General features: G+C 41.9%; 3 protein-coding genes and 1 long non-coding RNA gene across 7 annotated transcripts; 1 reads left to right on the top strand and 3 right to left on the bottom strand.

The window, feature by feature from the left end:
• Nucleotides 1-14210: 14210 nt before the first annotated feature.
• On the bottom strand, nucleotides 14211-16175 carry LOC111598414. Its single transcript, XM_030223503.1, has one exon. It carries the CDS (start codon nucleotides 15934-15936, stop codon nucleotides 14332-14334), a length of 1605 nt encoding a protein of 534 aa, XP_030079363.1. The 5' UTR covers nucleotides 15937-16175; the 3' UTR covers nucleotides 14211-14331.
• Nucleotides 16176-20523: 4348 nt separating this feature from the next.
• On the bottom strand, nucleotides 20524-22358 carry LOC111598410. Its single transcript, XR_002751377.1, has 3 exons — nucleotides 22281-22358; nucleotides 22073-22226; nucleotides 20524-20625 (listed from the first exon to the last, which is right to left on the bottom strand). It is a non-coding gene; the product is annotated as an uncharacterized LOC111598410 (long non-coding RNA).
• Nucleotides 22359-28373: 6015 nt separating this feature from the next.
• LOC115482968 lies at nucleotides 28374-29278 on the bottom strand. Its single transcript, XM_030223507.1, has one exon. The coding sequence runs from the start codon at nucleotides 29137-29139 to the stop codon at nucleotides 28567-28569; it is 573 nt and encodes a 190-aa protein (XP_030079367.1). The 5' UTR covers nucleotides 29140-29278; the 3' UTR covers nucleotides 28374-28566.
• Nucleotides 29279-57319: 28041 nt separating this feature from the next.
• LOC111598404 (homeobox protein cut) lies at nucleotides 57320-141722 on the top strand. 4 transcript variants are annotated; one of them, XM_023313641.2, is made up of 7 exons: nucleotides 57320-57484; nucleotides 61108-61241; nucleotides 108671-109951; nucleotides 126310-126905; nucleotides 127382-127560; nucleotides 137741-138248; nucleotides 138367-141722. In XM_023313641.2, exons 2-7 carry the CDS (start codon nucleotides 61119-61121, stop codon nucleotides 141524-141526), a joined length of 5847 nt encoding a protein of 1948 aa, XP_023169409.2. In that variant the 5' UTR covers nucleotides 57320-57484; nucleotides 61108-61118; the 3' UTR covers nucleotides 141527-141722. The 4 variants fall into 4 exon arrangements, with proteins under 4 accessions (XP_023169409.2, XP_030079348.1, XP_023169407.2 ...); XM_023313642.2 differs by lacking the exon at nucleotides 57320-57484 and adding an exon at nucleotides 78907-78949 and having other exon boundaries at nucleotides 61194-61241; XM_030223488.1 differs by lacking the exon at nucleotides 57320-57484 and having other exon boundaries at nucleotides 60861-61241; nucleotides 127385-127560.
• Nucleotides 141723-144179: the final 2457 nt, after the last annotated feature.

The raw sequence follows: 144179 nt of genomic DNA, 5'->3' as shown, positions 1-144179 counted from the left end.
TTGTGATGGCAAATAGGCAAGCCTCCATCATGCCAATAAACTCAAAAATAGATATCGCCTCCGTGCAAGGCATCACTAACAACAAAAACACGAAACGTAAACAGCCAAATTCACCAAAAACCATCAAGAAAAGGCTCATCTTCGACGAACCAAGCACCAGCAATGCAGCATTAATATCAGAAAATCGATTTTCACTGCTCGTAGAAGAAGATGAAGACTACAGCGAATCACCTGTAGCTCCAGAAGCCCCAGTATTGACCGACCAGCAAACTACTCCGAAACCTCGTCCGCCCCCCATATGGTGTCCAAACATCAAGTCTGTGGCCCTACTTCAACAGATAATAGATAAAGTAATTGATGCTAAATCATACGTAATTAAGCCAAAGAAGAATAACATAGGTGTATTAACCCAATGCAGTGAGGACTATCGCAGAGTTATAGACCACTTTACTAAGCTGGAATTGGAGTTCCACTGCTACCAGCTTAAGGAGGACAAACCATATAGAGTCGTGTTCAAAGGGCTTCACTCCAGCACTGATACAACACTAATTAAAAAGGAATTGGAAACCAAAGGCCACACAATTACAAATGTGCACAACCCACTGAGCCGTATGGACAAAACACCGCTAAATATATTTTTTGTTGACGTGGCTCAGGCCCCCAACAACAAAGAAATTTTGGACATTCGAGTTGTCTGCAGGCAACGCTGCACAGTGGAACTGCCAAGAAGATACAACGACCTGACACAATGCCATCGCTGTCAAGAATTTGGACACACACAACGCTACTGCCACAAAGCTCCCAGATGTGTGCGTTGCGCCGGGAAACACGCATCCAAAGACTGCACCCGCGAAAAGGACCAGGCACCAACTTGTGTGCACTGTGAGTTACAGCACCCAGCCAACTATAAGGGCTGCCAAGTATACAAGCGGTTGCGCAAATTGCAATCCCCAGCACAAAAAAGGAGTCCCACACAAACACCGTCTACGGGTCCGAGTACTGCTTCCGAAATTACAAGGCCCCGGAGCATTACCCAAGCCACGAGCTTTGCAACGCCTATTAGTGGTGTTTCTTACGCACAGGCCGCTAGAGGTGGACCGTCAAATAAGAATACCACAAGTGACACTTTGTTCACTGAAATGCTTCAGCAACAACAACGTCAGTTTGACGCAATTAATGCCGAGCTCAAAGCGATGCGAGAAGTACAATCCCAACAAGCAACCATGCTAAACAGTTTAATGGCCATCATAACCAAGCTTGCCTACAAATAATGGCTTTACGTGTGGGTATCTGGAACGCCAATGGCCTGAGAAACAAGACTCAGGAACTGGCTGCGTTTCTCTCACAAGAAAACATAGATATAATGTTAATAACAGAAACTCATGAGTGCCCCACTACACAAATTTTCGGATACGAACACTATCAGGCTCATGGTGAAGGAGCAAACTGCTTTGGTGGATCCTCAATCCTCATACGAGCAACAATACCGCATACACCTTTACTGCCAATTTGCAACGCAACAATGCAGGTCTCAGCCATCACCCTGCCTACGTCTATTGGAGCGATCGAAGTTGCGTCAATTTATCTTCCGCCAAACACTGGTCTGTGTGATCATCACATGGAACAGGTTCTAGGCCAAAGGTTGAATAAGACCCTCATCGGCGGCGACTGGAATGGATGGCACCCATTTTGGGGAAGCAATAGTGCGAATCGTCGCGGAGAAGTCATATTTGAGGCGATTCAAAACTTACAATTCAGCATATTGGCGACTGGAGCCCCCACCCGTTACCCAATTAATGGACACAGGCCCTCGGCAATCGACTTCGCTGTCTACAAAGGCATCTGTGACCGGCAATTGACCATTGAAGAATCCTTGGACCTATCCTCTGACCACCTGCCACTAATAGTCACAATCCACGCGCAGCCACAGCCCTTGCCCATTAGGAAACAACTACTGCCAGCAGGATCAGATTTAGGAGTCTTTAGGCGCGAGCTCCATTACTCTTTGCACATAGAAATGGAACTTAACACTCCTGAAGACGTGGACTACGCAGCAAACAAACTGCAGGAAGAAATAGTCAAAGCTGCGCACCAAGCCGCCCCACCATCTTGCCAAACAAGACAACAGTCTCCGTACAACATCCCCCTCACCTTGGAGGCCCAACACCTACTAATACACAAAAGATGGGCCAGGAGACGCTGGTTAAGATTACGCACGCCTGATGCCAAATCCATGTACAACGAAGCCACGAGGCATCTTAAAGCTGCTCTCGCCCTGCTTCAAAAGAGGTGTATCAGCGATGCGCTGGTACGAGCTGAATCGCCCACTGACGCAGAGTTTCAATTATGGAAATTTACAAGAAAGCTCAAACGGCAGCCAATACGACGTCATCCCATTCGGAGCATTTCTGGTTCCTGGCACATTGGAGACGAAGCTCAAGCTGAGGCTTTTGCAAACCACCTTCAAGACCAATTCACGCCGGTGATTACCGCAGAGGCCTCAGAAATCGAAGCAACAGAAGACATCGTTCTCTCGCCCCTCCCAGCTGAAGACCAGATAACTGGATGTACAAAAGAAGAGGTTCTTGAACACATCAGAAGAGTGAAGGCAAAAAAATCCCCTGGATATGATCTAATAAACGGCAGAGTCCTTAGAGCACTGCCTGACTCCACCATAGACTACATAACTATGGTGTACAACGCCATGCTCCGCATCCGGCACTTTCCAGCCTGCTGGAAGCGCGCCGTGATTGTGATGATTCCTAAGCCTGGCAAACCCGTGGGAGAAATTGAGTCGTACAGACCAATTAGCCTGTTGCCAGTACTCTCCAAAATATTCGAAAGAATATTTCTGGAACGAGTACTGACACATCTGGGACGCCAGGAGGCCATTCCAAACCATCAGTTTGGCTTCAGGAGACAGCATGGAACACCGGAACAGGTTCACAGAGTTGTGCACCATATCCTTGGAGCCTTTGAAGAAAAGATGTACTGCTCTGCCGTCTTTTTAGACATCAAACAGGCGTTTGATCGAGTTTGGCACCTGGGACTGCTGCAGAAAGTGAGGACCACCCTTCCAGCCCCATTTTTCGCGTTGCTATCCTCATACCTTATTGGAAGAACCTTCCAAGTGTCAAGGGGGCAAACAGTATCCTTGACTAGACCAATTATGGCTGGAGTACCACAGGGTAGTGTTCTAGGCCCAACACTTTATACTTTATTCACAGGAGATATGCCAACTCCCGAGCCAAATATAGGAAGTACAGATGCAGTACTCATAGCGACCTATGCAGATGACACCGCCATCTTATCACGTCACGTATCTGCGCAAGAAGCTTCAGACTCACTACAAAAATATCTGGACTCTTTCGGACGCTGGGCAAAACGGTGGTGTATCACCATTAATGCACAAAAGTCTGTACATACTACCTTCGCCACTAGAAGAGGAGATTGCCCAAGCGTTGCATTGGGGCCCACTATTCCCAAAGCCTCAAAAGTAAAGTACCTTGGTATCACTCTTGACAGAAGGCTGACTTTTAAAGCGCACATAAGTCAAGTAACCTCAAAATGCAAAAGCAAGCTAAAAACCCTCGACTGGATGCTGAGAGCTTCAAGCAAGTTGTCTTACAGCAGCAAGGCCGCCATCTACAAGGCAATAGTTGTCCCAACCTTCGTATATGGTATCTCTCTATGGGGCTCCTCGGCGAAGACTACAAGGAACAAAATTCAGACCCTGCAGAATAAAGCACTACGCAGATGGACTGGAGCCAGCTGGTTTGTAAGAAACTCAGTCTTACATAGGGATTTAGCAATTCCCACAGTTGCTGAACTCATTGGGCGACACAGTTCAAGATACGCGGACAGACTTGCAGCGCATCCTAACCATCTCGCAAGCAACCTGGCTATAAACAACAATAGGCGAAGACTGAAGAGATTGCATCCTCTAGACAATATTAGAACTAATTAAGATAGTAGCTACAAGTGCAGAATAATTGGCATATCTGCCCTCCCATTAGTTAAGGTTTAGAGCTAAATGCGCTATAGAGTCTAAGACAATAAGCTGCAACAAAATAAAGAAATAAAAACGAAAAAAAAAAAAAAAAAAAAAAAAAAAAAAAAAAAAGATACTATCAAGGTGGTCTTCAAGCTGGCACCGGGTGCATTGTGGTGTGTCGTGTCGGCTGCAATTTTTATGATTTTCGTTCATTTTTATATGTTTATTTGTTGCCCAGTTGTGTGTTCTGTGCGAGAGCGAGAGGGCGCTAGAGGGTCAAAGACGAGAGAGGGAGAGAGAGCGCGCGAGTGAGTGAGTGAGAGCCCATCATTAACCCATTAAACTTCCGATTTGCCGACAGCGATAAACGATGCCGTCGGCGTCGTCTTCGAGCGTTGCTCTTCTTCTTCTTCTTCTTCTTCTCGACATACGTGTGTGTGTGTTCTTTTTTAGACTTTGTTTTTCGGTACATTTTTTTTGTTTTTGTTTTTTTTTAATGACATATCGTAAAGATTTGTTAAAAGCCGTCGCAGAGATCTTTGAAATGCGCTATGCTTCCTGCGTCCATGAGCTAATTTTGTTGATGCGTGAAAATATTACGATAGGAGCAGAGATCAAGCAGACATAGAAAGAGAGAGAGGGAGAAAGAACGGAGTAACAGAGTAGGAGTAGTAGCCTAAGCAAATGCCCCCTTGTAATTGAATTGGAAGTGGGCCACCCAACTGGCCAAAGGTAAATTGAGCAAATATAATTTCGCTATAAATTATGGGTCGCAAAATGGAAAAACCTCAAAATATTGAAACGTGTTCGAATTGTTGAGGCCACATCACTGCAGCTCCATTGGCCCACCCCAGTGCGATCTGAGCTGGGAGGGCAGCTTTAAACCGCAAAAATGCAAACGAATGTAATCAATTTTTTGTTATGGCCACGACTTTTGCGGCATTTTGCTCGCGTTTTTGATTGAAAATTGTAAATAAATTGTATAAACGTCATCTACTCGCAAAATGCAAATATCCAGAGATCCACTGGGTCCACGGTCCAGCACTCAAATCTCACCATGGCTCCGCTACTCGGGCCAGGCTCAATTGAGCAATTTGCGAGAGACGACGACGCATAATTGTGCCACGTTCGCGCTGAACGATTTGCTCAAAGGTGGGGCTTGCCGGCTTTTGGGGCATCTGCCTCAGTTCGGAAGCCGCTGAGAAACCGCAGAATATCGTGATTGTAGCAAGCGGCACTGTAGATTATATTTACTTATGTTTATTATTATTACATACATATATAAATATATAGTAAGTATTAGTACATTCATTATGTTTATCATTTGGACTCTTTTTCTTTCGCTCAGACCGGCGCCGGCCTTAGCCCAGACCCCATAATAGTTGCTACCGGTGTTGGGGGTCTCGGGCTTTGGATGTTAGGTGTTGGCTGTTGGACCAGTTCAAAGATCGTTCCACTTTGCCAGCTTTCCGGCCAACTCAATTTGCTAGCTGGTCCAGATGTTTTATTAAATATAAACTATGAAAACACCACACACACACACACACACACACACACAGTTTGGCCATTCACTGACTGCTTTTTATAGTGGAAAGGTGAAAAGTTGTTAGTCATATTAATTGTTTGGGGAAAGCTTAGACAATATTAAGTCTTCAACTTTGAACTCAAATTTCTCTGGGATCAGCTAGAATAGCTGGCTATAGAAATTTGATGTGTTAGTCAGTAAATAATCATAAGAAACATTTATGCTTAGCTGACTCAACGTTAGAGAAGAAATATGTCATAGATAGTTCCATTGAGGTAACTCTACCTTATGGATCGATAGTGAAATCGAAGAGGAAAGAATTAGAATACAGAGAGCGAAAAAGGAGGCCAAGAAATACGGAAAGAAATAGAGCAAAGATATTAATATTGATATATAAATGAAAAGAGATAGAATGTCAAGGAAAATAATGTTAGAGAAAGAGAAGAAAAGAGAGATAGAGAAGGGAAATTGCGAAAAGTGTTTGATAAAGAGACGGATACAAAGAGAAAGATAGAGAAAAAAGGAGATGAAGGTAAGAGACAGGGGAGAGGGAGAGAGAGAGAAAGAGAGAGAGAGAACAAAAGAGGGAGAAGAGAGATAATCAAATAAGCGAATGAGAGGGAGAGATCGACAGATCGAGAGAGAGATATATATAGAGGTGGAACGATAGATCGTGAAAGAAAAAGAGAAAGAGAGAGAGAGAGAGATGTGATCGAGTAGCGAGAAATACGATAGATCTTCCTATGTTATAAATATGATTATGAGAACATACGATTGGGTAAAATATTAAAATGTTCACTCAATATTAATCAATTACTAATTTTGATTGCTACCTTTCAACACATCAGTAGCCCCTAATTGAAAGCCCAATAAAAAAAATTAATTTAGCTTGATAAAAACAGTCAATAGTTTCTCTTGCCTATAATGTGCTGAAAATGACTACGCCTAAGCTATGCGATCGACCCTCTTTGCACGAGGCCCTAGGCATATATTAAGCTGCCACAACAATCAGCGATCGGGCGGCACTATCTGTGTTCCAGAGGCGCCATGAGGGTACGTTTAATGTGATTTTTTACACAAAACTCGTTGCGATTGGCAATCGTCTGATCGTTTGCTGGGCAACAACACCCCAACAATAGTGAAAAAGTAAACAAAACGCGAATGAAAATTAAATTAAAATGCTGAAAAATGGAAAATGGAAATGAAAATGGAAAAGGTAACAGGCAGGTAACAGGTGACGCTGACGATGACGGAAAGGAAACCGTCACATGCGAAAACAAAAGACGTCGCGAGGCTGTTACGTTGAGCGATCATCAACAAGCGACGGGAACGAACATATAAGCTCTACATGGGTGTAAGTAGATATTATGCAGGTGTATAGAGTTATATATGTATATGTTATATAGTTATATATGCACATATAGAGCATGGGCATTGTATGCGTCTGTGTGTGTTGAGTGTGGAGTCAAGTGTGGTAAGGCCTTTTTGCAGAGCTTCAGTAGTTCCCTCATTTGATGTTGTCTATTGTGTGGGACCTTCCCCTATACGTCTCCTCGCACACACACACATGCATGTATGTATGTATGTATATATGCAGTTGCTGTCTCTGTTTGGCTAAAGGGGGCATTGCGTTGATAGCTCGTATGTAACAGGAGACATGCTCTACTGAACATGAGGTTCGATTAAATGTTAATGTTGGTTAACTTTGGGGTTTTTCTTTGGCTTGTGTTTTTTTTTCGCTCTCACTACCTGTCTCTGTCCCTCTCTCGCTCTTTCTCTCGCTCTCTCTCTCTCTCTCTCTCTCTGTCTGCCTGTGTGAGTGTGCATCTATTTAACTACCAAAACTTGTCTACGTTCACACATAAAAATCGCATACATATCGAAGGGGGTCTGCTCGTTTTTTGTTTATTTTGGGTGGCAGAAGGGCAGGCGGGGGCGTGAGGTGCTTGCTGCTTGGTTGGCTGGCGCGCTCAAACGTAATGAACGACGCATCTTCTCTCACCGCATCGCAGGGAGGGAGCTGGGCTGTCTGCTCTTGCGTCTCTCTGGCGCATTGCGTAGCGCGCACTGCGCAGTCGTAGCGCTGCCTCTCGCTACTGCCATCCCGTTCTGCCGCCCACGCACACGCGCCTGCGAATGCTTTTCGGCTGCACTTTTGGCTGTTGCTGTTGCTGTTGCTGCTGGCAGGTGTTTGGGAGCTCGTCTCGTTTTTGAACTCAAAGTCAAGTAGTCATTGTTGTTGTTGTTGTTGCTGTTGCTGTTTGTCTTTTGCACTTCAATTCACTTGAATTTTGCATCGCTTGGATGCTTCTTCGCTCAGCTCAGAGCAGCTTGACTCGGCTTGAGTTGGGCTCAGTTCAACTTGGTTTGCTTTGGGGTTTTTGTTCAGTTTGTTTTTTTTTTTTGGAGCGGGGGAGGGGGCTAGACCTGGTCGTAAATTTCTTTAGGCCTCAGTTGCTGTTGTTGTTGCTGCCTATTAAAGTGCGATTTGTTTAATGATTTTCTACAACTCGCTGTATAAATTTTCCATTTGAAATTACCTACATGCGAGACGAAACCGAACCGAGAAACTGAGCAACTGAGCAACTGAGCAACTGTTGCTGGCCCAGACAGACGCTTCAGTTGAGTTTTAGGAGTTTTGGAAATGCGCATGAAAATTAAGTGTTTTATTATGCAAAAACAAACCAACAACAGCAACAAAATACACTGATTGTGCCTTGAGACCCCCAATGTAAAGATCCCCCCACAGCTCCCCTATTAGCCAACCCTTGACTGAGTTACGCTTTTGGCTTATGTTTGAACTTTTGCTGCGCTTTAAATTCCACTTGGTCGCTGCTTCATTTTAGTTAGTTGGTAATATTAGCGGCTTTAATTAATGGTCCACTTGGCTGGTCTGCAGCAACACACACAAACATGTGTGTGTGTGTGTGTGTATTAAGCAATGAACTGATTTGCATTGAGTTTACCTCCAGCAGCGGCATGGGAAATTAGTTGAGCTGAAACGAAGCTTATTACCAACTATTGCTGGGAACTAGCCAACTAGTAAAAGCCGCACTTTATATTAAGTCTTAACTGTTGGCTCAAAAGAAAGTGTCTTAGAGTTGAGCATTAAGCGAGTAATATTCTGCCGTATAGATTCTTGATAAAGATATAATTGATCTACTGATATTAACTCAATACTTCAGCTGGTTTGCTTGGGGCACAACGAACTGCTTAGGATTTAGCTGATGACTTCTTAGCTGTTCTTAGCCTGTTCTGAGCTGGAAATAACAACTCTTAATTTAACTAAACAAATGATTTATCCATTCGTTCAGCTAGCCCTTGCCTTAAGTTGCAATTAAATTGGCTAAGTGACTTTCTATCAGCCAGCTATAATCAGTCAATGCAGCAAGTGTGGCGCCCAGGCCCTGTAAAGACCCGCGCCAATTGCCGCTATTTACCACACACATTACACGATGCGAGCAAGCCAAATAAGCGCCAATCTATAAGGCCAAAGTCGACGACGACAACAAGGCAGACTAGCATATAGCGTATGTATGTATATTGCATGTCTATATAGGCTAGCTATACTAGACTATGGCGCTAGCCTTAAGAGGTGGCAATCAAAGAGCCAAAGAGAACAGCAACAATAATAAAACAACAACAACAACAACAACAACTAATAATAATTCAAATTGTAACACATGCGACGTCTTAGCTGATAGTCTGGAGCAGAGCGAAGGAGACAGCCTTAGTGTGGGCTAAGATAGTTGAGGGAGGGGAATGGCAGCGACTTCTTAGACTACTTTAGCTAGGTCTTCCATTTGTTCTTCTTGTGGTGGTTCAACAAGCGGCGTCATAATTTTTTGCCGCTGATTTATGCCCGAAGGCATAATGACTGGAAGCAATGGAGTATGCATTACATACAGAAGTCCATTGCAATGTGGATTGAGAATAGGGAATGAAGAATGCGAAATGAAGACTGGTAGTTGGCGGATTGATGAAGATGGAGATGGGAAATGGGAGTTGGAAGATGGAAGATGGAGATGGAGATGGAGATGGAGTTGAAGTGCTGGAGTTGCCGTTGCAGATGAACACGGTGGTGGGGTGGTGTTCAGTTATTGGGGTTTGGCCATACATCAAGGGAGCCGTAAACGCGAACGGCGATTCGCGTGATAGAACAATGTAAAAATTATGAACGCTTAAAATATGGGCAAAAACTTTGCTACCGCCTATAAATGCATGCATCCATATGCATGTGGCACGGTCAGCAAAATCTATGTACGCGAAATAATTGATAAAACAGTGAGCCAATAGTAGAGCAGTCGGAGCAGCTAGCTAATCCTACTTTATGGCATAAATTACGACTCCCTCCTTTTGGCAAACGCGATTAGCTTAAGACGGGGCTAGCCAACCCTCCAGATTTGGTTCAGTGGTTCGCTTTAATGGGCGTCTTTGGCACCCGCAAACAGACCTCGACTTTTCTCCAGTCAGCAGACACAAGTTTTGCTAAGACATCGAATACAGATTCTGCTTAAGAGTTGAATTGAAAAAAATCTATTCATTTCAGATATGTATGCCATTATAGTTGTATTGATACTTAAAACCCTTAATGCCACTATTGAATATTATATATTTTATTATTATGTTAAACCTTCTTCATGTTAAATGTTGTGTTATGTTAAAACTTCAAAACAGCATTCAAAAATCATTTAAAATTCACCAAAAAATGGGCCATATATTATGCCTGTTGTGCTGCTGTTCTTCCTGGAATATGAAATTTATAGCCGTTTCCCCCGATGAGCTATGAATAAGCATGGATATTTGGTTTGCGGACAGTCTTAAAAAGGAACTATAGTAACCTAACTGTCGAGCTCTGGCACTTAGGCTCCATATCTGAGGAAAATATAGATTTTTTGCACTTTAAAGTAGAGCTCACAAGTTTTTAAGTTTCTATGTGTAAGATTGTAGAATATATAGTCTTTTTCGCTTAGCCACACCTCAAATGGTTGAAAATATAAAAATATAAATGTATCAAATTTCAAGTTAAAATAATTTTTTTTTATTAAATATCGGCTCTCACAGCGGGATCGATAACGATAAACGCTCATTTCGAATAGACTTTAGTGAAATCTATTTTGCGCTTTGCCATAGTCCACAAACATTCTGCCTTCTCCGTCCGCTGGCGTCGTTTTTGTCCACATTGTAAAAAGCAGTTGAGCTAAAAGACAACCAATGGAAAGCAACTTCCGAAACGCGGCCAGAACAATGGGTCATAGATCAAGTTTTAATGTGGACGCCAACATCGTTTGTACCGTACAATGAACTTTCAATACAAGTTGCTAACTGCTCCCCAAAAAGAAAAAGAAAAAGAAACAACAACAACAGAAACAACGAAAAGCGTCACCATTCACATTTTCACCACACACATACTCGTGCCACAGACAGGTATATGAAGATATAGTTTACTTTTGGCAACATTAGCCAATTTTTGATATACACATTTCCATTCTGCAATGATACCCTATGATACTATATGTCTCTCAGTGTGTATATATATACTTCTTCTTCATCTTCTTAATTTTTTTTTTTGGTTTTTAATAATTTGTTGTTGTTGTTTTCGCTGCTTTTATGGGTACGCGGCGACTGCGCGTCTTTTGATTGGCTCAACCTGAGAGTGTTTTTATTTTATTTTTTTTTGTTGTTTTGTTATTTTTTAACGAGCTCTGATTTCGTGCTGTTGTTGTTGTTGTTGCCACGTTTATCGTCACCGCGATCAGCGAGTGGGGCTGAGCCGTCAGTTGGCTATAATAATTTTTTTATGGCTTCTTTATAATAATTCACCTATACGTTGACGGAACGCAATTAGCTTGCCTAGTTTCCATAGATTCATAGAAGAGCCAGCTCCAGTGCGTGGTCGTCGTCGTGGACGCCGCCTCAAAATGGCACAAAAGCAGACACCAAAAACATCACAGCCAACCAACCAACCAACCCAGTCAACAACAACAACAACAACAGCAGCCGTAGCAGCAGCAAAGCTGAGAACAACGTGACTTCGATGCTCAGCGCTAGATTAGCTGGAGCATTCCTCGTATATCATCCGGCTGGGTTAGCCAGGGGGCGGGCGGTAGGCCAGTCGGTTGGTTAGTCAGGAGTCGAAAGATGGCGAAACGTAACAAAAATCATATTTCTCTAAGGATGTCGAGCAGTTGCGCAAAGATCTGATCTGTCAGCTCGATAGCCGCGCCACACAACTAATGAAGATCTTCTGCTGGCCATGGGAAACATTTGATCAGTCCAAAAGGAAAACCTGCACATCACGAATGACCACTTGAAGGCAGTGGCAGCATAAGGAGCTACCAAAACAACCCAATAGCCTAGCAGCTGCCGCAATGACTTTATTCGCTAGACCTCGACGATCGCATTTAAATGTGAAGCGATCGACGGGGCGATCGATGGTTCGATTGATGCGACGGCAACCCTCACATAACTTCCTAATTACATTACACGACCGCAGTCAGCAGTCGGAGGTCAGGAGCTGCTGACAATCGCACCTGTAGCTGCAGCGCGCGCGCCATTACAACCGGCGGCGGGGGAGGGGTATGTCAGTGAGTGGACTCATTGTGGCTTTGGCGGTGGCGGTGGCGGCTACGCTGGCATTTTAATTGAAATTGTTTGTGTTTTTGGCGTTTGTTGCGCTTGATTGATTTAGAGCGAGCCTAGCTGAGGACCCGTAGCAAACAGCGCCCCTAACAACCACCAACAGACGAAGAGAGAGAGAGAGAAGGAGAGAGAGTGAGAGAGTATGTGTGGTGGTGGCTGCCTGTACACCTGCCTGCCCGCTGGCTGACTTCTGGTTGAGCTAACTGACAGTCGCGTAATGAAATTCCGAGCGGCGTGCGGCATGCGATGCAATGCGATCCGCTGGCCTTTTATCCCTCACCCTGATGACCCTCACCCTCACTCGTTAGTTCCCATTTCCCAGTTCCCCGTTTGCCATTGCTGTTGCCGAGTGAACGATCTTGTCCGTTGATCTTTTTGGTGCATTGGCTAAGTTAATTGGTTGTAAAACAATTTTTCGAATTAACATAAAAATGTTTCATTGGAAAAAATATTGCAGACACAATTAACATTTACTCGATGCGAGTGCGAGTCGACTCCGACAGCGACTGCAACTGCAAATGCGCCAGCTACTGCGGCTGCCAGTTTCAATATGCGGGCACTTAGCCGATCCGAGCGAGCATGGGGAAAGAATGTAAGGGTCCCGAGGTGGTTACTCAGATCGATTTAGACTAGACTTCTGGGCTGTGCAACAAGTTAGACACATTGAGCTATCAATTAACATCCGTATTCCATTGTCGATGTTTCGATGTTGATACAGATGAAATGTTAGAGTGCTACTCGGGCAACCAAGACCAGAAGGTGGAGCCAACAATAAGTCTGATACGTTTGACCATAGGACCATTATTATATTTATATAATATAAATTATATAAATCGGCTACTTTATTTATAGCTTTCACAAATTTTAGAGCTAGATCTCAAGTCTTGACAGCTGCTTTCACTGTTGAGCTTTTCTATATAGCAACCAATTATATGATCGATAACGATTTTGATTTGTTTTTGAGCCAGGGGACGAGTGTGGCCCAATCTTGAACTAGTCATATATATAGGATAAGCGCGTCTCTAGTGATATTTCTATATTGAATTCATAGAAAATTTGAGTGCGATACATTGACGTTGTCATTGTTATCGTTATCGGATTCGTCACATTGCTAACGTGTGATATGCAATGTACCGCAACTGACAGCTACAAAACAAGAAAGCCAACACCAAAAAAACCCAACCAGGCGGACAATTGAATTGTTTTGGTTGCATGTGCCCGCAACAGCCGCAACACCCGCAACAGCCGCAACACCCGCAACACCCGCAACAGCCGCAACACCATTCAACCGTACACTGTCCGCGACCCGCGGCCAACCGAATGCAAATTGAATGAAATGCTAATGGAAATGAGTGCGAGTATATGACGTACATTGAGTGCAGGCTGCGCACAGACGCGCGACCCGCGCAAATAAAGACAATGAAGGCAACTTTTATTGGTTCCATTCGATGATCAGACGTTCAGCTGAGGGCCAACGCGCGTCCGGTTGCCAGTCGTCAGTCGATTGTCTGTTTGTCCGTTTGTCTGTTGGTCTGTTTGCGGCGTACTTAGTGACACCATTAACGCCGCCTCAACATGGCCCGGATCGACTGCCCCAGCTACCAAACAACACACATTCACATCCGGCGCATGCGCAGATGTCGACAGACCTGGGTCCCTGCCTCAGCCGCGATCGTTCCCCAGTTTGATTGATTCTGTTTCAATGTAGCGCCTTTCTCTTGCCGCAGCCCGTTTTATTGTTGGCCGCTTGAATTTTTATTGCAATCGGTGTGAAATTTCACACCGCAATGCTTAAATGATTCCGAACACCCTTTCAAGCCATTATATATATATATATATATATATATATATATTTCTTTTTTTTGGCTCGCGAGTAAACATAGGAAAAACAAAGCACCAATGATATTGGTAATTAAGTTTGGGATATACTCTGGTATGATACAAAATTACTTTGTCCACGTCAAAAGAGATCATTTAGACTGATCAGACAAACCGATTACCCAAAAAGTCTTGGCATAGCATTTAGGGATTATTTTATTTAATCACATCAGTCATAACTTCAAAATTTAATTAGGTGTCTGCGAAAATGTTACAGGACAAAAGACGAGCTCCCAATGTATGGAGAACGTCCGCAATCAGAACTTAAATAAAGGACTACTGATACTGTCAATTACCTCCAAAGGGCACTGCGTCGAGGTCGTGGACTTCGCGGACTACGTGACCCCTCTTTGTTCATGAATGCGAGCGTAAGATTGCGCTTGGCCGGCGATAGGCCGGATCGCGAGGTTGGCCTCATACCCTCAATGCTGCCCAGGCTACTATCCACGAGGACGCGGCGTTTGCGACGACGTGGCCTCAGTTTATGCTTCGGCTTGAAGATGGGCGGACGGATGTATTGAGCCGGTGTCTCCGGTACAAAACGGCGATGCAACGCTGGCTTTGCCAGCTCAAGCAGCCGTGCGCTAATCTTATAGCAACGCTTTATCTTTGACTTTGGACCTTCACCTTTGGCTCGAAAGCTATGCAAGCTGCCAGCTTCTAAACGCTCCGGATCATCGATAGCCTCGTCCCGCTCCAAATCTTTGGCTATGCGCGCCTGCGAGCGCTTCAAACGCAAGCGCCGACAGCTATTCGCAGACATGACTTGCCTAGTTTTAGTGACCAATGTTGGCTTAGTCCTTGACTTGAATTTTTGTTTGGTGATTGGTGGATTCGACCGGTAGACGGGACCTGAGTTACTTGGAAACTTATATGCCAGGCGCCACGGCAACTTCTCGCGCTTCTTGTTCGCTGATTTCTTGGATCGACTATCTTTGATAAGGATACCGCCGGCCGCCAGGCGGTTCGTCTTCCTCTTAGTCTTTTCCTCTGGTACGTGCCGGCAGCTGTTACCGCTCTTCGCTTTCATTAACTTGACACTCTTGGCTTTCTTAAGGATCCCCGGCTTTTTGGGCGGTGTGGGCGAAACGGATATTGGCGTACGAATGCAGCCGGGGGGATCGCTCTTGGGTAGCTCTTTTATGACCACCGGCGTTGGCCGCGCTACATTACCAGCCCGCATTCGAGGCTGGGACGGGGCTGGCTGTGCCATCTGACGAGACTTTTGAGTTTTCACAGGTACTATTTTGGACTTCGCCATTCTCGGAGCGTTCTTGGCCACCGACTTCTTTTGAGTTAATTGAACGAACTTGGGTTTTTTCTGAAACTTGACTAAGCTTTTGGGGTTGCCGAGCATTGTCGAATGACCACTTGCTTGTTTTTTTCTAATTATAAATTGATTGCTGGAGCGTACCAGTGGTCGGCGCTTGATCTGCTGTCTACACTTATTTTGGTTTACCTGCTTGGACATCTGGACAACGATCTCTGTCGGCTGGCCACGCTGTCGCAAGTGATTCTGGTCGATGATGACGCCGGTGAGGCTCTTGTCTTTCTTATCATCGACGGTCAACTTATACGTGAGCGATCGGGAGCCGGACGGAGAGCGAGGCATCGGCTTCTTGGAGCGCATGCGCTTCTGCTGTAACATTTCGTCGAATGCCTCCTTTGAGTGGGTTATCTGTTTGGTCATGTCGACCCGCTCCGGCTTCACATAGAACATGTGTCCATTGTAATCGCCCACATTGCCCTGACCATGACACTCCGATATGACGCGGGCTACTACGCGCTTCATTTCCGTTCGATTAAGGGTTAGCTGATTGGCCAGGTTTTTGGCTAGCGCCTTGAGGGCGCCCCCAGTGCCTGCCATTTGAGATGAGTTCCATATGTTCGTGTTCATTTTTCTAATCACCTTTTGAATTTGGCTATGTATATTTTTTATCTGTGCGCTAAGTGAGAATTCCAAAAGACAAAATTTACGTTCGGTCCCAAAATACGTTAAGAAAACAGTTAGTAATTTTTATCTATTTTTTTTTGTGTGACATAATAAACTCAAAATAAATGTGTATCAGACCTATAAAGTTGTGGAGCAGCAATAAAAACGTGTAAACAAAACAAGGCCTGCTTCGGCAGTGAGCTAAAAGCATGTGATTTGACTTTTAGTTGAACTCCATACAAAATGAAAACCTGCAAATTGTAATGGAAAGGGCACAGACTGCATTGATTATTGATTTTTTGATACCACTATTACTATATAGTCGGGAATAAACGCTTCTGAATTGAAAGTCTAATCGAAATATGAATATTTATGACAGATCATTATGAACGTAGCCATCTTAGGGTCGATTAGCGCGCTCTTTACCCCTCGATTTCTCTCAGCTGTCTCGACTGTTGCAGCTGCGCAGTGGCCACGTGCGACAGCGTTGCTGTTATCAATGGGCCGGTGGCTAAAGGAACTCGAAATAGTTATTGAGGGCCAAACAGATCCTGGCTACAAAGAAAACTACTTACAAACGAGCCCAAAACAGACAGCAAACACACAAACAACACACACACACACACACACACGCACAGTCGATTGGTCATGTTGAAGAAAAGTTATAAATGATTTCATTATAGTATTGCAAGGGTCATCAGCAGTCGGGGTCTCAGCCAGTGTCTGGGTCAGGGGCCTGCACTTGTCCATGCACCTGCACAACCTGTGGCACCTTGTGCAGGCAGGTGAAGGTGCAGAGCATGTAGCACGCTCGCTCGCCTTTTTTCGTTTAGGGGTGGGAAAAATGATTTACGCAACGAGCGGGACAGCGCCTCAGCTCCTTAGCTGCCCAGTTTTGTGGCTGGAAGTAGAAACGGTGGCACCCTTTATATGAGACTTAGTTCAATAAGTCGTGCTAGCTGCCTATAGACCACTTGCTCTCTCTCGCTCTCGCTCACTCTACACACCACTTGCTGTCTCTTTCGCTCATGCACGACTCGTTTGGGCCACTTAACTGTAATTAGGGCTTTTCAATATTATTAATGATGATGGTCGCTCGCAACGTCGCTGAATATGTGGGAAATGCATTGCGAATTGATGACGACCCCGACGCGTTGCAGACAACCGACAAGCGGCCGCCAACAACACAGCCGACAACAACAACAACAACAACAACCGACAATGGACAATGGACATTGAACAACGGACAGCCAAACAACGCAATGAATATAAAATGCTAAATGCAAAATGCAAACACGCAAACCGAAAGCGCAACAATTTTCGAACTGCAATTTTTGTTCGCTCTATTTGACTTTTATTTGTTGTTGCCCCTGTTGGTGGTGGTGGTGGTGCTGCTGCTGGTAGTTGTGCTGGTGGTAGTTTGTGGTCAACCATCCAACCATACATTTTTAGCGTTATCAGTGCAAAATAATCTTTCAATCAGCCCTATGCAGCGACGTCGTCATCATCCTCACAGTTCTTGTTGTTGCCATTCAACGAAGCATGACCGCAATTGTTGCTGCAGCAGCAGCAGCAGCAACAACAGGATGAGTAGCAACAGCTAAGTATATGTGTGCATCAGAACAACAATAACTGCAACAATTATAATAACAATAGAACCCTTGACTGCTCGATTGGCTTCATCTGCACAACTTCATCCTTTTTTGGTCAGTTTGGTTGCAGGCGATCTTTCATAATAACAGGTTAGTTGAAGCCAACACATATTCTATAAGAAACTTATACAATATTTTCTCACAGGCATTGTCGGAAAAAATTGTATCTACAGCAGGGCTGCATCGTATGAGAGCCAAGCCTGCTTTATGTACTTAAATCTTTCTTAAAATGCAATATTTATTGATTGCAATTGCTATGCATTAATTCAATTCAATATTCAATAACAAACTCGAATATCTTCAGCTATAAAATCTGCACATTTTATGCTAATTTATGTCCCATAAATTCCTTTGCCAAAAAAATGCCTGTTGAACAATTTAACAAAAGGAAATTGTTCGCATTCGCATGGAATGTGCTGCGCAATGTTGTCAATACCAATATGCCTTACTTGATAGCTCCGCTACCCATCGTGCCCCTTGCGGCAAGAACACTTTTTCATGCATGCAACGAAACAACAGCGTTAAATTCCACGGAGAGTCAAAAGTCAGGGGCAAAAAAAAAAAAAAAAACAGAACGCAAACCGAACCAAACAAGTGGAAAGTCAAAAAAAAAGTGAAGCAGGAAAAAAAGAACAGATATATAATAATAAAGAAACTGAAACAAGCTCATAATTTAGCTCGGTAAAGTTTTGCGCCTTTTGTTCGGCTGCTTTCACTACAAGTTATTGAAAATCGCGCAAGGGTTGCGCTCGGGCGAGTCGAAAGGGTTCGAAATTGAAAAAGAAAGCGCACGTCAGGTGGGCCACGCCGTCAAGGGGTGAAGTGGGTGGCTCGTCGAGGGCGAAGGATGGCGTCTCATTTGTGCCGGGGTGTGGGTGATTTAGTGTTAAATAAAAACTTTTAAATTGCCATTTGATCGTTTGTTTAGCGACAATAATGTCGTCGTCGTCGTCGTTGTTGTTGTCGTTGTCAGCGCTGTGCACCAACAACCCAAAGGCCGTTGCGTCGCCTGGTCTTCAATTTTCAGTCAGTGACAGGTTTATAGGTCGGCTCACAGTTCGCCTGCAAGTCGGCTGCGCCGTGACAATGACATTGTTTCGCCTGACAGTTGTAGCAAATTTATTGAAAAGGTGTTCCTTCGTTTTCAGTTGCCTTTGGATCTCTCTCTCTCTCTCTCTCTCTCTATCTGTGTGTGCGCTTCCTTACAGAAATTGTCAAAAATTTATTGATATGTTGAAATTGCTCCCCCATAAAAGAAAAAAACACTGACAGCTCAATTTTTTTCATCGAGTATTTTTTTTCGCATACCTCGCTTCATTTTGTTGTTGTTGTTGTTGCTGTATTTTGTTCATCTGACTTCCTTTTGGCTCATCGTAGTAAATTTGACAGCAATTGTTTTGTTTGACAGCTTGTCGTCTCGGCAAAATGATGATGTCAATATGCAAAGCAGCCAGAGCCAGAGCCAGACCCAGAGCCAAAGCCAGTCGCTCCATGGCCCAGAGAGCGCGGCCAACGAAATTTGCATTCGGCACAAAAGGGGGCGAACACTTTCAGATGAGTTATTGAAGCGTTACCCACTGCTGCCAGTTGACGAGCTAGTCTTGACATGTGCGACAGTTGTATTGCTCCACAGGTTCTTGAACCGATCAATTTGGATATCACAAGCTTAATGCAGTCTATAAATCTAGCTAATCGAACACATTTGCACTACTATTTTTATGAACAGAACTGTATAAATGCTTTCTAGCAGAGAATAAAGGAAGAATATAAGCATTGTTGATCAATTACACATTAATTAATATATTAATATTAATAATATAATTAATATATATGTTATCTTATAGATTCTCTCCCAATAACCTAATGTGAACTAAGATATTCAATCAGCAGGCTATATAATGCAATCTACTGCAGTTGCAGACTTATCACGCAACACAGCATCCACATGCAATCCACAGTGCAATTTGCCATTGAACTTTGCAGGCATAACATCAGGTAACTTCAATTTGCTCTCAGATCTGAGCCCAAGCCTAACGACAACGCAATAACAGCCACCATTTTTTTAATTTTTATGTATGTGCTGAGTTTTGATTGTTATCCACACATATACACACACACGCAAGCATACGCACACACACACACACACACATATGGAGACTTGAAGTCAGGCGCTGAGCCACAGCGATATTTTTTATGAGACTGTTTCATTTTTCGCTTAATCGCACTAGAAAATCTCTAGAAATGGTAGACGGAGACAGAGAGAGAGAGAGAGAGAGAGAGAGAGAGAGAGAGAGAGAGAAAAGACAGAAAAAAGCGTACAGAAACGAAAAAAAATTGCCGAGCGTTCAACTTGAAAATATGCCAAAAGACAATTGGTCGTCGGCTCTTGGTTGTCGGTCGCAGCGTTAAGGGCATGGCCCAAGCCTAGGCCCAGGCCCAGGCCGAGAGCCAGGCCAGGGTCTATTCACTGTCTCAGTTTTAAGACTCAGCCTTAGTTCTAGTTCCAGTTCGAGTCGCAGTCGCCGTCGCAGTCGCCGTCGCCAGAGTCTTTAAGTTTTCTTCAATGTTTAGCGAAGCGTGAATATTATTAGAGAGCGGAGGCGCAGACGAAAGCCAAAAGCAGCAGCATTTATTAATAATTACCGCATAGCATTCGACAAGCAAGAGCGAAAGAGAGACTGAGAAAGAGACAGAGACGAAGAGTGGAACTGGGAGAGCTAGAAGTGGGCCCAGAGTACATACTCTTAGTAAGAAATTTATTTGTTATTTATCTTTTTGGCATTATGCATGAATAACAATAAAAATATAAGTGAATGCTGTTGTTGCTTCTGTTGCTGCTGCTGCCGCTGTTGCTGCTGGCATAAATAGTTAGTCAGAAATGCGGCAGCATAAAGCGTCATAAAAATTATAGCAAGCCATTCGCTTGTTGCCAGGTTCTCAGGTGGCAGCCAGCAGAAGAAGCTGCAGTAACCTCAGCTCCGACTGCGACTTCAGCTCCATTCTGGAATGGCAGGAAGGGGGTCTCTGGGAGTTCAGTCAATAGATTTAGATCACTTTTGGTAGAAACGCTGGGCACAAAGACCCATAAAAATAATGAGCCCAGCACGATGATGGCGACAATCATGAGTAAATAAAGCAAAAAAGCAAAGGAAACAGAAACAACAATAGCCACAGAAAGCCCAGAAATAAAGACAGAAGTATATCAGGCTATTGTAAGCTAATATTTAAGTAGCTTAATACCAAAGTGAATACAGATTAAATACAGATGAATGAACTATGTGAAGACACAGACACAGATACAGATACAGATACAGATATAGATATAGATACAGATACAGATACACATACAGATACAGATACAGATACAGATACAGATACAGATACAGATACAGATACAGATACAGATACAGATACAGATACAGATACAGATACAGATACAGATACAGATACAGATACAGATACAGATACAGATACAGATACAGATACAGATACAGATACAGATACAGATACAGATACAGATACAGATACAGATACAGATACAGATACAGATACAGATACAGATACAGATACAGATACAGATACAGATACAGATACAGATACAGATACAGATACAGATACAGATACAGATACAGATACAGATACAGATACAGATACAGATACAGATACAGATACAGATACAGATACAGATACAGATACAGATACAGATACAGATACAGATACAGATACAGATACAGATACAGATACAGATACAGATACAGATACAGATACAGATACAGATACAGATACAGATACAGATACAGATACAGATACAGATACAGATACAGATACAGATACAGATACAGATACAGATACAGATACAGATACAGATACAGATACAGATACAGATACAGATACAGATACAGATACAGATACAGATACAGATACAGATACAGATACAGATACAGATACAGATACAGATACAGATACAGATACAGATACAGATACAGATACAGATACAGATACAGATACAGATACAGATACAGATACAGATACAGATACAGATACAGATACAGATACAGATACAGATACAGATACAGATACAGATACAGATACAGATACAGATACAGATACAGATACAGATACAGATACAGATACAGATACAGATACAGATACAGATACAGATACAGATACAGATACAGATACAGATACAGATACAGATACAGATACAGATACAGATACAGATACAGATACAGATACAGATACAGATACAGATACAGATACAGATACAGATACAGATACAGATACAGATACAGATACAGATACAGATACAGATACAGATACAGATAAAGATACAGATACAGATACAGATACAGATACAGATACAGATACAGATACAGATACAGATACAGATACAGATAAAATATAATACAAAGATATAGTAACATTTCCCAAAATATAGATTCAGGTACCGATTGAGTTGGTGATGCTGTGCGTCAGTCGCAATCTTGTTTGCTCTTCTAGATGCCAGGTCTTGTGGCTTTTGGACATTTGACAGCCTCCATTATCAGCATGTAAACAGAATGTTTTTTGGAATTTGTTTGATTGCGATTGTTGTAGAGCGTTCTTTAAGATATGTGTTATTTGTTGTTTGGTCGAGCGGGGGGGCGGGCAACTTACCAACTATTTAAACGAAATCACAATTTATTCTAGGAAATCAGCCTCATTGCTTTGGCATGCAGTGCCACTAGCCCTGACACTGACTGTGATACTGAGGCAGAGGCTGAATCTGCTCCGTCCCTACTCCCCTACAGAGCCGTGGTAAGCGTTGCTTTTTGTGGACAATGCTATCTTATCGTCACAGCCCACATCAAAGCCAGAAATCTTTAAGAACACAACACAAAATACACATACAAATACGTAGACCGGAGACAACACCCCCGCTAGCCGCATAACCTCCCCCTCCCATCCACCTGACTCCCCGGCACCCAATTCATGCGCTGTATAGTGCACGCAAGCCTCGTCTGATAAAGTTCAAACAAAAGATTTGAAAACAACAACACGCTCTTATCAAAATGAGCATGTGTACTTGCTTTGTCCATGCCTCTGTGGATCTTGTAAGGGATCTTATTGTTCAGAGTATAACTATTTGATATTTGCATAAGATCAACAGGTGCCCAGCCATTTGAGCAATGCGACAACGTCAGCATCTAAAACTGTCATCACTTGCTCAATTTGGAGAGAGAAATGGGGATATGTATGTATATATATATACATGCATCTCTGTATCTCACCTGCAATCAAATCATCATCTTCAACCTATGAGACGCATTCACTCTAAAGTAAAGCAGGATTTATTTTAAGCCTGGCGATTTCGTATGCCTATACATTTGAATTCCAAGCACTAGCCTTCATAGGTTCCACACGCGTTCCACAACTGCCTCGACTTGTCATTAACAAGGAGCCATCGCTCATAGAAAGACTTTATGTTTATTGCGTTCCACATAGCATCCACAGCAGCAAATCGCATGTAATCCAAAGCTAAAAACAAAACTTGTAGGGAAGTTGATTTCTTACAGCTCTGCTGCATTTGAGAAATTTCAATAATTGAGCCTCATTAAAAGTACTCGGTAATAGCAGTTGAATACACACACTTACATATACTGGCACATACACACATAAAGAGTCAACACTTCCGATTATGAAATTTCGTTTGACAAAATGCCAGAAAAGTGTCGTTACAGCAACTGTTATTGTTATTGTTGTTGTTGTTGTTGCTGTTGCTGGCAAACAACGGTAATCATAACATGGAAATACGTACTGGTATCTATAATGTAATTACTGGCAGATCGAGGTGACTGCGGTAAAATTAACTGAACATCGTTGTTGAATTCATGCTGTTGGAAAATCAGGTAAAAATCCAAAGCGATCGCAGCGACAGCCAAAGAAACGTCGACAAAAGGCGCTGCTGGCGAAGTCGACGATGGCGACGACTCATTAAAACAATTTTAAAAAATAATACAAAATAATTACAATAAATTATGATTACGCTTGACAGTGACAGTGGCCACGAATGCTGATGATGGCTGTTGCCACAGTGCCTGGAAGTGTGTAGTTGGGCATGGCAACAGCAACACCAACAGCAACAGCAACAGCAACAGCAACTGGGAAAGATACTTAGGCGACGTCGTCTCGGTGTGGAGCGTCATCGTCGTCGTCGTCGCCATCGTCGTCGTCGTCGTCGTCATTGTGCAGGTGCAAGTGAGCCGCGGCGTCACTGGCTAGTGACGATGAGCACAAAACAGTAACAACAACAACGACAACAACTACGACAACGACACCCAAGAATCGCTCAACTGTGGCCAAAAAGTTCGTTGTTCATTTGTGCGCTGCTTTGGCTTCATCTACTTCTACAGCGACTTCTGCTGCTGCTGCTGCTTCTTCTTTACTACTAGTACTTCTGCTTCTTGTGCTGTTTCACATTCACAATTTAATTCAATTCAATTTGGCCACAAAAATAATTACGACCTGTCCAGGCCGACGCGCAGCGTGTGAGCCAAAGCGATGCGGCTAACTGCTCCTACAGCGCCATCCAACGGCGTTGACATGTACTACTGTCCCACCTGTGTGTGTGTGCTTGTGTGTGTGCTGATGTAGGCGTTCTTATTGAAAGCAAATCACATCAAACAAAAGCCTTTAACAATCGAATAATGGCAGACGAAAAAAGGGAATTTATCAAAAGGTCATCAAAATCCAATCGACTCGCCAGACACACAACAATGACAACAACAACAACAGCAGCAGCAACGACTATTGTATGGGACAGGAATGGATCATGCATCATGCTGCAGATCACGGATCAGCTTGGCAATCCGTCAGTTGACTCTGTCGAATCTTGTCAAATGCACGACATAAAAATCTTTGTCGAATCGTTAAAAATGCATCATCATCAATTTTTGATGCATATTTAATGTACGTGGCTGAGGGGCAGTTGGTGTTGCCACCAAATGGGGCATGTGGCCGGTGTCGGCGCTCCACATTAACTGCAAAGTGCGACATAAAAATTGATTTAGTCGGCGAGTCGGCAAATGCCAAAGCAAATAGATGCTGATATACTCGATATATATATATATGTCTGTGTGCGTGTGAGCTTGAGTATATGTGTGCCACATTTACCATTTACACAGTTGTGCCATATATACAATTAAATCATTTTTCGGACTGCGCTTTATAATTCAATTACGGGCGTTAAAATTCCACACAGAAGAAGCAAAGGAGGAGGTCTAGTAGTAAGAGTAGGAGTGCATGATGGCAGCGGCAGGGGCAACATGCAGTTATCACACGCTGAAGAAGCACAGGATATCCTGGACATGGCTCTTGTCGGCACACGCCCAGCACTGAGGCCGATTAGCATCCTGGTTAGCCGCAAAGTAAAGGAAACAGAAAAAATAGATGAGGAACAGGTAACGCGCAACGTGCAACAAGTGCGTGCGAAAATTCACATGTCAACACGAAAATGGTTGAGGCAACCGCGACCGCAGATAAGCCAGCGTGTCCGCCCTTCCCGGAAAGGTCCTTGTCGGCTGCCTTTTCATTCTGAGTTTGTGTTTGAGCAGTTGCAACTTCTTGCTACAAATTTTCAGAGATAGCTCGGCAATTGAATGTTAACTATTTACCTGAGCGCTCAGTCTGACTGAGCAGCAGCATGGGTGGGGTAGTGCTGGGGGAGGCGCGCACTTGGTATTTCCGGCTCATGCCCAATAAAAGCCAAGTCAGGCTAACTTTCATAAATTAGTCATTGAACTCAGCCAGCCAACTGGTGAAATAGCAACAATAAACTAAATGCGAGCAACACTATAAACAACAACAACAACAACACGCAGACATTACTAATTTTTTTTGTTATAGTGTGAACCTCGCACTAAAGCTTAAAACAATATACGCACAGGGTACTGCGAGATCTACATAATCATAATAGTCTCGAATTTACGCTTTAATAACTTTTTGGCTATGCGCTACACGCTTTTGCCCAGGGCATATTGCAGCGCATAAGCCGGATTCGTTTTTTGTGAAATTTTCAATTGTTATGTAAAGTATTTAAATAGTATAAAAATAAATATATATATATACGAATGCATATATTGATAGATATATATATTGTAGGCTATTTTATTCAAATTTTTCATTATTTAAAAATCTATTTAAATTATACATTATCTTTTTACAAATTTAAATAAACATTTAATTTTTTAATCTCTATTCAAAATTTTAAAAAATTATTATCTTGTTCAAAATGTAAATAACAATTATTATATTTAAAAATATAATTAAATTAAATCTTAAAAAATTAATTATCCACTAAGAAATGTACTTAAGTTAAATTTTAAAATTTTACTCTGATTTCACTATTTTTTTTTTATTTTCTTAAAAAAAATATTTTTTTTTGAAATTATTTTATTTTGAAAAATGTATTTATATAATATAAATTCAATACTGTTTAGCTTTATTTTAGCTTAAACCGATATCAAAAGATGCCTATGTATATCAACTAATATTTGAAATATGTATATCCAACTAATATATTATTTCGTTATATTTATCTAGCTATCTACGCGGCTTTTATTTCAAAATCATGTCTGCTGATGTACAAAAAAGGTTTAATTTATGCAAAAAAAGAGAGAATAGTAATAATCAAAAACCGAAAACAAAAAAAAAACGAATAAAAAACCTAATATGAATAAGCAACTTGGCATTATAAATGCTTCAAAAGAAATTTGGGTTATGGGCTGCGGGTGGAAACGAGCCAAGAGCCATTTCCCCATGTGTTTCCCATGAACCACGCTAATTAGCCAAATACAAAAACCCACAAAAAACTTAAAAAAAAAACCAGTCAAAATAACTCGCGTACACCTAAATCTAACAATGAGCATAACATTTCAAATTCCAAATTTCAAATTCCAAATTTGTATATATATATATATATATATATATATATATGCGTATAGATAGAGAGATATGTATATGAATTTTAGTTAATTTAAATTAGGCGCATTCGTCCAGAAAACAAAATTCCAAAATGGCGCACAGTCTGAAGCAGGTGGAATGCGGCGTTTGAGGCAAGTCTACATAGATAAGACCCAAAAACCCAAGACTCGTGCGCACTTAATGCGTGCCCGGGACGCACTATTTAGAGAGGAGCTGACGGTTGTGTGGGGAACGCGGGACGAGGGCGGCGGCGGCGTTGAGCCCTACGCGCTTGGCTGACTGACTGACTGACTGCCTGACTGGCTGGCTGAGTCAGCTTATCCAACTTCGTGGCAACTGTACGACGACTTCGTTTGGCATATTTAAATTTTAAGCCAAACTCAGTTCCAGCCCAAGTAAAACCGAACTGAGCTGAGTTGAGCTGTGCTGTGCTTTGATCCATGACCATGATGCGGTGCCAAGGCGCTGGTTATGCTGGTGCGGCGTTGTATAGTTGCTGGCGCCATTTTTGATAGTCGCGTTTATGATTTGCCAAAAAAAAACCAAAATAACAAATAAAACTTTCTAAAGAGCTCCGCAGCAGAAAGCCAAAAGCCAAAGATCGAGTTCAAGCTCTGCCAGCAAAACGCTACAAAATTCGCAAAGTCATTTGCATGCGCAGGCGCTGCCAGATCACAAATATGAACTATAAAACTTTCCAAAGTGTTGAGGATATAAAGCAAGCAAATTTCTAGATAGAAAACGGTAAAAATGAGAACTAGAGAAATGCAATTAATATTTGTAAAGTTATGCAACTTTCAAAGGACTTGGGAAAGGCGACTCGCAGACTTGTCGCAGCTACTTTTCCTCAAGGAATTTTCTCTATTTAGTTCGCTTCGATTTAGTTTTATTATCAGCTGACACTTGGCAACACGGACTGCACTGTAGTTGGGGCGCGCAGATTTCATTTGTCTAAAAATACGTATATGATCGCATATAAATTATAATTGAAAATATCCATATATGTGTACTTGTGCATGCAATCTCCACAAAAACAACAACAGCGACGACTGATAAATAAAAATCTGCTGCTGCTGCTGTTGCTGCTGTTGTCATCAGCCCCCGGTCAGATATACAGAGAGTGAATGTTGCCCTGGTCTCCGTCGTCTCGCGATCTGCTGTCTTGGGCTGGATCTGTGGCTGCCTGGCGCACTGCTGATGACTTGATTTGAAATTTGAAATGATATTTTAAGAAACTAATGCAGCCATAGCTCGACGACACAGCGCTGCACTGCTGCATAGCTGCCCCTTCAGCGTTCTGCACCTCCTTCAGATCGTGCTGCCTCCTCGTAGGCATGTTAAATGTCATTTAATAGTTGACAGTTGCACTTGCTGCTGCTTGTTTTTGTTGTTGTGATTATTGCAGTTCATTTTTTGTGTGCCGTTTTTTTATTTGTTTTGTCGTATGAATATCTAGAAAAATTTATGTGTAGGTGGTTTTAAATTTATGTCGTCGTTGTCGCCGACACCGAAACAACTTGCGAAAAATTCTTTAGAATCTGTTTCGTTTTCTTTAATAAAACTACATTTTATAGCTTACACAAAAAAAATCGAAATAAAAATCCGCATATACGGCGCTCTACCGTGATGATCGCAGTGACGATGATGCAGCTCGACTTATTATGGAGCTGATCACACGACTTATTGATGACATCCTGTCCAACTGTAGGCTATTCGATATAGCTAAAAAGATAATGAAAGCCGACCAGCAAATGCTAACGTTCATGATAAATAAAACGTCTGTATTTATATTATCTAACCTTAATCAACTGAGTATTTGTTGTGAAAAATACATTTTGCAAACGACAAAAAATCTTGTTAAGCAAATTATTTGAACGACAGCCCGTGAACGATGATGCCATATGTCTACGGATGTTGCCAATATCGTCAGTTTCTCTTCTGCTTCGTTTGATAGCTATATAGATGTGAACCGCTTCTATTCCTAGTTGGGCTTCAACTTGGACTTGAGAATTTCCTGCTTTAGCTCTAGATAGCCCTCCAGTACGACATCGTTTTTACGCTTCTCGGTATTTAGCTCCCAGGAGAGGCGAACCAGCTCGTTTGCCAGCTGATATGGATCACTGGTCAACAGCAGTACCTCCTCGATGCTGGAGCAGTTGCGAAGCGAGTGACGCATGTTGTTGGCTGGTAGGGGCTGTTTAAATGGCAGCTTCGGCTCCTGGGTATAGTTGCTGGGCTTGATGATCAGCTGTTTGAGCATCTGGGCGTATTCCTGATGCCGCAACTTCCGCTGATCAAGCTCGTTTATCCGGGAACGTACATTCTCCAGCTCGACCATGCGCTGCACCGGTTCGGGCGACTCCAGCTTGGTATCGCTCTCCACGGTCTGAGCAAGTTGAGCAGCCGCCGAGATCTTTGTTGGCCTCTCTCCGTCGTCGTCTTCACTCTTATTGCTGTGCTCATTGTAATGGCGTGTAGGAGAGCGTAAGAAAAGCATGCAAGTGCTGCGAATAGGCTTCATCCAAGGTTGTGATAACTTAACGAACGATAACATCACGAAACAATTTTGCAATTACACTCTAAAATTCAAATCACATAAAATTTCGATAGCAGTGAAACATAAACACAAAAACTAGAGATTAATGGAAAGAACGATGAAATGCTTATTATCTAAACGTAGAAGTGAAACTGAATATATTTTCACCCAGAGGCCAATGGGAAACTTTTTGGATTTCCATGGCCAACTCCGGTATAACATAACGAAAAGTCTACTAGATTTAACACAAGGAAAATAACCCAAGTGAATATCTGATCAGATATAGATTGATAGATAGATAGATTGATTGATATATTATTAGAAATATTTTTATTGATTGATAATTAACTGATTTACTGACTGTTAGCTAAGCTTAAATGAAGGAAGGATAAAGACTTATAAGAAAGCCATAACTAAGCCCTTCCTCTCTCTCTCTCGGATCCAATTTAAGAGCATTCATGAGGCAGTATATTATCGATCATTATGTGGACTTTCGGCCATATGGGCCAAAGTGCAGAGTTTGTCGTGCCTGTTGCCAGCGCACGCCATATGAACATTATTCCAACAGCCCCATTCCGAATGCGAGCGGGCAGCAACGATCCTGCACATTACTCATCATACAGCCACTGGAGTGGGTGTAAATGCCGCGGCAGAGGCAGGGCAGGGTAGGGTAGTCGAGTTTGAGCCTGAACAACTTCATCAGGCCGCAGCACATTTTCGCTATTTTCACATATTCGATGAAAAATTATTTATACGTTTTTCTTTTGCTTTTTTTTTTTTGTTTTGCATAAATGGGAATGGGCAGTCCCACTGGCTGCCTGGCTGGGCTGACTGGGCTGGCTGGGCTGCCAATTCGTTTTAACAGCCAGAAGTCGTCGTTGCTGCTTCGTCGTCATTTTGATTGATTTGAATGTTACGTTGAGTGCGCGACGCTGGCAGCGCAGCTCGAAATGTGACTGATGATTGATGGACTTAAGACCAAGTCACAGTTGCTCCCCTCTCAACCCTCGGCGCCCTGCTCAATGCACCCTGTTCCGGTGGGCAGCCAGCGTGACCCTCGAACTCTCTTTTGCCAAGGTGCCAACAAAAAAAAATGAAAAAAAAACCAAAAAAAAAAATAAATAAAATGATACAAAAAATGTTATGTAAGGCGTATAAAAAAACTTTACTGTATTATTATTAGGAGCGACTAATTCAACTAAGAGGCCAACAGAAAAAAAGTAATTTCCAGGTCCTGACAGGCGTACGTCAGGTTCGACGACATGCAAATTTTTAATAACAAGAAGCTAGAGAAAGTGCTTGAGGAAAGCAACGCAGACAAGTGGAAGGAAGTATAGATTAAATTAAAAGAAAGTGACACTGAAGGACTGCAATGAGAGTGTGTATAGTCAATATGAAAAGTTGTGTAGGAAATGTGAGCCTGGCTCAAAGGGAACATGGGCTTAAGAAAAGGCATTGGAATTTCGGAACTATAAGACTTTAAGCTGTATCGCGGCAATTGAAGACCCCATCAACGCCTTTGTGGCGAACGGTATTATGATTCAGGCTGAGTGCAACCTACGCAGCTGTAAGTGGCAAGTGAATGTTGCAAGTTTTGTTATACTTTTAGCTACTCGAGTTGGAACCCTTGCGGCTTTTGACAGCTGAACATCAAGGCAAGCACAGGACGGGCCAAGTTGGTGTCTGAGCTACAGCCAAAAGGTAAAGCCAAAGCTAAAGCCAAAACCAGAGCCGGGCCCACAATCGCTACCAAGTTGACCCAGTGAACTTTCTCGCGCTCTCGCAGCCTCGGTCAGAGTGGCAGTCGGTGGCTAAGTAAATTTTATTTTCCAAAAGCATTTTTCCGTGTGTGGGAGCGTAAATCTTGCACTCACACAAATGCCGGATGTGGTTGCGTAGAAACGTGGCTCCCAGCTACCTTAGACGAGCCCCTCCCTCCCCCACCCCGCTCTCCAAGTTCGGCGCTTTGCGTCTGCTGCTTGCCCCATTGCTGGGCGAACGTGCAACTTTCTGTTTGCTCACCAGCGACAGCACTAAAATAATAACAATAATAGTATAAAATACTAAGTAAAAATGCCCACTTCCGAGTGCCCAAGTTGAAGCCCCAGCTCAAAGTCGAAGTCGGTATCACGGTATCAACTGCCGGGTATCCACTGTAGCACATCATTACTCCATTTCTACCACAATTAAAAAATAAGTGTGAGCTCTGCCCCGATATGATATGGCATAGACATGGCATGGAAACAACTCGAATATCCGAATATCTTGAGACAGTTTTAGTAAATCCGTTTTCCATTGCTGATACTCTACCAAAAGGTACTTATACTGTGAGCTATCGATTGGACTAAGCTGACTTCAATTCTTAAATTGAAATGTCTTGAGTACGAATTGTATATAATATTTAATGTATAATATAATATATAAAGAGTTCATATACGCAGATAGACATATATTGTATACATAATCTCGTGAATCCTATAAGACAATTTAGAGAACATTTTCAGAGGAACACGCCATACGCTTCATATATCTCTTAACCCTTATAAATATCCCTTACCTCTAATCTTATAATATTATCTAGAACTCGTTTTCATGAAACACTCTATAAGTTTCATATATCCATTACCTAAAACGTATATTCCATATACCTAACTAATATTCCTTACAAAATTATCTCGAGTTCATTTTAAGTTTAGCACTCTATAAACTTCATATTTCGCTTACTTTTAACAGAGCATTCAATATTCGTCTACTTCATTCTTTCAGTTCCTTTCGCTCCGTTGTTGTTGGAGTGGAGTCTTTTTCATGTTTTTCAATTTATTTAATGTTATTTATTTATTTGTTTGTTGCACTTGTAATTTTCATGTATTTAACTACTTTTTCACTTTATTCCAGTTTTGTTGTTCTTTCTTTTGGCGTTTTCCTTTTAGCTTTTGAGTCTGTTTAATGTCAACTTCCGGAGCACAGATCTGTAATCTGTTCAATATATATGTATGTGTATGGGAGAGGTTGGGAGAGAAGAGAATGATTCAATATGTGTGGCATATAATTACTTTTCACTGGGAACCGAGGCTTGTGTTTTTTTCTGTATTGTGCAAGTAATTCGTGGGTCGCTTAACTGACAATTTTTGTTTTTGTTTTGTGGGGAAACACTTAAAGTAACGCTGGCACGCAATGCAGCCAACTTCAAGTTGCAGCCACACACACGCCCCCCGCTCACTCAGACAGACAGACAATAAAAAATAGTATATATATAAACTTATGTAACCAAAGCTTTGACTAACAGATGACGGCAATGCCAACTCCTTACGGTCTATAAAAGGATTCAATATAGAATTAATGCAGACCGTTCAGATATGCAAAATAATAAAAGGAAACGAAAGGAAAAACGCCAAATGAATTACGATAAGCTGCAGGCAGCAACAGTCATAAACAACAACAGCAACAACAATAGCCATATCAAAGACGCCAGTCGGATAGGGCCAAGGGGCAAGCGCCAACGAAAACCCGCTAAAGGGGGCGAAAAATTGCACCAAAATTAATAAGGAAAAAATGCAAAGACGTGAGTAAGAACATCTTTGGCAAAGTTCAAAAGTGAAAGCTATATCAACTGCAAAATGCGCTGCATTAGTATAAGTATTGGTATTGGTATTAGTATTAGTATTAGTATTAGTATTAGTATTAGTATTAGTATTAGTATTAGTATTAGTATTAGTATTAGTATTAGTATTAGTATTAGTATTAGTATTAGTATTAGTATTAGTATTAGTATTAGTATTAGTATTAGTCTTAGTATTAGTATTAGTATTAGTATTCGTCTTAGTCTTAGTCTTCGTCTTCGTCTTCGTCTTCGTCTTCGTCTTAGTCTTCGTCTTCGTCTTCGTCTTCGTCTTCGTCTTCGTCTTCGTCTTCGTCTTCGTCTTCGTCTTCGTCTTCGTCTTCGTCTTCGTCTTCGTCTTCGTCTTCGTCTTCGTCTTCGTCTTCGTCTTCGTCTTCGTCTTCGTCTTCGTCTTCGTCTTCGTCTTCGTCTTCGTCTTCGTCTTCGTCTTCGTCTTCGTCTTCGTCTTCGTCTTCGTCTTCGTCTTCGTCTTCGTCTTCGTCTTCGTCTTCGTCTTCGTCTTCGTCTTCGTCTTCGTCTTCGTCTTCGTCTTCGTCTTCGTCTTAGTCTTGGTCTTCGTCTTCGTCTTCGTCTTCGTCTTCGTCTTCGTCTTCGTCTTCGTCTTCGTCTTCGTCTTCGTCTTCGTCTTCGTCTTCGTCTTCGTCTTCGTCTTCGTCTTCGTCTTCGTCTTCGTCTTCGTCTTCGTCTTCGTCTTCGTCTTCGTCTTCGTCTTCGTCTTCGTCTTCGTCTTCGTCTTCGTCTTCGTCTTCGTCTTCGTCTTCGTCTTCGTCTTCGTCTTCGTCTTCGTCTTCGTCTTCGTCTTCGTCTTCGTCTTCGTCTTCGTCTTCGTCTTCGTCTTCGTCTTCGTCTTCGTATTCGTCTTCGTCTTCGTCTTCGTCTTCGTCTTCGTCTTCGTCTTCGTCTTCGTCTTCGTCTTCGTCTTCGTCTTCGTCTTCGTCTTCGTCTTCGTCTTCGTCTTCGTCTTAGTCTTCGTCTTCGTCTTCGTCTTCGTCTTCGTCTTCGTCTTCGTCTTCGTCTTCGTCTTCGTCTTCGTCTTCGTTTTCGTCTTCGTCTTCGTCTTCGTCTTCGTCTTCGTCTTCGTCTTCGTCTTCGTCTTCGTCTTCGTTTTCGTCTTCGTCTTCGTCTTCGTCTTCGTCTTAGTCTTCGTATTAGTATTAGTATTAGTATTAGTACTAGTATTAGTATTAGTATTAGTATTAGAGTGATTTCCTATAGTCGTAAACACTTGGTTAAGACTCTGAGAGGCCTTCTCTTCTTTGAACTAATCTCAAATGCCTTGGACTTTCGTCGTAGCGCTACAGCCAATGGGTAAAAGTAAAAAATTATTGAAAGTTTATGAAAATAAAAAAGAAAAACAGAAACAACAACACGGGCCAGCAACAATAAAAGGAATTACAGTAAATGGTTGCCGGTGTTTGGCTGCGGCCGCAGTTTTTAACAACAGCAAAAGTCGCAGCCGAGGGGTGTTGGTTGGGGGCGGAGGGAGGTAGAGGACGGCGTCAACATTGTTGGGCGGCATGTGGCAGCCTTTGATTTTTCGTAACGTCTTGGAGAAAAGCAGAAAAAAAGGAAAAAAGGATACAAAAATTTTATTGTTACACCAGAAAAATAACAACAGCTTGCAGAGGCAGCAGCAGAGGCACGGACAAAGGCAGGCGACGGCCGCGATGACGGCTGCAGGGCGTCGCATTTTGGCTACGTTTCCGTTTCCGCCAAAAGTCGAAGTTGAAGTCGAAGTCGAGGCATATCGAAGGCGATTACCCAGCGCAAAGTCAAAGGCGTAAGCAACAAGACGAACCGAATCGCAAAAAAAAAATAAAGAAAATAAAGAAAGAAAAACTGTATAAAAACCAACCCGAACCCCCAGACGGACGAACCCGAACGCGAACCGGTTAACAGCCAAAGGGAAATTATAATAATTTTTGCGTGCTGGACAGCAGCAGCTGCCGTTAGTCCAAGCCAGGGGGCGGGGCAGTGCCTTGTTTAAAAATTTACAACAAAAAATAACCGAATACCGTAAAAAGTCGCTGTTTACTTTTTTTTTAATAATGCAAAACGGCGACAAAGAAAAATTACCAAAGCAAAGAAATCGAAGCAGGCGAAACGTTCAAATTGAACAGTGCAAACCAACCGGCAGAGTGGGCGTCAAACTCTGCGTGTGTGTGTGTGAGAGAGTGAGAGGGCCAGCTAGAGCAAAAAGGGTGCACAAGGCAAATGCAAACAAAGCAAACTTCTATTTCAAGTCTACCTGTTTCTTTCGCTCCTGCTCGCCTTTCGCTGTGCTTTCTTTGCCTTGTGGCTGACCAGGGCATTGGCTGGAAGGGGTAGCGGCGGTGGGCGGCGGCCATGGGCTGCTGCTACAATTTACAATTTTTATTACCCAATTTCTGCGAGTCAAATTAAAAATTAATTATATACACGACAGCCACAACAACAATGCAACAGCAAAAGCAAACAGTGAGCAAAAAAAATCTTTTGATTTTTTTGACGACTTTTTGTTCCATTGCTCGCTGCTGCTGCTGCTGCTGCTGCTTGCTGATGTTGTCGTTATTATTATAGTCGTTCGAAATAATTCAATTAAATGACGCCACACGCAGAGGTCGGACGCAGAGCGATGCGGCATGGCTTTCGGGTTTTAGCTCAGCTTCTCTGTCCAAGGAGTAGAGGGGTAGCGGCCGAGCCGGGTGGGGGCAGCCATTGCTTAGGGGTAGCCAGGGGGAGGTTAGTAGTCTTGATGATATTGTTAGCTGCCAGTTGAAATATACGACGCAATTAAAAACTTCCTGATTAAAAACGCAAAACAAACAGAACTGAACCGTATGGAATTATGTCGAATATATGCACACACACACTCACACACACACACACACACATACACACGCACATAAATACGATCATTTTGAAAGGCAAGATCACAAAATTTCAATTAAGATCAGTCCAAGCACGACTTGACTCGGCCAGCTGGATGAGTAAGTGAATGTGAATTCGACTTTATTTGAATTGAATTTATGATGCAATTTAAAAGTGCCTAACCCCACCTCACGCCCCTACTTAACGGAAACAAATATATGTAAGTAAAAGAAACGAAAATAAGCGCGACTTATTGCAATCAGAAACTCGCATTCCTGACAGGGAAATTCCACAGCAATCAGTTGAACAATAAAGATATATATGTATATATATGTTCCGTATGTAGTTATTATCAGATGATCTATTAAACCAGCTTGATCTACAAAAGCGTAGCTAGGCTAAGGCCTGAGCATTGCTCTATGACACAATGTTCCTACATAGAACTATCCATCGATAATTAGTTTTATGTTTTTTTATATCAATCAAGTGATTGATTATTGAAAACAATTAATCGATCATTATCGATGTAGAAATGTATTATCAGTACCAAAAGCGCTTTGATCGATATAGGTTACGGCTGTAAGATATCAAATTTATATATATAAATTTAATAAACTTTTTAATCATTTTCTATGAAAAGTAAGTGCCTATACCGAGCCAATAGGAATAAGACATAAATGATGTAGAAGATAAATATTGAAAATTATATCGATATTTATCGATTTTGCGCTATATGTTTACTTATGCATCGGTTAATATCGATTTTTATAGCTTCTGACATGCTCGAAATTCTATTCAAACTTTTTTAGTTAAGCAGGAAGACAAACATTATCAAGCCAAGACAACAAATGAATCAAGCAATGCTTCGATTGCATTCCTCAATTTCAAATTCGTATTCACTATAAATTCTGCTTGCTGCCTTAACATAAGCGGGCCATTAATTGTATAAAACCAGTCAACGCGTCAAATAAAAAGAACTTATATAACAAATTAAATTTAAAACAGGTAATTGAACCAGGTACTTCCTTCCACCTATTAAGTCTGGTCGCTCGCTATAGGGAAAGGGAGATGTTTAGAAAGCTCTGACGCTGGCTGTTCACTTCGCGTCCGTACATATTTATCTACCTGAAATTTATAGTTAGCTTAGTTATAATGCGCATACGATACGATAAGCAGTGACATCTCCTTTACCCCCGCTCACCTGCCAGAGACGTAAGTGTGTGCGAGTGTGTGTGTGTGAAACTAAAGCAAGTCTTAAAATTAATCATTACCAAGTAATGCAATAATAATAAAATATTATTATTAACAACCAGTTTTCAGTTATTATTATGATTACTGTTTTGTTAGCTGTCAACTTTGGAGTTGTTGTTGTTGCTGCTGTTGTTGGTTTTCTTGTTGTTGTTTATTTTTGGTTGTTTCTTTCTTTCACCGTGCGCCTGAGATTTGAACTAAAATGTATAGTCCAAAAAAATACAGTGCGCGTAGAAAGTTTTCGTACAGCTGTGCGCAGCTCATTGCAATGCGGAAGAAGCAGCTGTTGCAATAAGTAGAACCAATTATTCCATGACATTAGCCATGCCACGCTAAGAGGCACCTTGTGTCCTTTTCCCCCTCTTGTCTGTTTAATAACAACTTTCATGAATCAAATTTCTTTTAAGTTAAGTTAAGTTTCTATATGCTTCGAGTTCGATTTTATTTTAAAATTTCCAGAATTTTGCTCATCAATTTCGACAAACACTTCGCATTGATTTTTCGACTGTCCGCTTGCTTTTGGCACTGACTGTGCTAAGTGCGCTTAGCTGCTTTAGCTTTGACTTGGTCGTTGTCGTTGTCGACAGTTTATGACAACAATTAAGTAATTTTTTAAATACTCTCCGAGCTGGCTGACTGACTAACGCTTGGCAACATGAAATAAAGCAAATACGGCCGCTAAATATGAATCTTATGTGCACGTCTATATGCCAGCACACACACACGTATACACTAAGTATATATAGGTATGTACTTACCTGTCTTATTACTCAACCAATGCAAGGCAAGAAAACACAGACAGAGTGAGAGAGAGGGAGAGAGATGAACAAACAACAATACATGCAATAAAACTGCCAAAAATATACGTTAATTACCTTTAAAGGTTTTTCAAATTAAACTCGTTAAATTATTAATGTTGTGTGTTGAAGCGAGACGGCAATAGCCGAGCTACAACGGTCCGAGAGCTGGGGCGGGGAGGCCCACTCTATAGGGTCTGCGCGCATATATAACGTGTGAAGTTAATTAAATCTCAGTACACGTTTATTACAAAATATTATATTTGTTCACACGGACCAAGAGACCAAAACTATGTACTTATGAAAACCTTTATAAAACAAAACAGAAAAAAAAAGAAAAAAAAAACTTTTTTTAATGACATTTGTCAGATTTTTTGAATAACGATCACATAAGATAGTATCAGAGATTGTACAAATACAAATTATTGTTTGGACTCGTTTTCAATGCCCAAAATAGGTTTTAGAAGGAAACCTATAGAAACGTGTTCCATCATAAAAATGACAATTAAAAACTGAATGAACGCGACTCTTGATACACATCAGAAGAGGAACATGGAGTTAGTCTAGCTATGAATCTATAGAAGCCAAATAGTTGCGGTCTGACATACATGCACTCATAAGCCAAGAGCAAAACAAGTTTTTGCTGAAGTTATCGATAGCCTTAATTGCATGAATTAACATTGATTATGCTATCGATATCATATCGATTAATAGCAGACGTCCGTTTTTATATTACGAGTTGAACTAGATCACAATTAGACTGGTTAGACTGGACTGGAATATATGTTTATCATAAATCAATTCAGATTATGATAACTTTCAGTTATCGATTAAAAGGAGTTTGTCAACAAAGGAGAACATACTCCAAAAATAATATTTTCTTGCTAGTTATAAGCAACCTATAAGCCTCTGACATTTTCCGATAACTTAAACAGGTCAGCGGCAACCCCTGTACAACAAATCCAATCACAATCATATATATATATATATATATATATATATATATATAACATACATATATGTTAGTTACGAAACAGGGAGTTGTGTCTTGGGTGGTTAAAGTGGGAGATGGAGGGGTCTAGAATTCCACATGCACCACTGACATATGAATATTATTAATAAATGAATTGCATGTTAACAATAAAAGTTAAGAGCGCTGCCTGAAAACAAAAGGCAGAACTGAGAAAAGCTCATGCCTTGGAAAATGAAAAGCAGCTGAAAACTAGTGAAAATGACGACGGCTTGCTCCTTGCCACTCTCTCTCTCGCTCGCTCGCCCTATCTCTCTCTCTCTATGTGGTCTTGGGTTCCGTTCAGTTTTCGGTTTCGGTATCAGGTTAAAACGACAACAACAACAAAAACCGCGAATAGTTGGTAATAATAATGAACGGAGCGAATGAAACGTTTTTGGCTTTGCCAGTTTGCTGGCGCACACCGAAAGAAGGAAAAAAATGAATAAAAAAAGAAGTAGATTAATATCTCCCTCGAGTCCTTTTAGTCAAGTTTATACCATATACAAAGTCGTACATATATACTATATATATATGTAAGTATAAAAATGTGTGTGTGTGTGTCCCATGAGTGTCTGTGTAGCTTTGCATATGAATTGTATGCGTTTCACATGCCGTTGCCCAGCGTCGCACAGTGGTTCAAAACGTGAAGACTGCACAATAGAAATAGTCGATGCGAATTGAATTTGGGCTATGGTAAGGGTTCTATCCACGGAGCTTAGTAGAAACACTTAAGATATTCGATAGTTTTCACACCAAAGAGCTAAAACTATTGTATAGCTTCTGGGCAGATTCACAAGATTGATTATAAATTATCGTTTTATTTCCGCTCATCGATTAATAACTGACTCATAAATCGTTTGCAATATTTCTTAGCATAAGTTTTAGCAATTACTATGCTCTTTTTGTTATTCCTTTGATGGGCTGTTAAGGTTTCTCCCATTCAATTTTAACATAAATCTAATGTTAAGAGGCTTGTCTTTCTTACATTAAATTCTTATCGAATTTTAGATCAGCTTAACTTTAACCCAATGAAACTAAGTGTAACAATGTGAATTACGTACTGCCTTTTATCTGAAGTAAATATCTCAATAAATAATTGATCTATCGATAACAACATTCTATCGATAATAAAGTCAACTGTTTTATATTGAGAAATATCCTCCAGTCATCAAGGAATCTAGCGATCTAGCTATACTTGACCTTAGGATAAATCGATCAATAATCCTTTGACCTATCGATAACTTCGATCAATTGCTTACTAACAGTTACTCTCGATCATTTTAGGATTACGTGGTAACCGATGTGCCACTGTGGCAACAGCATCGCGCGCGTTGTCGCTGTAGTTGTTGCTGCTGCTGTCCCGTCGCGGCTAAATTTGGCCTTTTTAACAAAGGTAACGAATGGGTTTTCACATGCAATGCGCGACGGGCAGAGGCAGCGGCGCTTTCGTCATATATTGGCTCTATATGCAAACATATACATATATATATATGTATATATTTATATATATATAGCTATGTACCTGCCCATTATCGTTAGCATTTGTTGTTGTTGTTGCTATTGTTAGTATATAAAAAATGCCGCACAGCCGTCGTTGACTTTATTCGTTCTATTCGCATTCGTATTCGTTTTAAATGAAAATTAATTTATGCGAATCGATAAGGCTCACACACACGCACACACGCCGCGCTTGGGGTATTTAGTTTTACTGCCCTCTAGTTTCGCCAGCGTTCGCTAGATGGCGCCCCTTGTGCTTCGATTTTGCCAGTATGTCAACCCTTCAAGCAATCAACCCTTCAACCCCGCTACCTGTGTGTGTGTGTGCGTGTCCCGTTCGAGAGCTGCCAACCATTTTTTTTGTTTTTGGTTAGTCACTGGTCAGCCGAAGCAGTTAATTGAAGTCATTTTTCTAGCGCTCGTTTGGCCATCTAGTTGACTTGACCAACTCCACGGCTGGCCCTTGGCTAATGCCACCAATTGGTCATGTGCACTTTGCTATTGAAAGGTGATAACAAGCAACCCCCTTTGCCTTTGCCTGGCTGTCGACCGACCAAGCGGGTTGTGCCTGGGCGGGGGTGTGCTAGCCACACAAGTGTTAAATGGGGTTAAGTTAAAGGTGCGTTGTTCATGTTGCCAATTGATGTCTGTTGTTGTCGCCGTTGTTGTTGTAGTTGTTGTTCTACTTGCGCCAAGAATTTTAAGCGATAAAAGCGAGGTGTAAATTTGAAATATAGAACAAAACTGATTCCTCAAATGGAATTCTCTCTGATAATTAAACAGGTAGCCGAAAGTAGAGCTTAGAGCACAGCTCAACAAACATTGCCAGCTGCTCAGCTTACAGTTCGAAGCAGTTTTTTCTTTAAGACTGCGCTTCTGACAATCAGTTTGTTACAGAGCTCAGTTCAAAGTATTCTACTTTAGGTCACTTTGAAGATCTCAGGCAAAGGTTCGGGCCAAGATACAGAAAATTTTGCAATTTATATTAGAGCTGGTGCGATGAATCGACTTGTTCATCAAAGGTCAGCAACTCAGAAAAATGTCGAGCTTTTGGCTTTGAATCGAACGTCAAATTGATTGCCCATAATGGGCATACCCCTTTTGCTCTATGAGGTAACAGAGTATCGAAATAGTTGTGGTGTGGCTTGTGGAGCCAGAGTTGAGCAAGTTGGGACGTTATCGTTGGCACGTTGATCGCCACTTTGGCTGGGCACACGGAGTCAAATCGATAGCCAAACAATTGTGCGGATCGAGACGGATCGTTGACAAAGGCCAATAAAATGCCGACACGTGCCAACGTCTTGACTTGGCTTAAACTCAAAGCTCGACAGCAGCGGCAACAGCAACGGCAGCATCAGTTAAAGCTGGAAATGAAGTTGAAGTTGGAGTTGGAGTTGAGCTCGGAGAGAGGGACGAACACACGGAGAGCTGAACACAAAAATTCTGCGTAAAGATTCTCATCGTGATCTGTACGAATGCAGCGCACGCATAAGTCATAAGGGGTCCAAGCAGGGACTGAATGGGTAGGGGCAAGAGAGCAGCAATGTGAACTTAATAAAAATTATTACACCTTTATGGGTGATCACGTAGCTGGCGAACAAGCCAGTCGAGCAGCCAATAAATTTCACTAGAAGAGCACAGCAAATGATCTGATGACACAAACAACAACAACAACAGCAGCAGCAGCAGCAGCAACAGACGCAGCTGAAAAAGATGACAAAGATGCAAAGCGGGTGATAAGATAAACGCGGGGGCAGGCAGCTGAGCTACATGCGTGAAGGGTCGAATGGAGTGGGCAGAGAGAGGGAAAGGGAGTCCAGTGTAGGGGTAGTCGAGAGCATTGAAAATGTAGCCAAGCCCTGGCCAAGCTGCTTGGCCTTAATGACCAGCGCCTAATACTCAGCTCAATAAAGCCAATGGGCATGACCAGGTCTACAAGGAATTGGGATTGGTTTTAACATGAAAGTCCGCCCTAATACTTACACATACATACACCTATGTATGTTGAACAGAAAAAACGTGCGCTAATAATGTAATAAATATTCAAATTATAGTTCTTTATGCGCCTCGCGGCCGTTTCCATTGCCCATTTCCATTTTCATTTCCATTTCAATTTCTATTGGCATTTTCACCTGGCTACATGGACTAGGACTGACCCGACCCTGTCATGGCTCAAACAAATAACCGAACGTCAACATTTACACTAATAAAATACGCTTAATGTGTATATCAGGCAATGTCAACTGCCAACTGAAGCGAGTCGCCTCTGACCCCCCGCCCACTCGGGCCAGGGCTCGCTATTGGTAAAAATAAGCTATGGCACGTTTATAGTTGCATTATGCTAATCAAATGACACCCAATGGTGGCATACACACACAGCCCGCTAGCCCGCCAATTGCCTGAAACTCTCACTGGACTCTTGGCCATAAGCAACTGCCAACAACCAACAACCAACTGGCAACTGGCAACTGGCCATGAATTTTGTTCATGAGGGTTGCTCGCGCTTATTTTGACATTCAAGTTAATAGATCGGTTTTAGTTATAAATTAGCATTTTATACGAGCAGAGGTGTGTTTGTACGTGTGTGTGTGTGTGTGTGTGCGATTGCATGTATTTGCCTGCTGCTGACTTAAACGTGGTCAAGTGTGGCAACTAAATCGACTTGGTGGCGGTTTTTGACTTACGGTTTTTTGGGGTGACTCGACTAACTATATATCGAGTACTTGAATTAGTTAACTTAACGTTTTCATTATATAAATACTAAAATTTAATATGAAGAAATTTACATAGCCTTAGATATAGATATAGCTATAGATATAGATATAGAAATAGATATATATATATGTATATATAAATATAGAAAATAAGCTTTTAGCCTCGAGATGCCCGCTCTCCATCTCTCTGAATGCCTCCTCCTCCTGCTGAATGCCTCCTCCTTCTGCTGAATGCCTTTCTTAGTTGTGGTCAACCTTCAAGTGCCACAAATAAGCCCTGATCTTTTACTATAAACAATCAAAGCCATATGCGCTAACAGCTGCAAACAAAGCTGTCACAATGAAGTTGAGTCGAGTCCTGTGATCCTTTCGCGCGCGCGACTTGCTGTTGCCATTTGACCTTGCAGTCGGGCTCAACTTTCACCCCTTTCACGCAGCTGGATAAAAGAAAGGAGAGTATTACAATTTAGTTGTTGTGCCAACTTTGCATTCTTTTGCCCGGCATATTTTTGCACAAATCGCTGGGCAGAACAATGGCTTTTGCAATCGATGCGAGTCAACGATATCCTATGGATATCTATTTGTGGAGAAAGAGAGAAAGAATTTCACAGTTGGGCATTGGCAACTCCTATCAATTACCGCAAATGCCACTTCAGATGTCGCGAATCGCACAAAGCGCAACAATCGATTCACATTTTTGGCAAATTTGAATTAAAGAAAAACCCTTTCAGCTGAGCCGAGCAACCCCTTTCCCTATTGCCCTTGCCATAGAGGGAGAGATCGAGGATCTTGCAGCCGCCAGTTATTGCGTCTAATTTGCATAATCATAATCTGCATTGTCAGAGGGTTGATTTCCTTTTGCTTACCTTTACCGTCGCCTTTACCTTTACCTTTACCTTTACCCATACCTTTGGGCTTCGGTTTGGCTTGCCCTTGGCCTGGCCCACCTTTCAGATTTTCGCTTTCAATACGCTTCCGTGTGCGCGTCTTCACCTTGTTGCGACCGATACAATTTGCATATCAATGCAACGGATATTATTTATTTTCATTTCAAATGAAACGAAAATTTCATGCAAAGCTGCTGCATTGGCCTAATGGGTGCAGATGTCTGGCCCTTCAATGGATCAGAAGCCGTTTGGTTGGCCGGCAATTTTCTCATAATTATAAATGCAGGCACTGTTCGACCGAAGTTACTTTTCTTTCATAACTCAGAAGAGTCTCAATAACGCACTGACAGCCGCAGATCGAGCCTGCGATCGCTGGCATTTGCAGCGACTCGGCTCACATCATTTACATACGCCTGTTTATTGATTGATCCAGCGACGAGTCTAGCAAATTGTGAAACCGAATCTTGGAGCTCGTTTCGTCAGCTCGTTTTCATATGTTAATCCCGACCCGAGCAGGCAGCTGAAACTGTGACCATTCTTATGTTTATGATTTCTGATTATGTAGTTCGTCAAAACTGTGAAAATATTAGCATTCAAGCGAATAGAACTAAGTCTATAGAGCATAAAGAAGGAGACGACTGTGCTGCAAGACAATTCCGAAACATAAACTTTTGCTGTATATATATATATTTATATATAGCAAGTCTTTGGAATTGATCTCTGAACAGAAATATGTTGAGCTTGGGCCAAAGCCAACTACAGTTAGACGGAACTCGAGTCTGAGATCAAGATCGAGCACGATAGCAGCTAGACCTCCGACAACCTCTTGTAGTTGCCTTTTTTATTTGGCTTACCCAAAACAACAACAGCAACTGAAGCAAACCACAAGCAACGAGCACGCGCACTTTAATACGTGTGTGAATTTCGCATCGAGTTTTATTGAGCACTTCACGTGTCTCTCCGTGTGTGTGTGTGGAAGTAGGCCCCAAAAACTATGCATTGGTTTGCTCCGCCAATTGTGTTGGGGAAGGGGGACGGCTAGTTATCTACAAGTTGTAGTCGTTGGCCGCGGCTGTTTGCCTATTGTTCTAGAGCTCCGGCTGTTGCACGAAAATTAATTTCCAACGGCAAGTGCAATGGCAAAATGCAAAATGCAGCTGTTGCAGTGGAGCAGAAGGGGGCGTTTGGGGCTGCCGGTTACTGTGGCTCCGAGCGACGTAGCAGATTTGCCCAGCGCTGATAAAAACGAGGCGCTTCGGGGCTTGAAAAGGTCGTCGACGACATTGTTATTGCTGCCACTGTTGTTGTTGGCAAAAAAGTTTGCGCGCTGCATAGCAAAATGCACCGTTAGTCGAGCTACCAACTCCCCCAACCGCTCAGTTAGCTGGCCTACGTGTGCGCTGCCGCTGCGTATCTATGAGATACAAATGTTGAAGCGTGTGCATATGCCGGCCGTTTGCAACAGTTGCCAACAACTTGGACTGCAGCCACGTCTCCAGCTCCAACTCCGACTCCGACTCCGACTCCAACTACAACTTCAACTCCGGCTCCGGCTCTGTTTGCCTCTGTTATTTAGTAGTTAATAATGAGCATGTTGAACCTGTCGTTGTTTGTTTTTCCAATACCGTGTATCTCAGATTTGTATCCAGCGGGTATCTGCTCTCTATTTATAATAGATACACTTGTATCTGACAGATACTTATATAAACAAGTTTCACTTAATAATTAATTATTCAGTTCTGCCATAGAGCTAGTTTTGAGTCTTATAGACACTTTGCTAAAGATACTTTTGTATCTGAAAGATACTTTTGTATCTTAAAGGTACTTTTGTATCTTAAAGGTACTTTTGTATCTTAAAGATACTTTTGTATCTGAAAGATACTTTAATATCTTAAAGGTACTTTTGTATCTTAAAGATACTTTTGTATCTTAAAGATACTTTTGTTTCTTAAAGATACTTTTGTATCTTAAAGATACTTTTGTATCTTAAAGATATTTTTGTATCTTAAAAATAATTTGAATCTTGTAGATACTTTGGTATCACTTTAGAAATGAATAACTATATATTATCGATATCTATCTGATCTTTGCTTGTTACAGATACTTTTAAATTCTTAAGGTACTTTTGCATCTCATACATACTCGTGTATCTTATAGATACTTTAATAACCCAATACTTTAAAGCCATGATGTAACCGACAAACATCTTGGCCGTTCATCTATTTGTATCTCACGAATTAAATTGTATCTCATAGATAGTTATGTATCTCAAATGCACTATGTCTTCAGCCATTTTCGTTGCGCAAATACAATGTATCTCAAAGATACTTTTGTATCTGTCAAATACTTATTTATCTTAGCACATTTAACACTGTGTGATAGCTGACAAATGCAGCTAATACCTTCGTTTACATCTGTTGATCTATTGCGTGGTATTTCTTAGTCGTATCTGAAACTCTAAGGCACGCTCCTTGTTTGCCTGGGCACTGCATGGGATTGCGTCGCTTTTGCACTTGTTGCCCCTATCTATGGCGATGCGTAGCCGCGCATAAGCAGCCCCTAAAGCAGGCCAAATGCGAGAGGCTCTAGTGCGTGGCAGGGAGCGGGGCCAGGGGACGGGCGCGATGAGTGCAGAGGCCGTGCATAATGCGATATTATCGAGCGCTTCAAGGACACGGCACTTCTCACGCCGCCCTGGCTCTGGAACGGCATGAAGATAATACATATGCAAATGTGCCCACAAAAGGGGGCACACAATGAACTGCATTGAGTGCGCATTAGTTTTGTATCTGTAGCTGTATCTGTTGCATGGGAATGCTGATTGGTGAGGTGGGCGCGCGAGGAGCTCAGATTGGCTACCTCACGCACTTGTTGGGCCGCTCGACAGTTTCCCAGACGGCGCAGCGCGCTGCAAATGCTCAACGCATTAATCAATATTACAAATTGTGTAGCCAAATGAAATGACTTTGGTTTATGCTAATCTGCCAGCTGAAGGCAGGGACAGTGGCAGCGAAACAACGCACGCTAAATGCCGCAAATGCCAATAAATCACATGCGAAGGACAACATGAGCAGCGAGCAGTGAGCTCGGCTCCGTCGAAGACAGTCTCTGCTGGGTTATGGCTCGACTTTTATTTTGAGTTTCGGCATTGGGTTTTGCGTTTTGCCTGCGACTTTGCCACTTCACTTGTCAGCGGCATCATTAATAATCCTTTGCTTTGCCATAGCATACTTTGCAGCGACTCGCTCCAGTTCAAGAAAGCAGCAACAAAAAAATAAGGTAAATGATGCAAATAAACAAATGTCATATGCGTTTGCCCAACACACACACACACAGCTATAGCATATAGTTGTTATATATATATAAACCCTTTGCTGTCAACCTCAAAAATGTCATTAGGCAACGCCTGACAAGACGTGCTCTCCTTTTGAGTTGCTGTTCCGGTTTTGCTCTCGCTGCTGCGGCTGCTGTCTGTCACACATATGCTCGATTGTTGTAATTCGATTCAAGGAAACGAAATGAAAAGCGTTGCGCACATTTCTTGATTCGGAATTAATGCAAATTAATGATGCAAACTGGCAAGCGAGGCCTGGAGTAGGCAGCCAACAGTCGACAACCGACAGCCGACAGCCGACAGCCGACATCGGACAGCCTCCAGCTACAGATACAACTGCCTGCCCCTCGCTCTCTCTCCTTCCCTCCCTCTCTCACTCTTTGCTTTCTTTTCTTTGAAATAACAACTGGCAAATAGTTTTTTAATGCTTTTCCGTTCTATCGAAGCAATATCACAGGGCTCACATAATCCAACTCGGCGCACAAATCGTGCATGCCGCAAACTCTTTGAGGCACATACGCTAAGCACTTCCGTGGCTTACATAAGTTGCAAGTATGGCAAATAATATGGCAACAATTTGGCTCGTTAGCAGACTTGACCAACTCAGCTCAAATATGCATAAATACAATATATATGATTGCGATTATTAAAAGTGATTATTATGTATTTTTATTCAAGTGAGTTGTTGAGGCCCGCAAAGTCTCAGCGAGGAGCGACGCCAGGTGGCATGGCCATAATAACGAACGTGGCTCGAACGATTTCAAGAAAACCCCATTAACCTCAATTAGTGACTTGCGTATGAACAATGCGACTCGTTGCTCGACTCTCACACTCTGACAAACTGCCAACTGAACAAACTGCTAATTAAAATAATGTCAATAAAATTGTGGTCCATTATACACTAACCAAAATTGCAGCTGAATAGCCAGCTATATATATATATACACACACATATATATATATATATATATATATATATGTATATATATATATGGCGATTGCCAAACGTGTAATTTAATAGAGCTGCGAGTGAGGCCAAAAGTTGAGATAGTCGTAATAAGTACGACAAAAAAAATGATCATAAAAAACGACAGAAAAAATCACAGGCCGGCTATAAACGCTGAATACAAAACTCTCAAAAATACAACAACAGCAACAACAACAACAACTCAAAGTACAAAGCAATCATAAACGAAAAATGCAAAATGAAAACAATAAGTTCGAGCAGGGCAGGGGGCGTGGCAGTGTCTGAGCTTGTATTCGTGACGACTGGCTCTGACTATATAGCAACTATGGCCATATAGCCGAACAATCGAATTCAATGCATACCAAAAGTTCCCACACAACAACAACAACAACAACACACACGCATTTCGTAACAGCTTGCAATTTTTGCCAGGTAGCTAATTATTAGTTAACTTGTATCTTTAAGATACGCGCAGCGCATTGCTTAATAGACCAGAACACAAAGAATGCCAACAGCAGCAGCAGCAGCAGCAGCAGCAGCAAGGGCGCCAAGGGGGTCGCTGTCATCTGTCCATTGTCATAACACGTAGCTGAATTGCGGTTTTGTATCTCATGGATGCGCATGCGAGCGCAGGGCCAATAGCACAATTCATTGGCTTTCCCAGAGTTGAGAGCCCAGCGGCTGATGCGTGATTTTCACATGTATCTATTAGATACGTTTGTATCTTTTGGCATGCAGCAACGTGTCAATGCGTAGCAAACGACACAGTTTACAGTTTACAGTTTTTTATTTGTATTTTTCAGTTTTATTTTGTGCCTCAAATGAAACACGCCCCCGCCTCGAACGGCGAGGCAGCCAGGCGCTGCCCCAGAAATTATAGTTCAGCCATAACAATTTCCAACTGCGCCTCGCCATATACTTAGAAAGCTGTGGGAACAGCTCATCGTAAGACACATCTATAAACAAAACAACAACAACAAAATAAAGCAAGCCTAAACGACGAACAGAAACAAATACACGAAATACGCTTGAAGGAAAAAGCTAACAGCTTGGCTACGACTGCGAGGGAGGTTTTCAATAGATCGCCATTTCGCATCATTTGCATATGACAAGAGCACAAATCAAATCTGCAGCCGGAGCGGGCAACGACTATCAACTACCCTGCAGCAGATGGACCAAGTTCATGGGAAAGTTGTTCTATAAGCGCAAAGACACGGCTGGAATAAAAGGAACCATGAAGCACGAAAAGGTGTTGAAAGCAAACATAAAGAAAGCATGCATAAAAGAGAGAAAGATTGGGAGAGGCAGAAGGAAACGGAGAAAATGTGGGAGATAAAATGCAAAAAGAAAATAATTATATTCACACTCACACTCATATTCACACTCATATTCTCATTCACATTCACATTCACATTCACATTCACATTCACATTCACATTCACATTCACATTCACATTCACATTCACACTCACACTCACACTCATATTCACATTCACACTCACACTCATATTCACATTCACATTCATATTCACATTCACATTCACATTCACATTCACATTCACACTCACACTCACACTCATATTCACATTCACATTCACATTCATATTCACATTCACATTCACATTCACATTCACATTCACATTCACATTCACATTCACATTCACATTCACATTCACATTCACATTCACATTCACATTCACATTCACATTCACATTCACATTCACATTCATATTCATATTCACATTCACACTCATATTCACATTCACATTCATATTCACATTCACATTCACATTCACATTCACATTCACATTCATATTCATATTCACATTCACATTCACATTCACATTCACATTCACATTCACATTCACATTCACATTCACATTCATATTCACATTCACATTCACATTCACATTCACATTCACATTCACATTCACATTCACATTCACATTCACACTCATATTCACATTCACATTCATATTCACATTCACATTCACATTCACATTCACATTCACATTCACATTCACATTCACATTCACATTCACATTCATATTCATATTCATATTCACATTCACATTCACATTCACATTCACATTCACATTCATCAGCTACAGAAAGCATATGAGTTGACATAGGGCATGCGACCCACTGTCTAAAGATACAGGGTATGCGCTGCATTGGCTGGGGTGGCGCATAATTATAAAGGTCAGAACTAGCTGGCAAAAGCAGACATTTGGCATTTGTGGTCCCGCAGGACACACGGGGCGCAGTCAACGCAACGTAATTGCACTTCAAAATGGGCATCATCCATAATGCGAAAAGTATCTATAGCCGGTAAATGTATCTCTAAAGCTGTTGCTGTTGCTGTTGCTGTTATTGGTAATTGTATCGCTTTTGCCTGTCGTTGTGGCATATGCAATGGCCATAAATCTGAATGCCTGAACCCCTCAACCTCGCGCTCTCTATAACTCTCTCCCCCCTCTCTCGCTCACCAGCTCTCTCTCTCTCTTTGTCTCTTGCATCGAGATTCGACACTCGAGCTGATGATGAGCTATGAGTTTTCTATGCAAATCGTTGAGCTGCTGTTGTTGTTGATATTTGTTGTTCTCCGTCTTTTAATTGAAATGCAAATGCAAATGCAACTGCAACAGCGAAATGCAATGCAGCGACATGTCCAAGGCATATTCCGTCCATCCGTCCATTGTCCAATGGATCACGCGCTTGTTTCTTCTTACAATTCCAAAACACGATCGAAACGAATGCCCGGGCCGTAACTCAAAACCGAAACCAAATCTAAAAACCAAAAACCAAAACCAAAAGCAAAAGCTGACGTCTGTGACGAGCAGCAGCAGCAGCCATTAGCTATTGCCGCAGATCTGTGCAGTATCAAAAGTATCTGAGTATCTAAGTATCTGTATCTGTATCTGTATCTGTATCTGTATCTGTGGCTGTGTCTTTTGTATTGTGGGCCGTGGCTTGGGGCTATCCAATAACCAATGCCAGCAGCAGCACAAATAAATAGAAAAAATACATTTATATATACAGACAGACGTACAGCTATATGGATGCATACACAGGTATCGGGTACATGTGTTGCCCATAGAGAGTAATTAGAACTGAATTGCAACTGAAATGCATCCACTGAATTCCAATTAAATGGCAACAAGTCCGGCGCTTACCCAGCCGTTAAAGGATGTGTTTTGCGAAATCTGAGCGAATCACAGCGAAAATTATATAGAATTCAAGCCCGAATTGAATAACGTCTTTATGCGAGCGTTCCATTTGATAGTTTTATGTCATATCTCTTGAGTACAAATAGATCAAATTGAGATAGTCTTATAGCTCGTGTTGCCATTATTATTATTATTGTTATTGCAATTCATGATCATTTTTGCTGTAACTTTCATTATCATTATTATTTGCGTTGGCATTGGCATTGGCAGTAGCATTAGCATTAGCATTAGCATTAGCATTAGCATTAATATTAGCATTAGCATTAGCATTAGCATTAGCATTAGCATTAGCATAAGCATTATCATTATCATTATCATTATACGTATCATTAGCATTATCAGGAGTCCAGTAGCAGGAGCAGGAGGCAGGAGCAGGAGCAGGAGCAGGAGCAGGAGCAGGAGCAGTGCGCAGGAGCAGGAGCAGGAGCAGGAGGCATGATCATGAGCAGGAGCAGGATCAGGAGCCAAAGGAGCAGGATGCAGGAGCCGGAGCAGGAGCAGAGCATGAGCTAGGAGCAGAGCAGGAGCAGGAGCAGGAGCAGAGCGGCAGCCAGGAGCAGGCGCAGCAGGCGCAGGAGCATGCGCAGGAGCAGGAGCAGGATCATTATCATTATCATTATCATTATCATTATCATTATCATTATCATTATCATTATCATTATCATTATCATTATCATTATCATTATCATTATCATTATCATTATCATTATCATTATCATTATCATTATCATTATCATTATCATTATCATTATCATTATCATTATCATTATCATTATCATTATCATTATCATTATCATTATCATTATCATTATCATTATCATTATCATTATCATTATCATTATCATTATCATTATCATTATCATTATCATTATCATTATCATTATCATTATCATTATCATTATCATTATCATTATCATTATCATTATCATTATCATTATCATTATCATTATCATTATCATTATCATTATCATTATCATTATCATTATCATTATCATTATCATTATTATTATCATTATCATTATCATTATCATTATCACTATCATTATCATTATCATTAGCATTAGCATTAGCATTATGATGATCTTAGTTATTTTCATTAGCATTAACATTAGCTAATATTAATATTAGCAATAGTATAAGACTTTAACATAGCATTATCATTAGCAATCTCATTGTCATTTTCATTTATAGTATATTTACTACATATCACAATTCTCATCATTATTGTGAGGATTAGAATTGTCCTCGATAACTAACATTTTCATTAGTTATTGATATGGTCTTTGGCTAGGCAATAGCTCCCACTAATAGGGACCCTAGTTTTTTACACCTATCAATCCCCGATGTTCATGAATGTATACATAACTGATGAGACATAAAACTATCCTGCCCCAATTCTTCAGCGTAACGATCGAGCGACGTCTCTGCGACGTTGCCACGTTTCACATTGCTAATCGAAACTTAAGCGACAGCTGCTGAACAAAATATATATAAATATATATGCAACATTTCTATATATGTATTTACATATATATCCCTATGTGTCAGCTACACCCCTTCTTGGCCTGAACTTGATTATAATAATTTGCGCAAAGGAAATTTCTTCGCCAGCATTGGCAGCCCGGGCAGAGCTAAGAAATAGTTGGGTAACTGGGAAGTGGGACGGCCGGCCGGCACCCAGTGCTCGGGCTTCCTTTCGCATCGATCCTGGTGCAATATGCAAATGAGCACGAGCCGAATGGCAGCCGGCAGCAAGGCATCCAGCCAGCCAGCCAGGCAACAGGACAACGACAACCCCTCTCCAAGGCCCTGTAATGAGCAAAGGTGTTTAATTGTCCGACGGCTATTGAGCAGCTCCTCGAGTTCGAGTTCGCGTTTCGTTTCGGTTTCAGCTTAGTCTTGAGGGCTGCGAGCAGCTGCACAGCACCAGCTAGTGGGCAGGACAATAATAATAAGAAACATAAAGAAGAAATTATTTCAAAATTGATGCATGCCAAGCTAAGAACCTTCAATGAGATCCAGTTTGATAAATGGTATACAGAAATTGTAATGAGATGAAAAGATATTCCATCTCTTTGAGCGGATCAAGCTAAATACTATATACTTTGTAAGAATTGTTTACATTTTTATATATTTACTTTAAGCTTACTTTAACTGAATCAAAATCCAATCAGAATTGAAGTATATTGATGCCTACATGTAAGAGTCAATTGCTAGACCTCAGTCAGATTTATGAAATTTGTCTTTTTGACATACATTAAACTTACATTAAACATTAAACATTTAACATCAAACATTCAACATATTTTTTTATTTAAATTTCGATTTACTATAAGATTAAACAGTTAAAAATTGAAATTTCGCCTGCAGCTTGTTATCAATCTAATAAAAACGTCCTTTAATTAATGCATTTTTAAGGTGAAAATCTCTTCAAAAAAATCCTAACACAAATTCCCGTCGTAGTTTGTCAACTCTTCATATGCATACGATCCTATGAGCTTAATACTCTCTCTCTCTTCATCTCCCTCTGTCGCTCTCGTTCTTCATGCTGATTGTTTGTAACCCTTTTTACAGTTGCATTTTGGCCTGCGGCCATGTAAACAACTCTAAACTCGAATCATTAATCTATTACGCAATTACTGACACACACACACATATACACTTACTCTCCCGCTCTTCTGTTCTCCTGCTCTCCCGCTCTTTCCTTTTGCACATATCACAACTGATTCGCCTGTTGCATAGCTAACAATAGCCCCCCTCCCTTTCGCCGCGTTCATTCATTTTCGCCTCACAAATTCGCACCACAACAAAAACAACAACAACAGCAATAACCGCGAATATTTTTTCCATCCTTTTTCGCCAGTGCAAAAACAGTAAAAAAGAAAAAAGACAACAACAGCAATTGGCAGCACACGCACTGCTGCTCCGCTCTCCCTGTCCCTCTCCCTCTCTCACACTCTAGTGCTGCTGTGCCAATTGCGTCCAGCTAGCATCCCTTAACCCTTCGCCTTGCTGCGTGCGTTTTGCCAACCCCTGCCTGCAGCTCTACTTGCACTTGGCGCAACACCTTGGGCCTGTGTATGCGTGTGCATGTGTGTGTGTGTGTGTGTGTGTGTGCAATTATCACGCGTTTATTGCAAAACAATGCAAATATTGTAACGGTAGCAACAACAAAAACAAGGGCAGCATTTGTGTTGCGCGTGTGAGTTTTTCAACTGTTGCGTATTTGTTGTTGTTGTTGTTGTTGTTGTTATGCAATTTGCCATTGTTGTTGTTGCTGCTGCTGGCAACGTTTTTCGGCAAAGGTCAAAAGGCGGACGCCAGGCTGACTTTGCCTGTTGATGTCCTGTGGCGATGGCAGCGACACTGGCAGCGGCAGCGACTGCTGCTTTAATTGCTGTCAATCTCTTTGCTTGCTGTTGTTGTTGCTGCTGCTGCTGTTGAAGGTCTTCCTCTTCTTCGTCTTTTTCATTCTTTTTGGCTTTTTTTCGAAAGGGAAAGCAAAACTGTTTTATTTTTTGCAACTAAGTGAGGGGGAGTGAGTGAGTGTGAGTGCGAGTGTGAGTGCGAGTGTGAGAGTGAGTGTGTTGCCTTTGTGTTTACGTCTAATTAACAGTAATTAACGCATTAAAGGGGCGTGTGTGCTGCTAATGTCGCAAGTTGCCATAGACTAAATGCTATATACCTGCACGATCTACCTGCTTATCTATTTAATATTATATTAATTTACTATTTGTAAATTATATTATTATTAACAATTTTCCTAACGCTTTAAATTTTTAATAATTTCGTATATCAACAAAATATTACTAAATACGTGCGGTATAAGCGTATTGGTTAATTGTAATGCGTATGAGAGTGTGCCTATGTGTGTGTGTGTGTGTGTGCCATTAAAATAGCTCAAAGCTTTTGTAGTTATAACTTAATTACCGCCCGTTGACTGTAATTGTTAATTGTTATTGTTGTTGTTGTTGCCGCCTCATCAAGCAGCGCAAAAATGCCACACAAATCAAATCAATTTGCTGCATGCACACTCACACACATGCACACGCATACACTCACTCACACGCTCGCCAACATCGAATCAACCAACCAAAAAACAACACTAATATGACACTTTAACAGTTAGGCCAACACATACACTCATACACGCACACGAGGCGAGTCGAGTCGAGTCGACTCACTCACACTTAATTCGAGTCGCACACTCACACACTCAAACGCACGCACACTCACACACTCACTACTAATAATAAAAAATCATAATTTCAATCAAAGGCAACAGCAACAACAGCAATAGGCAGCTAAGCAGGCGACAGCAGCAGCAGCAGAAGCAGAAGCAGACGACGACGACGACTACGCATCGGCACCTGCATAGCGCGCGCTCTTTTACACCTATGCAATCGGTGCCGGGCAGTCGGCAGCCGGGCCATTTAGTCACTACGGACAGCAGCAGCAATAGGAAAAAAGTTAAAAAAGGAAAAAAGAAATATACTGAGCAGAAATCAAGCGCCGCACTCAATGGCAAAAACGAGCAGCGCTCAGCCACAGCTTCGGTCTCGGTCTCGGTCTCAGTCTCAATCTCAGTCGTAGCTCAAGCCGTGGGTTGAGCGCGTGCGCAGCGGAGAGCGGGCCAGAGAGTAAGAAGTAGCTCCAAAAAGAACTAGCAAGAAAAAACACACTTGAAGGCAAAAGAAATCAAAGCCAAAAGCTGTTGAAAAAAAGCAACACACAGACGCACACACACATGCAAATCGCTGGAGAGACATCACACATGCACACATACTGAGAGACGAAGCGCCAACTTAAGCTCAATTCAATGGCGTTTGGTGCGAGCGAGCGAGCTGCCATAAAATAAAATGCCACTGCTGCCCATTGCTGCTGCTGCTGCTGTTGTTAATATTGTTGCTTTTTTCCTTTCTTTACTTATTACAACAACAGCGCAGCAAATTTGTTGGCCCTGCGATGCTGCGTCTACGGCTGCTGTTGCCGTCGTCGTCGTTGTCGTTGTCGTTGTCTTCATTCGATGAATGATGTTGGCGCTGCCGCTGCCCGCTGCTACCTGCGCAGCACAACGAGCACGCACACATACACCAACAAGCACGCACACATGTCTCACGTGTGTGTCCATTGACTTCGTCGTCGTCTGCTTTAGCTCGCCAATCAAATGGGGCGGGGCTTAAATGGTATATATATGTATTTTTTTGTGTTTTGCTTCTTTTTCTGATGCTGCTGCCGCCGTCGCTGCTGCTGCTGCTGCTGTCGCAGCCGTGTGTGACACTTGCGCTTGTGTAAGTGTCGCTCGCTTATGTGCAGAGCTTTGTATCTCTCTATGCCTGTGTGTGTTTTGGTTTGGTTTTTGGTTTTTATTATGCGAATTATCGAAAATTGAGCGACGTTCGCTTCATTCGTGTGAGAGCAGCCTTTTGAGTGACTGACCGCGCTTGAGTGAGTGACTTTTGCCTTCTCTCCTCTTCTTTCCTTTACTTAACGCAAATTAAATAAAATTCGTCGCCTACTCTGGAATGCTTTTGCAAGCCGAACATATGTCAATAATGTCAAAAATAATAAACAACAAGTAGTCGATGGGAAATCAATCGATAATTTTATATCGTTCGAACTAATAATCTAAAAAAAAATTTTAAAATATCAGAAGAAAAAAATTCAAAATCCAACCATAAAAAAACATTAAAAACAAATCCGAAAACTTAACTGTGAGTAATTAACAATGTTTTTACCTTGAACTCGACCTATTATAAAAGATAATGCTTCAAAATACTATTGAAACTATTTTTGTTGATATATGGGAAATATATTTTATATATAGGCTTAAAACTCTATCTCTCTCTATCTCTCTCACTTTCACACACACACTTATATTCTGAAATATTCAAATTTTTATTTGACTTAATTTAATTTCAATATATATAATTTATTTTCACAAAATAAAAGTTAGGGTTTTTTGCTTAACTATTTATTATTAATTTCTAAAGAGCGAAAATGAAAATTTAATATAATGATTTATAAATTTAGCTAAAAAACAATCAAAAACTAATGAACTTACTCAATTCGAACGAGTTCGAAAAACATTTCGAACATCTGAGCAAGCCCCTGCGCTCGATTGCAACTGCAACTCAAACTTCTCCGACAAGTTGCGAGTGAACGTGCGAGTGAGCTCAACGCATTGAGTGACAACTTCTCTTGAGTGAGTTGGTATGAGCTATTGAGCGTGCTGCAGTTGCTGTCGCTGCTATTGCTGTTGCTGTTGCAGCAAACACTTGTTTGTTTTGTTTGCCGTTAGCGGCCAGGCCAGTGGCATTGGCATTTCCCCGTCGGTAAGTGCCACAGCTCGGTTGCAATGCAGAGACCAGTTCAACTCAACCATTCATCCATCGATTGTCAATCAACAGCATTTGACTCTTGTGTGAACAAATGAGAGGGCACGACTAATAGAAAGCAGCAGAAAGCGTTTGGCAATCGCGTGTGCTCACACACACACACACACACACACAAATACACATGTGCACACACGTACACACACATGGCCAACTGTAAAAGAAATGGTTGGCTGAAAGCAAGAAAAACCAAAGCGTTGAGAAAAAATCTAACAGCAATGAAATGAAATGAAATGAGTTTCGGCAGCAGCAGCAGCGACGCTTACGCCGGCACGAGCAGCGGCTCCGAGCTTTCGTGTAGGTGGCTGCAGCCTGCGCTCATACTCTTGCCAACACACTCCTCTTGCTCTCGCTCTTTCTCGCTTTCTCACTCGGCTCAGCCTCTGTGCACGACGACGCGTCTCTCGTACGCTGCAACGCACTTGGCGGCTGCTGCTGCTGCTGCCACTGCCGCTGCCGCTGCCGTTGCCGTTGCTCTCTGTTTTGCATTAGGTGCGCATTCACCCTGCCCTCCTCTTCTCCCTCTCCTCCTTTTTCTTATACCATCGCCCATTCAGCGCTGGGTTAAGGTTGCCATCGTGGTCGTCGCTGCAGCTCGGCTGCTACTGCTACTGTTACTTCCTCTTATTCTCCTCCTTACGTCTTCCGCTGCTTCTTTCTCTGCTGCTGCATTGCACTTCGATACAATTTGAACTTTTTCTTTATGTGCAAGTCGAACCGAGCAGCGGTTCGCTTCATGCCCTAACGGATTGTACGCTTCTGTATGTGTGTGCGTGTGTGTGTGAAGTGCTTGAGCGTTACATAGGGATGGGTCATAGCTGAAACTCCAGCTCAAACTCTTATTTATTAATAAGGAAAACTTAAGTTAGAACTTTTTCTGCAATTTATTGATATGGATTTTAACTACAGAGTCTCTATTAACAAACGGGGTTTCCTTAAATATTTATTTACATCTATCTTTAATTTTGAATTTTGCTAATTTATTTGAAGAAAATTCCTTAAGCTGTTAATCTTAAGTTCATTTGGTTTGCGCTCTTACCTATGTTACAGGTGAGACTCCTCCCACTTCTACTATCTAATACACCCTCCCGTACTCTTCTCTCTTTAGTCAGAAACTTACTCTGCTTGACCTTTGGCAGGCCACTCAATGTGTAAAAACACGCACACACAGACGCACATACACATTCGCAGCCTCAGAAGCCAGACACAATAATAATTTGAGCCAGAAGGATCCGCAGCTTAAGCTGTGCAAAACAAAAGTAACAACAAGCAGAGAAATAAATAATAAAACAAAAAGCACAAAAATGTATAGCAATAGCGACTTAATTCATAAGCAAGAAGACGCGAAATGTAAGCGAAGCCGGTAAGACTTCCCCTCACTCGCTCTCGTTAACTCTCACACACTCACTCAGAGTTTGCACTCAATGTGTGGCTCAATAAACACAAACACGAGCAAAAGGAGCGCAATGTGAGCGCAACATTTTCCTATAAGTTTTTCCCAATCAGAAAAAAGGCGACGCAGGCCCAAGCACCAGGAGCAGCAGCGGCAGCGGCAGCAACGTCGGCGTCGCTGCTACAAATTGAATGCCAAGCCACAGGCACCACATATGCATGCAGCACGATAGAGCGAGAGCATGAGTGAGCGAGAGAGCGCGTATAACTGAGTGAGAGCGAGAGAGATAAACAAGCCGTTGGTTTGAATGAATGAATTTCAATACATGCAACTGACAGAAGTTATCAGAAGGCAGCAGAAAAAAAAAACGACACGAAACGAAACGAAAAAAAAACCAAGCAAAAAGTAAACAGAACGAACGCTGAGCTGAGCGCACAAGTTGTTGTAATACGCGTCGTATGTGAGCGAGCGTCAACGCCGGCGACAGCGACGGCGCACAAAAATGCTCAGCAGCCCCAACCAAGCAAAACACAAACGAAAATCAAAAACCTATTGAAAGAAATCAAAAGCGTGCAGACTGCCAGGCGGGAGGCATAACATCAATTGAGTGACTCTCTCTCCACTCTCTGTGCTCGCCCTCTCTCGTTCTCGCTCACTCGCTCACTCGCGCCGTCTCTTCGAGTGCAAACGTTCGTTAGCCCGTTCGGCTCGTGTGGCGACAGCGACGGCGACGGTTCGTGTTCGCCGCTAACCGACAAACATCGTGTGCATGGCTTCTATTTTTTTTTATTTGTTCGTTTTCGTTTTTGTTTTTTCGGGGTTGTCGACGCTGCGACTCGTCCACTGTTGTTCAGTCATCAACTGAATTCGTGACTGGCAACGTCGCCTCTGTGTGTGCCGCCGCCAGTGTCCGAGTGTGTGTTTGTTGTTTGTGTGGACTGACTGTTGACTGAGTTGTAACTGTAACTGAGTTCTTAAGCAGCTCATCGAACCAATTGCGAACAGCGAATCACGAAACACGAATCACAACAGCCACAACAACAACAGCAACAACACCCAGCGAAACAGTTACAAAGCAAAGCTACATTTTATTTATAAACAACAACAAACAACAAACAACAAATGCAAGCAGCAGCATCAATCTAACTGCTCTTCAGTTGCACATCAAAACAAATTTTTTTAAGCTATTTTTTTTTTTGACAACAAATCAGAATCGAGCAAAAATACACAATAAAAATATATATAAATTAATATATATATTATTTAGAAAGAAAGTAATAAATAAATAAATAAGGAAAAGTGTGCGCGTGTGTTCAGTGTAAACAACAACAGAGTGAAACGACAACAACAACAACATCAACAACAGCAACAACAGCAGCAACAGCAAGAGCAACAGCAGCAGCAGCAGCAACATGCAACAGCAACAGCAGCAACAGCAACAACAACTGCAAAGTCAACCAAATCCAATCAGAATTTTGACTTGGCTTTAACTTTGAATGCAACACACAACACAAATGGCAACATTTTGTTAAAGCCGACGCAAATTGTTGCAACAACAACAACAACAAAAGCGCGCGTGTATATGTGCATGTGTGCAGGTGTCTGTGTCTCTGTGTGTCTGTGTGTTAAGGCACAACATAGTCCATGCAACAGCAGCAACAACAACGACAACAAATCAAAAGTTAAACAAGAAATTTTTAATCAATTTATGAATTTTTTTGAGCACGTAAAACAAAAGCAAAACAACAACAACAACAACATCTGTGTCCAAGTGTCTGTGCATGTGTTTCTCTGTGTGTGTGTGTGTGTCTGTGTCTTAGCTCGAAACTAACAACCACAACAAATTAGTTAATAATACTAACCAAAAGCGAGCAAAAAGAAAACAATTTTTTTTTGATTTCGCTGTTGCAAGGCTGCTCGAAGTCCGTCTCTCGATGCCTCGACAAACGCCGCAGCTAACGGCGCCACAGCAGCAGCAACAGCAGCAACAACAATAGTAAACAACAAAACAACACAACAAACAAACAACAATTCAAACAGACAGCCCACGAATGCAGCCAACATTGCCACAAGCCGCTGGGACAGCCGATATGGATCTGACGGCTGTTCAATCAATCAACGATTGGTTTTTCAAAAAGGAGCAAATTTATTTATTGGCACAATTTTGGCAACAGGTAAGTCGGAGCTAAAAACACCTGCAGTGATTTACAATTCTAAGGCGTGTTCAGTGTTGCAAAGCGTCAAGTGTTCAAAGTGCCCAAGTGCGATCGAGAGAGATAGAGATAGAGAGTGGGATCCATAGAGATCTTGGTATAGGGGCTATGGCATATAGCATCGGGATCTACGCATATATGATAGCAATTACAGCTGATTCTCCATGCAGCAGCTGGGCTAAGCAGTGTTGTCAAGTGCTCAGTTTGAGCTTAACAGATCTCTAAATACATGTATATATATATACAGCTATTAACTGTTCATATATATGTGTCTTGTAGGCAATTCAGTGTTGGAAAACTCACTAAGCAAAGTGCCAATCAAGCTAAGCCTTTAATGGAGTGAAGTATTATACACTAGATGTATATATCAAATATTCATATGCAACTGGGGATTTCTCTAGAGTTTACCTTCGATAGGCCACAAAGTTCTTCCCCAAGCCTATGAAAGTTATCAGCGAATATTTCATAGACATCTTGGAAGTATTCAAATAGTTTTGTTGTAATAAAACATTTTAGTTTAGTTTAACTTATTTATATTTAAGATTTAAAACTTAATAATATTTTGTTTTTGTTTTAAATTTTATTTCATATATTATGCTCTACTTAATTTAATTTAATTTATTATATTACATTTATTATTGGATATTTATTTAATCATTTATAATTAATTTAATGACAATATTTATTTAATAATAATTAAAAAAGTATTAGTTTTTTATTTTATTAACTTAACTTAATATTTTATAAATTATTTCGTTGTTTATTTTTATTTAATTTATTTATTATTATTTATTATTTTATTTAATTAATTTCGTGTCATTTTCCGCTTAAATTTTTCTTTTTGAATTTGAATTTTGATAGTTTTTGGCATAGAAAGTAAAATAATTAATAAAAGCACAAAATAAAATATATACATATTTATTTATATAAAGAACAAATACTTATAGAAATAAAATGTATTGTTTATTAATTTAATGTAACAGAATTAAAAGTCCTACGAGCTAAATGAAGCATAATTTATTTTCAAATTAAAATTAAAATAATTTGTATGTATATCAAATGAATTGAAATTATAAATAATATATAAATAAATTAAATTAAATTAGTGTTTGAAATATTAATTAATTATTTTATTAAATATTTATTTAGATAAATAAATATTTCAGAAATATTTTAGAAATATTTCTTAATTCGAATTTGATAATGCGCTTATTAATTAATTGGATTAAAGGCCAAACCCGTTAGGTTCTTTTAACCACCTGTGACGCAATTGACACCTGAGACAAGAAACGAAGCGAATATGTTAAAGACTTGCAAAACTCCCACACTTAACTGTAAACTAAACAAACAATATGAAAATTATTAGCAATGCAATTTTCATTTTGCATTTTCCATTTTTCATTTTTCATTTGTTTTTGCGCTTTGTGTTTGTGCAATTCATCTGCAACTAATTGAGTTTGCGTGTCTGTGCCAATTGTTTTTTTTATTGATTTCTGAAAATTTGTTTACAAAATGTAACAACAACAACAACAAAGGCAACAACAATAACAATTTTCGGCTTGAATTGTTTTTTTCTCTTCTTAAAACGAACTTTAGCTGATCGCTGCTAATGACCAACACACACACTCGCACACACAGCAGTGTCGATCAGCAGCATCTTCAACATCATCAGCATCATGATGATGATGATGTTGATGCTGATTATGAATTGCAGCCAGACGACAAATTTTTGGCCAAATGCCAAAACTTTGCAACTCCAGCGAGACAACAACAAGTTGGCTTCAATTGCAGACAGCGGAGACAGCCAGACATATATATATGTAGACATAAATATATATATTAATATATATGTATATGCATATGTATAAGTATATATCTATACATCTATCTATCTAGCTATCTATATCTATCTATATAGCTATATCTATAGCTTAATTGGAGTTTGTCTGCCTTCTAATTGGATGCTGCAAGAAATCGAATAAAAATCTTAAGCCAGCTGCAGTTGCAAATGTTGCAAGCATTATGACTCCACACACACACAACATTCGCAGAATGCAACAACAAGTAGATGCAGCAGCAGCAGCAGCCAAAGAAATTCTTAGAAAATAACTTTGCAATTAATTTACATTGACGGCGACGAGAGTCGCTAAATCGTTGCATATATATATGTAGATACTTATATAAAGAATATAGCATATGACTAGACACATTAGTTAACTAGTTAATGCCCATATATATACCTCTGTGGAACTCTATATATAAGCCTAACTGTTCATATCAGTTTTTATGTCCAAATGTTTTGCCGTCGGAATTTGCAACTTTTTTTCTCCTTTTTTTGCATGCTTGCATGAAATTGAATACAAATGCAAATATTTGTGAACACACATCCCACCATATATATATATATTTATAAATCTGATACATATATATCTCAAATATATGCTGTCCATGTCCGCATCTGCTCGATCCATGTTGATCTATGCGATCTGCAATTAGTGCAGCAGCGAGGCGCAATCAATAAAACTTAAATAAGCAAAACCAATTGGCTGCCACGCCCCGTTTGTGGCAAGAATTGCCTAGTGTTGCATAGAGCAAAAACTATCTATTGACTATAGTTCTAAAGCTGCCCAGATACCAGTATCTCAAGATACACGCAAAGTATCTCAAAGTACAAAAAGTGAAAACCCCAAAAAAAAAAAAAAATTTTAAATTTGTTTTTATTTTTATTTTTATGTTTTTTTTACATAAAAATGCATAAAAATATAAATTGAAATATATTTTTCAATAACTTATACAAAATTTAATATTTTATAATTATTTAAATATTTTAGATATTATTATATTTTAGATATTTATAAAAATTTGCTCAATTGAAACCGAAAAATATTTTTTAAATATTTTTATATAAACTTTTTAAAAACAAATAACTTAAATATTTGTTATATAATTTAGCTGAAAATATTTTATGAATATTTTGAAAACTTTAAAAAATATCCCATTTCTGTTTTAATTATATTTAACCTAAGCGAATTCAAGCTTTTCATTAAAATTAATTTCAATCTTGAATGCCTTTTCTCTTGCTCAAAGAGTATACGAAATTGTTTTTGAAAATCTGTTCTTCTTCTTGGCGTTTTTTTGTTAGTTTTTCGATCGATTCGCAGAATTTTGGAGCGCAGCGAGCGCGCTTAACGAGCATTTGATTTGTTATTAATGGCAGCTGGGTGAAAAATAAAAAGTAAAAACAATAATAAAATGAGAAAAAACATCAAGGCAAAAACTAAGTAACTTGCCAAAGAAGAAGAACAACAAGAAGTATACATATACCAAGGTGTGTGTACAGGTATATGAGCTGTATAAGGCAATTAGACACAGATCGATTTGAAGTGTGATCTGTAATGATGAGCTGTGAGTTGAAGTAGGAGTTGGAAGTGCGCTCAGCATGTGTGTGTATGTGTGTGTGTGTGTGTATGAAGTGATCTCATCGGCAAATTGAACAAGATCTTAGCTTACTTTTTGGGCTTATCAGCGATAAGAGCGCTCGAGTTGCCATAAGTAGACGAAAATCTGGGCCCATAAATATCATTGACAAGCCAAATTGTGTAATCATAAATAACGAGCCGATCCGAGCCGAGTCGAGTCGAGTCGAGCCGAGCCGAGACAGAGACATCAGCTAAACATATTCATTTGTAAGGCCAAAAATAGAAGTTCATTAAATAATTAACAGACAGCAGAAAGCAAATAAAACCAAGTTAACAAGAACAACAACAACAAGAACAACAACAACAACAACAAAAGCAGCAGCAGCAGCAGCAACATCGACAGCTGTCCAAATTGCGCTAACTCTCTCCCTCTCTCCCTCTCTCTCTCGCTATCTGTCTCTCTGTGCTAACTTCTTTGGCTTTCAAGTACACGCGCCATATATAGATATATAAATTGGCACCAATTCGTAAAGCCATCGAAAACGTCAACAACAAATTGCCAGATTAACAAAAATGATAATATCAGATATATATATATATATAGATCTACCCATATATATATATATATATATATATATATATATATAACTAGCGCGCACAGCCAACGAAAATCATTTCCGTATTTTCGATTCGCTAAACCCAAATTCGAAAAGCAATGAAAAAATTGAAAACCCGGTCGCAATGCAATCTATAAACTTGACCCATTAAATTGGTAAAAAGAAGCTGCTCTCATTTGACCAAGCGAAAAAAAAGGCGAAGAAGCGAAAAAAACTGTTTGTCGATTTTCATGATTTTCGTGATTTTTGCTGACTGAAAATTAAGCACCGAAATGCACGCTAGACAATAGGCTATGCTCGACTAATGCATACGCTGTGCTATTAGAAGAAAGATGTCGAAACGTTCTTCTGCATAATTTGAAGTATTTAATAAATTTACTTAAATATATTATATTTCAATATTTTATTTTTATATATTTTCAAGTGTTTTCCAACTGTTTTTTTTTATGAGCAAATGCGATTTTTACTTCAAGTTTTTAATGTTTTCTATTAAAGTTTTTATTTAAATGAAATTTAATGTGAATTGAAAAAGTTATACAACTTTCTGTGATTTTTTGCGCCTTTTTTATAATTTTAATATAAAAATTTACTCATTGATTTTTTATTCAAAAGTAAAATATAAAAATTGGAATTTTTGGGGCAAAAACTAAAACGAAATTGCATAAAAACATACTTCGCTTTAAGCTTTTGCCATTTGATATAGAAATATTTAATAAAATACATGAAGTTCTACCATATGTTATGCTTATAGTTATTTAACAATATATTCATTTTATTTATAACAAAAAATCAACAAGAATTCAATGAAAATTCACTTTTTACTCTTTACTCTTTAAGCTTCTGCCATTTGGCTTAGAAGTATTTAATTATTCTATATAAATATTAAATAATTATTTCTATATAATAGAAATATCTCAATAAGTTTCTTATGAAAAATAAAATTATTTTTATGCCAAATAGCAGAAGCTTAGAGAAGAAATAAAGTTTTGCTTCAATTTCTTTTTAGAATTCTCATGAAAATATTGTTAAATAAAGATTTGCACTGTAACTGGAAAAGCTTCAAACTTATTTGTTAATTATGAATTATTAATTAATAAGTTAGTTACAGAAAATAATATTTTTAATATATTTAAAAGCAGTGCTGCCTAGTCTTAAGTTGCTCTGCAGATATGATAATATATATATAAATGTATATACATGTATATGTATATATATATATATAAATATCGAATAACGAGTTTTTCCCTGCCCTTTTTTAATTGCCAAAATGCATTTGAGTTTGTCTTTTCGTTTGTTTGATTTCATTTGATTTTTTTTTTCAATTTTCAATTTTGATTTTTTATTTCGGGATTTTTTGGCTCTAATTTTTTATTTTGGGCTTTGAGGGGGGATATTAATCAAATCGAAACCGGTTCGAGAGCTCCTGCAACAGCAGCTACCACCATCGACACCACCACCACCATCAGCACTAGCACTAGCACCATCAGCACCACCAACATTGATGTTTGATAGTTTAAAAGTTTATTTCAAATATGGCGGTCGGTCGCTGGCTGGATAAGTGCGCTAAGGCCATTTGCATATGCCCTAAATGAGCAGCGTTCACAAGGGTTGTCCTGCATGCTTAAGCTGTTAGATACACACACACGCGCATACATGCAGATACAGATACAGCCACGCAGATAAACAGTTATAGATAGAGATTGAGATCGGCAGCGGCAGCGTGTGTCATATAATTTTTAGCGTTTTAAGTGCAATTTACGGAGGCCCGGACCAAGCAGCCGGCGAGCAGCTAATGAGTCAGCCCAAGGGTTAAAAATCACAAAAAAAAAACACCCACACACACACACATACATAGAGAGAGGAAGAGGGAGAGGAAGAGAGACATATTAGCTGACACGAATCGAATCGAAACGAAGCGAAGCTGAATATTTTGTTGTTATTTTATAGATATAGATATAGATATAGATACATATGTATACACACACACACACACACACACACACACACATACACACATGCATATATTTTGAAACGCTCAATCGCTCGATCGCTGGAGATATGTTAATATAATTAAATTAATTTGTCAGCACGGAAATTAAAAACCACGCAGCCTCTGCCTCTGCCAACAACAACAACATGTGTATCTATAGCACAGCGACAAAGATACACAGACAAAACACACAAAAACTGAAAATCGAACAATTAAACTGCGCGACGCGGGGGCGAGGGAAAAACTTTGGCATGCCTCTAATAATGTGAAATAAAAAATCATTTGAACAAAAAATTATTATTAAAAATTGAGTTCATGAACCATGTGTGTGTGTGTGTGTGTGTGTGTGTGCGATAACTTGCCTGACTCTTGATCAATTTTTATTATTATGATTATTACCATTATTGTGCAGTGTTGTATTTGTTGCTTTTCCGGTTAGCTAGACGCTCGACTCGGCTCGGCTCGATTCGACTCGACTCGGTTCGGCTAGGCTATTAATTATTAATAGCTCTGGCCCCGGCTAATTGAAGCATTTGCCTGTCCGGTCAATCCAATCCAATATGAAATGACAGCTCGATGTGATCATATCTGGTGCGGCATGTTAAGCATGTCCAAAAAAAAAAAATAATAAACAACAACAAAACTTAGCACAAATTTATATGTATCGACTTATCGATCAGCGAGCGCGTTAGGTTGATCAAGCTTGCTCGCTCAGCCAATTATACGAGCAATAAATTATCGAAGTTTGCTTATCGATAAATGTGTGCATGTAGCTGTAAGCTCAGTTTGCTGTTTTATATACAATAAATTATCGATATATTTTTATCGATAAGTGTATGTAGATATATAGCTTAAGTTATGCTTGCAGCTTGTCTTACACAAAGGCTATTTATATATGAGTAAAACAAATATTTATCGATCACAAATATCGATCTACTACTATTTCTTATAAAACAAATATATATGTATATATATATAATAGCTTACATATATAGGAAACTTATCATGAAGTATCTCTTTAGTGAAATCGATAACAAAAAAAGTTATCGAAAGCACTGCTAACTGCTTGGCCCGAGCTTAAGCTCATTGTCATTGTCATTGTCATTGCTCATCATTATTTTCACATCTATAGCCAAAAAAGGGGCACACAAAGAGATGAAAGAGTGGGAGGGAGAGGGGGAGAGGGAGAACTAACTGAATGCTTATAGAGTTGAAAAGGAGATTCAACGGCTTTTGTGTGTACAACTTAATAACAACTAATTGTCTTTTTATATGCAAGCTGAATACAGATAAATAAATACTCCAAGTGTGTGTGCGTGTGTGTGTGCAACTGCAAACCTGTCTTGGAAATCTTTTTAGCTGCCGCCTGTTTGCCCCATTCTTAACAATATTTCAGTCCACTCCAGTCCAGCGCTGAGACCCACAGCAACAACGAGCCAGCCACGTCTTTCATCTTCAGTTGTCAGTAATTTGTGCAGCTCAATATATCAGTCGATATCTTATGAGTTTTTAATTTCAGGCTGCTCTCCCTCTCTCTCACTCCATCTCTCTCTTTGTTGGTCTGTCTGTCTGCCTCTCTGTTTGTCGGGCCCATCAATTTGATTTCCTACACAGTTTTTCCAGCTGCCTGAAAAGGACAAATCGTTCACTCAACCGCTCGCCGAGGATATTGAATAAAATATCATTTTGTGCACGCCCCTTTAAAGAGCAGCACTGAAACCAAAAAAAAAACTAAAAAAAACGAAATAAAAAATAATAATAATAAAAAATAAAACAAAAACAACAAAATAAAGCGAGAGATCCTCTAGACAGCGCTGATGATGATGAGTTTTGAGCGCTGTTGGCCCGACTTGGCCCGGCCAACTTGTTGGCTCTTGGCTGATGCGTATTGGCAACATTTGTGATCGATACACGATGCTAAAGTTCCAGCAGAATCAGCACCGCTCGCACCCTGCCTCGAGCCCCGAGCCCCGCCACCCCTCTCACCCGCTCACCCTCTGCTCGGGCTGCCCGTTGAGTAATGACCAACGCCCGAGGAGCGCACATTAAAAAGGAATCATCATTATTGGCAGTTCGGTGGGGGGATCAAGGATTACCCACAAACATATACATATACAGCCATTAAGACACAGCACTGTGCGCAAATATCTTGCACTCACTGTCTGTCCGACTGTCCGACTGTCTGTCTGACTGTCTCCTTATCTGCCCATTGCTGCATTCCATTTCATGCCATTCCGTTTGCTTATTATTTTGCTACCCATCAGCTCCTACCTCCTACCACCTCTTCCTCTTCCTCTTCTTCTTCTGTTTTTGCAATTTTTAGCTATTTTCAGTTTTTCTCGCTTTTCAATTTTGCATGAAAATTATTTGCGCACAGTTTTACAGCCGCCTTCGTGCGTTGTCGTGTTTTTACAATTTTTTATTGATGTTTTAATTAAGTTGTTGCCTTTGTACCGCCCTCTCCAAACACCCCTTTCTCCGCCCCCAACAAATGTGCATTCCTATATATATATATATATATATACAGTTAAATATATTTATATAACTGTATTGCCGTATCACAATTTGCTTTCTCTATGCAAGCTCCTAGCTGTAGCTTCCTTTTGCTCTATGCACCTCTCTCTCCCTCTGCCTTCCCTCTCTCGCTCTCTCTTACTCTGTCGCTCTGTCTTGTTTTTATTATTTTTGGCACGACATGAAAATTAGTTTAGAATATAATTTGCTTTGACTTTGAGTGCTTGTTGCGATTTGCAATACTTTTTTTCCTTCTTTTTTTTCTTAAATTTTTTATTTATTTTTTGTTTTTGTTTTTGTTTAGTTTTAGTGCTGTATTTCATGCTATAGACACATTTTGGTGTTTGTGTTTGATCATTTTAGTCATTTTAGTCCGTTTCTAGATTGTGGCTTACATAGATAGATATTACGATAGATATAGCATAAATGTGTGTAGTATAGACAGATAAAGATTAGAGTTAGATAAAGGAAAGTTCTATATAGTATAGATTGATAGATAGTAGAGATATAGTACAGATACAATATATATAGATGATAGGTATAGTACAGATTGATACTAGTATAGATATATAGTAAGAATATAGCTATATATAGTATAGATTGATGATAGTTATATATAGAATAAATAATTATAATAAAAGAATAATTAAATAAATGAAAGATTTATATAGTGTGGATACATAGTATAGATATATAGATTGATACAAAGACATTTCACTTCAGTCTACAAAACTTGCTTTTGATTAAAGAAAGCTATGCTTTTTTTTAGCTCTAAACAAGCCAAGTCTTGGCTAGATTTCTAGCAACTTCTTTGGCTTGACTGTTACTTAAATTTAAGCAAAATTAATTATAATTCTTTCTTTGTCAAATTGGCTTCAATAGTTTGACATTGAAATGAAGAAAAAAGTGAGAGAGGAAGAGGGAGAGAGAGAGTGAGGGAAGAGAAAACGTTTGGCAGTTTGCGAACTAAGCCAATTTGCAGCTGGTTTGTGTATCACACATTTGGGGCATGCAATTTGTTGATGTTGCCCATTTGTGGGCACCTGGTTGCGCGCTTCTTGTGTGTGTTGTTGTTGTTTTTGTCTTCTTTATCAGAGTGTCAAATTGTTGGTCGAAGCATATCTCATGTCTCAGCTGAAAACGAAACGAAACGGGGCGAAATCGTAAAACTTGTTTCTATCTGTTACGTCAATCTGTAGCCAAGAGTTTAGCGTTCGATTTCAGGTACTATTTCAGTGATCGTCAAACCAAACGGCCTCCTGCCGCCCATTGACCAGTTCACGGGGTTGAACTGGACGGGTTCTGCAAAGGGTTCACAGCGCAGCCCAGCGCCAGCCAGGGGAGGTTGCAGTGCCATTGCCATTGCCATTGCTTAGGGGTTTCTCTAGGCTTGTCTCTATTTCTCACTTTGTCACTTTTTCAGTTTGTCAATTGTCTGTGCGCTTTAATTTATCAGTCGTATGCAAATGAGTTTGATTTATTCAATGAGCTGCGCACAATTTTATTTTATGCCCATTAGCCTGGAATATAACTAATTTTTTTCATTCGAGTTTGCCTTTTTTTTCGGCAAATTCAAAAAAAAAACGCGACCCTTTTTCGGTAGTTTTTTTTATCTGCTGGTAATTCTAGACATATATATGTGCATATATATATATATATATATATCTGTATCTGTATCTGTATTCGTACAGCTGTTAGATAGTTTTTTTTTTTGGATTTTGCTGCGGCTCATTGCGACGCAGCAGACGTAAAAATATTAAAATGAGAGTGGAAAAAAAGGAACGACACAAAAAACAGAAACTATATAAATCTAAAATATATCTGCGGCATATGCGCGATCATTGACAGCGCAGCAGAGGGAGCGCATGTAAAAACATATTTATGTGTGCTGTTTGTTCCTGCCTCCGACTGGCTGTGCGAGTGTGCGTGTGTGTGTGTTCGCCCCACTCAATCATAAAGCATTGGCAGGCGTAAATCAAATCAAGTAGCAATGCAGCAGCCAAGACAGCAACAGTTGCCGCTCGCCGCTTGCTCTTGCCTCTGCTGCATGTTGCACGCACAGACGCTCAGACAATGATTAAGTAGGCAAAATGCGCTACTTACCCCGCGCCTACACACAACAGTCTCTCTCTCTCTCTCTCTCTGTCTCTGTCGCTCTCTGTGCCCATTCCCATAGCCATTCCGATTCCCATTCCCATTCCCATTCCCGTTGTTGTGGCATTTTTCCCCCTTTTATGTTTTTAATTATTACCGTACGGCATTTGGCGGCAGCTTGACTAAAAATCACACACACACTTAGTTTATACACATATGTATATATGTATATATGTATATATGTGCAACGAGAAGAAGTATAACAAAACTTTGCATCGCATATCAGCATCAACTTGTGCGGAACTCGTGTGGAGTCGCCATGTCTCGATGTCATCTCCACTCGCTGGCATTCATCTACCAGCTCCATTTCCAGCTGTCTGTCTCAGTCCTTGACAAACAAGTGTGCGTGTGTGTGCCTGACATGCAACACTATTGATCCCTTAAGCATCATCAACAATTTGCACTTAAGACTTTAAGAATTCTTAGGAAATTTCTTAGCATTTGATCTATACTGATCAATGCGAACGTAGCTAGATCGTCTGATTACTCAATCTCTACTTCTAGTTCCCATAGAACTTAGCTGATCAGCAACCGATCTCTAGTTCTGCTGAAATATGCAGTCAACTCTTAAAGCTCAAGCTGTAGATCGGATCGGACTACTGAAGTGATCGTGGAACGAAAATATTTCAAGTGTTTCGATCAACAACAGAAGCAGCAGCCACTGCAGCAGCATTCAGATTCAGATACAGATTGATCAGTTCGGTTTGGATCGGATCGAAACGGATCGTCAGATAATAATATAAAGCAACGCCCACATATGTGTGTGCACAACACAAGAAATTCTCACACAAAAGAAACAACAACAGCAGCAGCAATGGAGCAACAGAAAAGCCCAGTAAACGGATCACTTTGCTTTCCACACAATTTTTCGTTGATGTTGTTGCTGCTGAGGATGATGATGATGACGATGATCATCATTTGGCCTGATCGTGATCATGATAAACTGCTGACGCTGCTTTTTGAAGTATGGACGACAAGTTCTTTGACGCTCAGCTCTTGTATTCAATGGCAGAAAATGATGCTTAAAACATATATGAATTATTATATAGATCAGAGCTGCATAGACGACACTACTTGAGCAACAATGTGCTCCCCCCTCACCACCACGCTTCTGTCTCTCTTGTCATTTACTAAATACTTTGCTGTTTAGCCTGCCTGTCCGGGCAACAGCGATCAATGTGATCAATCGCGCTTCAATTTTTCTTGCTGCTGCTCAAAGCGAGCGGGAGAGAGAGAAGCACACAGATCTCTTGTAGATCATCTGATGGGGTTTCTTAAAAGTTTTTTCTGCTGTCTGTTTTTTTTTTGTTTTTCTTTTTTATATATATTTTTTTGATTTTGGTATTTCTGTTTTGTCGTTTCGGTTTTTTGTTGTTTTCATCTTCAACTGCTGCTGCTGCTGCTGCTGTTTTTTTTTGTCAGCGGAAATCTTTTGTGTGTGTGGCTCAAGTGGTTATTGTTGTTGTTGTTGTTGTTGTTGTTGTATTATTAGCTAGTTCAATTTTTCGGTTGCGGGTGTGTGCGGGCGGCCTCCAACAAGTGGCAGTTGAACGCCGCTAAGTAGCTCAGATAATGCCAGCGCATAATGCCACAAAAGTTCCCCCCTAAAATAATTGAGTGTCAATTATACACACACACACACACACGCTCGCACACCCATTCGCTTAGCGAGTCTTTGGTGTTACTTGATGTCAGCTGTTGAAAATATTAGAGAAAAATTATAGGCGTAAATATTATGCATTTGCTTGCATGCGTGTCTCGCGGGAAGCTGAGAATACAAAAAAAGCAGCAGCACACACACACACACACTCACACACACTTATATTTTTTAATGTATTTTGTGTTGGTGCGACAGGCGGCTCTCAAGCGCCTCCATTATTAATTTATGAGCTCGACAAGGCGGGAAAATCGAGCAGTTCTTTGGTAGCCGTGAAGCAAAATGCGCATATGCATAAAATCTAGATACAGATATATGCATATGTGAAAGTCTACAAAGTGTACAACATTTATGATTAGCTAGAGATCTACGTAAGTCTACAAGGTCTCCAAACTCTGCACAAAACTATACACGCGCTTCAAGTCATACAAAGTTTCAGGAGATTTTCTATGCTATTATTGTTTGTTGATCTCTACAAAGTCTACAAGCTCAGCACATAGATCTTCCAAAATTGTAGCCTAGGCCATGTGTGGAAAACGTTCATGATCAGCTTGAACTCTACAATGTTTGCAAACTCTACACAAAACTCTACACATGCTGCAAATTCTGACTTCAATTCCATAAACTCTACAAACTCTACACTTGCTGCAAACTCAATTGACTTGAATTCGATAAACTCTACAAACTCTACAAACTCTACACAAAACTCTACACTCGTCGAGGTCATACAAAGCAGGCGTGCTAGAGATAATAAGTGAAACTGTATTCATAGAAAAACTCTACACACGATACAAACTCTACACAAAACTCTACACTAGCTATGGCGGAATATAATATAAATAATATAGTTAAAAAACCGCAGATGCCCTCAGAATGTGATCAGACATAACTCTACAAAGTCTACAAACTCTACACGACTAGCTTAAACGATGCATGGCAATGTTGTTAAGCTGTGCTGAGCATTGCATGCTCCGGCTAAGCTCTACAAAGGCGACACAAACTCTACACTGGCCAAAATGCGCCTAAGAATGAAGCGCAGAGGCAAGTGCGGCCAGCACACAATGCAGAACATGTGTAAACATGCATAACCACAAATTGCACTTGCTTGGCAGCCATCGGCGTCCACTTGGGACGACGGCTGCAACTGGCACTGGCAGTGCCACTGGGGGCATTGTGGAACAGCAGGCTAATAAAAATTTTCGCTTCTGCCATATCGAACGACATAAAAACTGATCGACAACGACAAATATAACTCGGCGGCGGCGACAGTGTGGGCGGGGCAGTGCGGTGAGAGAGGCGGGAAGTGGGGCTCGCATTTTCATATTATTTTCCTTTTTTTTGCTTTTGTTTTTGTTTTTGGGGCGGCAGAAAATAATGTCCACAACTTGCTGCCTGTCTGAGTATTGCTTTGCTTTTGGTGTTGTTGTAAATTTTAATGATCTGTCATTTCGATTTATTTTATTTTATTTTCGAACACAACAACACACACACACGGACAAAGCCCCAATGAGCCAGAGACAAAAGAAGAAAAGTGGGCAAGCGGGGCGGTGGGGCAGAGGGGCAGAGGGGCTGCGGGGTGAGTGTGTGTATCGCTCGATAGCTCGTTCGATAGCCGAGACAGCCACATCATAGAGCGCACGTCAGCTGCATATTAAATTAAAAGGTATTATATCGTACTAAATATACGTATATCAAAGGAGAAAGGCAGACAGAGCGACAGAGCAAGAGAGAGAGAGAGACAGAGGGGGAGCAAGAGGCAAATAGATGTGACAAAAAGCGAACGAGACAATCCCACAGTTCGATCAAAAATATCCAACACACATCGATAGAATTTGAATTTGAATTTGAAAATGAAAATAAATTTGAAACCAAGTTCTCAGTTGAATTTGGCATAGTTTCGGTTGGCTGTGGGTGGCTGGGCGAGGTGAGGTGGGGCTGGCGGCTGGCGGCTGGGCCCCATTGTGTTTGCTGGGAACTAGAGCGCATTGCTGCCATTGTGCGAGTGTGTGACACACACACACACACACACACACACACACACTCGTGCCTCGTATAAATATATGTTTATATATATATATTCTTGTGGCTTTTAATTTATTTGTTTTTTTGATTTCACAATATTTCGATCGACCAAGAAAATAAATTTTACCACATAAATTTGCCTTTTTTTTTAATTTTTATTTATTTATTTATTTTTTTTTGTTTTGTTTTGGCCGTGTATCAAACTGTATTGAAAATCTGCCATGAGACACGGCGCGAAACAAAAGAACGCAAAGTTGTCATAAAAACTTTTTATAAGTAGACACGATTTCGTAGTGCTCCCCCATAGCAAATTGCTCAGCTTATGTACCAAATAAATAATTCAGATATACACATATATATATATATATATATATATATATATATATATATATATATATATATATATATATATATATATATATATATATATATATATATATATATATATATATATATATATATATATATATATATATATATATACATATAGATCTGGCATAAGCTGCTATTCGATTGCCTATTGGCAAGTCCGTGCCGCCGCCTCGCGCCCTTGCTGTGTGGGCGACTCGCTAATCCCCGCTGTGCGAATGTTGCCACATCTAAATTTTGCATGCTTGACGTTGCCAGATAGTTCAATTAAATTAAAAATTTACAACTCTGCTTGAGTTCGCGTTTCATTTGCTTGACAGAGTTGCCTCATGTGTGCCAAGTCAATTACAATTAGCTTTCGAATTGGATTTCTGCTAGATATTCTATCTCTATAGCATTCGCTTTGCCCTCGCAACTACTTTCATATCGTTAAACGTTTAATAGGCCATCAAAGCTTATTAATGGCGTTTATCAGTGCCCACACACTAACAGATTTATGGGGCTCGCCCCACACACCTCTTGACTTAATGTGCCCCAATCATAATTTGCAAAGAGCTGATAATGCAACCCTCTGCATGGCGTAACACACGCACACACACACACACACCCCCTCACTTACTGCCCTTTAATTATGAAATAATGTCAAAAACGTTGTCTAAAAACGAATGGCAACTCGCCCAAATCCCGCTCCGCCCACTCAAACAAGGCAAAACTTTGCGCACTTTTAATTGCCTACAATTTTTGGCCTCTCTGGCTGTGTGTGTGTGTGTGTGTGTGGGTGTGTGTGTGTTTGGCTAGTTATCGCTGCTGATTTCTATTGAATTTTCGCCTTGCCAAGGGTCGCTTCTGTCTAACAGGCGGAGGTTAGTTTAACGAGCTGATGGGCAGCTCGCTGGCATTATGAAGTCATAATTTCTGTCATATCATGCGGACGCGTCCCGCTGCCGATCGGCGGCTGTTGATAAGCCGTGCCTGGTTTTTACCAGGAACTAGCCAAAGGCAAATAGATGGGGAGAGAGAGGGAGAGAGGAAGAGTGGAAGAGTGGAAGAGTGGAGGAAGCGAGACGCACTTAAGTGGCTGTCAAGGCACATAGTTCAAGTGTTTAATTTGAGACAGCGTTGCCAGACTGTCAGCTGCAGCAGCCACACGCTGTACACAAGTCATTAACCCACACACACACAGAGGCAGACACACACGCACGCAGACAGACTAATACACAGGCAGTTACAGTTATAGGCACATTAACATTGCGGCTGCTGCTTTGTTGGCCAAAAACTATGCCAAAAACTTTCAAGGACATGTGCTGCATACACGCAACAGCCAACACATGCGTTTTGCGGCTTTTTTGAGACGCACAAGGCTGAAGAGGCAGACAGACGCCTAGTGTGTGCGAGGGAGAGGCTGAGTGCGAGAGAGTGAGATAGAAACTGCGCCTAAGTTGCGGCTGTGATTTTTGTTTTGCCGCCGCCGCAAAACGTGCGTAATTAAAAGTGCGTGTGTGTGAGTGTGTGTTGAGTGTGTGTGTGTGTGTGTGTTGGAACAACAGCTGCTATTTGAGTCTTTAAACTATGCACACACACACACGGAGTTGGCTTAAATGTATGCTACGAATATTTGTAGCGCATTTTAAACTGTTGCTCGTTGTCTTAAAGCTCAGGCCTAGAGCGAGACAGAGAGAGCGAGCGCGAGTGAGTGGGAGCGAGAGAGTCAAGCAGTCGAGTCTGTCGCCATTTTTGAAGCTCAAGGACGTGGGTTACGTTTGTTGGCAGCCTTTTTAGCCAACTGCCTGCCATTGGCTAAGTTTAAGAAAGCCAGCAAAATGCCTTAAAAATGTGTGTGTGTGTGTGTGTGTGTGTGTGCTAGCTGGCAGCTAAGCAGCACTGCCTGCAATGTTGCCCCACTCTGTGTGGCAGGCAGTTTTTGCTACTAATTTTTGCTACTTTTGCTGCCAACTGCCAGAAGGGGGCGTGGCGAGGAGGAAGCTAGCTGTGTGTGCTTAATTGTGTGTGTGTGTGTGTGCGCCTGCCGCTCTGCTATACAAAACTTGACGTCGCTTTTGCCGCTTTTCTTTAAATTTAATTTCTTTTTGCTAGTTTTCCTTTCGTAGCTCTCTCGCTCTGTCCCTCTCTCTCCCTCTCTCTCTCTCTCTCTCGCTTTCTCTGCGCTTGGCTGTCGTCTGCTTAGAATTTTCATTATTGTTTGTTGTCTGAGGTTAGTTTTTCACTGCCGACACTGACGTCGTCGTCGTCGTCGTCGTCGTCGTCGGCGTCGTCGTCGGCGTCGTCGTCGGCGTCGTCGTCGTCCTCGCCTTTTGGCACAATTCTTCGGCTGTGCGCCGCCTTTTTACTGCCGGCTTTAATTAGAACATTTTGCCACACTGACTGCTGACAGTCTGTGGCGCAGTTGTTGTTGCTGCTGCTGCCGCTGCTTGTTTTTGGGGCAACAGTTGGGCAGCTTTAACTCAAATAAAGCAACTTCAAGGCCCACAACAAACTGACTACATCTTCTACTTCTTGTTCGCCCCGCCTCGTGTTGCTTTTATAATCGCATTGAAAGTCTAGCGGCATCTGCCTTTTTGGTCTAACCCTTGTGTTAAAGGCTTGAGCAGCGCTCTGCATGGGGGCTTCAAAGGGGTTCGTTTCTGTTGACTTAAATTTCACAATCCACAAATGCCAACACACACACAAGGCACAGGGGCGGGAGTTGGGCGTGTGACCGGCACTCGACCAAAAAAATGTGCCACAAAATATGCGAACGAGCGTCAAAGTTCAACTGCAAGGGGGACGTTGGCTTCGGGTAGCCGATAAATTGCTTAGCCGTTAATCGATTCATCTCAGCTTGTTTTGCACTCAACTAATTTACTCATTTCTTTCTGTCTTGCAGGTATGTGAACTCTTACTCTTCCTCCATATATAAAGGCCAGCTCGTAAGTAAATTTAATCGCTTATCGATAATCGATTAGTAAGCAATACTTATAATTAATCTCTAAAAAAGATTTAAGTCGATTGAACTCTTTTAATTTACTTTGCAATATACATTTATCGATGAGCTGTAGTTCGATTATGTATCGATAACTATTGATTTATGTATTTACTTAGCGTTTCCTTCAGTTTACATAAGAATAAGAATTTATCGATCAGTTATAGTTAGATTATGTATCGATTTTCTTTTAATTTACATTATAATACGAATTTATCGGTAGTTCGACTAAATATCGATAACTATTGATTCTCTGCAGCAACTTTCCAGCTAAGCAGCTAGCTCACATATATCGATTGCAGCTGTGGCTGACATATGCTATCGATAAGTTAGCCCCGCTCACAGCTTGCGCTCAGATAGCTACAGTGCTTAATGGCTACAATTTCCGCGCACCTTTGACATCATCGCAGCAGCAGCAGAACACAACAAACATGAGAACAAATTCGAATTCTTGTATTTGGCCTGACACCAAAAATAGATGTGTGTGAAGTTGCATGTTGCCTGTTGATGATGATGATCATGTCACAACAACAACAACAGCAACAAAAGGCTGCCTTTAATTAGGCAGCGGCTGCGTCTGCGCAATGCGCAACCCCTGAAAAGGAAGTCGATCGGGAAACGCGATCAGAACACAGAAAAAAAAAAACACACAAATGTATATACATATATATAAATATATATATATATATATATATATATATATATATATATGTATATATATCATAATGTTGTGCATTAAGTCCACATTTTGATTTATATGCACGCCCGCGCATCTTTCGTTTTTGGACTCTTCGATTTGGTACAGTTTTCTCTGTGTGTGTGCGTTTTTTTTACTGCTTTTGTTGTTTTTCTCCTAAAAACTTTTCGCCTTATGCAAATTGTGAAACTGAGCTGAACTGAGAAATCAAATTAAAAACAAGCGAATGCATCATTTGCAATGATGCTCCGGCTTCATTGTCAGCCAGCCCTTATAAAGTGAGTAGGGGCAGTCCCGCAGTCCCGCAGCCCTCAGCCCCCACGCGCAACGAGAGCAGGAGTCTCTGCCCCTACGGAGCATTTTTAATTTGAATTTCCGTTGAGCATAAAAATCTCATGTGGCGGGCATTACTCTGCGAGTGTGTGTGTGTGTGTGTGCCTAATAAATCTATAAAGTGGCAAACGCAAGTACACGCATTATTACTTTGATTTTTTATGATGAAAACAGGAAGCGAGACGAGATGATGACGACGACGACGACGACGACGTCGACGACGACTTCGTCAGGGGCTACCCACACACAACAACTATAAAAATCTTTAGCTGTAGCTGTTCGACTGTTTGCCTTTTGTTTTCATTGCGCTGATTGCTTTGATTTCGACTTCGACTACGAACTTCGACGGCGGCTTGGGACTTGGACTTGCTGCGGATGGCTTTCAATTTATTTTGGACTTCCGTTTGTTCTACATTGACATGCCAGCGACTCGCTCCATTTGAACGCGTCTACAAATCGAATTCAATTAAGTGGCTTTCCGCCGCCACGTCCGCTGCGGCTAACTACCCAAACTGATTTGCCAGTTAAACGCAACACTTTTTCTGAAATACCTCGTCCCTCCCCCCACGGGCTCCTCAACCACTTCTTCCTCTTCTTTCCCATCTTCTTATTCGCTTTTTTGGCCACGCAATTGATCATACTAATGATTATTATCCGACTAACGACTAACTGGCCAGCGACAGGCAGCGAGATAGGGCGAGCAAGACAGAGATGTTGATGATTTAAGTCAACTTAGCTCGTGGAGCCTCTCATTGTGCGTTTGTTAAACACCGGATGTTTAGCTAAGATCGCAGATGAACACACAAAAGGCACAAAACTAAAGAGACCAACAAATACAAATCAAATCAAATATATATATATAGTTATATAACAAACTCTGATTGCTACATGCAAAAAGTAAACATATGAAAATTAAATTAGAATTAATATTGAAAGTAAATATTTAAAATTAATCTAAAAAAAAAATATTATTTTTGTATATATATATAAAAATAACAAACATGTTTTAAAATTATATAACAATATATAAACAAGAATTATAGAAATTGATAAGCCAGATAAAAATAATAAAAAGTTTATAAGAAATATATAAAAGTAATATAAAGCTATAAAAATAATCAAAAATAAAACCTAACAAACATATAAAAATATAAACAAAAATAGACAAAAAATATCTATTAAATAAATAAGAATCTCAAAACATTTTTAAAAATATTTTTAAAAAATATATAAATATTTTTAAATTAATGTTTATTTATATATATTATTTTCTGTTTTTTTTTTTATAAATTTTTATATATATTTTTTAAAAATATTTAAAAAATAAAAACATAAAAATGTAATAAGAATTTTAACATATATAAAAATATATTGCAAAATTAATAAGAAAAGTAAGAAATAGCAATTAATTAAATCGAACAAATAATTAGAATTCTTTATTCTTTAATTAAACATTTTTGCTCAGTGTAGGTTAGGCTTACAAAGAAAACATGCAAAATAGAAAGAAACTCTGTCAAAGATTTTACCTACACATGATTTGGCGCAGTGTAGTGGCTACACTTGAAAATGAATTGCTAACCAATCATATAAACACACACAAAAAGGGAAAAAGAGACAGAGAGGAAGAGAGAGAGGGGTAGCTAGTAGTAGTATGTAAAGAAGAGAAGGTAACATTTATTAAATAGAAGAAGAGGAAGCAGCAGCAGCAGCAGCAAAGGCGATTTATTGCTAGTGCATAGAATGCCAGCCACATAGCAATCCATATACACACACAGCTAATGTGTGTGTGTGTGTGTGCTCTCTATATACAAATGGCAGAAATCCTGCGCGCTCGAAAAAGAAATAAATTTTTCTTATATGCCGCGATTTTCTTCCTTTTTTTTCCTTTTCCTCGTTTGCTGCTCGATTTTCATTTTTGCTAACGCGCGCAATCAAGTACAGGCAGCAGCCAGGCCCCCAACCCCAGCCCTCAGCTCCACTCCCAACCACTCCCACACACACACGCAGAGAGACAGACACAGAGAGCAGCAGCGGCAGCAGCAGCTCCCTAACTGTGCCCCTAACCACCCAACCAGGCAGCTCTTGAGAGCTTTTCGCAATTTTTCCTGTCTTTTCTTTCACTTCTTCATTTCGCTTGTGTATTTATATACACACAGACAAGCATACATATATATAGATATATATATATAGATATATATTCTCTCTTTTTACACATATTGAGAAATATCCTTGAATCGAAATATACGGCTCCTCCCACAGCTTGAGCCACCCAGCCAGAAAAATCTATACACATTCGACGAGCGTCAGAAAGAAACAGCAGCCGGCCATAAAAAATAAGAAGAAAAGCGAAAAAAAAAAAACAAAAACAGGAGACAGAAACCCGAAAGTGAAGATGAAATAAAATAAAGCAGCAGCTGCAGCAGGGGTTGGGGATGGGGAGGTGTAGGGCTGCTCCCAACTAGGGAGCAAAGATATAAAAAAAAAAAAAAGAAAAGAAAAAAGACGAGGAGGCAAAACAAAAAGGAAACCCGAACGAAACGAAACTCGGATAAAAATAGGGAGCGCATAAAAATTGGCAGCAGTTTGGGTCGGGCAGACAGCGTAGCAGACAAGCGAAGGCCCCCGTGCGCCCCATGCGCCCCGTCCGTCCTTCCACCGCTCTGACCTGCCGCCTACCACTGCCGCGCCCCTGGTGCTTGTGCTTCTTCATCTGCTGTACCGCCCAGCAGTCGGCGCTCTCACAGAGACAGCGACAGCGCAGCCAACAGACTGCGAGGGAAGCTAGAGGGTTTGCCTGGCTGCTGCTGCTGCTGCTGGTGCTGCCATCGTCTCGGCTAAAACGACAAATGTGAAAGGACATTGTCGTCGTCATCGTCGTCGTCGTCGTCGTCGTCGTCGTCGTCGTCGTCGTCGTCGCCGTCGTCGTCGTCATCGTCATCGTCATCGTCATCCTTCGTCCCGCACACAGACTTCTGCTCGTTGTGACGACGAGGACGACGCGGAGGAGAACCTGAAGCAAGTTACAATCAGGCTAGGCATAAGCCACCGCATTCGACGCTCTGAGTGCGTCGACACCGACTCCCAACTTGTGCCAGCCGAGCCCCAGCTCTGCCACTGCCACTGCCACTGTCCCGTGGCCCTGCCCCGCCCTGCCCAGATCCTGGCCACAGTTCAGGTCAGGAATGTCTGCCAACGAACGCTATTGGCAGCTCGCTCCAGCTGCATTGCTCTGGCATTTTCTGCATTAGGCTGCAGCCAATCGATAATTGTAGCCAGTTATCGATAGCTATACTAATCGATAACTCTAGCTAACAGTTAAAGGCCGTAACTTGCGCTTATCTTTCAGTTGCTTTTGCCTCTTCCGCTGTTTTATTATGCGCCTTTAGATCCTTAGATCCTTATAGCATAGCAATGAACTCTTCTTATTATGGAACTTATTAAAACTTAGCAGTAATTCGATATGATTTATAGAAAATGTTGGTGAAACCCAAAGTCGCAACCATAAATTGAAAGAAGCTCAAAATAAAATAGTTTAGATTGTTATAAAAACTGAAAACTTGTAGAGAAAGTCTAAATAATATTTTGTATAATTTAATTTCACCTTATATAAATTAACTAAAATTTATTTTTATTTAATTTACAATCCCAAACTTTTATATTATTGCATTCATAGCAAAAAGATCTAAAAGTTCATATGAGTCAAAGCTTAATTGACTTGAAATATTTCATATATATAAATGAGAATCGCATGGAGAGGTCGCTAGCTGTAATCAAAATGATTACAAACTTGGAACCTAACTAACTAAGCTATGTGCCACACGCACACATGCATACACACACATGGATATCTCTACAAATATATATAAATAAATATATATATACATATATATATATATATATATATATAAGTAGTAGGAGCCCTCTGGATGCGATGTTTGCCTCCTTTTAACGTATTTTTTTTCTTTTTTGTTGTTTTTTTTTTTGGTTTTCTTGCTGACGCGCCCCAATGTCCTTTTCCCAGTGTGCCTGTGTGTGTGTAGGGCTCTATATGCTCCTGCCTGCTGGCATTTCGTACGTTTCGTTTCGTTTCGATTCGTTTGCTTCGGTATTTATCGACCAATGATATTGGAAATATGTCAGAGATGCGCACAAGTCGCTGCGCTCGGACCCCCTCGCCCCCCACACACGTCCCTATCCGACCGGCCACCCATCCAACTTGCCGCTGCCTTCGCTCGGCGACCCCCGCCATCAACCCTTAACCCAACTCCTCTGACAGCCCAGGCCACATAGAGCTGCACAGCTCGGCTCCAGGGTCTATGCTTCATTGGTGGGCGGTTAGGGAGGAGGGGCGTTGGGCATGGTCGGTTGGTCGCTCGTTCGTTCGCATCGATTCGTTTTTGAGTGCTGGAGTTGCTGTTATATTTTTTTATACGTTTTTATTTTATTCGCATATGTGTATGTGTGAGCTTGCATCCCTCGCACACACACACACATACACCGACACACGGACACACATACATGTATGTACGCTGTCTCATACGCCCCTTTGCGTTGCTGCTGCTGCTGCCGCTGCCAACGCTGACAGCGGCGTCGCAGCTGTCGTTTATGTTTCGCTTCGTTTTTTTTGCTTGTGCCATTTTGATTGGAAAATCGCACGCAATTGGAAATTTTTGCTATTGGCTGTGCGTTCGATATACTCACACACACACACACATTTGCACGCTTCCACTCATACACACATACTCGCTTACATAGACAGTTAGAGAGAGTCGCATTTGGTGCTTGGCGCTCGCATTATGGAAAATCAATCAGCAGCAACAACAACAAGTAGGAGCAACACAACAACAACAGCGAAAAAAAGAAGAAAATACAAAAACAATAAGTAAACTAACTCAAACTCATGCCGCGACGTCGCTGCGACGCCTGCTTTGACTGTCGCTCTCGCTCGCACTGCACTTGGCTTGCAAGTTTTGGCCAAGAAACTGCAACCAACAACAACAACCAGAACAGCGTGAGCTGCAGCAAATAAAAGAAAATAAAATTTTAGTGGCTGCTGAGTAAAGCACTCGAAAATAAAGCTCAATACAAAACGGGCCATTGAGTGGAATGTGCGGTGAGCGCGTACGTACGAGAGTATTAAAGAGTGTGAGTGAGAAAGAGAGAGAGAAAACGAGCGAGCCTCCGTTGAGCCACAGCAGGCGAGTGAGTGAGCGAGCAGGCATTGTGTTGCGCTCTCGCGACAACACTCCATGCTTCTCTGTGTGTGTGTGTGTTGCTGAGAGTGAGAGAGAGGGCCCTGCTTTGCTGCAGCTGATAAGACACATACGTCTCTCTGTTTATGTGTGTGTGTACGTTCAATGTATGTTCAATACGTAGAACCAGAGCAAATGAATGAAAGAGGCACACACACACACGCGACGCTTGGGTGCGGGGCGGGGCGGAGCGTCGCGCCAGCAGCGCTGCACGTTCGACAGTATCCTGCACTCTGAGCTGCGCTGAGCTGAGCTGAGCCAGTTCTTTGGCAAGGGGTCGACGTCGCTGTCGTTGAGCGACGCTCTCTCTTGTGTTTGAGTGCTTGTGTGTGCGAATGTGTGTGTGTGCGGACATCGACTGCGTCGCCGTCATCATGAACATCATATATAGATAGATTTTTAACAAACCTGATTGGATGTTATTGACTGGCGCGCACACACACACACCGCCACACACGGCCACTTGTACTGGCTGATTCGTTCGCCTGCCCATGCATGTGTGTGTATATGTAGCGTATGTGTAGCTGCGTGCGTTTGTGTGAGTGTGTGTGATACACACATTGGCAGCCTTAGCCTGTTAAATATTGACTTGCAGCCCCCGACCGAGTGGAATGTGGTCGATCGCTGCGTGCTTGTGTGCTTCTGTGTGAGTGTGTGTGGGGTTGAGAGGAGGCTTTCGGGCGGCGCCAATGGACACGTGCTTACATAAACATATACATATATGTATGTGTATATATGTATGAATGTGTGTGTGCATATGTGCTCGTTTATTCTATGGCTTTAGCCAGGACTTAGCTTCAAGTGTCGCTGACAACTTTTACGCTTATCAAAAAAATTCTAAAATAAGCTAACCATATTTCACTTTTTATATATTTTATATACATATATTTTTCACAATTTTAATTTCAAGATTAATAACTATTGCTTAAAAGCTAATAATATATTTATTTAAAAATAATTGTACATTTGTGTATTATTTACTTGCCTTAAACAATTTAATAATTTATTTTTTTAGTTTTTATAATATAAAATAAAAAAAATTATTAAATTATAATTGTAAGCTATTTACTTAGCTTTCTTCAAATTTCTAGTTAAATATATATTTTATTTAAATTTTTTAAAATATATATTTATAATTTAATGTTAACATTTAATTATTAAAAAATATTGTTATTTATTTAAAATGCTTAAAAGATTCATTGTTTACTTTTATTTAATTCTTCGCTCATTTAATTAAAATTTTTACTTTTATAAATATTTGTATAAAATTGTGAAATCAATGAATCACAAGCTAAACATAAATATATATATTTATATATATACATATATATGCTTATTATTTTTCCTATATCTGAATCATTGCTTGTGCTGCGCTTTAAAAGATAAGCGAAATATCATTTAGCGCCAATTGAGTCATGGGAAAATATTTGCTAATGATTGGGATTTTTTTATCAATAGTATTAATAATATATCATACGATTATTACTATGTAACTGAGTTACTTAGGCACTGGTCATGTCACTTAAGCTAAACGCACACACACAAATACATAGGCCCTCACAAACAAGCACGTAGCGAAAACCAATAGCAAGTCGTTTCAATAATACCAATACAAGTGCCTGTTGTACATAACGCAAGGCGAAAAGGCGTTGCCAATAATATTGAAAGCAATCCATACATACACACACACACACTCACACACATAAGTGCGTGTGCGTATGAGTGTACTATGTGCTAAAGGTTAACAGCATTTGCTACCCACTGCCGCTGCTGCTTCTGCCTCTGCTTCTTTTTTTCGCATTGGCTCCCTACACACGCACACACACATACGCACGCTCGCTCGTGCGTCGCGTTCGCCCAATCGAATTCAATTGACGCTCAATTTTTATGCGAGCCGAGCAGCAAAACGCAAAAGCAAAAGCAAAGAAAAGAAACTCTACAACAACAACAACAACAACAGGAGCTAAAAACCGTTACTTACCTAGTAGCGCCCAATGGCTGCCAATACATGTTAAATGAAGCATACGTCTGCCCTGCCTTCTCCCCCCGTCAAAGCCAATCAACAAAAGGAAAACAGCAACAACAAAAAATAGTACCCGAGAACCACCCAATAATCATCGACGCCACTTTACCCCACCGAAGAACCCAAAACCAATCCAATCCAATTTGATATATGTATGTGTGTACGGTACTTTTTTTTCGTTTTCGTTTTACTTGACTTTTTTTTCGCCGTCGCTCTCTCTGGGCGCAGTTGTCGTCCTTTTCTCCCTTTAGCGCATGTATTGAATTTTTATAAAAATGAGTGGGGAACAGAAAATCAGCAGCCAGACTGCCATAAAAACGCCAGCGCCACTTTCACTCGGCTCAATGCAGCAACAGCAACATCAGCAGCAGCAGCAGCAGCGACGGCGGCGACAGCACCAGCAGCAGCCGCTGAGAGCAGCGTCAACAGCGCCTTAAAGCGTTGTCTTAAAGCTTGCCAAAGGAACGCGATTTCTTTATTTTACTGTTGTTCCTATTGAGCACAAGCCAAAAGAGAGAAAGAGCGAAATAGTGTGAGTAGAAGAGAGTGAGAGAGCGCCAAAGAATTTTTTCTGCCACGGGTGGTTGCCGAAAAAAGAAAAAGCGGAAAAAAAGTGGAAGAAGAAAACGTAATACATACCAACATCGATTTCGATTGGGAAGCCATCAACGGCAGCAGCGCCAACGTTAGCGTCGACGTCGCAGCAGCACCAACAACAACAGCAAACTCTAGGGCTGGGGCGCTGCTTCGTGTCGTCGTGTAGCCTGCCGCTCTCTTTCTCTCACTCTCTCTCTCACACACACACACAGACTCAATGCCCTTCGTCGGGTTTTGGCTGCCTTTTTGTTGATGATGTTGTTGTTGTTATTGTTTTTTTGGGGGGCTCTTCGAATTGAAGGGCGGCGGGCTTGGCTAAAGGTTGACAAGTTTTTCGTTATTTTTTTTGCGCCCAACCAGCGTTGAGTAGCACAGGGGTGGGTGGGAAGGGGGCGTTGCGGTAGTTCGAGCGTCGATATATATATTATATATTATGTACCATGTGTAAAGAATACAAAAAAAAATAGAAGAAAGTTAAGTGTGAGGCATAAGGGAGGCAGCTGAAGAAAGAAATGCTATCGACTGCACGCAATACACTGTGCGAAAATGAGGTAGAGCGGGTATAAAGTAGCCTGCTTTTAGGTGCCATATATAAGTAGGTGTGTGTGTGTGTGTGTGTGTGTGTGTGTGTGTGTGTGGGTTTGGGTGTCCTTATTTATGTCATTATTGAATATGCGTTGGAGGCGCAGCCAACCCAAATCCAGAGCCAAAGCTAACAGCTTAGACGTGTGTATCCCATACGAAGACACTCACGCACACACGCACACAGGCGCAGTGGCAGCAGCTAAAGCTTTAGCTTATATACTTACAGCGACAGAGAGCATCACACACACACACACACACAGGCACACGCATACGTACATATTATATGGCATGCGTTTTTATGCTTATTCGATTTTATTCGAGTGCTCGCACACTCACACACACACACACACACACATATACACACATCCACATACACATTGAGAGATAGAGCTACGCTTGGAGCATCAGGATTTGCTGCTGCCTTCCATTCAGCAGCATCCCCGCTGGCTCTGCCTCTGCCCCAGCCTCTGCTGCTGCTGCTGCTACTGACTGCGACTCCAATTTCTTTTCACTTGGCAGATTTTTCTTTTGCTTTTCATTTCTCGCTTCGTTTTTTTGTGCTTTCTGCTTATTTTACTGACTTTTTTCTTCTTTTTTTTTGCTCTGCTGCTACTTGTGCTCCGCCCCATTTTATTGTAGGGATTTTGCTTTTTATATATATGTAAAGATATGTGTCTGTGTGTGTGTGTGTGTGTGTGTACATACGTATCTATACACATGCTATACATAAACATGCGCTCAATACATATTGTGTGTATAGATATATGCTTATATATAGTCATACATACATACATATATATTTCTTCTCTGCTTCCATTTTTTTCCTTGCTCGTTTTTTGGTATTGGGCGCTGGCCAGTGCCCGAGCCTGAACCCTCACACCTACCTCTGTTTGTGTGTGTGTGTGCTATTGAGAGCTGTCAGTTCGTATTGGTTTAAAGTTTTCCTAAATTGGGCGCTTTACGACGTAGCTTATGCCAGCTGCTATATGTCCGTATATATTTGCATATGAAGGGAAGTTTTTATATGCTTTCGGAAGTCTGCAGTAGCTGCCAAACTAAGTCTACTCCACACTTTTGAATAGAATGTGCATTTAAATACTTTTTATACACTTTTTCACAATTCTACACTACTCTACACTCGCTACTTTCGACTAGTTCAACTCACACCTAGCACAAAATCCACTTGACAATCAATTTATAGACTTGCCACTAGTCTCCACAAGTCTACACTACACTCCACTGTTTACTTTTGGCTAAATCCATTAGCACTTATCTTAAAATGTTTCAAGACCTAATATCTAACAATTTGCAATAAGTTTCCGCAAGTCTACACTACTCTCCACTCATTACTTTTGGATAAAACCATTAACACTTATCTTAAAATGACTTAAAACTTAATAGCTAACATTGTGCAACAAGTATCCACAAGTCTACACTACTCTCCACTTCACACTTGGGAAAAGTACAGTTGCCAATGAGCTGAAAAAACACTTTGCACGCATTTGTATAGTCTTGCTACCATACTTCGCTAGTCTACACTGCTCTCCACTCGATATTCGTAGCTAGTTAGTACAGTTGGCGCGCACACAAGCACACATATGTATACCTTATAGATGCATCATGGCACTGATCCACAAATTACCCGTGTGCCCATAAACTGGCAATCTCTACACAGAAACTACGCACTATAGATATAGATACAGCTACAGATACAGATACAGATACAGATACTTTGGTATATCCGCAAAGTAGCTCAAGGTTTGGCACTTAATAACTAACTAACTGACGCTATTGCCTAACCGTATCTATAGCCTATGTACACATGAGATATATATATATATATAGCTGGCCGATTTCTAACAAATCATTATATGATTATACATACAGCGCCTCTTTTATATGGCACATAAATCTTTCAACATGTTTAGACAACAACTAAACAATTTATGACAATTGTGTGTGTGCGATTAACTGATATAGCTATAGCTTTGCCTATATCTATATCTATATATATATATGTATATATATATATATATATATATATATATATATGTATCTAGCTGCATGCCATTTTGTTTTTTGGGGCTGGGGTGGTGTTGGGGGAGGCCTTATCATCCGTATCATCCGTTTATTTATACACCTATTTGTTTGAACACTAAGCACTCATTCCATATACAGATAACAGAATCTTATCTTTATATACAATACTTAACTGTAGCTATAACTGTTGAAATGTCGTCGAGGTAAGAGGCAACCAATAGACAGTAATCAGTGGGGCTCCGGTTTGTTTGGTTGGCTGACTCGACGGCCGACTTGACGGACTGACTTGATTACGTCTCTATATAAATATGGCAGCTATTTTGTGCTGGCGATATCTTAAGCACACATTCGACTCTGTGTATTCTGTATTATTCCGTATTCTACACACACGCACACACATGCACACATATATATATTATCTTTAGCAATATTTAAACGTTGCCACACACTCCCGAAATGCAGCACTAAATGCGCGTAATACTACGTATAAACGTCGACTCTGAACAATTTATGGCGCTTATAACACCTGACAAGCCAGCCATACCAAAGACGTGGCTAAGTGACGTGCCGCTGCCGCGCGCCCCACCCCTTCACATTGCTGCCACAAATAAAATTGATAAAATTTGTTTTGTACAAAACAAGAAAACAACAACAACAACAATAGCAGCAGCAGCAACAACAACAACAACAAATATCCAAGCAAGAAGCATTTAATTTTATAATTATGATGATGATGATGTATTTGTTCTCTTTTGTTATTCCGCACAGCACTATATGGTGTTAACTAAAATCTACACACACACAGACACACACGCACGCACACTCATGCATACAGACAGTAGCCATTGCTATTATATGTACACATATCGTACATATACTTATAGAGTATATATAAATCTTATTTTTTTTTTTTTTTTTGGAGCTTTAGATTTGATTCCATTTTGTCGTTTATCACAAATGCTGCTGACATGCGTGTGTGCATGTATTTCTCTCTCTCAGTGTGTGTAGAAGTTTTCGCGTTCAGACATTTTTGTTCACTGATTATCTGCATCAGTTGTTAATTGTTATTTGACGCGTTTTAATCGGCTACCGACGTGTCCCGTGCTCAGTATACAAAAAAAAAGGGGAAGAAATACGCGCGCTCAGGCAAAATACCAACAGCTCTGTACTGTAGCTACATACATATACATATGTATGTATACATACATAACATACATATATATATATATATATATATATATATATCTATCTAGATCTATATCTATTTATAGCTGCTATTCAATGAGCGATTTCTCATCAATTTTAGTTTTAGTTTTCTGGCAACTTTGCGAAAACGTGCAACAGTAGCTCGAGACATACAGGCAAAACAGTTATGCTATAGGCCATATATAACATATATGCATGTTACATGCTATATATACTAAATGCATATACTAGAAACTATATACATTATATATATATATAAAACTTAAGTCTTGCGAACAATTTCAATTTTCCAAATTGATTTTTCGCAAACAAAAATTGAACTTTTCCTTATGAATCTTGAGCCTTAAAGCAAGATACTCTCAAATATAATGCGAATATCAATATTTTTGATATTTAAGCTTTAATTCATTGCTTTACAAATATACAAATTTCCAGTAGAAGCGAAAAATTCAACTTTGTTTTGAGTTTTCAAGATTTCTGAACTTTCTAGTTTGAAGCTCAACTTTTTTATATTCGTAATGCCAAGAATAAAAAGCAAATGTAGCTAATGCTTGAAGATTGCAATGTAAAAATATATACTTAGTATTTTATTGGTATTTTAGGTATTTTATAAGCCATTTCCTACTTTGACTTCTTAAAATAATTTCAAAATTTTTTTTAGTTTTTATTTTGAATAAAAAATTTGCTGATCTCTTTTTTAGGCATTTTTAATTTATTTCTAATTTTATCTACATAAACTTTAAGCTTTGATTTGAGTTAGAATTTTAATTAATTTTTTTAATTTAAGCTGAATTTGTTGAGCTTTCAAGCTATAGTATATTTGTTATTTGATAGGTATTTTTAAGTAATTTATTTGTCATACAAAACATGAAACTAAACCTCGTCTTTCTCTCACTCTCTCTCTCTCCCTCTTTTTGTCTCCTTCACAGGTAATTGCAACAAATAGAAAGAAAGAAAAATACATAATTTAGGCAACTGGGTTACCCACACGTAAGTTGTATAATAATAACTGAAGATGTGTTTCTAGAGCTGCTTTTTAGCGATTTATTTGGCACATAATAATGATAATAACTACGCGTTGCCTGGGCCTGGGCCTGGGCCTGGGCCTGTGCCTGTTTAGCTGTCTGCCAAGACCTCAAGTGAGCCAAGCTGAATGTGCCTGTGCCTGAGACCGAGCCTGGGCCTGAGCCTGGGCCTGGGCATATTCATTCATTTGCGTTTCATTCATGTCCTCATCATCAATGCGCCACACACACACACACACACACACACAGCTGCACAACAAAAAATATGTCAAAACTTGTCTCGTCTGCCTGCCATTAGCAGCAGCAACAACAACAGCAACAACTGCGACCAGCCCTTGACAACAAGAGGCAGACAACACGCCCACGCCGACGCCCACGCGAAAGTAGGCGCAACTTCATCATGATTTTGATTATGATAATATGGCAAGCCGATGATCAAGATCATCAGACTTAAAGTTGAAAGCATTTTCAAGGCTGCTGCAACAGATTTCGCTCACTCTTCTGCAGCTTTTCTTCCTCGTTTTTTTTTTTTTTTTTGGTATTTTTTGTGAATGAATTTAACGCTTTTAACTCGTTGCAAGCGTCGCCTTAAATGTAATTTATGTGCCAGCTGACAATAGACGCAGCGAGCCTCAGCAGCTACCTTTGCTTTGCCACTCTGATTGCAGCTACTGTGCAGCTAGCTGGACGCCCCCGCACTGCCTCGCTTGCCTTTGCCCCCGCCCTTGCCTCTGCCCTTGCCTCTGCATTCATTATATGCAAATTTCAATTATTTGCACAAATCAGACGCACAAGATCTGCCCAACAACAGCAACAGAACGACAAAGACGACGACGACGACGACGACGACGACGACGCATTATTATCATCATCGACTTCATTATGGCAAACCCCTTGACGTCCCCAGGCCCCGCACGCTGCCCCGTTGCATGCCCCATTGACGACGATCAGCAGGCAAAGAGCGACAAACGTTCAATTCAATTTTTTCAGTTTTTTTTTTTGTATTTTTCTGCTCGCTTCGTTTATCGGGCAAACAGGAAGAGCCATAATATAATTTATTGTATTAATGCGTCTCATGCCCCGCATAATATAGCCAAGACGTCAACGTCAACGTCAGCAGCGACGCCAGCATCAGCAGCGACTGCTCTTACAATTCAATTTCTCAATTGATATCCCAATAGCCGAAAACCCATGCAGAACTTTCCAGGCAAATATATATATAATATATATATATAGGGAGAATATATATATATATATATATATATATTTTTTTTTTTTTTGATATTTTTTTTTGCTCTTTTATTATTAATTTAAGCATAAACATGGATTTCCTGTTGCCCGCCTATATGCAAAAAGCGTAAAGAGCTTTGACTGATTCGCTGCCTTTTGTTGTTGTTGTTGTTGTTATTGCTGTTCGCTTTCGACATAATTCTTTCGATCGAATTTCACAAAAATTGTGCCCCGCTGCCTCTCTCTCTCTCTCTCTCTCTCTCTCTCTCTCTCTCTCTCTCTCTCTCTCTCTCTGTGCGCTTTGAGAGGAAATTAAATTAAGCGCTTGTCTCGCTTTTTATATTATTTTCGTTTCATTCGTTTTTTTTTTTGTATTTTGTATTTCGTATTGTTTCGCTGATCAAGCGCATTAAAGAGGCAAAATGCGTGGGAGCATCGATTTTGATTTGATTTGTGCTGAAGGTCAGAGGCGAACGAGCGGGTCAGCGGCACACACAGCCAGAGTTCGGGCTGCTGCTGCTGCTGCTGCAGACAGCCAACTGACAGCAGCAGTCTGAGCCTGCCGGAAACAGAAACCGCAAGCGCTAAGCTCCACTGGCCTCGCCTGTTAGAACTTTACACAGGGGAGCAGATATAGAGAGGGGGAGCGGGAGAGATAGACTCTTGGCAGAGCTGCAACTGATGACAGTTGTGTGGACACAAAAGTTTCGGGCCAAAGGAGTTTCCATAAGGACTTCTAGCTGCAGCCCTGGGAGCGTTTCTGATGCAGACCAACTCATATATATATCTGAAGATCATCTGTGTGCATTGCTTGAGTCCAGTCTTGTGGCAGTTGCAACTCAAATTTGGGAATCTGCAGCGAAATGCGTGCAACATATTCGCGCGGCCTGCGCATGTTGTGGGCTGTGTGTTGGGGTTGATTGTGGGGCTGGCGCTGGGGCGTGGGCGTGTTGTTTTGTGCAGACAGGCCACTGGGCACTGCAATTGACACAATTTTCAGACAGACGACAAGGCCGGCCGGCTGGCATTGACCAAGCCGCACGTGGCCGGCGCTGTGTGTGATGTGCAGATGAGCATGATGATGTTGCTGATGATGATGATACACTCGCGGGCAACACACACATGCAATTGATTTGTACTTTGGGGTCAGCCAGCAACAACAACAACAACAACAACAACAGCAAGAGAATGCCAAACATGCCAACAGCAAGGCAAATGCCGAGGCAGCAGCAACAAAAGCGACCCAGTTGCATTAGTTGTTGCAGCTTCAAATGGCCTGCTTGGCAACACGGTGTTGGCCTAGCACAGAGGACTTGCCATGATAGGGTATTGCCCTGGGCTTGACTCAGCTCCTTCGCTGATGCATGCCAACTGCTGCTGGTGGTAAGCACATGTGGCATGTGCCTGTGTCCTGCTGGGTCAGGCAGCAACAGTTTGTCGGGGGCTGCGACAGCTACGCACAACACGAAAACCGCAACAGACACATGCCCCACGCCACAGCCCCAGCACCTCACACACACTGGCACACCCGCCTTCCGGCACGCCCACAGCACGCGTCCGCCTCTGTCCATGGAGCCCGGCAGTAGCGTCGCGCGAAAATTTCGCCGTTGTGTTCTTATTGTTGTTGCGTTTTATTTGTTTTTATTCTTTTATTATTATTATTATATTCGCGCGCGCGTTTTCGCCAGTTGCCAGTGTGTGTGTGTGTGTGTGTGGGCGGGTGGGCGTGCGGGCGTGTCGTGTTTTTTGTTACGTCAGGGCAAGCAAAAAAGGCAAAAAAAATGAGAAGAAAGCAAAGCAAAGGCGGCTGTGAGTGGCCTTTTTTGGGGGGCGTGGCAGCTGAGGCAGCTGGGTGGCTTGCAGGCGACTCAGTGGGCCATGCCGGCCTGGCCACCCAGGACCGGAATCAGGTCAACAACTCACTTGGGCCGCGGCAGAAAGTCTTTTGGGGCGCAGCCCACGACAAAGTTGAATTTGTGACAAGGAATCGCAATGACAAAGATGAAGAGCAAAAAGCGGCGACAAATGATGACGATGACAATGATGATGATCAACACACACACACACACACACAGAGACAGAGACAGACAGGCAGACAAAGCAACGCGTAGAGACTGGAACTGAGAGGGTCTGGGTCTGGGTCTGGGTCTGGGTCTGGGCCTGCTGCTCTGCTGCTTCTTCTTGTCAATTAGTGAAAATCGAATTAATATTGTAATACTTTAATGAAATAATGCATGCACGCAGACATATAGACAAACTGCCAGACATTGAGGGGGCAAATGGAGGCACTGCGACAGTTATTTATGCGGAACGACAAGATGAATCTGTGAATCTGACTGTGGCAATTGCAGATTCTCTCTCGCTCTCGCTCTCTGTGTTTGTCGCAAAAAGCCCAAACTACAGTTGATAAAAATAAACGAGACACATAAGTACACACACACACACACGCACATACATACATGTGTGTAGACAGCGAAAGAGAGCGAGCGAGGCATAGAGTGAAGCCTTTGTGCTGGTTGCCTTGCGAATTGTTTGGGCGGCAACAACGACGACAACGCACGTTGTTGGCAAGGTGTGGAATGTATGACAGGAATTGATATAAAATATGCTAATTGGTGCATAGACTGTGCAGAGTGCGGACCGCTCCAATGTTGGAAAGTGAGAGGTGTTGAGTGCTCTATGCGAGACAGGTTAGTCAACTCGACGTTCTGCCGATCATCATTGAGCACATTGAGAGCAAATGGAATAGCTTCGAAAGCAGCTTAAAGCTCACTTAAGTCTGTAAGACGGAATTAGTGACTTCAGTTAGCTCTTTCTGTGGGGCATCTTTAAGCAATTGCTTTTGAAAGCACATTGAAAGCAGTTTAAAGCTTCAGCTTTACTAAGCTTTCGCTTTACTTGACTTAAGGTCTATTAAAAGCTGAACTCAAGTTGAAAAAATAATCCCTTATATATTATATAATTATTATTATTATATAATTATTATTATTATATATTATATAATTATATATATATATTTTTTATGAACTTAGCTTTAGCTTCAACTTGAAGCTTCAACAAAAGCTTTAATTTATGCTCTAAGACTAAGCATTTCAGTTGCAATTCAGGCTTTAGAAGGACTGAGCCCACTTTATGTTGCTAAAGCTTTAAGCTAAAGCTTAAAGTTGCAAAAGCGCATTCTTAAAGTTGCTTTTATTTATAAAGCTTTTGCTTGCCCAATAGCTGTAGCTTACATGTAAGCGCTCTCTCTCTCTCTCTCTTTGTCGCTCTCTCTCTCGTTTTCTCTTTCTCTCTCTCTCTCACTTTGTCTCTCTCTCTTTTCTTCTTTCTGCCACAAAAGCTTTTGCCTTTCTTCAGCTATTTTTCAGTTTGAAATTTGTTTTGTTCGCAACTTCAATTGCTGCCATGAGTAACAACAACAATGTTGCTGCTGTTGCTGCTGTTCTTTATATTGCAGCTCCTCTGCTTGGCATGTTGTTTATGCCAAAAACTATGCGAGGATGCCATTTATGTAAATTATTGGCAAAAATGCATAACGGCAAACAATTGAAAATGCAATCAAGTGTTGGCTAAAATTGCGCTGTTGCTGCCAACAGAAACGCAAAAAAAAACATGCAGCAACAACACCAGCAGCAGCAGCAACAACAACAACAACAACAAGGCTGCCAATTAATCAAGAAATTCTTAAATAATTATTTGCCTATTTTTATAGTCGCACAAAGGGGTGACAAGGCGTGTGGGGGAGGGGGCAGGGGCGACAGAGGCGGAGGGGGGATCTGGGGATCTGGGGATCTGGGTGCTGGGATCTGGCATGGGGCAGCGGCCGACGCGGCTGACTGACTGACTGGCTCGACGACAACAACAACAACAACAGCAACAACAACATTGACAACGACAGCGACAACGACAACGACGACATCAACGTCTGTTGGAGTGTAAATTTGTTGTTGCCATAAGCCAAATACAAATCTATATGCATTTTAAATACATATATATATATATATATATTCATATGGATACACATTATATATATATGTACATATAGATATATCGCACAATATATAGAAGCATGCACTTTTCGATTTTCATTTTGTGATTTGCGTCCGTCTGAACGTTCATTGTTGTTGTAAAAATAAGTCAGCCAGCCAGCCTGCCAGCCAGCTAGCTAGCCAGACCCCATGCCCGCTCCCTTGCCGATACACGTTCCCGAATCAGCACAGCACACAAACGAAATTTCTATGAAGCATTGCAGTTAGATGAGCCGTTTAGTGACAGTCAAGTCGTTGAGAGCGGAGCGCGGCAGGTGATGGAAATATGTGCAGAGCGCGAGAGCGAGAGCGAGAGCGAGAGCGAGAGCGAGAGCGAGAGAGCGCATCAATATGGATCTACTCTTGCTCTCTGTCTCTCCATCTCTCTCGCTCGCTCATTCATTCGCGCACTTTGTCTGTCTGGGTGCTGATGAGTGCATTGCCGCTTCGCAGTCGCTGGCCGACTAATAATAATAAATATTTTTACAGAAATTAATTAACAACAACAACAACAACAATGGCAACAAAGTGTAAAAAGAAGTATGCAGCATGTCTGATATATAGACAGGCACACACACACACACACTATTATCTATATGGCACTGCACTCATGTGAAGTTGTATGCGCCTTCCGCGCTGGCTTATACCCTCGATTTGTTGACTGTTGCCAATAAATATTGCGTATGCGTCATGTGGGCCTAGGAATCTGCTTGTGAAATGGAGTATGAACGAATTGCAGACAAATTCTGTATAGTTTGGAATGTTAGCTCGCTGTTAATGATATGTTAGCTAGCTGTTAAGGCCAACTCACCAATTTTGTTCGTTAAACTTGCAGTAAATTCATAATGTAAAATAAATTCTCTAAACTCTTTTGCATAGTATTTTTAGGCTATGTTAACACTCTGTTAACTAGCTGAAAATGTTTAAAGCATGTTCGAGCTATGTTAACTCACTGCTAAGTAGCTTTAGCTACCGGCTATGTTAACTCGCTGTTAAAGCCTAACTGTTGGCTTGCTCGTAGAGCAACTATGTTAGCTGTTAGCCCATTATTGTTGGCCACAAGACACGCCGGCATCTTGGCAATTACTCAAATTCAAATTAAGTGGCAACACACACACACACACACACACACACACCGAGCTGCACAATCGAATACACATATCGTAGCTAGACAACGGCAAGTTCGCTCAGTCCCCAAGCGAAATGCCATACAATCCAGAATGCCGCAACTTGTCTCGTTTTGTAAATAACAAATCAGGCATTTATAAATGATGTGAGCATAAAATATATGCTATTACACATCGGGCTGCCATGCTGCCCCGCTCAGCCCCTCAAGCCCTGGCCGCAACTCACCCCTAAAGCAATAGCGCAAGGCCCCGCACAGCACTTGAAACAAAAGCAAAGCAAGGCAAGGCAAGGCAAGGCACGGCAAAAGCAACTCTTTGGCAACAACAGCAAATTGTCTTTCAGCTCTGCATGTGCCCCGCCCATCGCAGCCCTCCAGCAGCAGCAGCAGCAGCTACGTCGTCTTCGTCGTCGTCGTCTTCATACGTCTCTAATAAGACATGATTGTAATTAATTAAATTAATTCGTTTCGGTTTTAATACACGAAATGTTTTTCGATTTTGTCCCTGGCTCGCAACGAGCTACTATCTGCCAACCCTTGCCGCCACACACCCACACCCGCACCCGCACCCGCACCACCCCCGCATCAGTAAAAGGGCATAAAAGGATTGCCAAATGAAAGTGAAAGATTTCTGATTTACGTTTTCAAATATTTGTTTGTCACACACTTGCTGGCACGCCCCCCTCGCCACCAGACTGACAGTCTCCTTGCCTGTCCGTCGGCTCGTCTTTGCCCGCGTCTGTCTTTCCGGCCAAACTATAAAATGTTGTCGATTTTGATTAGGCAAAACTTGACAGGGAACTTTGTGCGTGGCTTTCATTAAAAATGCCAGCGCCGTGTTTCCATCGCCTGCTCAGGGTTGCTTTTTCCGGAGCGTTTCGATCAGACGGCGTTGCCTTGGTGCCTTGTTAGAGGCGTGTGCGGGCGTGGGACGGGGCGCTGAGATGGTCCCACCTTTTGCGGCTGTCCTTGCTGCCAGCTGCCTTGCTGCCTTGCTACTTGCTGCCTTAGAGCATAATGAATTGACATTGATTGGAAATTTTGATTGAAATTGTAAAATGCTAAAGGATGGCAACGCCAAAAGGCTTTTCCATCTCTGCTGCTCGACGTCTGCTGCGGCCTCTCTAAGCAACAAAATAAATTGCTTAATTTTCGGCTTAATTAAAGATTTGATAGATAGCACAGAGCGCTGTGCCTCTCGAAGCCACCAACCGTCTCGCCTGTCCCCGCATTGATTTTTGCGACTGCTTAAGCATTTAGCTCGCCAGGCGAACGGCGAATATGTTGGTATTTCTTCATGCTTATTTAATTAGGCCTCATTACAAAGCCCACACACACACACATGCAGAGCAAAGGGATCACAAATAAAGGACGCCTTGGGCCAGGCTATGAAATATATCTTTGCATTCTGTGCCCTTTGTTAAGCTTTGCTAAGAACGCACATATCTGCGCCAGGTTTGGGTGGCTTAGCTGTGGGGGGTGGTTAGCTGGGGACAAATTTTGGTTTATTATTAACACTGGTTTTTTGGGATCTTTGCTATTTTTGTGCACAACTGTACCTGCGCAGGCAGACAAATAAAAATCATTAATTTCTGTTAGATTTTACAGTGTCAAATTTATGTAACACACACACAGGCACACACGCACACCTACACACACTCAGGCACGGTTTCCCGCCCTGTCACCCTTTTAGGCACATTAACTTTGAGAAGCTTTTTATTTTTATTTTTTGGTCGGTCTGCCTTTAGTTTAAGGCCCGCATAAAAATGTCAAAAATTACACACACACACATGAGGCATAAAAAACAAAGCAAAAGCCAAACACACACACACACACATGCACACACGGCGTGGTTGGGGCTGCATTGTGGTGTGAGAAGGGACTTCTAATCATTATTTGTACGGCCCACATATATGAGTTATATATTTATTTGTATTTGTCTGGACCATGTGTGTGTGTTGACTTGAACTGGCCCACACGCCCACACACACAGCCCTCTGGCAGGCTTTTAAGCGTGTGTGTGCTATTTGGTCAGTGTAATGCTTAATTATTTACTCTTTGTTGTTGCTGTATTTTCAAAAATGTTGCCCAAAAAAAAGGCCTACGCACAAAGTGACCAAAAGAGCGTACCAAAAGGCAGGGGGCCGTGCAACAATGGCTCAAACACACACACACATTGTTAAAAAAAGGGTCATACATCTCTCTCTCCCTCTCACTCTCTCCTTCTCTCTCTGTGTGGGTTAATTTTTGATGTACGATTGGTCAGCTACAAAAAAAAGGTATGCATACGTTATGTAATAATAAGGATAAGCCAAAAAATTATTATTACTTTACGTGTGCGCAGGGGGTTGTGCAGCCCAGGGTGGAGGCTGGCTATGCGGAATTTGCCAAAGGGTTGTCCACACACGACATTCGTTTGGGCTTTGATTGTTAATGAGCCTAAGCCGTAGTAAGGAATCAGCATTAGGACTTGACTGCCAAACAGTCCAACACTTGCTTAACTGTAAAAGGCGAGGTGAAGTGAGCTGCAGCAGTCAGCTGTTGTAGTACTGAAAGAAAGCGATCTCTCTCTATCTCGCTCACTCTCGCTCTGCTTTGGCATTTGTCTTCAATTCAAGCTGTTTCAAGCACATTTACACTCACTCTCCGTCTCGCTCTCTCTCACGTTTCGTTGCCTTAAGCAACTTAAATGATATTTAGGCTTTGATCTGGCATATCTATCATATTCCATATACAGCTCCAGCCCCTGCAGCCAACAAAATGTGTCAGTTTTAATCCATGCCGCTGCGCTCTTAACAGACAGCAATTAGAAATCATCTAATTTGATGCACGCACACACTCACACACACAGCAGTGTGTTGCTGCAGCCTTTGAAAAGAAAGCGGCGCACATTTTTCTTTGACACTTTGCAGCCCCCAAAAAGCCAAACACCGCTTGGCCCAAACTCCGCTTTGGATTCTGCTTGCCGGGACAGACAATTACCCACACATGCTCACACTTACACACACACATACAGCTGCCTTGTCATATGACGCATTAAAAATCGAAGCATATAGCTGGCTTCCACTCTGCCCAGCTGCTGTCTTCTTGCTTGGCGCGCGCATTAATCCTTTTTTCAGCATCTTTTCACACACGCACACACACATAGCACACGCGTGTATATAATCCTTTTTTACAGTCCAGCCCACTCTGGCAAGCTCCAGCCCAAACGCCCAGCGGCTTCGCATATCAAAGCTAATTTATATTTTGTATAGCATACATTTGGGCGTGCACAGCAGCAGCAGCAGTAGCAGCAGCAGCGACTTCCCCTATCTACAGCTGCTGCTCCTTCATCATCTTTTGCTGCTTCTTCTTCAATTTGAACGTCATGTTTTTCATTGCCTGCTGTGCCAATTGCCAGAGAGATATAGAGAGAGGGAGAGGGAGATAGAGATAGAGTGCGGGGTAATAATAAATACAACTCTTTGTTTTTTCAATGGCTGCCTGATTTTTGATAAGTAAATAGAAATTTTATAAATTTACATACACACACACACATGTGGGGGTGTGCGTGTGTGTGCCCGTAATAAAAAAGAAACAGAATTTTAAATTAGAAAATATTAGTTAGCTGTGCTGACGGAACATAACTGAACAGACAAATAGACAGACAGACAGACAGACTGACAGTCAGGCAGCCCCTCAGCCAGTGTCTCGTGTACAGTTATGTGCGAGTATTTTCGTATGCATATGCGCATCTCGCTCGCACGCACGCTTCTTCTGCTTCTTCTTGTTCTTCTTCTGCTGCTGCTGCTGCTGCTGTTCATCCTTTGCGCTCTCGTTCTGTACTTTTTCTTCGACATCGTCGTTGTTTGTTGCTTGTTTTCATGACTGTGTGTGTGTTTGTGTATGTTTTTTTCTGCTTATTCTTGTTTTTGGTTCTTTTTTTTGCATTTGCTGCGTGCGTCTTTGCACATAGATGGCGCTGCTCGACCCCTTTGCCTACCTCAATCTCTCACGGAAACATCAATACATCATTTTCGTTTTCTCTCACTGTTTGTGTTTATGTGTGTGTGTGTGAGTGTGTACTACTCTTTTCACTTCGTTGTTCATGTGTGTGTGTATCTATTTATTTATGTTACTTTTTTTGGTATTTTTTCGTTGCAGTTTTCAAGGCGCGCTATCTCGCTTCCTCTATCGCTCCCCAACACTCTCCCACTCTTACACTTTGTAGCTTGCCTCGTTCTGTGTGTGTTTTTCCTTTTGTGTATGTTTGGGTATTTTTTGTTTAATATTTAAATAAATAATTAGCAAAAAGGGATATGTGTGTCTGTATGTGCGTGTGTGTGAAAGCTTCGTGTTTGTTCTCCTTGTTCGTGTGTGTGTGTGCGTTGCTAATGATGTTTGAAATTGTAAAGCAAATGCAAAGGCATGTCCCAAAAATAAAAACGCAGCAAACATGGAAAGATGCGCGCCTGTGTGTGTGCGAGCGTGTGTGAGACTTACTCAAATAACTGTAAAAGGAGTCTAGCATGTAAACAAAGGCAGCTGCAGCATATAACATAAAGTTAATGGATAGCAAAGCATATCAAAGGCTAAGCAGCTAAGGGGATGAGTTGCCAAAAGAAGCAAATGCTGGCTTAAAGTGTGATTAGCTAATTAAAATAATCGATAATAACAGCAGTGAGTTACAGCATTGATTGTGAACTGCTATCGATCACTGCCTATCGATACACTTCCAAGAGCTTGGCAAATATTTATGCTGACTTTTCTGATTGCTTGATGGCAGCGTGAATGTGCATCTCTACAGATTGTTTGCTAAACAGACGCTTGTGCTTTATGCTGCTTTTGTGTAGCTTCTGCATGTGCTGCAGCTGTGGAGGAGACTCTTTCTGCTTCTCTGCCTTTTTTGCAAGCTTATTCTATGCATTTATTCAAATGCGTACTGCCGCAGGCCACAAACCACTTGGCACATTGACAGGCTTATATACAACAGCAACAGCAACACACACACGCACACATATATATATATATATATGTATGTATATATATGTATATATATATATGTATAGAGTGTATATATGTATACATATCATTTCTTTGCTCTCCCTCTCCCTCTGCCTATCTCTGTCGTCTGCATTTACAGCTGTCAAGACATACGCGCAGCGTCTTTGTCTGCGCCTAATGTCATGCTACACTTTTTATATGTGAGTTTTTGCTCTGCTGCTTCTTTCAATTGATATAGACACACGCAGCCACACACACACACACACACACACATAGATAGACTGGCACATTTAACCCCTTCGCCGCTTGCCTCTCGCCCACCTGCGCTCACAACTTTTTAACTTTTTAGAAGCTTTTTTTCTAGCTGCCTGCTGTTTAATGTGTGTGTAATTGTGAAAACGCTTTGGCTTCATTTTTCTTATGTAGCTAAGCAGCAGCCGTAGCAGCCTCTGCCATTGCCCCTGCCCCTGCGCTGCTTGTCATGTCATGTAGGCGTTTAAGTGGCAGCGGCAGCGGCAGCGGCTGCCTCTGAGGTTTTTTTTTTTTTTGCATTTTACCTACCCGCGCCACTGAAAATGTCAAGACAACAACTGACAGCCGCCCCTAAATCAAAGTACCCAACCAAATACTCCTCTACCGCACTCTATCTCTCTCTCTCTCTCACTCTGCTGCCTTTGCTCGGCCTCCCACTCATGCATCAGCGGACGTCGCATTGATTTGCTTTGATTTATTGTGCTGCCAAACAATGCAGCGACGTTTCCCAGACCCGGCTCAGATATTGCTGCTGTTGCCTTTGCTGCTGTTGCTGCTGCTGTCGAGGGGTTGCGGCTGCCTACAACAACAGCAGCCACAACAACTTGCACTCGAGCTGAGCTTCAAGCACAATTCATAACGTTGCTTTCGTACTAATTACAAAAAGTGCTGCCTCTCACCCACTCTCTCTGGCTCAACTGCTGACCCTCTCTCTGCTCCTGCTCCTGCTCTGACAGCTGCCATGCGACAAAAAATAAAAAAAAAACGTCGACCGTTCGACTCACTTCAGAAAACAGCTTGAGACAATGCCGCATGCAAAAATTCTTCACGACTGCCAAAGGAGTACGAGTATTTATGCATTATAATACACGCACACACACACACATACGCCCCTGGGCTGGAATCTGTTTCTGTGTGGAAAAGTGCGCGCTTTTTGACATGTGCCGCGCGCACGACTCACACACAGAAGGCCATTGAGCGCGTGGTTGCAAGCGCGCTGCTCGGGTCGTTGCTGGCGAGTGGTATTTGACTTGCTGAAGCACTGAAGTGCTTCTGTATGTGTGTGTGCGATAGTTGCAACAATTGCTGCATAAGAAAATAAGCAACAAGAGCTCAATTGCCCAGCGGCTGATCCTTGAGAGAACCTTTGAGCAGTCCACAATTATTGAAGGCACAAAGCGAGTTCAATAAGCAGCTACAGCAGAATTCCTGCAGTTGTTATCAGCTCAAGCTCCAGATTCGACTCTTTTCATGAGCAGCAGTTAGCTTTAATAACTTTTCCATTTAAGCAAATGGTGTGCCCTTCCTTAAACGGGTCGCTTTTGGCTAATAGAAATGTTAACAGCGGGGCCAATGTGCGATGCTGTTAACATTTCACTTAACATTTTTGGCGCGCATTGCGTTTTTATTTTTGGCTGCCTTTTTTACCCCTAGACACGAGCTATTTTCGGGTGCTCCTTTGAAGTGGCTGCGCCGGCACATGCAAAAATATTAAATGAAACTCGCTGTGCAGCCCGTCAAAAAACGAACCCAAAAAAAAAAAAAAACGCTAAAAGGGTGCTCAATACGAAAGCCTTTTTTGCCATAAGCTGACCACACACACGGACTGGACACGGAAGGAGAGCGGAACAGAGGTGGAAAGCATTTGAAGTGTGCCCATAGAACTTTACAACTTCGCTCTGTGTGGGGGTGTGTGCGTGTGTGTGTGTGTGTGAAAAACCCAAAAAAAAGAAGATATATATATATATATATATATATATATATAAGTAAAACACGAGCAAAGCCACCCGCATTTTAGTTAATTAACTCATTTGGTTGGCAACTGCTTGCTAAGCCGCTCGAACTGGGCCACAAAGGCTGAGCACACACAGTGGCTCCATCAACTCCAACTGCAACTCCAACTCCGACGACTCCTGCGCCGCATTAATTGATTTGCTCTGAGGATTCGGACAGCTAGTTTTTGCTGGCCAGCCGAACAACAAGTGTCGCCTTTCTCACGGGGATTGCATTTCAAAGCGCGCCAAGACAGCAAAAACCTGGGCACAGTTTTGGCGGCGCACAGTTGGGCAGCCACTGATTGATTTTCGCGGCAAAAAGTCAGAGAGGCAGAGAGAGAGAGAGTAAAGAAACAACATTTTTTTCTTTTGCTGTGGCAAGCATCGACCGCCTGGCATTATGAAAACAATTTTCAAGCTTAAGCAGCTCAGCGGCGGCAACAACAACGTGCCACACAGTCAGCATGAAAATCAGTGCCCCATCCGTTGCCCAGCTCCAAGAGCCAGCGCGCTTTTGAAGGCTGTCTGGCATTTTAAGTCCTCGGCAAGGACAAAACTGCAGCTTCCTCCTCTCCTCTGTGCGTCCAACGGCGAAGTCCCTGCCCCCCCTCCAACCCTGTCGCTTGTCTGTTGTTTGTACTTAAGAGCTTTTAAATATCATAAATATATATCTATGCGACGAGTCGAGCTCGAGACCGAGACTGCGCCCGGCCACGCCCCCTCCTGTTGGGGCCTGCGGCTCTTGCTAACGTTACATTTGGCTGCGGGTTTGGTTTTTGGTTTGGGTTCGGGTTCGCTTCGTTTGCTGATGATGTTGACAAATATGCCTCGAGGGCCATTCATCTACAAGAAAAAAGATAAACACAGCAACAACGGCAACAACGGCAACAGCAGCAACAACAATAAATAAATAAAGACAGCAAATTCCTGCGGCTCGACGAGGCAGTCTCTTGTCATTTAGCTGCATTTTAAACCAATACAAAATCTGCCAAGTTTCTAGCTCTTCAAGGCTATGGCAGCAACCTAGATTTTACCTAGTTGGAATTAGCCAAAGTTGTAAATAATTGAATACAACTGAATGGATCAAGCAACGTGGCAAGGCAGCATGACCTTAAAGCCCTTTGACCTCTTCGTGTTAGCTGCTTAGTCTCTACCTGATTGTGTTTTGGAAGAGCCTCTATCTCAGCGGCTTGAGCTGGACTCGCTTGAGTTTGACTTTCTTCAATTGTCATCACTCGAAAGGTGCTACTCTTGGGCAGTTGTTGCTACTTCAATCCAATCGAAATTTGCTCAACAGCTCAACCGCAACATTATCTCCTGCAATTGAGCTAGTCCCTTATCGTCGTCCTGACCCTAGCACAAAAGTTGTTCTAGTCCAAAAGGACTTTTCCTAATCGCTTACATTTCACCAGTCCACGGCAACTGCATTGCAATTCAGTCTTAACCCGACCCTTATAACGACTTCCTGCTTAAGTTTTGAAGAGGCAGGGGCTAGCCAGCGTCGTCTCCTCATCGATTTGAGGCAAAAACTGCTATAAGAACTGCCAAGGCTTACAGCGAAGCGTCCCTTTTTGGCAGTAGAGAAACGATATGCCCATCGACTAATTTCCAAAGTTCTTTATTGCCTGCAACGCCCTGCCGGCTGTTACCTCATACCCGCTCATTGGCTTCCGGTATTTATACAAATAAAATTGCACAAAACTCAAAAACCAAAACAAGTACAAATCAACAGAAAATCGAAGCCGAAGTGCCCCAAAAGTCATTGCCATCTAAAGTCGGAGCAAAAGTCGTAGTCGCAGCGCCAAGGAGAGGACACTGCACCGGACCTGACTAAGCTATGGGCTACGATTCCGATGCGGTGTGAGTTTTGGTGCTGGCCTCGGCTACGGCTACGACTACGGCTCTGGCTCTGGCGCTGGCTCGGGTTGTGGCTATGGGGCTGGCTCTAGGTCCTGGGCCCAGACTAATTTGCCAAAAAAGTTTGCACCGCATATTTTTGTAACCTTTTTTTTTGTCGCTGCTGCTGCTGCCTCTGCTGTTGCTGCTGTTGTTGTTTTAATTTCTCATTTGGCATTTGATTTCAAGCAAGTCGTCGTCGTCGCCGTCGTCGCCGTCGCCGTCGCCGTCGTCTGGCTTCCCCCTTTTGGCGAAGGTCAACGCTAATAGCACTAAAATTCCAAGTTGGCTTATCGATACCAACGATAAACTATAAATTTGTCGGCTGTTTGTTGCTGCTGCTGCTGCTGCTGCTGGTGTTGCAGAGGGCCCAGCTAGTCGACTCGGCTTTTTTGAGCCTTTTTTGTCGGCTGGGCAAAAGTTTTGCAACGTATTAATTTGGCTAAATTTAACCCGTAATGACTTTAAAAGTAAAATTAATGAGGGTCGATAGTTGCCTTTTGGCCACGACAAACATATGCGGCTAAACAACTTGATGGGGCAGACTAAGCTCACACACACAAACACTCACTCACTCACGTCTCTCTTCTCTCTCTCTCCCTCTCTCTGTCTACTTGCAGCGCGCTACATTAGCCGAGAAGGAAGTGAACACACTCAAGGAGCAACTATCCACAGGCACGCCCGGCAGCAACAGCGACAGTAACAGCGACAACAACAACACATCCGAGTCAGCACTAGCAGCAGCAGCAGCAACAGCAGCAGCAGCAGCAACAGCAGCAGCAGCAACATCATTGGCCAGCGGCGAAGAGGAAGCCACTGGCAATAGCGAGAGCGAGAGCGACAAGCTGCTGAATAGCTCGATTGTTGCAGCGGCCATAACGCTGCAACAGAACGGCGGCAATCTGCTGGCCAACACAAATACACCGTCGCCATCGCCGCCGTTGCTCAGCGCCGAGCAGCAGCAACAGTTGCAGAGCAGCCTGCAAAACGGCGTCGGCGTCGGCGGCGCTTGCTTGAATCCCAAGCTCTTCTTCAATCACGCCCAACAAATGATGATGGAAGCGGCAGCGGCTGCTGCAGCGGCGGCCCGGGCAGCAGCAGCGGCAGCCCAGCAGCAGCAACAGCAGCAATCGCCAATGCATTCGCCAATCGCGGCCACCGCAATAAGCACAACAACAACAGCAGCAGCAGCAGCAGCAGCAGCCGCAACAGCAGCAGCAGCCACACAACAGCAATCGGCAAGGGATATTGCTGAGCCAATAGCCAGCAGCAATTGCAACGACGACGATGAGGACGACGACGAGGAGGACGCGTCGATGCAATCGAATGTGGCGCATGCCGATGGCGATTTAGACGATGATGATATGGAGCTGGAGCCGGAGCATGTTGCTGATACGGGCAGCATTGCTGCCGTAGAGCCAACATTGGCCAGAACTGAAAATGTTGTCGATGCGAACGCGAACGCAAGCACAGCCAACAATGATCAACGCGATGATAATGATGATGATGATGATGACGATGATGATGAGGGCGATGATCGCAATGTCGATGCCGTTGTGGCTGCTGATGGACGGCAGGACGAGCTAGAAGCTAGTTTAAACGTGAACAACAACAACAACAATGCTGATAGCAACAATAGCTGTAGTCGGAAGAACAACAACAACAACAAGAACAACAACAGTGAAACGCAACATGTTGCACTGCGTGATAATAATGTAAATGAGCAACATGTGGCACATAGCGCCGAGGATGACGATTGCACCAACAACAATACTAACACCAACAACAACAACAACAGCAGCAGCAATGAGAAGCGCAAAAAGCGCAACGCCAGCAACAACAACAATAACAACAACAACAACAACCAGCCCGCTGTACTGTTAGCTGCCAAAGACAAAGAGGTAAGTTCTTTAAGCACATTCCTTAAGTTAATTTAATAAACTGTCTGCGGCCACTCCACAAGGCGCGCCAATTGCCCAGCGCAATGAAATGTAAAACCGTTAAGATTAGACAAATGTTGCCAGGCGCCCAAAAATACAAAAAAAAAAAAATAGAAACAAAAAAAAAACTGGAGGAGTTAAATGGCAACCCTAAAGCATTCCAACCGCAGACGACGACGCACGACTGACCTAACCCCCTCTGCCCCTTTTGGCCAACCCTGCGCCCTTGGCTGTCCGCACGCACAATTGAGAAAACACTTGCATAAGTAAACAAAACACCCACAGTGCCACGCCCACCCACCGCACAGCACAGCACAGCCCAGCCCAGCCCAGCCAGTTTAGCGCACTTTTCTTGTAATTTTCTAGCCAAACACAAGTGCAAAAACACAAAAAAAAAACAGGAAAGTGAAAACAGAAGGAAATACAAGGCAAACAAATGAGCGTCCCAGCGCTACAACAACAACAACAGCAGAGGCAACAAAAAAAAAAGTAGAAAAAAATAAATAAAAGGACTTTTGACTTCTTCTTTACACGAGGCACAAGAAAGGGCAGCAGAGCGAGAGAAAACAAAAATATGCAAGGGATTTGACTCGAAAGCCACGAGGATATTTCCCAAAATAAAACAAAAAAAATATGCTGAAAAAATTGTTGATTTTTTTTTGTTTTTTTGTTTTGTTTTGTTAACTTGGCTTGTGCATAGAAAAAGTTAAAATGAAACTTTGCGCAAGACACTTTGATTGGATGGAGTTGAGCTGCAGACTATAGACTGGCTGGGTGCTGCCTGTAAAGTGATATCATTAAAATATTGACATGACAATTTTAACGCCTACAATTTGCTGTTGTCTGCCCTTTGTTTACATTTGCCTTTCGCGCTGTCCTTGCAGCCAGCCCACGCTGATACGGCCCATTGAAGTGTGGCGTTCATAGCATCAGGTTTCAGCTCTCGAGTGGCTCTCAACTGTCTTGTTAGCTTTATGTGTCTTCCGTGTTTCTGGTGTTTACTTATGCCAATCTGGAATGCGGTTCGCTTGCCAGTTGTATACTGATAATGTTTAAGGATATGCTGCCCAGAGGGGAGATCGAAAATTTAACTCCTTTCGCAGACCTGTGGCTTTGTATGGCAATCAATCTGTCGGGCTGTCTATCTCTTTCTCTCGAGCTCGCTCCCTCTTAATCACTCTAACTCGCTCTCTCTCATTCCATATATCACTCTATCTCTCTCTCTCACTGTCCCTCTCTCTATCTTTTTATTTCTTTCTTCTCATCTCTCTATATAGATCTCTCTCTCTATATAGATCTCTCTCCCTCTATATATATACCGCTATTCCAGCATCTCTCGCTCCCACTTGCTGTCCCCTTCCTTCTCTTACCTTCTCTCTCAATCCCATCATTCATCGTCTCTTCCGCTTCATTTCTCCCGCTGCTTCCACTCGCAGCCCCTATCCCTAATTCCTTTCAATTTCTTTAATGCAAGACGCATTGTGGCCACATTGAATGATTGCTTATTGCCAGCATCCATGCCCCAAGCCCCGAAAGCGCGCTGCAAGTGTTGCAAGGTGTGTTAGGGGCTGCTGGTTGCATTTAAGCATCAATCATTATCATTTGCCATTAAGTGCAGCTCAGCATCTTGGCAGCCATCGAGGACATCTTTTGCAGCTTTCGCTAACTGCCATTAGCAACCCCTAGGTGTCGCTGCAATAGCGAGCAGGACGCCAACCGCAATCGCCCCTCGATGCATTTCTTTAATGTGTTATCACTTCAGTTGGCAGACGGCAGACACAATCTTTTAGCCCCACACTCGCGCTCTGTCTCGCATTTGTTTACCTGCCACTTATAGCTGGGCTTTTGCTTATGTTTTCTTTTCGTTTTATTTGAAATCCATTAAATGCTATTTTCGCCGACTTTCTGTGCAGCTCATTAGTTTGATTACTAGCGCCCCCTGGCGGCGCGCACACGCACTGTGCTAACACCCATGGGCATGGCTCCAGAGACCAGAGCCCTGGCTGGCGCAGCTGTAATAAATGCACTCGCCTGACAACTAAATCACTTACGTGTGCGCCCAAAGATTCAGATTCAGATTTATCTGTTACACATGTTCATAAATATGCGACAATATTTTTTAGACGCCGCCACCACGCCACGGGCAGCCACACACAAAAAAAATATACCGAAAAAAGAAAAAAAAAACCAGAAAATAGAAAACAAAAACATAGTAAAACTGTAGAAGCCGGAAGTGTCGGACTAAGAGATGCCCTGCAACGAGCATTTGTTGAAAGCTCTTCACTTCTGCGGCAAGCCCAAGGAGGCGGCAAGCCCAAAGAGGCGACAACTAGCTATAAATTTGATGGTTACTTCAGGGCTCTTCAGTGTCATGCCGCCTATAGGAATCATGCGACCCCACGGCGAGCTCATGGCAGTGGGCATATATGATCGACAGTTGTGCAAAAATTATGTTAAATGGAATTGCAACAGTTGTTTGTTGTTAGCCTGTGTCTTGTTGGCTCCGATCTGGTCTGGTCTCTGGTCTATCTTCCACTACGGCCTGCACTGCTCTCCCGCTCTCCCGCTCTCGCGCTGCATTTGCTTGTTTGTTTGTGTTGGCGCGGCGCGTGTTTATTTTTTCGCAGAAGTGCATTTTTATAGACAAAGTGCATGAAGAGCGCGTAAAAATAGCAGCGGGCCAACCATGGGTTAAACATGCCACAAACAACATCGAAAATATTTTAATAAAAAAAAGGGAAATAGAAACGAAAGTATATATATATATATATAATATAATATTGTGCGATAAAAATTGCCAGCATATTAGCAGCTCAACAAAGTGCCAAAAACCACAAACAATAAAACACGAAACACTTCCGTTTTGATTTAGCAACTATATGCATATATATAGAGCATATCTATATGTGCCATAGATATATATATATATATATGTATGTACAGTATATAATTAAGTGAAAAAGAAATGACACGTTCGGCTTTTAGATTATTGTTGTTTTTCTTGCTTTTTTAATTTTAGGTTTTTTTTTCTTTATCACCAAACAAACAGCGGGAAAAAACATTTGAATAATAATTTATGTGGAGCATACCAAAGTTTGTTTATCAAAAATATAAAAGACAAAGAAATACATTTTTTTATCAACCATTTAATACTTATACGATATATATATATATATTTATATATATTATAAATCGTTGCCTATTTTTTGATAGTTTCATTGAAGCTTTGAAACAGAAACTCAAATAATTTAGGCATTTTATTAAAGGTCTTTATAACTGTGTGTGTGTCTGTGCTTGTGGTTAGTTTTGCTGTTGTTTTAATTTGTGTCAAAAAAAAAATATATATATATATATATATATATGTATATATATATTTATATTTATATTCATATAAATTTACAGCACGACACAAAATTATAACAAAAAATGTTTATCGACTGCAACATATTTGTTTAATGTGTTTTCATATTAAATAAGAAACGACAACAGCGAAAAAAATCTGTTCTCAGCTAAATATGAATTTTTGTATTTGTTTTGTCGCCAACACAACCGAAATCAATTTTTTTTTATGACTTCTGCGGTTTGTCGGTTAGTTGTCGTTGTTGCTGTTGTTGTTGTTAATATTTATCCCAACACTTGTCGAGTTTCAAGCAAAAAAAAAATAAATAACAAAGACAAATTCATATAGTTGCTGGATTATCAGCAGTGTAAAATAAATGTATGGGAATTATTGTAATTGTGACGCCAGACCAGAGCCTAGAGATATGTAAATCGAAGGGCGCTGACTTTGAAGGGCTGGCAAATGATAAAAACTCAATTCGAATTTCAAAATTCCTAAAATTCTGGCGCTATCAATCAGCCAAATCGTCCCGCATTTGCTCGGCTTCGACTCGCACTTGGACTTGGACTTGGACTTGAACTAGCTCGAATAGCGCGCGGCCCCCGCTGCCGATTGACCAGCATAATGCGTACTGAGCACATATACATATATATGTGTGTGTGTATGTGTATAGATAATCATAATAATTTTCATGCACAAATTCGATTTGTGCTTATCATCGCGTGACGCTTCTGGAAACTGGGAAACTGGGAAACTGTGAAGCCCTTTGCCAAGCGGGGGTGAGCCTCGATGATGAGCTATCAAAATTATATTACTCCACTTGACGGATGGCTTTTCAACTAATTAGAAATTAAGTTTTATCTCTCCCTTCCTCTCCCCCTCTCTTTCGCTGTGTGTGTGTGTTCGTCGACCCGCAGAGTTTCGCATTTTTCTTCCCTTTTATATGTTTGTTCTGTCGCACTTGGGCAAAAAGCGCTGAAATACCCAAAACGTCATGAGTATTATCTATTTTGGAATATTAACTGTTTGATATACTATTCATTATTAGGTCTCTATTTGAATGTAAATATTTGTGCACGCGCTTTGTCTCGAGGACTGTGTGTGGGTGTGGGTGTGGGTGTGCTTTGTCTGTGAAACAATTGAGTTTATTTTAAAACATTGAATTTCGAAATCATGCGGAAAACCCGTAGCGAGGCCAAAACGAAGTTGGCTAAAAATAAACCAAATTAGCCCCAGTTCGAGAGCAACTGTGCAAACAACTGATCGATAGACGCTTGCTAATCTAACAAGAAGCCAGAGAGTCGGGGCCCTAACGTCACTGATCTATGCCCAGATACGGCACACACACACACAAAAAGCCGGGCGTATAGGCGTGGCAATCATCAATAATAATAACAATATTAAGTACAACTGGCAGCAGCGGAGACAGCCGAAATAAATTTGATTAGGCAGTGTCAAGGCAGCTCTCGATTCGAACTGAATTGTTGTTATTGTCTATTTGATTTGTATTAATATTCATCATAATTTATAATTCATAATCACCTCACACACACGCACACGCACACACACACTCATAATGCTTGCTTTGAATGATTTTGAATTTTTGAGTCTTGGGCTCTTTGAATTTATTGACGATTATTCAAATTTAGTATGATTTTTTTCAATTAAAGCTTAAGTTCGACAATTTCTGCTTCTATTAAATATCAAACATATATATATATATATGTATGCGCGTGTATATATAGTATGGAAATTTATCGGTTAACGCGGGTAAGCCTCTAATAGCCAAATAGCTCATTCAATTAAGCTTTACAACACTGCATTTAATTCGAAACATGTAAAAGTTCATTAAAGCTCACGACTTCATGCATTTAATGTACTCAATGACAGTTGACATTTCGCAACACTGCTTAACGACAGTGCAAGTGCAGCTAAAAGCTATCAGCAACTTTTTATCGCTTAAAGCTGTTGAAAGCTCTACTGGAAAAGCTTCCTTAATATACTCTGTCAAGTCGAAATGCGATCTGCGATATCTATTCTATGACTATGACTAGTCTATAGTTTGATTGACAGCTTATGTTGTTATTGTTGCTTATGTTGCTGCTGTTGTTGTCTATTATGGGCGTTAATGCAGCCGACTGGCTGTTGCTGTCAAAGCAAAGCAGCAGGCAAACTTTATTTATTATAAATTTCAATGCAAGATTTGATGTTTTTTCTGTTGATGTTGTTGTTTTTTGGCTATCGCTACAGCCGCGCAAGCAACAAACACACAATTGCAATTATTCAATTCAAATCAATCAGCAACAAATCGCACACACACCCACACACAGAGAGAGAGAGACACACACATGTTGCTAGAGACATTGAGCTTAGTTAGAACTGGCTGCAATGATTTAAGTTGTTGCTGTTTGCTGTCGTTATCGTTGCTGCCGCTGCCGCTGCTGTTGCTGTTGCTGTTGTTGGTTTTGCTACTGATTAAAGTAAAAAACAGTCATTATCATGCGCAAGTGCACACACACACACACACACTCGCACACACATGTTGTCCATTGGGTTTTGTTGCTGCTGCCGCCGCTACGCTTCGTTCGACCAATTGCGGATAAATTCAATTTATTTATCGCATATGGATTTTGATCAGGCAGCCGCGCTTTCCCCGCACAGCCGCGACAAGTGTGCGCAAGCGAGCTGGCATCAGTGCCGCAGCAGTGTCTCGCTATCCATCTCGCTCGCACACGCGCTTGTCTATTGTCTGGACACATTGACTGATTGTTGATTGCTTACAGTTTTTTTTTGTTCTGTTTCTGTTTCTGTTTCTGCTTCTGTTTCTGTTTCTTTTTTAAGTATATGTCGGGGCCTATATAGTCACCATATAGCTATAGTTTAGTAGCTGCTGTTCGCTTGTATGTTAAATGGCGATTTTGATTTTTTTAAATTGATTATTTCCTTATTTTCGTGTACCAGTTGCTGCTGTTGCTGTCATTCTTATTGTTGTTGTTGCTGCTGCTGCTGTTGTTGGCGTGCGCTAGTTTGCTTCGGTTCGGTTTGCCTTTGTTTTGATTGTTTACCATGTGATTTACATGCAATTTGTGTGCTGATTTGTGTCATCAGCAATTGGTTGTTGTCTTTGCTAATACAATTCTCTGATCTCAATGCGAACTGACAAAAAAAAAAAAAAAACAAAAAACGAGCATATAATGGAAGTCGCATTCACGGCTCGTTGATTTCGGCAATTGCAATTGACTTTCACTTGGCCCAAATCAAAAAAAAACTAGAATTCCAATCGGCTTAACAACTACATAAGCTGCCCTCTCAAAACCCCACCACCCCCCCCCCCCCCCCTCAGTCTACCTTAAAGCTAATATTATCCTGTGCTGACAAGCATAAGCCACATAATATAACATTTCATATTTTTATATTTATTTTTGTTGTCTTGACTTGACTTGGCTCGGCTTGGCATGACTTGGCCAAAAAGCAGTGAATTAAGTTGGCAGCGCCGCAACTCATTTGGCTGCTTAAATATCCATTTGGCACTTCATAAATTGCCGTAGGCTGCAATTGGGTTTTGTCTAATTGGAGGCCATTAAATTTGTGGCAACTCGGCCAACAGATTTGACATCGCAAAACGGCAGCGCCTAATTTATGGCTAACAAATAAGTTGGCAACTTTGCAGCCAACTTGTCAACCAATTTTTTCGCCTGCTTCTTTGCCCCTCGCGTCTGGCTTGTGGGTGATATGAATAATTACACAACACTGGCCCAAAACTTGTGACCATCAATCTGAACGCCTTGTCAGCTGGTCAGGCACACACCCACCCACACACCCACACACCGACAAGAGCTGAGAAGTCGTTAGACATGTGAAATTGTCAATTTCAATATTTGCATCCTGTGCAAGAAATGAAAATAGTCGAGCAGCGACTGCTCCACAGCAGCTACAAAAAATTGCTAAAAAAAAAAAAAAACAATTTCAATATTTTGGGATAAGAAATTTCAACTAAAAATACCTTAGCTCAACATAAACTTAACGAAAAAATATATAAATGTAGGTGAACTATTTCTAGGGTATTTCGTAGTCGTTGCCTTTGCGCAGCTTGCCAATATTCAAGTCAATTACAAGCTTGAACGGAAATTCAAGATTTTAATTAGAGAAAACGAAGACAATTTTTGCCTGTCAATAAATCAAATTGCATTAATTAATTTAGCATTAAATTGAGAAAATGCTTGTTGTTGCCACATGCAACGGCAACGGCAACAGCAATATGCTGCAAGCTCGGCTCCCACGGAATGTGGCAAATCATCAAATTGCCAAGCAAAAACAAAAAACATAGCCCGTAGCAAATGATTAAACAATTAATTAAACATGCATTATAATTTATGGCCCAGCGCGAGCTTGGCTAACTGCAATCAGCAAAAGTTGTTGCTGCCTCTGTTGTTGCTATTGTTGCAGCTGTTGCACATTTGTCTGATTAGCTGTGCGATTCTCTCGGCTTTTTGTGTGCACTGCGCTGTTTGGCGACCTTCTGTGCGACACGTTTAAAGAGATGCAAAGCAATGATAAGCGGCAATCGCGTTGCTTATCGCTTTGATTGTCACATCGTGATCAAATTTGTTTGTGCAACTGGGAAATGAGAGCAAGCATTAACCGAAATAAGCGACGAAGACTGACTGACGAGAAGCTGGAGAGCCGCACGCAATTACATAGACAATTGATTTCTAATTAAATGCCAACTCTGAACCGCGAATGGAAATAATTATTGACGCCATGCACTCAAGCTACCGCATGCCCATCAAAAGCAGGCCGCACTGTACCAGCACTGTTGCCCTCGGTCTTTCAATCCAACCAACGTTTGGACAATTAAAAAAGGCTAAGCGTTAAAATCGTTCATTTTCGGCCAGCAAACTGCAATTGGGGCGTCTCAGCGCGTGTAGAGAGTAGGGGGGAGGCCGCTGGCTGATGGGGGGCTCTGCTTTGGCTTTAATTAGTTTGCTACGCTGTCGCTTCAATTTTGACGCAGAAAAAAACGCGACGTCCTCGTCTACATCGTCTTCAGCTTCATCTTCATGTTGGTCCACGCCGTCATCTTCTTCATCATCCGCATCGTCAACGCAAATTACGCGTCGTCAAAATAATTGCCGTGGGTCGCTCAAATGCGACCAGTCAGCCCCATCAGCCCAGCCCAGCGTAGCCAGCTAGTTGGTCAGTTCTTATCCACTGTCGCACAGTGGCATGCAGGCCCTAATCAGAGCACAGAATATATATGAAGCGTATATAGACATTGCTGTAATATTTATCAGATTTATGTACGACTAAGAGGATATACTATCGATCTAACGATAAAACGATAAATTTCAAAACTTTTCTAAAGTTTGCCCTCGTGACCCACTGTGCGACTGTCCATAATCAGAAAGCCAAGCAGACGGGCAATTAAAATAAGCTTGCTATCTACATATATATATATATATATATATATATATATATATATATATATATATATATATATATATATATATATCTTTTTTCGTATAGTTAATAGTCGCCCCCAGCTCTGCTGCCACCTATTGGAATATCCGTTTGGGGCATGACTGTTTTTTATGCACATCCCCAGCCCGAGTGCCAGTCCATTTGGCCAGCAATTGGCATTACCATTTCTCGTTAATAGAAAATGAAATTGTCATCAAATGAAGATTGAGCTTAGCCGCAGACGCAGTGCCTGCAGCAAATCCAATTAGAATCTGACGCTCAAATCAAATTAGAATTCAACTGCACAACTGTCTCTGTCTCTGTCTCATTCTCTCTCTCTCTCTCTCGCTTTGACTCTTGCTAACTGTAGCATTTCGTCGGCATTTCACTTTGTCGGCAATCTTCAGAAACGGCACAAATCAATAAAAATATAAATAAAAAAGAGCACAAAAATTGTCGAACTGTAATTTTATAATCGCGAAATTTGTATTTGCTTAAGATTTGCGAAATGCAGCTGTGCTCGCAGAGGCGGCGAACGAGCCGAGCGGGCCGCGAGTGGCTGCCGGAAGTGCAAGCAAATGCTGTGGGAAGTCAGCTCAATTATCAATGCGCATACGTCACGTGGAACGACTTTAAGTAGCTTTTGCATGTGCCACAAAAACAAATACAAATGAAATGAAATGAAATCGTATATATATATATATATATATATATATATATATATATATCTAGATATATATATGAGCCTCTCCAACCAAAGTCTAGTGGAAAACAACGACAGAAAAAACTGTTAAGGGACAACAGCTAGAGGAAGGAAGTTGAAGCCATTAGAAAATGCCAACGAGCTGGCCCGTCCACTGCACAAACAAAGCCGAACAACAGTCGCGCCAGCATGTGGGGCTCACATCCCCACACTATGTGAGTGTGTGTGTGTGTGTGCCTGCCACAGGACTCGACGGCCTGCAAGTCCTTAGCTTAAGCGAGCTGATATTAAGGTGTTGTGGCGTTCTTTTTGTTGTTGTTGTTTTCTGCCTCTGCCGGCATATTCATATTTTTATATCTATTGGCGAAAAAAAAAAAAACAAAAAAAAGAACAACAAGAGCACAAGGACGAGCTAGAGGATATGATGATGCCTTACGAATGTTTGCTAGAGATGTTGATTGGCATTGCGTTTGAGCCTGGGCCAGAGGGGAGAGCGTGCGGTCCGTTGGCCGTTGTCTGCTTTTCTCATATTGATGATGCGGGCAAAGAGACAAAAACCGACAACAAAAAAGACAACAGCAACAACAACAACATCAAGTATAACAAGCAGCAGAAGAGCAATGCTGTACTCATAAATTATTGTCTAGACTATGATTTTAACGTTTTTTGATTATGAAAGCCAAAAAACGTGAAGAAGCCCACTCTCTAGCTCCCTCTATGCTTGGCGTAAAACAAAAAAAAAACCCCAAAAAGAGAGAAGGTTATTGTACAGCGCAATATATAAAATAAAAATCGCTGGCATAACCTTTTTAGCTCACTCCCGGCGGCGTAGGTTGGGTTCGTTTGTTTGCTGGTTGCTGCGTGTAGATATCATATCAATAAGCAAAAGGATTAGACATGTGACTGGACCAGTCGCTGACTGGCCCCGGCCGCCTCCACTCGGCCCCGCCACTCGACCCACTCAAGGGCTACGTTTTGGGTCGACTTTGTAGTCGTCATTCAGTGCTTATCGAGGGTAGTCGCAACAAAAAACAAAACAAAACAGAAATCACATTTCGTTCGTTCATTTTTTTTTTGTCAGATATATATATTCTCTTCATATATATATATATATTTATGAAATTGAGGTAGAAATATGAATAAAAGTCAAGCTTGCGCGTCTATGAGGGGGCTGGGACTTGGGAGCGTTCGCGAACAGGAACTGGGTTCGGCTCGGCCAGACAATTATTAAGCAAAAGTTTAACGAATTAGAAACAAAAATGGGCGAATGGTGAGTGGCTCACGCCGGCCAGAGTGGGTTAAGGGAAGAGCTTTGATTAAAATGTAAAACTTGATGCATGGCCAGCGCGCGCACACACACACAGACAAAGACACAGACAAATACAGATATATATATATATATATATATATATATTAATGTTTTGAGCTAGCTACACTTCAATTAAAACTCCCCACGCACAAAATGTTTGACAATAAAATCGAAACATAAATCGAAAATTGTAAAATTCGAATAAGCAAAAGGGTTTTGCCTCGCTCGCTCGCTCGCATTCATTGACTGACTGACTCGACTCGACTCCGGCTCGACTGCCTTCTGCTCTTTGCTGCCTGCGCCTGGGAATTGTAAAGCTGTCAAATTTTAATTACAAAACTTTATAATCCAAAAAATACAGCAACAACAGCAACAAGCAGAAGAAGACGCGCTGTAGCGGGGCGCCTTCTTAGCTACGAGCAACCAAACCACCATACCACCACACCACCCCACCACCGCCCCACCATTTGCCATTGAAACATTCAACTGTTCCTGTCGTTTTGCTCCCAAATCAATTCAATAACCGTGCCATAATGTGCGTGTGTGCGTAAGTGAATGACTGTTTGACTGACTGAATCACTGAATCACTGACTGAATGACAAAACTGTACAAATGTCTGTCTGACTGTCTGCCACAACTGCCTGCCTCGCCTGCCTGGCCTGCCTTCGCTGTCTGTTTCTCTGTGTCTGAGCTGGAGCAGAGAGACGCGCTTCAAAGTCCTTTCGTGTGGAGCTCTGTTCGAAATTGTTTGATTTATACCTTTAGCGGAATTGGCAAGGCGTTGCCCCTGCCACAGCCGCGAACTGTTACCTGCTGCATGCAGCTCACCTTTGTGCCCCAAGCAAATGACAAATAATGAAAAATACAAAATTACCTGCCACTTAGGAGCTTAAAGCGCTTCATTTCAATGAAGACGCGGCTTTATTGATTGCTAGTTAAATATGCTAATTATTCATGTATTCATGAATGTACTCAAACTGTACGTATTCGTGAATACACTCACAAGTGCAATGCCTTTATGAGTGCTGCCAATGCTATAAATTGATCAATAATGTAGCTGTGCATATTTATGAACACACTCACGAATACACTTTTGAGTGCACTCATGAATACATTCACGAGTATTAAACCAACTGATTAGCGCACTAAAAACATAAATCGAAGCGCATGCTAAACGCAAATCACTTGCATTTGCAAATGCACTCATTCACATACACTCACACTCACACTCACACTCATTTGCTCATTCATATGTGCGCTGCCTTTGCAACTTGAGAATTCTTTTTTCCAGCGTTTGTTTTGTCTTTTGTTGCAAATTGCCAACTTGGGCATTGCCAGCTGACAGCAGCAGCAGCGGCAACAATGCGACAAAAGCTTTTGGCGTCAAAGCTCTGGGGTGCACTTGGCAGACTTTAAGACGCCCACCCCCATTTGTCCGCCACACTTGAAACAATCAAAAATCAATGACAAACGAACAGCAAAAAAAAAAAAAAAAAAAAAAAAAACGCCGACATTGAGATGGCTGCGGCTGCTGTCGCTGCTCTTTACTCATTTGTCTTTTGGCTTTTTGGAAATTAACAACACACGCCCCCCCACACCCCAGAGAGCTGGCATCGAAAGCCTCTTTAGCCGCATGCTTGAAAAGTAACCCCTTTTTTATAGCGCCCAAGCCAACTTCCTTGCCGCGCCTCTAGCTCCGGCTCTGCTGTGCTGTCTCTTTATATACATATCTAGATATATATCTATTGCATATATATATATATATATATATATATATATATATATATATATATATATATATATCTATATATGTATATATTTATGTGTGTATATATATATTTTTAAATTTTTCTGCCCGAATGAGTTTTAATTCCTTTGACGGTTGCTGCTGGCATTGGCAGCTGGCGCGCCTAAAAGGCTACAACAATTTTTATACTTACATATGCAGCTTCTTCTCTGTGTGTGTGTGTGTGTGTGTGTGTGTGTGTGTGTGTGTGTTTGTATCTTTGATTGCTTATTGTTAATTTGTATTTGTATATTGGTCGCTTGTAGATGTGAGCTCTGAGATGTTTCTGAAGCTGTTCGCTGATTAAACCCTTTTTTACCCTGTTACATATGAATGAATGTGGCAATCACACACACACACACACATACAGAGAGGGAGTTAGAGAGAGCATCTTAATTCCTTTTGGCGTTTTATGCATCGACCCAAGCAATTCGCCCACCTGCTGCCACATTTTGTGCGCCCATCAACGTCTTTTGCCTTCGAGTGTTTGTTATTGTTGTTTTTTGCTGTTGTCTTGTGCTTTGTGTATATGTGTGAATGTGTGTGTGTGTGCGTATGTGTATTGACTGCTTTGTCAATTGTTTGGGGCTGCTGGCAGCCTGCCTGCCAGCCTGCCAGCCTGCTTGTCGTCGCGCTGGCTGCCTGGCAATTTTGTTAATTACAAATCGTTTGCTTTTAGCTCTATGCTAATGTCTCTGCCTGGGACACCAACCCCCAACCCCTTCCACCAAATGCGCATATGTGTGTGTGTGTCTATTTTTGCATAACTTACGCAACTTTTTACAATTCTGACAGCCACCCCAACCACAGCCCCAAGCGAGAAAAAAGCATACACAAGGGTTGTTGTTCTATTATATTTTATATATCTTCATACTACATATGCATGGACGTAGACACGGCTATAGACTATCAGCTAAATATCGCTGTCTATTTTGCATACAACATGCACTTCTTTGTGGGGCAGGCGGTCTAGCAGCAAACCAACGCCAATTAACACACACACACACACACACCGTAACGGCAGCAGCAGCAACAAACAGCATCCTTAACTGTCAGTCAATGTCCAACAGTCTCTTACCTAAATATTCAACTATTCCCATTGTTGGAAAAATGTAAATTTTCATAATTTTATAGTCAATAACCCCCACCCGCAATTGCCAAACATTCATCTCATAGTTTTTGTTTGATTGTTGTAGCCACCCTGCTTACCCCAACTCTCCCCCTCCACAGCTCCTGTCGTACATGGGCATCCCAGCAAAGCCGCAAAGGCAGCCAACGAATCGGACAGGCAAAAGTTTTTGGCGCAAAGGGTTGCAAATGATTTTTGAGTTGTGTCGAAAATCCCCAAAAAGTTGATTTATCGTTTTAATAATTCCTCAAACAACAGAGCGAGAGCAACTGTTCGGTTCGTTCGGCTGCTCTTCGAATAGTATATGGCAGTGAAATCAAATCGAAAAATGACAAAAATGTCTAGATGCACCCATCTATTAATATTTACCTAAAGCGTTGCCAAATTTCAGCACGCGCTGTTGCCAAATTTCAATGCGGCAGCTTAACGCTGTAGTTTTAAGGCGATTGTATGCGGCGGGCGGTTGATTATTAATGAACTCGTGTGTGTGTGGGTGTGTGTGTAAGACACAACAAGACACACACACACACACGCACCGACGCACAACCCTTGGCATACCCGTACACTTGCGCCGCATGCTAATTGCGTTTATTTAACAAAACAAATTTTTTACTTTTCCCACTTTGAGAAGGTTTTGTACGTGGGAAGAGCTGCGACTCAATTGAGTTGGCAATTAGACGCCAGCCAGAAGGGATTTTTTGTTGTTGTTTTTGAATAGGTCTATATATGGGCAGGGAGGAGGCGTATACAACATTTTTATGCAATTAATTTGAGTCGTCGTCGTCGTCGTCGTCGTTGTTTTTGTCGTCTTGTCATGTGCTACTTCTTCTTTTTAACTGGGGGAGTTGTTGTCCTTAGCAGCTACTCACATGTCTCGTATGCTAATGAAAAATCGAACACGCAACCCCAGCCCAACTTGGAGCGGGGTCTCGCTGGCCGGGCCGCCTTTTGATTGATAATGAAATTAACTGCTTAGCATTTCTAGGCATGACATGGGACCAGGAACAGAAGCAGAAAGGACACATGTTTCTATGCATGCATACATCAACATAACATAATATAACACAACATACATATACATAAATATCTATACATATGTATTTATAGATATTTTATGCTGATGCCTTTTTAATGCCAATTATATATTATTGCATACGTGTATGCGCAGCCAAGCATGCGCCAATAATAACAATCATAATCTGGCCCATTTGCGTTTGTTTATTGATAAAATATATATGCATATGTGCGGGAGGCGAAAGTTTAACTCAATCAACTTTGTTGTCATATAGGACGCAACGATAAAAATTAACGTGCCACACAAATAACGCAATGACACGCAAATTACCAATTGGCATTCGCCTGATTTGCGGCCTGCGCTGCGGTACAGTTGCCATCAAAAGTCGCTCTACAAAGTTGTGTGTGTGTGTGTGTGTGTTGACAGTGCCTTTGGCATATGCGTCAATTAAAAACCGCGCCATTAAATTAATTTTAATCACATAATAAGAAATACACACACACATACACACATGCACACACACGCACATACACAAGCCACCTGGCTGTCATTAAAAAATTTTGTTGCATACCACCAGGCGCAAAACTTTATCTTGTCAACTTTGTTGCGGCGCCACGCCTCCCGCCCAGTCAGCTTACGTCGCGCACACATCTCTCACGTCGCTGCTGTCGTTGACGCACTTAAGAAAAATTCCCTTGTCAAATTTGCCAATTATCATATTTTCATCAAACAAACAAAGTTCCCAAAAACTCAAACGCTCGCCGGAGGCGCACAGCCTGCCAAGCCCCCGCCTCCATGCCAGCCCAGCGCCAGGCACATGCATTGTGCTTGTACCTTGGCCCCTTCCACGCCCCGCCCATACACCTGTGGCTGTATCTGTGGCCTGTTCGCTTGAGTCACAGGCAATCAGCGACGTCGTCGTCGTGCTCGTTGTTAATTTTATTAAAAATTATTTTATAACTCTCGAACTTTTCCACACACGACGAGCAGCGATGCGATGCGACGCGACGCGACGCGACTTTCCTCTGCGTAAAAGTCTTCACCTGACTTGCTGGCATTGCTTTTGTTGTTTAAATATTGATGTGTGCAATTACAAAAAAACAAGCAGATATACAGAGAGAGAGGGAGCCATGCAACCACAGCCACCACAATGGCGGAGTTGCCACAAAATATGCAACCAAAAAGTTTGCAGCTTTCACATGTGCCAAGGCTCAAATATTCATCAACTACTGATTGCAAGCGCAACCAAACAATTCAGAAAATTAACAACAGTCTGTTCGCTACTTAGAAATAAAAAAATCATTGTAAAAAGTCAACTTTGATTGAAAATGTCTGATGAGCCAACGGGAAACAGAACGACTACCAGCTACTCACTCTAACTCTTTCCCCTCTCTCTATCTCTCTGCGCTTCTCTCTCCCACTCTTATTCATATGTTTAAATATATATCCAAAGATATCCTTAAACAATATGCCGTGCTTTGCAATTTATTAGTAATAGAAAATATGAGAAATGAAAGTTCTAAAAGCTGCCCGTTTCCATGTCCATACTAATTAGCTATACGATTTATCCATTTCAGATTAAAGCACTTTTGGATGAGTTGCAACGCCTGCGAGCTTTGGAACAAACTCACCTGGTACAAATCCAGAGGCTCGAAGAGCATTTGGAGGTGAAGCGACAGCACATAATGCGCTTGGAGGCCCGCTTGGATAAGCAGCAGATAAATGAGGCCCTGGCCGAGGCTACGGCATTGGCTGCCGCTGCTAATGCCGCTGCGACAAACAACAACAATAACAACAATAGCAACAGCAACAACAATAACAGCAGCAGCAACAACAACAACAATCACAGTAGCCAGAGCAGCGACAACAACAACGTCGTATTCAAGACATCTGATCTAACATCGAGCCATCGGCTCAACAACGACGATGACGACGACGATGACAATGATCACGATAATGAGCTGCGCGATGCCGACGGCGACGGCGATGATGATGAGGACCTGCACATGACCAACAGCGAGCAGCATCAGCAGCAACAGCAACATTCAGCTTTAGTCAACAATCGCCACGATGATGAGCAGGACAAGGACAATGCCGAGGACCACGACGCCGAAATGTCGAATGCCACAGCCACAGCGGACAGCAATGAGCTGAAAATCAAAAAGGAGCAGCAGTGAGTACATCTGTTTCATTGCCAACTCATACCTGACCTTGGTTACTCGCGTTTCAATTCCATCTCGTTACTTTCAAATGCATATTCTTAACTGACAACTTAAATGCTTTCATTTGCATACTCCTGTTTCATTTCCATTTCGTTCCATCCAACTAATTTCGACGCCTTTCACTCTATTAATAAACAAATCTGTTTCATTGTTAAATCAAATGCTTACTTATGTTTCATTTCCATTTCGTTCCATCGGAATCTAACTAATTTCGACGCCTTTCACTCTATTAATAAACAAATCTGTTTCATTTTTAAATCATAACTGACCCTCAAATGCTTATGTTTCATTTCCAACTCGTTCCTTCGAAACCAAATTAATTACGACGCTTTTCAACTTATAAATATACAAATCTGTTTAATTTTCAAATCATGCCTAACGCTAAAATGCTTACATCTGTTTCATTTCCGTTTCATTCCCGTTGCAGCAGCCCACTGGACTTGAATGTGCTCAGTCCACAATCGGCCATTGCCACAGCCGCCGCGGCCGCAGCAGCCGCTGCCTGTGCCAACGATCCCAATAAATTCCAAGCCCTGCTACTGGAGCGGACCAAAGCTTTTGCCGCCGAGGCGCTCAAGAATGGCAGCAGCGATGCAGTTAGCGATGGTGAGTATGCATCCAGCCGCGCAGCTGTACCAACTGTACCTAGCTGCAGTAGATTCGAGTTCGTTTCCATGTCGTTGCGGTGCTTATTGAAACGCTTTGATTTGTTCCGACCGTCGAACGGCGCCCAGGAGGGCAATCGACCGATCTGTTTGACTAGCGAATCGTTCCGTTCCGTTCCGTTGCGTTAACTTCTTATCGGCGCCAACAGAATCGAGGCGCCAATTTTTATGGCTGTCAACAAGAGAAACGCAGCGACGATCGCGTTTGTCTCCTTCTTCAACTTTTTCTTACTTTTTCTTTTTAATTTACGATATTTGCATCAGAACGTCTGCGTATGTTGTCACTGTTGTTGTTGTTGTCGTTGTTGTTGTTGTTGTTGTTGTTGTTGTTTTACTTTGAGTTGCTCTGCATGTTTATCGATCATGTTTACATACATACATAAAGCCAAACACAACAGTTGACAATCATCATTATTATTATTATTATTACAATTATTATTATTGTTATTATTATCGACAACAACACGGTTCAATGCTATCTCTCTGTGTCTCTCTCTCTCTCTCTGTCTCTCTCACTCTGTCTCTGTCGTGCTACATATATATATATATATTTATGAGTCTCTATTTACAACAATCACACACACACACACACACACACACACACAGTTTCTTTGTTGTTTTGTTGTTCGAATTGGCAAGCGAAAAGCAAAAAGTGCAAATTGTTGGCAAACAATTAAAAAAAAAGCAAAAATATGAAACAAATTGAAAGAAATCAAAAAAATATAAATTTTGATTAATTTTTGGCGTTTTGTTCCATGGATGTTGTTAAAATCAGTATACCAAACAAATATACCAAATACTTTACCAAAACCAAAACCAAAACCAAAAAAAAAAAACAAGTATTTTATGATAGATCATTGCAAATAAGTAGCAGCAACAAAAGGCACAACTTTTTTGTTGTTTCCCGCAGAAATGCCGCAACAACAACAAGCCGTAGATGTAGCAGCAACAGCTGATCAGGCAGCTGTAGAAGAAGATGCAGCAGCAGCAACAGCAGCAGCAGCAGCAGCAGTCGCCGCAGCAGCAGCAGCTGCCAAGCCAGAATTGAACAAAACTGGAACGAATGAGAATGAAACACTGGTCGAGGCCAATTTGCAGCCCAAAATCGAAATCATAGACACAGACGAGGTAATAGACGAGGCTCCGGCTCCAGCCCAAACGCTAGAAGAACAGCTGGTTAATAGCTATTGGAGGCGTGGCTTCGAAGCGAGCACAGCAGCAGCAGCAGCAGCAGCAGCAACAGCAGCTACAGCACCAGCAACACCAGCAGCAACAGCAGCTGCAACTGCAACTGCAACTGGGAGCAAAACGCCAACAATTTATCAAAATGCCAATGTGGTGCAGCAGCAATTGTTGCCCCCACCGCCACCGCCACAGCAGCAGCAACAACAACAACAACAACAACAACATCAACAACAACACTATCAACAACAACAACAACAGCAGCAACAACAACAGCAGCAACAACATGGACCCTCGTCCACTGTGCTGCTCAGTCAATTGGTTAACTCAACTTTCTCACATGCCAATCACTCCTCTTGTTCCAATTCCAAATCCGCACGCTTAGATGCCGCCACACACCATCAACTCCAGCAGCAACAGCAGCAGCAGCAGCAACAGCAGCAGCAACAGCCACAGCTGCAGCAGCAGCAACTTCTGCACAACAGCAGCAATAGCAGCAGCAGCAGCATCGCCGGCAGCGATCCGCTGAATCATCATCATCATGCGCACCACCATGGCCATGCGCATGGCCAACTGTTGCATACGGCTCACCATTTACATCATGGCGCCGACTCGAACTCATCCAGCGCCAACAGCACACCGAACAGCACCGCCCAGCTGGCGGCGAGCATTGCCAGCACGCTGAACGGCAACAAGTCGCTGCTGCAGGCAGCGGCTGCTGCCAATGTGGCTGCCGCCGCTGTTGCAGTTGCCGAGGACAACAACAACAGTCTGACTCCGAATGCGAATGCAGCTGTGGCCGCCGCCGCGATGGCTGCACATGCCCAGCATGCCGCCGCCTTGGGTGCACCCAGCTTTCTGCCCAATCTTCCCAGCCTGCCGGCTTTCCAGTTTGCGGCTGCCGCCGCCGCTGGCCAAGAGGCGCGTGCGCATTTTCGCTTTGCGGACGCCGAGCTGCAACTGCAGCCGGGCGTTTCGATGGCGGGTCGATTGGGCGAATCGCTGATACCCAAAGGTGATCCCATGGAGGCCAAGCTGCAGGAGATGCTGCGCTACAACATGGACAAATATGCCAATCAGGCGCTCGATACGCTGCACATCTCGCGTCGCGTTCGCGAACTGCTCTCCGTACACAACATTGGCCAGCGGCTGTTTGCCAAATACATATTGGGCCTGTCCCAGGGCACCGTCTCCGAGCTGCTCAGCAAGCCAAAGCCCTGGGATAAGCTGACTGAGAAGGGTCGCGACAGCTACCGCAAGATGCATGCCTGGGCCTGTGATGATAATGCCGTCATGCTGCTCAAATCCCTCATACCCAAGAAAGGTGAGTGCCTACCTTACCTTGTTCTGTTTTTATTTCCACGCCTAGCTAATTAGCTGCAGCTACTAGATGTATGTCCGATGTGAGCGCACACAGCAGCTTAAACACAGTTGACAGTTGTCGCACGGAGAGTCCTGGCTGACAGCTGACAGTTACTGCTTGCTATGAACTGACATATATATATATATATATGCATATACCTCACTCTTATGCCAGCAGAGTTGAACTACATTTCATAGCCCTAGGAATATGCCTGGAATTTGGCTAACAATTGAGCAAATTCATTAAAACTCATCTTCAGTTGCATAGCACTCAGCTTTTGTCATCCGAGTGCCTTAAGGCAATTCAATTCGAACTGCTTGACGCACTGCTTTCTCTGATCCCATGCGTTGCGCATTATCAATATTAATTTTGACTTTGATTTTTATATATAATATATATATATATATATATATATTTCAGACTTTTCCAATCGGCAACTCCACTTCATTCAATTGATTTGGAATATTTTTTTTTTGAATACTTCTCGTCATTAATATGAAAATATCGCGCATTTCGTTCGCACGTTTAGCTCATTTCTCGCTTGTTTCATACTCATCTTTTCCCTTGTTTTGCTTATGTTTTGTATAATTTTGGCTGGCGGCCAAAACATTAAAATGTGAAATTTTAATTATTTTTGATTTTTGCGTATAATCAACGTGCCAACGAGCAACAACGATGGCGACGACTGGATGCATTTCATGCAACCATTTCGCCTGTCGCCATAAATTTTCGCAAATTTTCACATTAGGCGTACAATTTGCGAAAGCAACACAATCGTTTTGTTCTGCTGCTTCTTTTTCTTTTCTTTCTGCTTTTTTTGTCGGTTTTGCTGCGAACACAACAAATTGTGATCTTGGGCGAACGATAGCTACGACAAGTTTCAGTCGGTTCCACAACGTTTGCCGTTGGTTTCAGTTGTCTTGGTTAAGTTTTTATTGATTAGTCATCAATTTAATGGGCTGCCACAACTATGCCAGACTGCGGCTGGGGCTACCAACTACAAATATGTCAATGCAAAAGTATTTTTAAAGTACAAACACGCACCTACCCAACACACACACACAGAGACACACGTGGCTCTCGTAGCAGCGACTTGGTAAAGTTAATCAAAGTTTTGCTGTGGCTCTCTGTTTGCCCAATGCACATGTGCGTGCGTGTGTGTGTGTGTGTGAGTGTGTCTAAGTGCATGCAAATGTTGACAATTAATTTATGACGATTACTCATGACAGCTAAACTAACTGTTTATATATTTATGCATGTAGAGCGTCGGCGCTGCAATTGCTGTGAGTTTTTTTGTTTCTGCTCTGCAGCGATTGAGTGTGTTTAGTGACCCAGCCCAGCGCCTCGGTTACCCCATCACACACACACACACTTATCCCTTTCTGCCCGTTGTCAGTTAATTATAAGCAAATAGGCATTTAGATGCATGCCATGCATAGAGCAGGCCTCGACGCAGCTGCATAAAAGGAAAATGCATACAAAAACTGTTGCCTAGCTGGGGGCGCGTGTTTGATGCATCAAATTAGTGAATGATTATAATAAAAATAATAATTATTACAAAATAACAAGCGGCAATACTTTGAAGTCACTTTGTGGGCTAGAAAAGTTGTGCGAACTTTTTGGCGCGTCAATGATTTTTGAATTGTAATTGTTTAAAGCGAGGAACGAGTTGGAATGGAATCAAATGGCATGGGGCGGCGCGACGACTGCCGTGACAATTGGTCTGTGAAAGGCTTGAAACAAAATACATATACAACAACAACAGCAACAACAACAACAAAAACAACAATTAAAAACACAGCAACAACAACAGCAAACATAAAGTAGAATTAAATGTAAACAACGACAACAGCAACAAAAACAACAAAAACGCAATGCAATTGCTGCCTTCAACGAGGCATGCAAAACGTTGACGTGCCGCGCGTTTGAAGTCGTCTTTGTGCCGGACAAAGTGCGCCAGCTGAGTGCTGCCCGCGGGGCGTGGCCGGGGCCAGAGCGGGATAGCGTTGGGAGCCGGCCGTTGCAATGCGGAGTTATGCCAAGGGCGGCTACCTAACGATTGGTAGCCAGCATAGCGGGCCGAGCCGGGCCGGGGGTTGGCCAGTTGTAGAGCGCTGTCGGGGTAGCAGGCCAGAAGGGGGGGGCAGTTGGGTGCGGCGGCAACTCCAGGTTGGGACGCAAAACTTTTCGCGTTTTCGGTTTGCTCTGCCGTTAATTTTGCTTGCAATTTTCGCTCTTCTATTTTTGCCGCTGTTAAACATTTGACGACAATTGTTGCATATTAAACGGCGCACGGGCAAAGCGAGTGGAAAAAAACTATTGAAAAGTTATAAAAACAGAAGTTTGACAAGCGATATATATAAATTAGAAATACGCAAATCGAGCCTGGGTTGGCTCAGCAAAAAAGTACAAGTAAATGTTATCGATTAATCTACATATATATACAGGTGCTCAGTTATCGATTAATGAACATATGTTGCTCAGTCGCACTACTATTCATACGAACACAGCTGTATACTATATTAGAGACAATAGCTTGTAGAGCACAACAGTTATCGATCGTTGTTATCGATTCTACATTTTCACATTTGAAATTGCACATCGATTTCTAACCACTGTGCAAACATCGTTGCACACTGTGCACTTGTTGACAAACATGCACGAGTTGAACACAGAATAGAGAGGGCAAATCGAGGACGACAGAGAGAGAGAGAGAGAGGTGGGAGGGATAGACTTAGGGAGAGGGTGAGTGAGCGCGCGCTGAGGTAGTTTGAGTTTACAACAGAGTTCAACCAAGTGCCGTTTGAGTACTCAATTCAAACTGCATTTAGCATTTGAAAAGAAAAAAATAACTACAAAACGTCAAATCGGAGCAGGGGATTTAAAAAGCGCACAAAAAAACTATAAAACAGAGAGAGAGAAATGTAAATAGAAAGGAAAGGCAAACAAAGCTCAACGTCATTTTAGCCGCGTCAGACAAGTCGTATACGTAATGGGCGATATTTGTATTTGTCGACGGCAGCAAATGTGGCCGAGGCAACTCGTTATGGCAGCTAATAATACTAGCATATTAACACATAATTTTAGCAGACGTCGTCTATTTGTTTTAGCCAACCCATGCGCAGGCAGCGGGCAGCGAGCAGCGGCCGAGAGAGCCGAGTCGAAAAGTCGGGCGAAAAGTGCGTGGCCTAAAATAGAAAAGCACGCGGCAAAGAAGACAAAACAATACAACTAGCGCACATTCAGAGTGGAGTATAGTAGCAGCTGATGGAGGCGTGGCGGGTGGGGCTGGGGCGGTTAGCAGCTCTCGAACAACAGATCGAGGAGGTAAAGACAAAAGCATTCCAAATGCCAAACAGACAGAAGACAAAACGCTGCCAGGCACTTTTATTTGCCGCCGTTTCACAAATTATTTGTCACCCCAGCCATAAAGCGAAATATGTGCCTCACACACACACACACGTCCACACACACGCACACAACCTGACTAAGTGGCCAACGGGGCGTATCAATTCCTGCGTTTTTTGGCCTCAAATTTAAGTTGCTTTCTTCTTTTTTTTTCTTTCTATTTTTCGCTTTGATTGTAATTTATTTTATTTGATTTTATGAAAATTGCTTTATGTGTGTGGCGCAGGGGGCGGGGGAGGCAGAAGCGAGAAAATATAATAAACATAAATTAGCATAAAGCGCGTTCAACACATTTTTAATAAATGCGATTAAGCGAAAAGAAGAACAAGAAGAACAACAAAAAAAAACAATATATATATAATATATAAATTTTTATGACTATTCAAAAATGCGGGGCCGAGAAATGGGCTATACTAAATCTTCGATGGCTTAGGCAATGAGTCAGCGAGTTGAATCATTGCCGCAATCAAAGTGACATAGCATAAATATACATATATATATTTGTATATATAAAACAATTACACAATACATATTGATATAATTTACTCAAATATATGTATCTATATATATATGTGTGTGTGTGTGTGTGTGTGTGTGTTGGCTGACATGCCGCATAGATAGACATGGCAAAAAGTTTGTCTTCGACATTTTGCTATTATGCCGCAAAAAGAAGCAGCAGAAGCAGAGAAAAATGTTGCACATGTCGCTCGTGTTGCACTTACCCAACTTTTATTTTAAACTGTCTGTGTTCTTTCGTGTGTTGCTTGGGCTAATTACTTTGTAATGAACTTTGACAACAACTAACAAAAAAAAAATAAATAAACAGAAAACAATATGAAATAAAACTTGCAAATTACCCTCAGCCAGCGCCTGTTTCTTGTCATATTTGTGCGCTTGAATGTCAGACAAACAAACCCCAACGCCGTCTGCCCAAATCCAATTCCGAATTCCGAATCCACCTGCAATTGGAATTGAGAAATTGGCGCTTGGACTGTTTGATGTTGTACGCTGTTGTTGCCCCTCACGCTGGCATCCACTTCACTTCATATGCTACGTTTGCCCTCAGCTCAGTTAGAAGAAAGAAGCCCGCCTCAAGCAGGTGTCTGTCGCTCTGTCTGAGTTTTTCCTTTTTTTTTTTAATTGACACTTCTGCTAATACCGCCCCACACACACACTCACTCACACACACATGCAATAACTGACTGGCATTTTAATTAGAAAATTTTTCTTGCAATTAATGCAAATTGCGTGCGTGTGCCAATTTCAATGCGCCAGTTCAATTGTGGCAACAGCAACCACCTACCTGCCACGCCTGCCCGCCATCTCCTCCTTAACCACTCAACTATAAACCCTTTTTTTCTCAATGCGACTGAAGTATGATTACATATTTGTGTGCTGGCAAATATTTATTGTATTAGGAAAAACTCCACAAAGCAAAAAAATAAATACAACAACAAAAAGACAAAAATATACAGTCGAGTGAGCAGGGTCGCAGAGGTGGGCGTGGTGGCGGTGGGGGGCGGCGCTGGCACTCATCGTGTCTGGCGAGAATATTCGTCTGATTTGTTATAAAAGGCAAATATTCATCAAGCAAATTGTGGCACAGGTGGTGGCATCTATATATAAATAAATATATGTATATATGTGCATATATTTGTGCTCTATGATAGCTCATATCTATATTTTTCGCGTAAAATCCATATCCTTTTGAATGACAATTTGGTCAACATGTTCCTCTCTAATAAATTACAAACAACAAACTCACACACACGGCAAACACACAAAAGCGCAGACAAAAAATGGTCAACGGTATAAAAAATAAAGCAGAGACAAATATTCAAATACACAAAAAAAAATAGATATATATATATATATATAAATTTTTTTTTTGTCTATAGAATTGAGCTCCGCCTGTGGCTGGGGCGTTATTTAAAAGTCGTCGCTGTCTGCAAATTCATCCATGCAAAAAACGCCACAGTTAGCTGCTTAAAAAGTTACTTTTTTAACCCCTGTATTTTCTCTATAAAGTCTATCAATAGATAGATGCAAGAGCTCGATCTAAGAGCTTTTTGTCCGAGTTCAAGGAAAACAAAGGCAGCCACAGCTACTTTAGCATCCTTAACTAAGAGCGCAACTTATCTAAGCTATATGCTAAGCCATTTTGCAACACTGAACACGCTGCACAACACTTGCATACATCAATTTTCAATCAGATTTATTTTTAAAGATTTTTTTCAACATTTCCCAGCTGATAAATGCGCTCAGCTTGAAGGCTTAAAGTCCGCTTATTGATTGTTGAGCTCGTGTGTGTGTGTATGGGTGTGTGTGTAGCAGTTGACAGTGCGAGTGCATTGAACTGGCCCAAAGGCCGCCAGTGGCTCCTCCAGTTCACATCCGCTTGCCATTTCAGCAGTTTCATTTTCAGTTCCAGTTGCTAGACCAGCTACGTCTCCGGCTAAAGAGCGCTTAAGCTGTCTGTGTCCTGGCCAAGGGCCCCGCCCACACTGTGCGTGCAGGCGGTCGTGTGGGGTCAGCCAGGTGTCATCAATGTCATCTTCGACTTTATAACACAAAAACACTTTGTAATCCCCAAATGAAGCGACGACGACCAAAAAAAAAAAAACAACGAATATTTTTATGAAAAGCTGCAAAAAAGCGAGAAAAAATGTCCGCAAAAAGCAATTGAAGCAAATCGAAAATAGAAATAAAAATTTGGAAATGTAAAATCCAATGGCTGTGGCTGCGGTATGTGGCATGTGGCATGTGGCATGTGTCGTCACTCTGCAGCCAACAAAAAATAGAAGCAGAAGAAGAAGAGGAAAAACGTTACGATCTATTGTAGTTGGTCCTTTTATCGCCTTTTGTCCATCTACGAGGCATCTAGCCAGCTGGCTTTATTGTATTTCAATGGCAAATACTTTTCAATTCGCTCGCTCGTTCGCTTCAATTGACAGCGGGCGACCAAACATTTGTCATTCATGTGTTGATTTCCGTTTCCTGTGCGCGTCCGCGCCGGGGCTCGTCCTCGGACAAGTGTTCGCTCCTTTGGGGCATCGATTATGCTTGGGCAATTGTAAAGCGATTTTCAGTTATTCCATTGCGCTAGCCACGCCCACCAGCTGCCCAGATTGATGTTTGCCACAAAAATACCACAAGGACACGCGGCACTCAAACTCAACCACTTGTGGCGATTATTTTACAATTTACCAGTCGATTTTTTCGATTGTTTTGCTGCAGCGACATTTAACGAGTGGACAACAACAACAACAACAACAACAAACACAGCAAAATAGAAGAGAAAATCCTTCATTTCAATTGAATTTGTGCAAAGCACGTTTTTTTTTTTTGTTTGTTCGTTCGTTGGCTTGTTTGTTTGTTGTACTCTTTCAATTGCAATTGAATTCACATTCATTTATTCATTTCGACTCGTTTCGTTTATTCAAGCTGGCTTCTACGGCCACTGGGCAGCCAGCTCCATTGCCCACCTTTTTGGGTTCGTGGCGCGTGCCAAATTAGCGCTTCGCTTGCATTGAACTATTTGGAGGGTCCATCCGGGCCCAATTCTCTCACATTTTTTTTTTTTTTTGCGAGCCAGCTCTTGGCTAGCTTTCACATTTGTATGGCCATTGATGTTTTTGTCCGGCTGGCTTTGTCTGTGGTCGCGGTTTTGTTGATTGAAAATCAAATGGTGTTATAATTGAGCTCTCCAGAGTTGGGGCCGGGTCAGGCTGCAGCTGGTGCACAATTCTTTATCAAATTTATGCGCACTGCACCGCAGAGTCGGGGCCAAAGTGGATTAAATGAAAGCTTTATGTATAATTTAATGCCTAGTTCGATTGGCAGGCTGGGGCATGCGAAATCCAAAGTGCATCGGGCATCAGGCATGGCTATTCAAATGCTGCGCCGCTTTATGGCCACAAATTTGCGCTGGCTTTTTGAACGCTTTATGGCTTAATTGGCCCATTGGCCCGGCCAGTTCGGTACGGAGCTGCTATCAATTGGGCTTCAATAAATGAGCTAAAACCGAAATGCGCATAAACTTTATAACGTTTAATGGGCAAGCCAATGCCACTTTACGATCAATATACAATATACAACATTAACTCATCCTCTCCCTCTCTCTCCCTCTCTCTCTCTCTGTATCGCTCTGCCTCTCTCACTCGCACAGATTCTGGACTGCCTCAGTATGCTGGTCGCGGCGCTGGCGGCGATGATTCCATGTCCGAGGATCGCCTCGCACACATACTCAGCGAAGCTTCCTCCCTGATGAAGAGCAACGTGGTCGCCGCCCAGCAGCAGCAGCAGCAGCAACAACAGGAGCATCAGCGCCGTCATGCCAGCGACGATACGCACAGCAACGATGACAGCAAATCGCCGCCACAGAGCTGCAGCTCGCCGTTCTTCAAGGTGGAGCATCAGATCAAGCAGCAGCAGCAACAGCAGCAGCAGCTGCACGTCTCTGAGCACGCGCAGCGGGAGCAACGCGAGGCAGCTGCCGCCGCCGCCGCTGTTGCCGTCCATCAGCAGCAGCAGCAGCGTGAGCAGCGCGAACAGCGTGAGGCCGTTCAGCGCGAGCAACAGCAGCGTTTGCGTCACGAGGATCTCGCCCAGGACAAAATGGCGCGTCTCTACCAGGAGCTAATGGCGCGCACACCGCGCGAAGCAGCCTTCCCTAGGTGAGTGCCGCGATTCCAACTGACACCTGTGTTAACACACCTCTCTCGCTCAACTGACTCAAGTCTCGTCACCAGCTCAAGTATTCATGAATTATTCTTTTGCGTTTTGTTGTTTTAGCTTTTTGTTGTCGCCCTTCTTTAGCGGCGCCGCGGGCATGCCTGGAGCAGCCGCCAATCCATTCCCCGCCGCAATGGCCGCCGATGAGAATATGCGCCATGCCTTCGAGCGTGAGATCGTGAAGCTGCAGCAGCAGCAGCAGCAACAACAGCAGCAGGCGCAGGCCGCCAACTTTCCCAACTTTTCCAGTTTGATGGCACTGCAGCAGCAGGTGCTGAATGGCGCGCAGGATCTGTCGCTGGCCGGCAAGGATATCAAGCTGAATGGCCAGCGCTCGGCGCACGATCAGCACAGCGGCAGCAGCAGCTCCAAGGATGGCGAGCGCGGCGATGATGCTGATCGCAGCTTTCCCGCCCTGCCACATCCACGCAAATCGGAGGGCGGCAACACACCCGCACCGCCCGCACCGCCAGCCGTCAATGCCGCCGGCAGCAGCAGCAATCCGATCGCGGGCAGCGTCGCTGTGGCCAGCGGCCATGGCAGCAACTCGGCAGCGCCCAGTCCATTGAGCAACTCGATACTGCCGCCAGCGCTGAGCAGCCAGGGCGAGGAGTTTGCGGCGACAGCGAGCCCGCTGCAGCGCATGGCATCCATAACCAATTCGCTGATTACACAGCCGCCCGTGACACCGCACCACTCGCAGCCACAGCGACCCACTAAGGCGGTGCTGCCGCCCATCACGCAGCAGCAGTTCGACATGTTCAACAATCTGAACACGGAGGACATTGTGCGACGCGTCAAGGAGGCGCTCTCCCAGTACAGCATCTCGCAGCGCCTGTTCGGTGAGTCCGTGCTGGGCTTGTCGCAGGGTTCGGTCTCTGATCTGCTGGCGCGACCCAAGCCCTGGCACATGCTCACCCAGAAGGGCCGCGAGCCGTTCATACGCATGAAAATGTTTCTGGAGGACGAGAATGCGGTGCACAAGCTGGTGGCCAGCCAGTACAAGATAGCGCCCGAGAAGCTAATGCGCACGGGCAGCTACAGCGGCAGTCCACAGATGCCCCAGGGCCTGGCCAACAAGATGCAGGCCACGCTGCCCATGCAGAAGATGATGAACGAACTGAAGCTGCAGGAGCCGGCACAGGCACAGCACATCATGCAGCAGATGCAGGCAGCGGCTGCCATGTCCGCGGCCATGCAGCAGCAGCAGGCGGCGGCTGCCCAAGCGGCTGCCGTCCAGCAGGCCCAGGCCCAGGCACAGGCTCAGCAGAGCCATCAGCAGCAGCAGCAGCAGCAGGCGCAGCAGCAGGCCCAGCAGCTGCTCCATCATCAGAATATGCTATTGACATCGCCCGGCCTGCCGCCCCAGCATGCCATCAGCTTGCCAGCGGCGAGCACGCCCAGCGGCCAGGCTGCCATTGGCAATCCGACAGCCAGCTCCACGCCCGGCAGCAACGAGAAGAAGCCGATGATGATGCCCGTGCATGGCGGAGCACATGCGCCGAATGCCATGCGCAGCCTGCACCAGCATATGTCGCCAACCGTTTATGAGATGGCCGCGCTGACACAGGATCTGGACACGCACGATATAACCACCAAGATTAAGGAGGCGCTGCTCGCCAACAACATCGGCCAGAAGATCTTCGGCGAGGCGGTGCTGGGACTATCGCAAGGCTCCGTATCGGAGCTGCTGAGTAAACCGAAGCCCTGGCACATGCTCTCCATCAAGGGTCGCGAGCCCTTCATACGCATGCAGCTGTGGCTGAGCGATGCCAACAATGTGGAGCGCCTGCAGCTGCTGAAGAACGAGCGTCGGGAGGCGAGCAAGCGACGCCGCAGCACTGGACCCAATCAGCAGGACAACAGCAGCGATACGTCCAGCAATGATACGAACGATTTCTACACGAGCAGCCCGGGTCCCGGCTCGGTGGGCTCTTCTGTGGGCGGTGCACCGCCCAGCAAGAAGCAGCGTGTGCTCTTCTCGGAGGAGCAGAAGGAGGCTCTGCGCCTGGCCTTTGCTCTGGATCCATATCCCAATGTGGGCACCATCGAGTTTCTCGCCAACGAGCTGAGCCTGGCCACGCGCACCATCACCAACTGGTTCCACAACCACCGCATGCGGCTCAAGCAGCAGGTGCCACACGGCCAGCCCGGCCAGGACAATCCCATACCCAGTCGAGAGAATACCAATGCCACGCCCTTCGATCCCGTCCAGTTCCGCATACTGCTGCAGCAGCGTCTCGTCGAGCTGCACAAGGAGCGCATGGGCCTGAGTGGTGCGCCCATACCCTACCCACCGTACTTTGCCGCCGCCGCTCTGCTCGGTCGCAGCTTGGCGGGCATTCCAGGCGCTGCAGCGGCTGCTGGTGCAGCGGCAGCTGCGGCCGCTGCCGTCGGCGCCGCTGGCGGTGATGAGCTGCAAGCGCTCAATCAGGCCTTCAAGGAGCAGATGAGCGGCCTGGACCTGTCCATGCCAACGCTGAAGCGTGAGCGCAGCGATGACTATCAGGATGAGCTGGAGCTAGATGCTAGCGGTCACAATATGAGCGACAACGAGTCCATTGAAGGTGGCCACGAGCCAGAGAACACTCCCATATCCGAGTACGAGAAGGCGCTGCAGAAGTCGGCGCTCGCCTCAGCCGCTGGCTACTTGAACAATGCGGTGCGCAGCTCGCGTCGCAAGCCCGCTGCACCACAGTGGGTCAATCCGGCTGGCGCCAGCACGCCCACGGCAGCGGGCGCTGCTATCGCAGCCAGCGATAACAGCGGCAGCGAGCGCATTATCAACGGCGTCTGCATTATGCAAGCCTCCGACTATGGACGCGATGAGGGCGACAGTGTCAAGGGCGGCGACTCGAATGCCGATGCCGAGCACGACGATCATGCGCAGCTGGAGATTGAGCAGCGCTTCATGGAGCCGGAGGTGCGCATCAAGCAGGAGGAGGACGACGACGATGAGCAGTCCTCGCACCTGCAGCAGCAGCAGCAGCAGCAACAGCAGCTGGACGATGAGAGCGCCGAGAAGCAGCTGAAGGTGATCAACGAGGAGAAGCTGCGCATGGTGCGTGTGCGGCGACTCAGCAGCAATGGCGATGCCGATGAGCATTGCGCCGCAGTGCAGCAGGCGACGGCAGCAGCGGCGGCAGCGGCAGCAGCAGCAGCAGCTGTAGCAGCGGCAGCAACTGCTACGCCAGCAGCGGCCGCAGCGTGGAACTACTAAGCTAGCAAGCAGTAGGAACTGGAACTAGAACCGGAACCGGAACCGGAACGGCAACTGGTTACCAGAGTGCAATGACGACGACGACGTTTACTTGTGATTAAGTTTGGCAGCGGCTCCACAACATGTTTAGCCACTGGCTAATAAATATAACACACTCACACATATATATATTTATATATATAAAGGCATATATATATATAGCGATATATAGCACATAAATACATATAATATATATATACCTACATATATATACATCATATTTAGAACTAGCTGTTTAAGGTCTAATTTTTTTTTTTTTTTTTTTTTCGAAGAAGTAGTTGTAGCTAAAAAAGTTTAGAGACGCTATGCGAAGCGCAGGTGCGATAGAGCAGCGCAAAAGTATTAAATTGTTGGCTTTAAACTTGCCCCCCTCCCACGCCCCTCGACCATCTCCCACAAGCAAAAACAAAAGAGAAAACGCCCCCGCCCTCGCCCTCGCCCCCCGTAAAATCTCCGCCGCAACAACTCTACCTAAAAACTCTACCAAAAGCCAAATCTGTTGAGGCGCAGATTATGCAAAAAGATTCTTTTGATTTCTTTACGACTTGAAGACTGTAAAAGCAAATGGCGGTAGAATTTTATAATTATTATTATTATGATTATGATTAAACTAATTAAAAGATTTCAACTTTCTTTCTCGTCTGCATTGTTAAGTGTAAATAGATAAACATTAAATATATATACAATATTCAACTAGCAGCTCGTGCGCCGTTCTGTAAATAGCGAAACTGTAGATGTTGACGGCCAAAAAGTATCGAAAACAAAACACAAAAGCTAAGCAAAAAAAACAAAAAAAAAAGAAAGTTTTTTTTTTAATTTTCCACAAACATAGCGAAAAGAAAAACTATACATTAGATTTCCAATTTTTTGTTTTTTTTTTTTTTTATTACTCACAAAAGTTTTTAGCTATCTTTTGATCTCAAGCAGCACACACACACTACTGTAAAATACAAAACAAAAAGAATGAACTTAAAGTCGAAAACACCTGAAAACTGAAAACGAACAACAACAAAACATGAATCCAAAGTAAAAGATAGTTAAAAAGAAACAAAAACAACAAAAAACAAAACAAAAAAAAATAATTTTACAATACGAAATGCGCATTTTTCTATATAATTTTCAACATTTTCTTGTTTTCCTTTTCATGAGAAGCAAAAATCAAGCTACCCTTAAAACAAAGCAAAGCAGCAGAAGAAACACAATAAATTTTGTAAATTTTAAATTTACGTAAAACAAAACAAAACAAAACAAAATAATGATAAAGCAAATTAAATATATATATATAAATATATATATTATGTAAACAAAATATAGCAAAATAAATGCAAATTGCACTAAATTATTATTTAAATTTAATAATACAAAATCATATATAAATAAATATATATAAAAATATATATATATATATAAATATAGTATAAGCATTATGCCGATTATTAACATATAAAAAAAAAACAAATAACAGTACTTTAAATTTCGCATTACAAATAGCATAATTTTTTTTGTGAATTAAAATATTAATATAAAAAAAAACAAGATAAATCTAATTAAAATAAAATGTAGACAAGCGCATATCGTACTAAAGAAATTTCACAAATTCAAGCGTAAAAGTTAATATTAAAATATAAATATATATATATATATATATTTAGTATATATAGTATATATACTATATCTAAGTGAGCCAATTTTTTTTGCCTAAAACATAAGTTTAAATCGTAAACGTAAACGTAAACGTAAAAAACACACTGTTTTCCTATACATAAACAAAAAAAAAACAAAAACAAAACTAAATTTTAAATATTAAAATACACATTTTTTTCGCTAGGTTAAAGCTTACAAGAAAAACAACATTTCTAAATGGCATAAAGCCAAAAAAAAATCGCAAAAAATATGAAGGAGAAGGAGATGAAAATTGCACACATACACACACATCAAACATTTTTGCATAGGCCCAAAATTTGCCGCGTTATTATTATTATATATAACAAAAATAAAAAACAAAACAAATAACTAAATTAAAAATAAAAAAAAAAAATTAAAAAAAACATATACCAAACACATTTCAATAAATAAAAAACACACACAATTTGCGTCTTCAAATTAAAAACAAAAAAATTATATTACAAAAAAAATTATAGGAAAGAAAAGCAAGAAAATTTTTTTCAAAGAAAACAAAAAAATGCAAAATCAAATTTTTGCCGCAATTTGTTGAAAAATGATTTAAGTTTTAATTTAATACTACATAAATATATATATACATATATTTATATATAAATATAATTTTTTTTATTTCGAAGTGTATTTAGTTTTTAAAGTTAACATGTTAAATACTTTGCATTTTCATACGCTTTAGCTAAAATAATAATTACAAAATATAATTAAATAAATATTTATGCATCATATTTACATACAAATATACATATATTTATATATATATATATGTGTGTATGCATATATATACACTATATACAAAATATGAAGAGAAGAGAATATGCTTAAGTTGAGAGTGAGCAAGTGTTGGAGCGAAAGAGAAGGAAGCGAGAGAGAGACAGAGAGAGAGCAGAACACACGATGAATGCTGGCAAGATTTAGTTAATAATTATTTTGTAGA

This window comes from Drosophila hydei, unplaced genomic scaffold (genome assembly GCF_003285905.1).
Source record: "Drosophila hydei strain 15085-1641.00,03,60 unplaced genomic scaffold, DhydRS2 tig00000232-arrow-arrow-pilon, whole genome shotgun sequence".
Taxonomy (NCBI): Eukaryota; Metazoa; Arthropoda; class Insecta; order Diptera; family Drosophilidae; genus Drosophila; species Drosophila hydei.
The sequence above is the reverse complement of the archived record's forward strand: the minus strand, read 5'-3'. Positions and strand labels throughout refer to the sequence as shown.

Bases quoted from the DNA above. Each gene is read 5' to 3' on its own strand.
- LOC111598414 (XM_030223503.1), bottom strand. From the start codon at position 15,936: ATGAACACGAACATATGGAACTCATCTCAAATGGCAGGCACTGGGGGC.
- LOC115482968 (XM_030223507.1), bottom strand. From the start codon at position 29,139: ATGTTATCGTTCGTTAAGTTATCACAACCTTGGATGAAGCCTATTCGC.
- LOC111598404 (XM_023313641.2), top strand. From the start codon at position 61,119: ATGCAGCCAACATTGCCACAAGCCGCTGGGACAGCCGATATGGATCTG. The intron at 61,242-108,670 runs GTAAGTCGGAGC...GTCTACTTGCAG, and splicing joins TGGCACAATTTTGGCAACAG to CGCGCTACATTAGCCGAGAA. The intron at 138,249-138,366 runs GTGAGTGCCGCG...TTGTTGTTTTAG, and splicing joins CGCGAAGCAGCCTTCCCTAG to CTTTTTGTTGTCGCCCTTCT.